Source organism: Oryza glaberrima, chromosome 7, assembly GCF_000147395.1.
Source record: "Oryza glaberrima chromosome 7, OglaRS2, whole genome shotgun sequence".
NCBI classification, from domain to species: domain Eukaryota; kingdom Viridiplantae; phylum Streptophyta; class Magnoliopsida; order Poales; family Poaceae; genus Oryza; species Oryza glaberrima.
This window is the reverse complement of record NC_068332.1, coordinates 15,279,022-15,423,200: the sequence shown is the minus strand read 5'-3', so window position 1 is coordinate 15,423,200 and position 144,179 is coordinate 15,279,022. Positions and strand designations below refer to the sequence as shown.

Genomic DNA, 144,179 nt, shown 5'->3' with positions numbered 1-144,179 from the left:
ACGGTCTCTAAATAATAAATAATCTTGTACTCCATACTTTTTATAAGACATATTTTTTTACACGGTCTTCAGTGACATACTTTGACCATTAATTTATTCCATGTTATGTTCCTAACGAATATGAAACCAGTGATATAACATGCATAATATTTAGCATAGATATGGTTAATATGATTATTAGTTAAAAGTTATCGAGTGTGATTTTTTTTAAAACTAGCGCGTCGTATAATTTAGGAAGAATGGAGTATTGGCTAAGAGATTATACTTGTCTCTACTCTCTACTATTGAATATGCCCTGAAGCTTATGCATAGGAAGCTCAGGGAGTGATGCCACGTTAGATATCTAACAGTAGAATTTTCTTCTTCATTTACCTCTGGCCGGTATTTAAAAAAAAGTAAAATTCATTCTAGTCCACAAATAACCAAAGTGGCATATTGGACTAGGGGTGTATCTCTATTTCCCCTTAGCACCACTAATCTTTATAATTTGTTATATGTTGGATTATGTATCTAGGTTTGTTCATGTTTGAGCCATGCTGGGTGGTAATTTCCGGTGAGACCGGCCGTCGGTGCTCGGTGCATGGTAGCTGGGAAGCAGTTGACACAAGGGCTCCCTCTAGCCTCGAAGGCTCCTACGTCGTCCATGCTCCTAAACACACCCAATTCCACACATCCAACAAAAACACTCTTTCAAGGGACCGACCCCTCCGCTTGTGGCTGTGGCGTGAGCTTGGCTATCGACACGCAGATAACACTACGATATGTCCACCATAGTGTCTCCACCAAGGCCCTCGCTATGTTCAACAGGTGGTCATCACGCGTTGTCATCCGAGCATCTTACCATGTTGCCAGCGTTAGGGCCAAGGGTCTCGGCCAACGCCACCTCGATGGCTTATGGAGGGTACTTAATCACCGAGGTTGCTAGTTGGTTGTGCAGATAGCTAGACAAGTAGTTCAAAGCTATCATATGGTACTCAATCTTGGAGCATGCTATCCAGGGAAAAAACAATCTTGAGAAAGTAAAACAAAAGAACATTAGCATCATAGCATCAACGCTGGCGTTGGAGACGCGATCGTACCAGACGACGATGTGGTGCATGTCACCGATGACCTCCTGGTATCGCTCTCCGGTGCCACCACAAGCAAACCAAAGCGACTAGTAAATTAGACCCAAAAATATAACAATGAGTAAATCATATCCAAATCTATAATACACAATGAGTAAACATGATCCAATCTACAATTAAAATTAGATGATAATGGCTTGTTTGCTAACTCGATGGAAGAGGATTGGGAGTTTATACAAGGGAATTAATGATGAGATTAAGATGGAAATTTGATTTTTAATCCTACGGCCTGTTTGGCAAGAGAAGGGAAGAGGAATGTGAGTTTGAAGGAAGGAGTTGATGGTGGGATTGGTCATGGGAGTTACTTTTTTAGTCCCCATCCCTTGTTTGGTTTCACATCGAATTCCCTCTAAGTCTCACGAATTAACAGGCCTCCCCCAGGTAAGAGATTGGTGGGAATTGGACCCCTTAATTCCCCATCCCAAACCCCCTCGAATTCCTAAGTTTTCAACCAAACTACAGACTTAAACTCCCATATATCATAAACTCCCATTCCCCATCACCAACTCCCTCCAACCAAACAGACCGCCAATATCTTGTTTGGTAGAGGTGATGGAAATTGATAGGGAGTTTAGTTGGAGATTAGGTCATTAATAAAAACAGATGGCTGAGATTTGCTTAGACAAAGTAAAGGAGGAATTCCCTCCCAGTTACCTGCCCCTACGCAGGAATTAAAAAGGAGGGAGTTCCTTCCTCAATTGCCCATTCCATCCCACCAAAATTCTCATGTCTTCCAACCAAACAAAACACTTAATAACATCATTCCTCTAAACTCCCAATCCCTCCTACAAACTTTCTCCAACTAAACGGGCCGGAAGTGAAATGAGAGACCTAGCAAAGTGAAATTTACTTAAATTTTCTTCAAAAATAAATCCCCACCTAAACCCGCGTCGCCTCCTCCGCCGCCGTCGCGTCGCCGTCTCCGAGCGCCTCCTCCGCCTCCGCCTTCCCCTCCGCCTCGCGCCGTCGCCGTCGCCGAGCGCCGCCACTTCCGCCCCCGCCTCGTACCCTCGTCGCCACGAGCCCCGTTTCGCCCCAAGCCCCCGCACAGATCGGACCCGTGGCGACGCTCCTCCACCGTCTTACCTCCGTCCCCCGTGCTACTACTGCGCGCCCAGCCGCCGCAGAGTAGGGCTTCTCCCCCCTGCGGCGGCGGCGGCAGGGGTTCGTAAGGCTGCGGGGAAGATGGCTAGCGTATACATCCCGGTGCAGGGGACGGAGGAGGAGGTGCGGGTGGCGCTGGACCAGCTCCCCGCCGACGCCTCCGACATCCTCGACATCCTCAAGGCCGAGCAGGCCCCGCTCCACCTCTGGCTCATCATCGCGGTACGCTCTCCCTCACTCCCTCCCTTCCTAGTTCCTAGTCCTCGCGACGAAAACCATCAACATTCCCTGCAATTAATCGCTCGGAGTTATAGCTCGTCGGAGGCGTGATTATTAGGAGTGATTCGGCGCGTCATGGTGCGAGGTCCACTACCCTCGGGCCTCGGCTATCGCTTCCTTGAAAATCTTCCCTTGGGGTTTCTAGGGCCACGGTCTCTCGCTTAATCTTGCCTGCAGATGCGCATCTATTCCTGTTCCAGTGTTGGCATTTTGATAGATTTGTCAATGTTGGTTCATATTTTCAGTTTATTCGCTCAAATACGTGATGTTGTACTTGATTAGCTTTGTTCTTCTCTGGTCGTTCAAAGTGAACGACCATGCTGGGGAGGTGCCAGAAATTAGTGATGTTCATCTCCCACAAGTTGAGTGCTTGCGCACTTAATCCAGGACTAGCCTTCTGATGAAACCTGTACTTGTGGGGACCCTCTCTTTCAATTGCTCTCCTGAGTCTTGACAAATTGAGCCTTTCCGAGTGGTTGATTTAACTGTTGTAAATTTGGAGGAAACAATCAATTGTATTGTTTTGTTCACTTGTGAATCTTGTGTTGACACAGAGAGAATACTTCAAGCAAGGAAAGATAGATCAGTTCCGACAGATTCTAGAGGAAGGATCAGGGCCAGGTTTGTTTTTAGTTTCTATTTCTCTAACTGTAGGGCTACTGGTCAACCACACCATCTTTTATTTCTTACACTAATTTAGATTCTCATTGTTACTTGAACGCCTGTTCTTGTTGAATAGTCTCTTCTCCCTTGCAGAAATTGATGAATATTATGCTGATGTGAAATATGAGAGAATAGCTATCCTTAATGCTTTGGGCGCTTTCCATACTTTCCTGGGGAAGGTTGAGAGAGCACAACAGAAGGAAGTCCATTTCAAAGAAGCAACTCAATGCTACAATAGGGCATCAAGGATAGATGAAACTGAACCTTCAACATGGATCGGAAGAGGTTCTATTATTTAGAGAGTTTCAAATATTTTCATCTATTGTCTTTTATGGCTTAGTGAATGTTATGCACAGCTTCTTTTACCACTGCTGTGGTTCTATTATGATTTTCTGCATATTCATTTGATCTTGGGATTGTGTGGTTAATCCCGTGGAAGTTTTATGTTTTTGTCATTTTTGCATTTAAATTTAATCTATTAAATATGATAATACTGTACTTAGTTGATTGTATTTATTTCAAAATGTTCTTCCAACGATTTCAGTAAAAAAATGTTCTTCCAACAAAGCTCAATTTGGTTCAAAGAGATGCAGCAACAAGTATGGGACTGTGATAATCATTTTCTAATATTCATAAAGAACATTTTCATGTGTGTCTAATCTATTTAAAAACATATTATTTTCCATGTGTTTGTTGATGTCACACGACATGTTTGTGGAAATCATCTTTGTTTGTGAATATCTTGGCTCTTCGAGACCTATTAGTGCTGGATTAGTCCCACAGAGTCTAATATAGTGTTTAGAGAAATATGTTGCTCCTTTTAGACAAAGCAAGGAGCCAATGGAGGAAGCCTAAGAGTTGATGTGAGTTTGATGTAGTTTTGCATAGTGACAACCATACATATATATATATTTAGTTCATATTTACCTCCGTTGATTTATATACATGGTATGATGAAGGTGTGGTGTAAGATGTAAAGTTTGGTTCCTCAGACTGCTTTATAGCTGTTTTCAACAATCATGTCTTATTTTGAAGGTCACATTATTTATAATCTCTGTTAGGTGAATGCTAACATCTTACAGTAGGAATTTCGATTGTGCATGTCATGGAAAACTATCTTGTTGCATTGCAAACACATGGGGAAGAGGAAAAACTATCCTTTTATAGTTGCAACTATTAAGCAAAAACTTGTGGCCACGATTCATTCTTAATCAGATCGAGCACATATTATTATTTTGATCATGTGTTCCAGTGGCGTTCTTGATTTTGGGTTTAATTTCTTACTACACTATTTGTTTTCACAACTTAAGTTTCATGATTTGAGCTTAGCGCACTCATACGAGTTCTGCAGTTAATGCCATTTCTTCACCATATTAATTCATTTGAATGATTACCAGCATAACACTTCATGATTTTTTCCTAACAAGTATGGTTTTAAGTATGCTGATTTATTGATGTTGTTCTTCAGGTCAACTCTGTGTGGTCAAGCACGATTTGCAAATGGCATCTGATTCATTCAAGATTGTATTGGATGAAGATGGAAGCAATTTTCCAGCTTTACTTGGTCAGGTAATTTTCTTGAGGATTTCAAAAATATAATAACAAAATTGTGGTATGTCGGGTGGAATCATGGTATGTGGGGTTTGAGGTTCGCAATTCGCCATTTAACCCCCCAAAAAAAGATTCACTGGGTACGCCTATGTGATTCACAAATAAAAAAAATCAGTTCATGAATCAGAGATTGGATTGGGTATTTATGGGGGTTGATACCAAATAACCAAAACGTGTCCTACCAATTTTTTTGGCAAGATGGACAGTATTTATGAACTGTTTGGATTGAAGCCTGTTTGGCAGTGCCCACGCTCAAGGTAGTGCCCTCATCTACCCTACAAAATCACGACCTACAAAATTTGACAACTAGTTGTTAGCAAACCAAACGTAAGGCAAGGCAGCTTTACTCTACAAAATTTTAGTAGTGCCAAAACTTACCAATTCTTTGGTAGGGATGAGAATCAGTCAACCAATTCACCCTTATCATTAAAGTCAAATAACAATATTTACTTAATTCAAATACATTCAAAAGGATTGGGAGTTTTAAAGGACCAAATGGTGAAAAAAATTGTGAAAAAACTGATATTAGGATTATTAAGGAAGATAATGTAATGGGCCCAGTCCTCCAGGCACACCGGATTGTTTCCTCGCTGTACCTTCTCTATCTCAATCATTGGCGCAAAATAGCTGGTTTGACTTTCCCATCAACCCTAGCGTTGCCAGCCATGCTCCCTCATCCTTGTCTTCTCGCCCTTTCCCTTCTTGTTGCTCTTTGCCGCCTTCTCAGTAGAGATCTTTCTTCTCCTGGACCGACAAAGATGCATCTAGCAGCATCTTCAGTAAACAAGTGGCCATTGTAATGGTGGCAGAGGTGATGTTGACGATAAGAAGCACTGGTGGTTACTCTGGTTGGTTTCCCCTTTCCACTCCTCTCCTTTGCTGTCCATGGGGTTGCTGATTTGGTCAATTTGTGCCAATAAGATGTCATTCCCTATTGATCTGAGTCGCAAGTGTACCACAATGCATTTCATGTGATTGGAACTGCAGTACGCGTCCTCTTGGTATGTGTCCTGTAACTACTTGAAGTGATTGTCATTAAGTATGTATAAATTCTGAATGGCCACAGATTGCTTCTTGTAATGGTTTACACTATAATATTTATTCAAGTTTTGAATTTTGAGCTTGATATGAACACTGAACGGATAAACCTATGACAGCAGCCAACAGAAGTATTATCCTATCATAGTGTCTGTGCATTGTGGTGGATCTCAAACAAATAAACTATAAGTTCTTAATATGTTCAATGCAAAATATATTGTCATCAAATATCTAAAAAGTTGTACAGATAATCAATATTAGCTAAACTGGCCATTTGGATACACACAAAATAACAAAATAAGAGAATGTGCGTAAGTACATTAAAAAAAAGATTGTCGAAGAGAAGTGGTGGGGGTAAAGCAAGTGCTATCATTCTACACTGTACTACTGTAGGTAAATATGACAACCTGGATTAGATGGCTTCACACCATTTCTTCATATGCTTACTAGATCTCCTGCATTAGTTTATCTTTGTACTGCGCCCTGTATTTTGGCTCTTTAGCATGCAGCAGATAAAGATCGTAACAACCTATTGAAGGCACTAAAAAGTACAATGTGGTAGTCATTGTAAACTCCAGCATCTTTCTTCCAATTATTGTAACCTTCAAGTTATAAATCCTATCTGTGCAGGCCTCTGTTTATTTCCTGATGGGTGACTCAGAGCAGCAACACAAGAAAGCTCTGGACTATTATAGGAACTCACTGGATCTCTATAAGGTTGGTGATAACTCAGCACTTGAGTTCCTTTTGACAATGCCATATTATTTGCTGTGATAATATTTTAACTTTTATAAACTTCGTAGAGAGCCCTGCGGGCCTATACCAGCTGTCCTGCTGCTGTAAGGCTTGGTATAGCATTTTGCCGATACAAACTTGGTCAGTCAGATAAAGCTCGACAAGCTTTTCAACGCGTTCTGCAGGCAAGCCCTATTTCTGTCACTTTTATAGCTGTATAGAAGATTTACCTCGGTTAATTGATTAACTAAACTAACCTTTCACAGTTGGACCCTGAAAATATTGATGCTTTAGTAGCACTGGCAATCATGGACTTGCAAACAAATGAAGGTAAATGCTCTGTCCTAAGTACTAACAAGAATCCTTTTTTCACAAATTTTCCCTGAAGTCTCGCAACTTGTGTATAGCTGGTGGAATTCGCAGAGGAATGGAGAAAATGAGAAGAGCTTTTGAAATTTATCCTTATTGCACATTGGCACTCAACCACCTAGCAAACCATTATTTCTTTACTGGCCAGCATTTTGTGGTTGAACAACTGACGGAGACTGCTCTCTCTTCAAGTAATCATGGACTGCTGAAATCACATGCTTTCTATAACTTAGCCAGATCGTACCACAGTAAGGTGATATACTCTGTTCATACACCCACGGGACTATTTGGTTATTCTTTTACTTGTTCTCTCTGTTGAAACCTTGGATTTTTTTGGTTGCTACTCTTGTTTATAACCCTCAATCAAACTTTTACCAAATTCAGGGTGATATTGAGACTGCTGGAAGGTATTATATGGCATCTGTCAATGAAATCAGTAAGCCACAGGACTTTGTGTTGCCATTCTTTGGTAAGTATATTCTCATTTTAGGGACTGTTATGACATCACAAGCCAATTGGTCATGTGCTGCAGTGTATCTCAACAAACATACACCACCAACTCTAAAACACTCAAAACCAACAGGTTGTCTTTATTTTAGCCTTTACTTGATCAGCATGTGAGTTGTGATTGTGACCTGTGTGATGCTTTGGGTGCATTGGATCATGTTTAGCAGTTTCTGTTTTGGGTCTGTTAATTATATTGATTGAACTGGTATTTTCTTCAGGATACCATGATATATTCCTTTTGCTGACTGTCTAATGGTTAGTTTATTAGTATAATGTTGGACTATGGTTTTCTGAGCTGTATGTGGAAGCTGAACGATATGACAGTTGCTCGTGTCATTTTGACCTTGAAACTCCCATGAGGCATTGTATGACTTGTTTCAATTGAGAAATGTAGATTTTATTTTATTTTTGTCTCGGATAGGTGAATCTCGATTGTCAATTTGTCTATTTTGCACTTCTAACTTTATAACCTATGGTACTTTTATTTATGATCCAGTCACAATGCGCATGCACTACACTAACTTAAAAGTTATTATTACTTCTTTTACCATTTCTATATGCGCAAAGCTGTTGTTGAACTGTAAGTGATTCCTGATCTTTCTGTATCAACTTAATGGGTTGAACTGATTGGCACCTACCTAGTGACAATTTAAATATAAAATGGCATCCCACTTCTATTCCACTTGCAAGGGAGCTCATAGGTAGGGGGAGCGATGGAGTATAAAATGAGTTGCTACCTTATCAACATAAACTTCTGGCTGAATTGGCTGGTGCATGCTACCCAATATCAATATTCCATTTTGCAGTCATCATCATAGCACTAATAGCCTTTTCAGATTTTGTCCAACCAAGACTTCAAACTCTTAATGTCTATTTTGCACTTTCATGTGGAGTGTTGATGTTTTCTTATCTTTTCCTTGATTGATTACCTTTTGTTTGACAATTGTAAATAAAATCATGCTATCTATTGAATCACTTTATGTTCTTTTTTGCCTTCTTTCTTCTGATTGAGGTTTGTCAAACGTGTGCTAGCAGTTCTAGTAGATATTTTTTTAGGTCAATTGGGAATAATTTTCGGCATTTCTTATGTTGTTTGTTACAAAATAATGATTTGAAGTTTTGAACCAGGACTTGGTCAGATACAATTAAAATTTGCAGACTACAAAAGTTCATTAGCTAGCTTTGAGAAAGTGTTGGAGGTGCACCCAGAAAATTGTGAAAGTTTAAAGGTGAGATGAGGCTTCCATTCAATTTCATTTGTTTGAGAAGGGGCTATCTGTATGAATTAATTTATGTTGCTCTGTCAAGGCTATTGGGCACATATATGCAAAGTCAGGTGAGAATGACAAAGCTATAGAAACCTTCAAGAAGGTTACCCGGATTGATCCAAAAGATCATCAGGTGATCTCTCTCTCTCTTGCTCACTCACTTATTATAAGAAACATTCTTTCAATATAATCTTATCATGCTTCTTCTGTACATATAAAGAATAAGGCCCTGTCCATGTGAGAGGAACACCACTGAACCCGTACCCAGTTTTCAATCTTCAGACTTTTTTGATTAAAAAATGTGGATGTTAATATGTAAACCATAGGAACTGAGAGCTGCTAGGTTGTCTGAGTGTACTTTTTGAGCACCTTCCTGGGCTCAACACCTGGTGCCTATCTTCTTAGGTGAACGGCAGAGCACATGGCCATTTTTTATTTTAAATCTGGGAAGCATGTCTTAGCTTTTAAGCATGGTGATGATCCTAGAGTATTTATTATTGAAAATTACCGCCCTTAACTAATACTCCATAATTAGTTCATTGTATATCTGTGGTGCTCTGTATAACCTAGAATTGAAATTTAATTTTATTCTCAATCTACTTACCCTACCTATTAATTTATGTACAGTTATTCTGGTTTACATTTTTAATATGCTAAATGTATTTATAAGAGCAAATGTTCCGAATGTTACATCAATATTGTGAAATGTTGTATTATTTCAATTCACTTGTCTGTTTATCGTAGAAAAGCATGGGCATTTATTTCTAATGGGTTTTAGATATGACTAAAAAGATTAACTAAGTTGGCTGAAAGTACGAATTTCTTTTTGCTCTCTTGAACTTCTATTCCTGGTCATGGTCATACAATCTAGATGAAACTTGTAACCTTCAAGTTTCCTTTCTTAATTCAATGATATGCAAGCCTTTTTTACATATTCCCGAAAAAAGGTTTCCATTTATTTCCCTTCTTAAAAAGAGGAATTTTGGGTTATGGTGTGCACTACACCCATCCCCTCATCAAGGTCTTCTGTGAGTTGTGACTAGATATATGTAGACGTGTGTGAGTTGTGACTAGATATAATTAGTAAAAAGTGCATTCTTTGCATATGTGTGTATTATATTTTTTCTGTCATGTAGTTATGTAAGGACAATTATTTTGATTCACCTTTTACTGTAGATCTTACAATATATTTATTTGGCACCCATTGCAATGTGCTGGCAGGCTGGTAGTTTTGTTTCAAACCTCTGATCATCCACTTATTTAGAGTAGGACATATTATTTAGTTACTTCGTGTTTGTATTTGACGCTTCTTGCATTGTGAAAAAAAAACAAACTTACAATCTATTTTCTGGGCACATATCTGATTTTGTAGCCCATTATGTTCAATATTATGTATATAATCTTGTTCATCCATTTTTCAGGCATTTATGGAACTAGGTGAATTATTGGTACAATCTGATTGGGCTACTGCTATGGAATACTTAAAAACAGTAAGGCTATTCACTTCGCTAGAAGTTTATTCTGTTAGCCTGTATCAGATTCTACCTTGGATGTATGTTTCAGTCATAGAGTTTAGCATATAAATTTTGTTTATTTAATTTGTTGTTGATACAAATGTGTACTGCTTTGTTTTTTGATCCAATTAACGTGGGTCTTGCTTCAGTTTGAAAATATGAAATCTTACCTAGCAGTTCACAGGCTCGGAATCTCCTAAAGAAGGCAGGAGAGAAAATACCCATTGAATTGCTCAATGGAATTGGACTACTTCATTTTGAGAAGGGAGAGCTTGAGGTTTGTTACTGCACACTCCATATAAAATACTTTACAGTCATTTATAACTGATGGTATTTTTATTGTTTGCTTTTTCAGATGGCTGAACAAAGTTTTAAGGAAGCACTTGGAGATGGCTTTTGGGTTTCAATTATAGATGGCAGTGTAGGTAGCTCCGTGGTTAACTGGAGTATTCAGTATAGGGACCAGAGTTTTTTTCAACAACTTGAAGAAGAGGGAACACCTCTTGAATTACCTTGGGATAAGGTCACTACATTGTTTAACTATGCAAGATTGTTTGAAGAGCTCCATGATACTGTGAAAGCCAGTCTCTTTTACCGCCTCATTATTTTCAAGGTACTGCCATTCCCACCACATGTGTGCCATCATGCAGCTCGACAGAGTCTGTTCTTTCATATAGTCATGTTACGATATTAAGTTTACCCAAGCAGGGGAGCATGCACTGAAAAGAATGTGAACATATTTAAATTCTGACCTTTGCTCACACATCCTATTCCTGATGTTTAATGGCGTCGCAGCCTCCAAATGTTTTTATTTGTTACGTTGTGATGTTTGCATGGAGTTCCATACCTTTGCATTTTATTTTGTTTGTGTAGCATCACTGATATATGCAGTGGTGGTCTCTGCTTTATAGTCTTCCCTTGTTAAATTAGTTGATGTGTTTTCCATGCTTATAGATGAGATTGCATCAATCACAGGGTTTGAAAACTCATGATATAAGATATAATTTCCATGTTCATCAATTATGACAGTTAAGAATGATTTATATTCCTCAGTAATTTGATTTGTCTTGATTATTACAGAAAAATTTAAGATATGTTTAATGCCAAGGCTTGTGAAATGACCACAATTATTTTATATTCCATCTTGTTTGCATGTATGTTTATATGTCAATTGTCATAGCTCATGTCACAAGCTATTATGGATACTATTATGCTTGAAAAGATATATACTTCCTTCATAACCATTTGCCCATTATTTCCAAATATATGTACCAAATAATTGTTCCAGAGAATATATTTGGTACATAGGTATTTGTTGTACATTCTCCCTGAAAATGTGAAAACAACAGGACCCCTTTTGAAACTATTTTTTTAGGGTACTGTGTGCTGTACATTCTAATTTTAACTCCTTTTATTTTTACATGACAGTATCCAGACTACATTGATGCTTATCTTAGGTTAGCAGCTATTGCAAAAGAAAAAAACAATCTCCAACTGAGCATTGAGCTGGTGAGTATGAATGCTTCTGCATTTTTCTTCTTCTTATTATTAAGAATAACTATAATATATTTGTTGTAGATAGGTGATGCTCTAAAGATAGATGATAAGTATCCAAATGCACTTTCTATGCTTGGAAGTCTTGAACTCCAAGGTGATGAAACCTGGCTTACTGCAAAGGAGCATTTCCGTGAAGCTAAAGATGCTTCTGAGGGAAAAGACACATACTCTATGCTTCAATTGGTATGTGAGCTTACTTAACTCTAGTACATTTATCTACTTATCACTTTACTGGTTTGATTAACAACCTTTTGTTTGAAAAAGGCAGATGGTTTGTGTACCAAATTGGGAACAAACTTGTTATAGACTTTGTTCTTATTTTTCTTTTGAAAACTAAAGCCCAAATGGGGACTTAAATTACACAGGAAGATATGGATAAGAATTGTTATGGTTAAAGTGAAGAAGTAAACTCCTCGTTATGAATTAGTTGCCTGTAATTACTGATAACTTTGTTTGGCGTGTAATGTCTGGACAAGTGCTACCAGCTGGCGGGAGATGATGCATTGAGCTTTATATATTTTGAATCACTAGCATATCACCAAATTTACCATTGAGTTAGGGCATGCTAGCATAATCTTAGTTTGATGTTTTCCCACAATAGGTTTACATCTGCTGGTTTGATGCAATCATTTTATGTAACTAATCAATTGTTTTTTCTCTATTTTAAAAACGATTTTTCCATGTTGTTACAGGGGAACTGGAATTACTTTGCTGCTAATCGCCCTGAGAAAAAGGCCCCAAAATTTGAGGCCACTCATAGGGAGAAAGCCAAGGAACTGTATTCAAATGTATGTTGCTTTATGCTCAACACCAATTTCAGAGGATCAGGATTATATTTTGTGTAGGTTGGCTGATTAAATATACCCGATCACCTGCTCAGATTAATCTTGCCTTTAACGGTTTGATTAATTTGTTTACTTGGTCAAAGGAGCAAATTTAACTATTAGTAGCTTTTTAGGAATTTAGCAAAAAGTTCAGTTTTAGCTTTTCTTTTTTCCTTTTTGGGTAAAGTCTAATGTTTAGTTTAACTTCTACTTTCTTGCTATGCTAAATCATCGACTCCTGAAACCATGGTTTCCTAGAAGTTGCAACTACTCTCCCCAATTGAAAACAATGAAATAATAGAATTGGTGTAGTCAATTTATGATGATGTCCAAAGACATCATCTACAATATGTTTCTGGGATTCAAGAAAATGGTGAGTGAATTTGTCATAAAAGTACTTCCGTAATACTACCCTTATAAATATATTCTTTTAAATATATGATATTAAAAACTAGAGGGTAAGGTGGTATCTCATTGAATTTGGGAAATCATAAAAGTCACTTCCATTTGAAATGCAATTATGTAGTCTATAGAAAATCAAGGAAATGAATAGCTTGATTTGGAGCTATTGTAGTACTTCAATAAAATATATGGCACGATGTGATAATATGTGCACTCATTGTTTGGATGCACTTTGGTTTGATTTGTTGTACACATGAGCAAGTATTGCTTACAACCAAATCTTGTTTGGTAGCAGAAGCATTTGGTGGCGATAGTGTGGCCGCATTAAGTGCTTGTTTTGCTCACTTTTGAGATCTCAATGTCTGATGCAGGTACTAAAGCAGCACCGTGGTAATATGTTTGCTGCAAATGGTATTGGGATCTTATATGCTGAGAAAGCCCAATGGGATATTGCCAAGGAGTTATTTACACAGGTCAGGGGAGACTACTATTCATCATTCTATATGATTACTGTGAATTATGAGAAATTTACATTAGCAATTTGAAATGAATTAGGTACATGAAGCTGCTTCAGGAAGTATATTTGTCCAGATGCCTGATGTATGGATAAATTTGGCTCATATATATTTTGCTCAAGGTTTTTTTCAGCAAGCTGTGAAAATGGTACTACTCTCTCCACATAGACAGACATGCATGGGCAGATAAATATTTAAGACAGGAAAGAAGTTGATAAAAGTTACTGATTCTTTCTTGCAGTACCAAAACTGCCTGCGGAAGTTCTTCTACAACACAGATGCAACTATACTTCTATATCTTGCCCGGACACACTATGAAGCTGAACAATGGCAAGACTGCAGGAAAACATTGCTGAGAGCTATTCATTTGGCTCCATCAAATTATTTATTGCGATTCAATGTAGGTGTTTCGATGCAGAAATTCTCAGCTTCGACTCTACAGAAGACAAAACGAACAGTTGATGAAGTCAGTACTGCTGCTTTCCTATAGTTGGTCTCTGTTTATTTGATTTTTGAAATAAATAACTAAACTGGCAAAAACTCATCAAATTGACCTTTATGTTATTTTAGGTAAAATGAATTGGGGAATCTTCAGCCATAGTTACTTATATATCTGAATTGATTGTGTTTAGAGATGAGATTATGAATTAGAGTTGTAATATAGAAAGAAATGAGTACTTGTCATTCTGATTGATATTTGAAAAATGTATCATCTTATATATTTACTTTGAAAACCTTATCTGTTTAATCTTTTTTCTCTATTTCCAGGTTCGTGCCACGGTCTCTGAGCTTCAGAATGCTATTAGAGTATTCAGTCTATTGTCTGTTGCATCTACATACCATTCCCATGGTTTTGATGAGAGAAAAATAGAAACTCATATTGAGTACTGCAAACATTTGCTTGATGCTGCTAAGGTTCATCGTGATGCAGCTGAGCAGGCTGAGCAGCAGAATAAGCAAAAAATGGAAGTTGCTCGACAAATTGCTTTGGCTGATGAAGCTCGCCGCAAGGCTGAAGAACAGAGGAAGGCCCAGGTATAGGTCTTGCTGTATTTACTTCATTGTCAATATGCTGATGATAAGATTACAAGTTTATGCCTAATGGGATGGTGTTAACAGTTAGAAAGAAGGAAGCAAGAGGACGAGCTAAAGCAAGTAATGCAACAGGAGCAACACTTTGAGCGTGTCAAGGTATTTTATATGTTATTCATATTTTAGAGATATTTTCTTGTTTCCCAAGGATCAACAGGATTTTTGCTTTACTTAGAGCCTCATCTATCACTGATTACCATGACATATGGTCTCATCAACCCTGGCCTCTTCTCGTAGTTTCGTTATTGTGTATAATATTTTTTTTAAAAAAAATTGCACAAGTATATAAAAGATATCTATCTCAAATGTAAAAAAAATATTTTTTTTCCCATGAAAGACAGATTTCTCTATGCTGTTTGAAAAGATAAAACTGTTTGTTCGTTTGCTCCATTTTTGGTGAGAACTGGTTACTTTCTTGCCATGTTCTATCGAATGAGTTTGAAGGAACCTTTAGGCTGTGTTCGTTACTTGTAGTTGGGAGCAAATCTCTCCCGCGCAGAAAATGGAGCGATCCATTAGAGTGTGATTAATTAAGTATTAGCTAATTCTTTTTTGGAAAATGGATCAATATGATTTTTTAAGCAACTTTCGTATAGAAAATTTTTGCAAAAGCACACCGTTTAGCAGTTTGAAAAGCGTGCGCGCGAAAAACGGGAGGTGTGAGTTGGGAACTAACACAAATGAACTCAGTTAGGCTCTTTTGAAACCTGATAATCTTCAGGAAATCAGGTACTAGTCTGGCAAGAGATTGATGCACATTCTACATAGAATGGGTATTAGGTTTAACAAACTTACAAGTCAGCTGAAGATAAGCCTTCAGATACTTGCCAGTTGCCAACCTTAAGTTTGTAGTTTAGAAAAATGTCAACGTCTCTTTTATATGGGCCTCAGGCAAACCTATGATAAAACGGCTTTAGTTTTTTCTGAGTCACTTTGAGCCAAGTCCCTAAACAGTGTTATTAGCTGGCAGATTTTGTGGTGTTGTTTGATTAGTAACTTTACCTCTAAAAGAGATTGCAACCTAAGCATTTTACTACAGGATTGTTTCTCAGATTGGAATACTGTAAATATATTTGGTCTATGCATGACAACTTAGAAGATTATTCTGATATTGACCATCTTTCATTAGGAGCAATGGAAAACCTCAAGTAACAATCCTGGCAAGAGAAAAGATAGGTCTAAGCATGAAGATGAAGAGGGGGGAAGTGAAAAGAGGAGGAAGAAGGGTGGTAGGAGAAGGAAGGATCAGAAGACAAAGGCACACTACGGGGAAGAGGAAGAAGACGAATATAGAGATGAACCAGAAGCAGAAGATGATTATGCAAACACGGCGAGGAGTAACGATGGTGGCGATTCAGAGAAAGCCCCAGGTCACCTTCTTGCTGCTGCAGGTCTTGAAGATTCTGATGCTGAAGAAGATGACATGGTTAGTGTTTTTTTTTTCTTTTTCATAAATAACCTGTATCCCTTCATTTCTATTTACAAATTATTTGCTTGTCTGCTTTATCATTGTTGCCACTGAGTTTTAATTCCTTTCCAAGCTTTGCATTGAAAGTTAGTTTGCCTGTTAGATCTAGCCTTCGCACTCTTATGTTCATTTGTATTACTTTTGCTATTTATCTTCACTAGAAATAAAAATTTTAGATGCTCTGGTGCAAAGTTGCCTTATTTTGTCTTTTCCTGGCTGTAGGGACACCCTCAATCTGCCATAGAACGGAAGAGACGAGCCTGGTCAGAATCTGAGGATGATGAGCCAGTGCAGAGGCCAGTGCAACCTAGCGCAGGCGAGAACGATCTGAGTGATTGAATTAGACGGTGAAGATTATGGCCGAATTTGGGATCACTTCATATATTTGTGACGAAGAATGGCTCCTGGGATGCGGAATCAACTATAGGGCGTGCTCATATGCACTTGTGGATAATTCGATGTTGAAATGGAGCTCAGACAGATGGTTGAACCAGAAGTGTTAAAAATTTTTATCTGGGAGCAGAGCAGTCACTGATATTCAACAATTAATCTCGCGTCATTCTAGACATGCCATGGGTTGGTGGAGCTAACATAAGGCAATTTGTAATTTATGTCTAGTTTACGCTTAATCAGCCAGACTTTTGTCCTGTGAGCTTCTAACGCTGTACCAATTTTAGCTCACTTACATCTCAGGATAGCTGATCTCCTACTTTGTTCTTTGCTGCTAGGCAAGCGTGCCAAGAAAAGATTTCCAAAAGTAGCTGATCTCCTACTTTGCACCTAATTTTTCAGACACTTCGGTTTGGCAGGAAACTGTACGTGCTCATTGGCATTCGCTAATATCGCCCTGCTCTCGTCCAAACAAAGTAATGGATATATAGATCTAAAGTAACGGATTTTTTCATGCGATTTGTTTTCAAGTTGCACCTTTTGGGCCAAAAGATTTCTTGATGACTGCATATATGTTGCATTCATGTATTTATTTGAGAACCTCTGTTGGTGAAGGAAGGAAGAAAGAAGAATGTCCTTCGATGCTTCAGTTGCATACATGTCTCGTTATTAAAAACTTACGTAATAAGAGGAAATACGAATGGATTCGGACAGCAGAAGAGTGAATGCGAGAAGAAAGACGAAGAATACGAATAGTCTTGACTTGACGCTACTTTCATTTCGTTTCATATCATAAGTTGTATTTGACTTTTCTAATTTAAACTTCTTCAGCTTTGATCAAGATTATAGAAAAAAACAACAAATATTTTTCACATAAAACAAAAACATCAAAATATATTCAATATTAGATTTAATAAATTAATTTGTTCTTATAAATGTTACTAATTTTTTCTACAAACTTAATCAAACTTTAAAAAAGTTTAACTTAAAAAATCAAAGCGGCCTACAATATAAATTAGAGGATTTAATAAAATTAATTTTGTGCTATAAATGGTATTATCTTTCTATAAAATTGGAAAATTTTTTAAGAAGTTTGATTTAAAAAATCGAAGTGACTTATAATATGAAATATGAATCGGAGGGAGTACAAAACAATATTTATTCTTCCTATAAAAAAGGTTTTTTTGGTCAACAATTAGTGCGTTGCATAGCTAAGCCACGCCCTTCTTTTGCCAGAAATCAACATCCGACTCCTTTGATCGAACATAACAAACTTACTATTCGGATGGCTATGCCGTGGAAGCGAGAAATAATGTGGTTTCACTAACTAGTAATCTATAAACCAGACGGATTTTTAGCACCAATTCCTTTCAAATTCTTACATCGCTAGCCAAGCCCAAGATTGCATTCAACAGATTCGCACAAAAATTGCAAGAAAGCAAATTCGTTAATTTCCATTTCACCCACATCAACTGCGAATCAAGTCCTTGGGATGGACTTCGATGGGTGTATGTGTAGTCGCGCCGTCAGACAGCCAGAGAAGAATAGTCGGGAGGGATGGAGAATGAGGATGTGATGCTTGTCGTTGTCTAGGACCTGGAGAATACGTGAATTACACAGAAGAGCACTTTTGGCTATGTACAAATATTCTACTATAATTCCATACCAAGCTTGTTAGGTTGGAACTAGCAACCTCTCTTATAGTATATATGTCCTTATCGCGGATGGAATCATAAATAGTTTACGAAAGTACACGTAACATTCTGCTTGGAAGCTACTCCACTAAAACATTATACTTATGAGTTAGCCGTACATGATTTAATTCGTTTGAGTATGGATACACTACCACATAGCATCTTTAGAGATTATAGGTACTGGTACCTACAGGGGCGGAGCTAGAACGAAATGAAGAGGGATGCCACTTGCTTAATTTACTCTACATCAAGTCCTTGTCTAAATTTGTATCAAGGGGGTGCACACATAATGAAAATGGGTGAGGTATAGCTCTAACTTTTTTTTACTGGGTTCCTGGGCACCCCATGAGATACTCTACCTCCGCCCCTGGGTACCTATAATTGTTTAAAAAAATGATTGCATTGATACTCGAATCAACTGTAACCCGGCTCAAAGCGTCAGCTCGATGCTTCGAGCACCCCCTGATTCCCAGCCCCATATGCAATTTCCCCATCCATATTACAAATCAATAAGAACACAAGAGCATATGCACACATCAACAACAAAGACATCACAGATCAAGAAGACAAGAACAAGCTAATCGCATTGCAGATCAGAACAATTCACATCATAGATCAAGATCTTCCGCCATGACCAACCATTACATGTTCAATATATCAGACTCATCGTTACAGTGGATCTGTCACCACCGTCATCGATTCTCTTGCTGCTCGTCTCCTTTGAGCCGCCGCCATCACCATCATCTCCTTCTAGCGACCGCACCAGCTCTCGAGCGCATACAAGGTGATCCACGGTGGTGAGGTCCGAGGCGTCTGGATGCGATGAGCCCCGAACTCAAGGAGGCCGGATCCAGCAGCCCCCGACCTCCGGACGGTTGGATCCAGTGGGAAGAGAGAGCTCGGAGGTGACGAGGAGGAGAGGCACCACCAAGGAGGGGAGGAGGAGGTAAAGGAGGGGGAGGTCTGCAGACGGAACATCCTTCGTCCCAAAATAAATTCACTTTTAATTTATTTCACTTTTGAATAGTTTCTTGAAACTATAATCAGTGTATTCATGAATGATTAGAGATGAGGGTACACATGTTTATACACTGCTGCCCTGATAGAGTTACAATAACTAATGTTGATTGGTTTCAGAGCATTGCTCGATCGGTACAATAAGGTACAAACAAACTCTATATCAGCAACAAATGTCCTCACCGAGATTTTGCAGTTTTATCGAATTAACATAGAGGTGGACTGGACTAACTGCAAGATGGTGTCATTTAATTTGTCTCTTTCACTAGGTTTCAACTATTTTGACCACTATACCGTGACTTTTTTTCAACTAGTAGATGTGTTCATGGGTTAGACCCGATATTTCGATCATCAAGATCATACATTCAATCTACGTGTTCTTACTGATAAAACCCAGAAGACCAACTAAGAATTTTCTCATATATTAATGAGGCTATGGTTGGAACTAGAGGGGATTTTCATGTCACTATGGAAAGCAAACTATTTTTTTCAAATTTTGAAAAAAATATTTTTCATATCTTTTAAATTCTATAGCAAGTTTATTCCTTCATCGACCTATCAGGTTAGATTCATGATCAGTTTGAAGAGAGAAGTGAGTGTTGGCAACGTTTTTGGTCGCGCCGCCACGATGAAAACACCTAATGCTCTGCAGTGATATAAAGTCATCAACCACCTTGATCTAGACAAAAACAAGACGGATTCTGTAAGCCAAAACAGGCTAACAGAGCCAATTTAGATGAAATAGGGATAAACACTCTTGCAGAATTTCGGGACAAACCTATAAAGAGGATTCGCACTCTTGCGGCAAGGACGGACGACTTTTAGCGCAAACCGATGAAGATGGACAAAAACTAGACTAGAACTAGGCAAAAGTAGATGCGATATTGAAGATTCGATTGGCTAATTGTGTTAAAAGTAGATTGTGTGCATGATTGAACCGACCATAACCTTTTATTGCCATAGCTCTTATAAAGAAATTGGTTTGCCTCCTATAGGGTCTTCTCCACGTCTTGGGGTAGAGACCAATTAGAAGTCGAAAAATCGAAAAACCTTAGCCCAAGCAAGTAAACCCAAGACGCAAAAAATCAACTTGGAGGCAGAGTTAGCCGATTTGATCAGCCACATGCCTTAGTCAGACCAGCCCCACACCGCTGATCAGACTGACCCATAGGCGGCGGTTAAGCCGACCCCATGAAGGAAACCTAGTCCCTTTCAAATTCAGCAATGTTTTCCTATTACGTTTCTAGGTGCTAAATTTAGGTGTTAACAAAGAGGAGAGAGTGAATATTAAAAGTGGTTCGAAGGGAGAAAGAAGAGGGGAGAGAAAAAAAGGGGGAAAAGAAAGAGGACAATAAAATAATACGCTCTTTGAGAAGAAAATACAAGGGAAAAAACCTAAAGAGTGGAAATACACTCTGTCTTTTTAAGTCAAACTTCTTAAGTTTATAGAAAAATATATTAAAATTTATAACACCAAATTAATTTATTGCATCTAACATTGAACATATTTGGATAGTTTATTTGTCTTGTGTTGAAAATATTACTATATTTTTCTATGAGTTTAGTCAAACTAAAAAAATTGAGAAAAGTCGAAACAACTTGAAACGGAGATAGTAGTTATTTTACCAAGTTTCATTTGTACCACCACATATCTAATGTTTTCTTCACTTATAATGTTAGGTATTGTTACCGATCTTTTGCACCTTGGACCACCTTCTATTCATCTCTCTAACTATTTTTTCGCTTTCTCCACCTCTGGTTCATGAAGATTGTCGTCATCATTGTCAGCGTGCCTCATTGCTTAAGCTTGAGCTATGTCTCTGCTCACATAATAGCTATATAGCCTCTGCTTCCTTCAGAGCTTTGAGCTCAAGCTCTAATGGAAAACCAGGTTTGTCTCTAGCAGAATTGTATTTCTTTTCTCAATTTCTCTTTATGTTGGTTCCTCTTTCTTTTGTCTGAAATTGTACCTCACGGCACACCTGTGATCAAAGATGTATTTCAAAGATGATAGTTTTCTTTACGCAAAAGATAGAAAATCTACCTTATATCCATTGGATTAATTAATTGTGAGTCACATTGTAGCATAGCCAAATGGCAAGAAAAACAACAGAGAACTATCTAAAGGACAGAATTTCTTATATTCCACTAAAATTTCATGTAGATTTAACACTTGGTGTACTATTTCATGTAGCAGTTAATCTACAAGAGATGACCCCTAAACTAAATTAAATATAAGATATCAGTAAATTTTGTAGCAATCTAGAAGAGATGGCCCCCCTAAACTAAAATTTCCATTCTCCCTCGGGCCACCGGGTACCAAGGCATATTCTTGCAGTTGCATGCCGGCATACTTCAAAAAATAACAAGTAATCATATTTTTTCTAACCTGATGTGATCTGCGCGAGGCTACGAGTACGACCTCCAAACAAGCATATCCCCTCTTGATTTACTTAACTAATCAGTAGTACGTAACCATCTCCTCTCCTAGCTTTAGCAATGCTTGATCTCGTATAAGATTCTCTATTATTATTAGTAGTACTCTAGCTATTATACTAATCGCCAATGATACTACATGTTGATATAATTAATTGTCCTTTTTGTCATCTACCCCTCACATTTGTTCCTTCTGATCTTCTTGCCGGACGCCGGGTGATCAATGTTGCTAGCTAGGGACCGGGTTGTAAAATTAGTTAGCACAATTAATTAATAATATTGCGTTGTAGGGTCATATACAAATTTTTAATTAGTATTTGTTTTGGTGCTCAATACTACTTATATTATACTAATGTACATAATCTTATCCACTGATCATCCACAGCTAGCACAAGCTTTGAGTGGTACAATCGAGGAGTAATATAATGATTAAGCAAGTTAATTAATTAATGGTCGATGTAGCGGTCAAGGAGGTCTTAGATTATTCGCGATAAAATTACCTTAATTATACAGGCTGTGTTCTGACTTCTGATCATACACAAGGCAGGTCTGTACTGTACTGCAAAGGCAATAAATAAAGTTGTCTCTACTACTGTCAAATAAACTTTTTTAAATTTTTTATTACGTGGAGGGAAAAAACACCTCAAATACAGATTTTTCTAGAAAAAAAAGTGTAATTCGCATCAATTATATTGGTTTATATGAAAGAATTTACCTGTAGTCATTAGTATTATTTATAGATGATGTATCTTATGCTAAAGTTTTCTAAAAGGGAATTAGTAAATATTTTTTGGAAAAAAAAACTTTCAAATACGACTATTTTATATTTATGGTGTAATTATATTGTAACTACATTATAATTTTAATAAAAAAACTAAAAGTTACTTAAAATTTATATTGAAGTTATATGTGTTTTCAATATTTAAATATAAGTTATAAAAGTTATAGTATATAGTTACACTATATTTAAAGTTATATTTAAAAGTTTTTGAAAAAAACTTGTGGCAGTTTTTCTTAAGATAGTCTCATTTAGAGATTCTCTGTAAGTTGGCTGGTGCAAAAATGCAAATTCTTCTATATTAGTATCACTTGCCACTGTACGAGCCCATTATCAATTATATGCTGAATATATTTGACTATAATAATACCTTTGACTTGCTTGCCCGTATTCTTTTTCCTAGTCGGTAGGTTTAACAACTACTCCCTCTATTTAGGAGAGTTAGACATATTTCATATTTTAGTTTTTCCAAACAAGTTGTTTTTATTTGTAGTCTTAATACATCAAAAATTTAAATGGAGAGGTAAATTAAATATTTGATCAAAACCCGATTAGCCATTTTAATACTCATTGGTTGTATGTATGCATTTTGATCTTTGCTACATGTAACATGAGTTAATTTCTTCTTGGTCTTGGTAACAAAGAAATATGTATAACTTTTATGGAAGAAAGGAGTATTTCAATGACTTATGCATATTGATTACGGGGGTGTTTAGATCCAGGGGTGTAAAGTTTTGGCCTGTCACATCAGGTATTATATAGGGTGTCACATGGGGTATTCGGGCACAAATTAAAAAACTAATTGTAGAATCAGTCAGTAAAGAGCGAGATGAATTTATTAAGCCTAATTAATTCATCATTAGCAAATGTTTACTTAGCACCATATTGTCAAATCATGGAGCAATTAGGCTTAAAAGATTTGTCTCGCAAATTAGTCGTAATCTATTGTACAATTAGTTGTTTTTTAGTCTATATTTAATACTTCATATAGGTGTTCAAACGTTCGATATGACATGGTGAAAAATTTAAAGGTGAAATCTAAATAGAGCCTACTATAAAGTTCACAATGAAGTTGGGATTAGGAGCATATCCAACGCAAGTGCCGGGGACTCGAGGACACCCCTCGAGACGCATGGCCCGCCTCTTAACCCTCCATTCTTCTCATCATGGATGAGATCTTGGGGGTGCTGAAACTCCTTCAAATATGAATTATTCCTCATTTTTCTTTATCCACAGAACATATAGAAATAGAGGTATTCTCTTTGTTGTCCCAAAAGAACGCAGCCTAAAATAGAATGATATATAATCTACTCCCTTTGTTCCATGTTATAAGTCAGTTTGATTTTTTTCCTAGTCAAACTTCTTTAAGCTTGACCAAGCTCATAGAAAAATATAGTAATATTTTTAACACAAAACAAACATATTATCAAAATATATTCAATGTTATATTTAATGAAACTAATTTGATATTTTAGATGTTGCTAAATTTTTCTATAAACTTAATCGAACTTAACAAAGTTTGGCTAGGAAAAAAAGTCAAACGAATTATAATATAAAACGGACGGAGTAGTACAATAAAGCTGAATATGTTTACATCTTGGAATTTTTTGGACGCAGAGAGTACACTATATAGCTAGGCAGTGTGTCCAGGTTCACGCTGAACCTGGCTGGATAGGTATTAGGATATTGCAGCATTGGAAACCTTTGTCCAGCAGCTGGACAAACTATCCTATCCACTTGAACATAATGCAACACTTTCCTAGTTTGAGAGAGGAAAACAATGAGTTGAAACTTGAAAGAACAGTGTGGCAGCAAAGCTCGCACGTTCCTCGGCTGAAATTAATGGTTCGTCAGTCGTCACATAGTACATTATTTGGTGGGGCCAGGTGTATTTTAAGTGGGCCCACATGCTTGTGTGGTTGGATACTTGGATCCATATTCCAAATTACACCTCACCATAAACTCTTTTGACAAATTTGAATGAAGTTAGGGTCAGTGCTCCTTGGTTTACAAATATAAGCATTCTAGGTTGTTTGGTAGATGTTTTAAGTGAAGGTAGAAAGACTTTGATGTCTCTTATTAAATGAGGGATGGTTTGATATACGAGAATGGTCGAGATGAAAAAATCAGAATAAAAGATGATTGTTAAAGTAATACTTTAGTAATTCTTATATTTGTGGATGAATTCTGAATGTTTGAACATTTATATTTGTGGATAGAGGGAGGATGATTTAGTCAGAAGAGGATATATGATATGAAATGTCGGACCATGCATGTAATAGAAATATGTTCATTGCATCGTTGTCATTCTTCTTCTTCATTAAAAAAAGATGGACTTTTGGCCTAATAAAATTGATCTTGTGGGATTGGGATCTGATCAGTTAGAATACATAAATTTCGATTGGATAGTGGACTACTTTTCCCCATTTTTGTTGCACCTCTTTATATGCTCGGGCTTCGATAGTATCTCCATCCATTCCTTCTTATCTTTCTGACCAACCACTTCACACCCTAGCTAATTGTGTATTCTTAGTATAAAAAGAAGGAAAAAAATTCTAAATACCCTTTACAACTCAATGCTATTTTTATTTTTTTTCCTCTACGTACAACTCAATTTCATACACTAACCTCCTTAAAGTCAATTTCTCTTCTAACTTCCCCTCAACATCTCGTTTTTATCTATTCCATTTAGTTATTTCAATTTCTTGTGTTCCATGGGCCTCTAGCATCATGGGATAATAGGAACTCATACCATCTCTAGAGGCTGGGATCATATAAACTACAGCTGATGTACAACTCAACAAGTTTACCATCGTGTTTTGCTATCATCGATCTCGCTTATGCGGGATTTGGGAAAGCAACAAGCTGGAACATGAGGAAGGAGGTTGCCAAAGACACCACGCCAAAGGCATATGATGCACGAAGAATTGAAATAATAAACTTAAACAATAAGGAGGAATCGATAAAAATAGGATGTGGAGGGAAGTTAAAAGAGAAATTGACTTAATGGGTTTGTGTATGAAAATGAGTTCTAGAAACACAAGTGATTTGTAGAGGGTATATGGAATTTTCCATAAAAAGAAGGATTTAAATTATCCCATATATTCTCTCAAAAAATTATCCCATCCAAATAATGGAATGATTCATTCTACACTATCCAAGTTATTGGTTAATTAGTACTCACTCTATTTCTTATTATAAGTCATTTGACTTTTTAATTCCTAGTCAAGCTTTGTTAAATTTGACCAAATTTATAGAAAAAATAGCAACATCTAAAATATCAAATTAGTTTCACCAAATCCAAAATTGCACACATTCTGATAACATGTTTGTTTTATGTTGAAAATACTACTATATTTTTCTATAAACTTGATCAAACCTAAAGAAGTTTGACTAGGAAAAAAGTCAAACGACTTTTAATATAAAACGGAGGGAGTATTAACTATTCCATCCAATCATATTTATGTTAGTATTTATATAAACTTTTCAAGCAGTAACCATTAAATATCTAAGTCTGGAGGAAGGGCTGGTCCAATTACACATGTTCGAGTCGTTTGTTAATTTGTAAATTTCACCAGTCGAATGTAGTGATAATGACACTACATAGGAGGGAGTATATAAGAGTTTTTTTAACTGATATCCTGGTTATCTAGATTTAAAATATTTTTGTGAAATAAAACGATTTTACTATTTACTATTGATAATGTTGCCTTAAATAATCCTTGGTAATGAAAGTATATATGCCTCCGTTATTAAATATAATAACGGAGGCATATATACTTTCATAGCTAAATGTTATTATATTTTAGTACTTTTTTTAGTGAAGTTTTTTAGAACTGTACTTACAAATCGACCTGCCATTCTGATTCATGTATAACTTTCATATCTCACCATGTTATTGTGGAGTTGTGGAGAAGGGGAACAACACAACTTTTCGGATAGAGATGGAATAAAGTTTCGCAAACAAAGACATCGGTTGAATTGGATTCAACTTGTTCTACCTACGATTTATTTTGAGGACGATTTATTGGATCTTTATTTGTCCATTGTGCGGCAGGTTACAAACTTTCTACTAGTACAATTATGTTTTTTTACATTGTTTAGTACAATCATGTTGAATAAATAAACCGATGAATGTCCTTTTAAAACAGTTATTGTTATTAGTACTACCTGGCATATTTTATAGTCTAGCAGACGACAACAGTTAGTACTGAAGCAAAGTTATCAATGGATGAAACGATGTTTATTTAAGTACAGGTGATTAACAAATCTTTTGAAAATGAAGGAAATATCAGGAGAACAAACAAAGCTGGAGGAACAGGGCATAAAACAAACTGCGCCGCTTATCCTTATACTTATCAACTAAAATTTGAATTTTTAACCTTAAATTTAAAGGTGATTTTAGGTTTTTTAATCGAAATTTATTTTTGAGTCTTTACTTTTGGATCGCTAAAACACATATATAAAAGTTATATTCACAGATTACTTTTCATCTGCAAATATACCGAAACAATGGGGCTGAAAGTGGAAAAAACAGCGCACAGCACGTGAAATGGCACTTTTGCAGCTTGAACCTTCTAAACATCATTAATTTGGTACACGCATTAATTTGACTTATGACTCCTTTTCTTTTCAAGCACTTCAATTCATTTTGATAATTGTACGACAAAAGTGCCCGAATTTTTAAGATTCCCTACAACTGGTCCATCGGTTCCCGTCAAAAAATTTTAAGATTCATCAGCCCACAGACTAGTGGAGTACTACTGTAAGCCAACAGTAAAACTTAGGAAGTACTGCTGCATTAAAAAAAACAATCCTATCAGTGTTTATCCGAGTTTATAATTAGGATTTATTATTTTAGGACCGAGGATCGGATATACTACTATTTATTTATTGTTTCTGATAAAGCCGAACTTAAAACTTGTGGTACGAGCATGAAGTCTGCTTAAAAGATATATTTAGGTTGCGACTTAGTACCTCCATTTCAAAATTTAAATCTTATTTTACAATATAGGTATTTCTATCACCATCTACACTACTTATTATATCATTTACTTTTCATTCAAATTTCTTCTCATACTACCCCCAATCATCTTTTTACTTAACCCTCTCAGGCTCTCACATTTATTGATGAGGCATCAAAGTCTTTTCTTCTCAACTTTAATATCTAATACTAAATAACATAGAAATGCTTATATTTTAAAACAGAGAAAATATAAGTCGTGAGTCAGATGTAGCTTAAAAAACAGTTCTGAATAAGCTTATGCTTGATAGGTTGATCAACTACAATTGGTAACATGTAAAACATAAATGAAGCAACAAAACATAATTTACATAAAAAAAACTTGTATATCTGTGTTTGTTAGTGGTTTAATAGCCGATGTAAAAAATAGTCTACGATTAAAAACCATGAAACCAACTTAAATTTCAAAATTTAAAATTTGGTTGTGACTATATGCTACAAAGAAGATGATGAGAACGTTCTATTCTTTTTTTTTATTATTTTGAAGACAAGGTTATAGTGATAAAACTAACTTAAGAAAACTCTAAATCAACACTGAAAATTGGCTCTAAAATTGAAAATTGGCTTTGTCTTACTCTTATAACCGTTTTTTCTCTCGTATGGAACAATCTACTACTCCTTTTATATCCTAAAATAGTAATATATAATTGGATTAAATGTAAATTAATAAGACGAATTGATTTGTCTAATTTCAATTTGGGACTCTTTCTAGGTTGATTTTTTTTACAGAGAAAGTATTTTACCACGAAGTAAAATATTTGTATATAACTATCAATATTATAATAGGACTACTTCAGTAAGTTAGGCAACGCGGTGATGGAGCGCCGCGTCGCAAACTCGCATGGCGTACGTGTGGCGGCCGGCAGCGAGCCAACCGCTCTCACTCACCTGCACCTGCACCTGCACCTGCACGGCACGCGGCTGTATGGACGACGTGTCGCATCACGTGATGTTGGCGGCAGCGGCAACAGGCAGCAGGAGGAGGAGGCAGCAAAAGGTAAGACCATGTTTGGATGAGATCTGTAAGTCCCTATCATATCGGACGTTTGAAAACTAATTATAAATATTAAATGTAGACTATTAATAAAATCCATCTATAATCTTAGACTAATTCGCAAGACGAATCTATTGAGCCTAACTAATCTATGATTAGCCTATGTGATGTTACAGTAAACATTCTCTAATTATAGATTAATTAGGTTTAAAAAGTTTGTCTCGTGAATTAGCTTTTATTTATGTAATTAGTTTTGTAAGTAGTCTATTTTTAATACTCTAAATTAGTGTCTAAATATAGAGACTAAAGTTAAGTCCCTGGATCCAAACACCACCTAAGGCCCCTGTTTTCCCCAACTAAACAAGGCATTAGGACCTGTTTAGTTCTGAAAAAAAATTAGATGTCATATCGGATGTTAGAAGGGGTTTTTGGACACGAATAAAGAAACTAATTTCATAACTTGCATGGAAACCGTGAGACGAATTTTTCGAGCCTAATTAATCCGTCATTAGCACATATGGGTTACTTTAGTATTTATAGCTAATTATGGACTAATTAGGCTTAAAAGATTCGTCTCGAGATTTCCCCTCTAACTGTGCAATTAGTTTTTTTTAAAAAAATTCTATATTTAATGCTCTATGTATGTGTGCAAAGATTCGATGTGATGTTTTTGGAAAAAAAATTTTGGAGAACTAAACAAGGCTTTAGTTCCCACGCAAAAAAATTTCGCCCTATCACATCGAATGTTTAGACACGTGTATGGAGTATTAAATATAGAAAAAAACTACTTCCTCCGTTTCACAATGTAAGATTTTCTAGCATTGCTCACATTCATATAGATGTTAATGAATCTAGACATTAGTTTCACAAGTAAGACTTTCTAGCATTGCCCACATTTATGTCTTACATTGTGAAACAGAGGGAGTAATTATATAGATTGCATATAAATTGCGAGACAAATCTTTTAAGCCTAATTACTACATGATTTGATAATGTGGTACAACAGCAAAAATTGCTAATGATGAATTAATTAGACTTAATAAATTTGTCTCGTAGTTTACAGGTGAAACATATAATTTGTTTTGTTATTAATCTATGTTTATTATTTTAAATGTGTGTCTGTATATCCAATGTAAAACGCACAGACTTTTCAGCCTGAAGCTAAACAGGCCTAAGCATCCGTCGTGCAGCCGCCGTGGCAGCGACTCGGCGGGCGGCAATCAGGGCTTGTTTGGTTGGTGCCCCGAGCACCAAGCCTGACAAATTTGCATGCCTGAGAGGCACATAACCAGTTCATGAATTTTGCCTATCCAGATAGCCTGTGACCTTACTTGTTTGGTTGGCCACCATGGCCTGAGAAAAAAGACTACGATTATGCTTCACACAATTACAGCTAAACATGTTTATGGCAAAGAAACAAATCTTACCATAAAATTGCATCGTCCCTCCAACCGAAATAAATCTAAACCATGAAAAAATCAATCAAATGCATCAAGAAGAGAATCAGAGGAGAACATGAGAAAAGAGATCCCCAAATCCAACATATCTGACATCAAGAAGAAAAAGAAAGCTGAATACGAGAAAAGAGATTCCCAAATCCAACCGCATCAACCTTCCATTATTTCTCACATCTGCATGCTAAGCCTAAGCAAGACCATAGGAATTCCTCACATCTACATGTTAAGCAAGATTAGGACACAAGATCCAGCAGGCGGCGGCAGCTGCTTCGTGTGGACGGCCGGATCCAACGATGCAGCAGAGAAGACGGCATCTGATCTGACGAGGCTTCGTGCGATTGCGGTGGCGCCAGCATCACACGTTATCATCGACGGTGGCTGTGCTGGCTTCACTCATTGTCGTCGTCGGCGGCGGCGGCGACGGCCTCGTGTGATGTCAACGGCAGCGGCTGCATAGGCTTCACTCGTCGTCGTTGGCGGTGGCAACAACCTCGTGTGGTGTCGGCAACGGCGGCTACGCTGGCATCGGCGGCGACTCGTGTGGTGTCGATGCGACACTGGTCAGCAGCAGCATCCCGCGGCCTGTCTAAAGAGGATTAGGAATATAATTGTAGAGTGCTGCTACGCCTGGAGCTCAGGCGACCGTTTTTGGTCGCCTAACTCAGGCTAATCCCACGCCAGAGGGATTCAGGCGAGGCGAGGGAGAATACGCGTTAGGCTAGCAACCAAACAACCACATGCTATGCTCAGGCTTGTACCAAGTCAGGCAAATTTTCCTCAGGTTAACAATCAAACAGGCCCTCAATCGATCACTTTGTTTTCTCGCCGGAGCAACAGTGGCAGTGATGGTGTCTGTACATAGACAACTATGGCGTCCACGTGCAGCTAATTAGCCTGTAGTAGGAGTAGGAGTATATACTTTGGCAGTTTGGCTCATGCTAGGTGCAGATCCTTCAGCCACATTTCGCCGCATAATGCGACCAAAAGCTGACTTGACAAAAGCTGCCTGCTTTACCCTAGTGTTTCGTGTGCGCTTCTCCACTATTTGTACTCCCTTCGTCCTCCTATAATATTCTTTAAAAAAAGTTCAAATTACAAACAAAGAATTATCCCTCTCAATTTAAATCCAAACATTATTTTACACCCTAAATATTTTAAATTGGTCAATTATCCATATATTTAATCTAAAGTGGTTTTGATTGACCGTGATGTAGACGTGGTAGTCCAGTCAAGAAAAAAAAGTTGTCCCACACATTAGTGGTTATACCTCGGCGCACTATGTCCTAGCTGACGTCGACCTGCCGCTGCAACTGTCCACGGGTGAGCTGGACTTACTGTTTACCCCCATGCTTTTGTGTCCACGTATGTTGTTTTTCTTTTATGAGGTGAGTCCACGCATGTTGTTGCCAGTGGTGCCCACCACCTTCGCATCCCAGACCCCGCTCACTTAGTGGTAACTGGGCGCCAATGCCAGAGTTCAAAGTCCTTGTTGGTGGTACTGGTACTAGCACCACTCCCCCTGTTCATGATCGGCCCGCCTAGTCGGCACCACATCAAACGTCAACAACGGTGGTGGTGACTTCACCATGGCTGCCACAACCGTCATCACGGGAATAGGTGATGGAGCCAGCTAGCTAACGTGACGCTTCTTCTTATTTGTTCTTCTTATTTGTTCTTCTTCTTGGCCTTGTCTTGCACTAGAGAATCATGTCAAATCAAAGCCAAAAATCACTAGGAAGTAGGAGCTTGAGGTGGCCTTTGTCGTCTCCAAATCGAGATCCACTTTTAGTGCCTTCCTAGATTTGCCTCAGCCTCCAAATTGAGCTCCATCTCTAGTGCCCTCCCCAATCCGCCTCTAGGCTCCACAGTCGGCTGCTTCCTCCAAATCAATCTCCGGCTCCACCTTCTCCTTCTTGACGGCCGCACCGTACTCATCCTGATGCATCTCGATGATCCTCCTCCCTGACAACAGAGCCGGGTGCCAGGACCAATCTCGGATAGCCACGACATCAACGACAAGGAGTAACGCCATCACCATTAAGATCCTCATACATGAGTTCCTCCCATCTGGTCAGGTAGCCGATCGAGCAAAAATACTTAAAAACTATTACTGGCTACTAAAATTAGTCTTTGCTACTCAGTTTCGAAGTGTTATTGGTAATACAACACTACGTCTATGTTAACCTAATGAAAAAGCGCTAGTGTACAAAACAACGACAGGATGAACTGAGAATATCCTCACAAATGCTACTAGAAGCCTAGAACCCCTATTCAAAACTAAATCATTCATCCCTATTTTCTAAGTTGCGATCGACACGGTTGTACCCTTGTTAATCGTAATCGAAGGGATATGCCCACGAAGATGCCAGTGTCCTGGTGGAAGAACAAATGGACTCAGGGACACTTGCACGTGGCCATTGTGGATCCTGCTAAAGGATTTTGTTACTCTACAATTAGTAGGACATACTTTTTTTTGTCCATGAAGAAAAGGTAGCAATTATTCTTACTACTTTACGGAAGTGTACGCAGAGCATGTACAATGATGATGATTCATAATCCATTCTATAGTTTGGGCTTATTTTGCTGAGGATGAGAGAGAAAGGAGCAACTCGAGCATGAGTTAGGAGCAAACATAGTTATCTGAAATGTTGTATTAACTCCGTTTTTAAATATATGATGACTATTTTCTTAAACTGTAATCAACATATTTGTTCAATTAGTCAGGTATATGTAAAGTGAAAATAGTATCGTCAGATCTCTCTAAAAATAATTTAAGCTTTATTTGTTTATTTGCATAAATATTTTTATAAAATACAAATAGTCAAACAAATTAAAAAAATCAACTGCATATATATTTAAAAAATAGGTAGTACCATCCTTTTATACAGTACATAACTTTTATAAATACTAAGAATATTTAAATGGTCTCTGAATGACATGGACATCAACCAATCAAGTGCCTTATATATATATGATTAATTAAACGTGCCAAATCAACTTTTAGTGAAGTGCCAAGGGAATTCAGGCCAAGTTAGCTCCCACCTACATTTCACAACTCACAAAAGAGCATGTAAAACCAATCATGCTTTCTAGGATTACTGCAGATGCTCTGTAGCCCCAACGGAGAGCGCGCGGGTGTCCTTCATAAGTATATAGGTTTTTAAATCACTAACTCACATCCCTTCATTTTTCGCACTCGCACTTTTCAAACTGCTAATCGGTACGGTCTTTACAAAAATTTTTTATATGAAAGTTGCTTTAAAAAATATATTAATCTATTTTCCAAAAAAGAATTAGTAAATACTTAATTAATCGTAAGAAAATGGTCGCTCTGTTTTGCGTGCGCGGGAGGTGAGTTCCCAACCTCACCTCCCGAACACAACCTAATACGTACATAGAAAAGATATCTATAAATTATTTCTTTTATATATAATAAGTTGCACTGCTTATAATTAGCTCCACGTGTCATGTTGATCATATGGTTCCGAACCAAGCTTGTTAGGTTGGAGCTAGCAACCTCGATAGTATGTCCTTATCGTGGATGGAATCATATATAAATAGTTGAGGGAGGCACACACATGGTATTCTGCTTGGAAACTACTCTAAAATATTATTATGCTTAGGAGTTAGGCGTACATAATTTAATTTAAGGTGTATTTGAGAGGAGGGGGAAATGGAATATTGAGAAATACATAAAACGGGATGAGTCATTAGCACATAATGAATTGAGTATTAATTATTTTAAACTTGAAAAATAAGTTAATATGATTTATAAAGCAACCTTTTTTTAAGAAAACTTTTGTAAGAAAACAAACCGTATAACTGTTCGGAAAACATGCATGTGGAAAACGAGAGCCTTTTCTCCCCTTTGCTCTTGTCCCTAATTTGTGAGAATATGGCTAAGTAGTATTCATAAATGTTGCTAGGGTTACAACATATTAATTGATTGTAGAGCATTGCTCAGCACAATAAGGTATGTCCTCCACGAGATTATGCAATTTCGTTGAATTATAACATAGAGGTGGACTGGACCAATTGCAAGATGGTGTCGTTTAATTTAATTTGTCTCTTTCAGTAGGTTTCAACTATTTTTACCACTATGCTGTGACTTTTTGGTTGAACTAGATGTGTTCATGGGTCAAACCTGATCTTTCGATGACCGAGATCATACCTTCAAGTGTTCTAACTAATAAACCCAAAAGACCAACTCAAAATTTTCTCGTAAATTAATGAGGCTCTGGTTGGAACTCGAGGGAATGTCGCTACGGAAAGAGAATTATTTGCTATCAAAACTTTAACAAAAATGTTTGGTAAAAGCTATACATTTGTCGATAAATTTTCTCTTAAAAATTTGATAAATATAATATGTAACTATCATACAATTTGTATGTAATTTTCAAAATCCCATGATAAGATGTTAATTTTGCGAACTAGAGGTCATGATACCGAATCTCCTGACCCGTGTGCACGCTATGATTTTTTCCCAACTTGCATGAATCTTGAGGTAAATTAAACGGTTTAAAATTATGTGAAAATTACATACAAGTTACATTGAAGTTATGTAAGTTACAACTTAATTACACTATAATTAAATTGTATTTACATTTGACAATTTTTTGGAAGAAAAATTATCAACAAATATATACCAAAATCAAAATGTTTTCCATATTTTGAAAAAAAAAATGCTTCTAGGCTATCATCAGCCTATCATGTTGAATTCATGATCAGTTTGAAGAGAGAGGAGAGGAGAGAGAATGAAGATAGAACTGTTTTGAATGGAGAAATAAGAGGGGGAGAAAACAAAAGGGGAGTGAAGAGAAAGATGAAAGGGATAGACTACGCTCTCTGAGAAGGACATGGAAACGAAAAAATAAATTACTATAAAACATTAGAACGGTATATACTACTACCTCCGTCCCATATTACTTGTCTTTTTGAGTTTTTGATTGTCAATGTTTGATCATTCGTCTTATTCAAAAAAATTTTGGAATTATTATTAATTTTGTTTGTCAATTGCTTTATTATCAAAAGTACTTTACATATGACTTATCTTTTTTTATATTTGCACTAAGTTTTCAAATAAAACGAATGGTCAAACGTTGCAAATAAAAAGTAAAAAAAGTCACCTATTATGGGATGGAGGGAGTACATTTTAGTGAGTTGAACAAATTGTACTATTTGATAGGCATATAATGTGAATCAAATTAAAGAATTAAGATTCTATTTGATCTGATGCTGAAACAAGCCTTACCAACAATGTTTTCTTTTTTAAAAAAATGCGAAGAAGTGCCCAACCCATTCCATTGCAAACGAAAGTTATGTGCATTGGTTTGTATTAATTAATCAACCTCAAATAAAACAACACACCACACACCCTACCAGTATTTTTGAACAGATCAAACATACTGACTTATCTAATTTTTGACTTACTAACATGATAAGATATATCTTTTATAAGGTGGCAATGCACAGAGGCAATAAGGGTTGTTGGTGAAAGATGGTGGCATAGAGTGAAAGACCTAGTTAATCTAGTATTGAGGTTGGTAGGGGCTGGCTGGCGAAGAAGGAAAATTGGTGTGAGGGTGGACACGTACTGGCATTGTTTGGTGGTTGTTAAGCTTGTGGGCGTTGAGGGCACAACTACAAGGTGACATACGAGTTCTAGGAGAAAGCCCGATCTATAGTATTCTAGGATAGCAGTGGCAATGCCTTTGGATGCTGCAACTATTTTCAAGGTGGTGTCGAGGTGCCCTTCTTCGTATCCGATAGAAACTTTTGGATGAAATGATATCCAGATATCCTTGGATGGGCAATAATAATGTCTTCATCGTCGCAACTTTCTTGGTGTTGTCGGTTTGGAGGATACGTTTTTTGAGTGTGATATGATGTAGGCCGGCGATGATTGGTCTTGCATAGAGGTTGGTTCCTAAATTTGTGCTATGCTATCTCCTTTCTAGAGGTGTGGTCTTTTTCCCCCTTTCTTTATGGTTATAGTTTCTCAGGACTATATAGGCCTTGTTTGGATTCAGGAACTAAATTTTAGTCCTTGTCACATCGGATGTTTGAACACTAATTAGAAGTATTAAACGTAAACTAATGACAAACCCATTCTATAACACTAGACTAATTCGTGAGACAAATCTATTAAGCCTAATTAATCTATGATTAGCCTATGTGATGATTCAGTAAATATGTGCTAATTATAGATTAATTATGCTTAAAAAATTGTCTTGTTTATTAGCTCTCATTTATATAATTAGTTTTATTATTAGTATATGTTTAATACTTCTAATTAGTGTCTAAACATATAATAATTTAGTCATTAAATCTAAACACGACTTATAGGTAGTCTAATATTTTTTCATGCTACGAAGTACCTTGATTCCAAAGAGAAAGATGACTATAAAGTAGTAAATTCAAACATGTGCTTGAAACTTGCTTTTTCACAAGTTCATCCATTATCCCGAACTAGAATCTGCTCGAGCGAAAGCAATCTATCCTCCTAGAGTCAAACATGTCATAATCCCTGTCCTTCTCAGTTCGTATCCAAGAATGCGATGCCAATCTCCAGGACGAAGGGGAAGGCGAGGACGGATGATCCCGAGATGCCACCACCGTTGTCGCCGTGTTTACGAATATTATTACTTTGTCGGAAAAAAAAACAGTGAGACCCCGACAGAATAATTAACTATCTGCTACTTTTATGAGTGGTGTTAAGTTATTTACCACCAGACCATATGCTATAGATCCTATATGTAATAGACCGCGAGTGAAAAATAATTAATTACCATGGCGAGAAGTTAAATGTCCTAGCCCCGACGCAACACAATCACATAAAAAAAATTTCCAGGGGGTCTGGGTGTAAAAAGAAAAGGTGGAATTATGTGGGAGACGCAGGGGCGTGGATGCAAAAAGGTGGGTGCGTGTCCTCGAATCCAGCGCCGCGCTCGCAGCTTCCCTTCTCCCCGTCGCAGCGGGGGTGATGACTCAGCACCCCCATCCGCACCCCCCCAAATCTCCTCTCTCTCCTCTCCTCTCCTCTCCTCGCGTATAAAGCCGGCGGCCGCTTCTCCGGCAAGCTCCACCCCTCCATGACGCCTCGCTCCTCCGCCGCTGCCTCCGCTTCCGCCGCCGCCGCGGCACAGCGTCGGAAACCCTAGCCTGCGCGGGGGCGGCCGGAGGACAGGGAGGTTGTTTGTTTGTTTGTGTGTATCATACGGATACGGCGGCATGGCCAGCGGCGCCGAGTCGTGCGGCAGCCGCGGGGGGGAGTCGCCACCACCGCCGCGGACGCGGGGGGCGTCGGCGGGGGGCAGGCGGCGGAAGGCGGAGGCCTACCGCGAGGTTCTCCGCCGGATCCGCGGGGGCGGCGGCGCGCTCGACGACGACGAGCTCTGGGCCCACTTCCACAGCCTCCCCGCCAGGTTGATTTTATTTTACCTAGTATAATACCCTCTTCTTCTTCTCTCTCGCTCTCGCTCTCGCTCTCGCCGCCTCTGCTTGCTGCTTTGGGATTTCGACGCCTCGGGTTTCGTGCGCGATGAAGGGAGGAGCACTAGCTGCTACTGCGCGTGTGCTGTGGATTCTTTGGGGGGGTCCAGCGGATCGCACTGGAGGTCAGGAGCTGTGATCCATGGCCGCTACAGCTAAACATCATGTGTGGGTGTGTGTGTGGCTTGCCTATGCCCTCTTCCCTTTGCTGCTGTTGCTGTTGCTGGTGGTGGTGGTGAAAAGACTGCATCGGCGGTCGTGCCGTAGGTCGCCGTGGTCCACGCATGCTGCCACTCGCGGATCAGGGATTCAGAGGTCGGGGAGATACGCCCGCTGGCATTTCTCTATCTATCGATCTCTCTCTCTCCTCTTCGGTTCCAGCTCTTCTTGTTGTTTGTTTGATGGCCATCAGGCCAAGCTACCACCACCAGCACCTCCAGCAGGAGCAGTAGCAGGCTAGCAGCTAGCTCGGTCGTGTGGCAATCACTAGTACAAGCAGTACAACACCTCGTAGTACAAGTTGCTGCCTTTTTGCAACCACGTGAGGAGGACCATACTGTTTTCTTTCTTTTTTTTTCTCTCTCTGGATAAGAAGAGTAGAAGACTGAGCTATGCTTGTCGGCATACATGTTTGATATTAATTCCATCTCTCTCAAGAAAATGAAAAGATGTTTGATATTGACTGTTTATCAAAACAAGGCTTCTTTTTATTTTTTTCCCCTGTGAATAGTTATCCTTGTCCAGTATATGTTTGTTCTTTCGTAACAAGTATATTTTGAGCTAGCTTGCCTTTTATCATGCCAGAAATGTGCTGCTTTCTGCGTTCCTCGTAACGATTGGCACTGCTTTCTGGCGTGATATTACACCTTTCTCGTCTCTACTTCCTTTGGTCATTTTGTCTCTGTGTTCCATGTGTTAAATTCTGGGCTTGTCTTGCCACAGTACATAGCATTAGTCATTAGAGTAGAGCCTTAAACCAAGAAACTAAGCAAAGCTTGCTAGATAAAGTGCTGCAGCATTGCATACACATGCCTTTCCGAAGCCCTTAGCTTGAATAAGCGACATGCTGAGAACTTGCTACTTGCTAGCATTAGCTTGAATAAGCCATGCATGTCATTATGATCTAATTGCAGACATGCTTGGCTTCATGCATTGAACAGGTATGCTTTGGATGTGAATGTCGAGCGGGTTGATGATGTTCTACTGCACAAGAGGTTGCTTGACCAGGCCCGTGAACCAATGAATGGGCTGGTCTTCGATGTTCGTCGTTCGCAGGTGATTAATGCATAACATGACCTGTCTACCTCTTTTCTGAAACCGACTAGGCATCGCTTGATGACTGTCGCATGCTCGTATATTGGCTACTGTCTAGGATAAGTCCTCAACATTTTCATAGCCAAGTGCTGTTAGATACCACAGTACCATGTGACGTGTTGTGTAATACGATGTACCTTTTGTGCCATCCTTACAATAATCAGTTAATCACTATCCTGTAGAAGTGTAAATCACATATCCTAGATTTTGAAACTGCATTTGTTAACTGCTGGTTATTTTTATTTTATGTACAACAGCTGCTTTTGCTTTTCTAAAGCTTGTCTCACTGTTTCAATTTGTTCTGTTGGAAAGTTACTGAGCTATAACTTTGTTCCTGCAAGTCAGAGTAATAGAAAAGGACGATGATTACTATTTTTTTCTCCTCCTTTTTGTGCATTTATCTCTTTAATATTTTCATACGCCATAAATTTGTTACAGTTTGACTTAACACATATATAGAGATTATTATCGGATTATAATATGAGAAGCACAAACTTATGAACTGATTAATGGGATCTACTAGCCTATGTGTTTTGTTGAACATAGTTTGATATCTCATTAGAACATATTTCATATCAACTACGTGAATGTGCACCTTTTAGGCTGCTACTCTGGATAGAAGCACTGAAGTTGAGCAATCAACTTCCTTTAAGCATGAAGTACAAGATCCTCAGTGCTCATCGTTCACATCGAGAGACCAAAGGTGATTTTGATTCCAGCATTTTTTGTCATTGAGTTGAGTTACAAATTGTTTTGGATAGCATCACAACAGTACAGATTAGAGATGGCAATGGTGAATTCACCGTCGGGGGTCACCGCCGCGTCCCCGTCACCGCGGTGAAAAAATTTCACCGTCCCTGCCCCCGTCAACCACGACGGGGGTACATTTTCTCCAGCCCCGATCACCACGCGGTGATTTTTTCCCCGTGGTGACCCCGTATCAATTAGGGATTAGGGATCGTAGCCTGAGCTGACCTTGCATCGTCGCTGTCGTAGCTTACCGGGGGGCGGAGGCCGAAGCCATGGTCGGCCGTCGACGGATGGCGTGCTGGCGGTGGACGACGTGCGGGCGAGTGACGACGGAAGGCGCTGGCGGACGTCGATGGCGACAGCGGCTCTCGGTGACTACGGCTGCAGGCGCCGTGCCTAACTGCGCGTGGACGGAGGCTCCCGGCGACGGCGGCTCCCGGCGGTGCATCGACGGGCGCCCGCGCCACGCGAGAGAAGGCAGCGAGCGGCGGTGCGCCTGGCTCTCGGCGGATTGACGGTGCACGGTGGCGCGCCTGACTCCCGAGCTTCCCGGCGGACTAGCGGACGGCGGTGGTGGGCTGGTGGCTGCGTGCGGATCTGGAGGATTTGGTATTTTGGGTGGAGAATTTGAAGTTGACTGGTTGACTTAGGGTTAGAAGTTATATATGCCTGTTAAATGGGCTTTAGTATTATGGGCCAAAACATGTAAAAAGTCTAGAATTAGTCCTCTATACAGTAAAGTCGGGTCACCGCGGGGGGCGGGGACGGGGAATGGTTCACCGTCCCCGCCCCCGTCATCCCCGATGGTGAGAGTATTGTAACCATTTTATTCCCCATGGTGAATACATATTAAACATCCCCCTCACCTAATAGGTAAATTCACTGCGGGGAAACGGTGAACGGGGCCCCATTGCCATCTCTAGTACAGATGTTTATTGATGTGTCCTATTTCCCCTTTTGAAATATAATTTCGATATCCATTTGTCATGCTTCTGAGGAAAGTACACAAACAAACATATCTTGTATGATTACTTAAAAACTGTTGCATCTCGATGTCCTTATTGGGATTCTTCGCATTTAAGTAGCTTTTTGGTCGTACTGATCCTAGGGTCAGTATTTTCTGATATGTGATATCATTGCAGGTGTTTCCATGAAATTATATTTGCATGTGACGATAAGCCTAAGCTTCTTAGCCAGGTAAAGTAATAATTCTTATTTTGAGATGGAAAATATCTTTTCTTTAGTAGTAGCATATCAATTTGTGCTATTGGTATGTGAATTACATTTTTTATGTGACAATTTGTTATGGCCAATAAGGTTGAGCCTCAAATTGCTGAAAATTCTGCCCACGTAATGCCATTAATGCATGCAGTTGATGTTGTTGTGAACTTCAGGTTCTTAGCAATGAAATAGGTACTTGCATTTGTAGGCTACAGCCAACGTGTAGTCTGTTGATGTTACCTAGGTCCAGGATATACAGTTTCGTTCAGTCTAATATGCAGAATGACATGCAGGCACCACTAACATGCATTGGGTCCTATATCATGTTGCACATTTCTGATGTACTGATGTGTTTGGACGTTAAATATGCTGCTAGAGCGAGGTGAGCATGATTTTCTATGGACAACAGGATTAGTATGATTGTGAAGATCCTTGAAAAAGTAGAGTTCAGTCAGATACAATCATACATAAGTTGACAGGGAGATTGGATTATTATGAGTACATTATAGAAGGTCAACTATAGAAAGTTGTAACAGAGTGGTCCCTTTTGCGTTCATCTGTTAGTTGTGGTGGACTGGTGCTTTTATGTTGTGTGCTGCCATCTTTAGTGTTGGTAACAATATGTCTTCTCAATACTGATCTATTTGTCCACGTGCTAGTCAAAGTATGCTAAGCACTTCATAGAAATTAAAGTACCTGGTTATCCATAGGTTCTGCTCTGTAAGGACACTTAATTGGCAAACACATGTACACTCTGCATGAGAGTTCAGTATTTTCATGAGTGAAGGTAATATTAGGTGGGTTGAAAGTTCACTTGTACATTCTAAAGATAAACCCAAATAAGAAATTAAGTTTTATTGCACCTGAACTTATTTCCAGCTTAATTTGAAGACTTGCATGTTTTTATCTGCTTTTCCCCAACAATGCGTTCACATCATTTTAAACCCAAATAGCCAAATCTGTGGTTCAGCTGCTCACATTTTGCAGAATTCACAAAGCATATCCAGTTATATGTGGAGTTGTGTGTGTATCATGATATCACATTGCAGACTTTATGGTTTTATAAAATTGTGTTTTTTTTTTTGGGTTTGTTTTGCCTCAGTTCCGCAGTGTGAATCTGTTCATCTGTATCTGAAAGCATAACAGTAACAGTTTATTGTTCTGCAAATAATAATTATGAAACTTCATCAGCTTCAAGCAACACAAGGGAAGAATAAAAAAGGGCTGTTATGTTCAAAAGTTATATTCTTGATAAACTTGGTTCTGTTCGCTAGCTTCGCATGATTCTCAGTACTGATGTCATTATGCCCAAGTTATTTACTTAATTACTTTGTTTTGGGGACAATTTACAAAAGATCTGATTGTTTTTCATCCAGCTAACCGCTCTACTTGGGGAACTTGGCCTTAACATCCAAGAAGCACATGCATTTTCAACGAGTGATGGCTATTCTCTTGACATCTTTGTTGTCGATGGCTGGAGTCATGAGGTAACTTAATATTTATCAATTGTAGTTCCTGTAATGAAAAAAGGAACCATCTCTATTCTTGCTTGCCAGGTGTATATATTTCTTATTCATCTTGAATGTCAGGCCATTTAAACTGGTATTGTAATGCTCAACTACAATTTCTACCAATGTAAATAAATATTTAGTCAAGTAATATTGTATATTCTCAGGGTAAGATTGTGAATTAAATTCAGATAGTGCGTTACACTTACTTTTTTTCTAACCTAAAAGCTGTACAATAAATATCAGATACTTACAAAAGCCTAGAGCATACAAAAATTGTTAAATTTTAAAACAAGAAAATGTTCAGAAGTTTTATAAACCTTTATGGAAAGCCATAAAATTTCTGAAAACTGTACATATATATTTGAACAGTTGCAAATACAAAAATTAATATTATTTTCTTCGATATTTAAAATTTTTGAGATTCTAGTTAAATATCTGCGTGTTACAATGATCTTGCAATGAATATGTCGTAAATCCATTTTGATTTGATTTTTTAAACTAATTTGCACAACCACTGTATAGTTTATTTTAGTAATAGGAACTTGTATTATACTTTTAGCTCTATGTTCAAAGTTGCTAGTAGTCTATTCATTATACTGGATGTTTTTGGAACCACATTAAATTGTCACGTTATGCTATATACAGTATACTGTTAGCATTTTCTAAAATTAGCTGAAATGTTACTTGTATCTATCTTAATATAATGGTAATGCTATTTGAATATTAGCTTGTAAAGAAGGCATGCAAATTTGAGTGTTGCTACCAATTGAGCAACTGTAGTTCAAGCTAACCTAAAAATTTCTTCCATTCCATTGTTCTAATGCTCTTGTTACCCTTTTGAAATATATGCCACCACCAGGTATCTATGTTGTAGTTATTGTTTGACAGCATGCTAATGGCACGAAGGAAGCAAAATAAAGTTGGCATACTCAGTTACATGTAATGCTTTGGGCCCTCTAGTGTACTATAGCAAATCAAGTTTATCATATTTATCATAATTGTTTATAGAGAAAATGGGCCCATCTGTGTCTATGAAATGTGGGTCCAGTGTCATTATAGTAAAGGTTAATGTTTGCAGTGTCATAATTGCAAATCCCCCATAATAAATGACTCATACTGTAGCAAAGATGCAACTATTGCAGCCACTTAAATACTAACAAAAATATATGAGCCTATGTTTGCAAATTATGTTATATTTTTCATACTTGCTTCTTAAAATGACCAGGTCGATGTTCTACGAGATGCATTAAGGAGAGGAGTTGAAAAGATAAAGGTAACAAGATCAAAGAATGCTTTTCCTCTAATTTGGTCTGAGCTGTTTTGCCTACAGAGCACCACCAGTGATTAAGATCTTGTTCTCGGTTGTTACTTTTGTTCAGCAATTATATTGGTTCAACAAATAACACCCTAGACTCTTCGGTAAACTGAATTAGCATGGACCCATATAATTGGCGTACACCAGTGTAACTGTTATAATAATTAGTATACTTTAGGGGGTGAAAATTAAATGGTTCTGAGTTCAGGATGAAAATTGGACTTTGGAATGTAGGTCGATGGCTGTAGATTTTTTTTACTTTAAATAACCATGAGGACCAATCTGCAAACGAACAATAAAATAACCCCTGGTCATGTTATGTGCACTTTAGTATTTAAAGTCCATTTCTGTGTGCATTTGCGTCTTCTAAGTTCTTTTTAAATATTAATGCAGTACAAAGCATGGCCATTGGTTCAGTCCATGCCTACTAGGACAGGTCACGAGCTAATGGAGGATTCTCCTCCAGCTGATTTTGTCCAGATTCCAGCTGATGCAACTGATGTTTGGGAAGTTGATCCAAGGCTTCTAAAATTTGAACGAAAATTAGCATCTGGATCATTTGGTGATCTGTACGTTCTATAATCTTAATTAACAACTCCACTTTTCATGTAACTAAATTATAGCTGTGTTAATCACCAGATACCATGGGACATACTGTAGTCAAGATGTAGCAATCAAAGTACTCAAGCCTGAGCGGGTCAGCGTTGATATGCTGCGTGAATTTGCACAGGAAGTATATATAATGAAGTGAGTGATGAGCTTTGCTTATGCTGAATCTTGTCTGTTAGTTTATTTTAAGCCGCATTTTAATTTCAAAAAGTTTTCCAAGAAAAACTTTTCTGTAGGGTATGAAGATTAAACTTTGACCTTTAATTTCTTGTAGAACATATTCTTAGCAGCTATAAAACTAATATTATGTTAAAGTACTTTCAAATATGAATCTAGTACGTATGATTTTAGTACACTGAATGTACTGGTAATTTGACTAATTGCTTGTCGAAATCAACAAAGTTTGATCTTAATGAAATTAAAATATGCCTTATAGATGTCATGGAGGGAGTAATAAACTTTGGTCATGAAATACATCTGTAAGACATTCATTTTACTGATGATAAAAACTGCACTCTCGAGAATAATAAATATGTTAAAGTAGTTCCATGGTTATGTTCTTAGGAAATGAATAATTCTTTTCATAGTTCATTATGCACATTTTAGGTTTACTAACCGGGGACAATATTATTGTTAGGTACTTAGCCAAAACTTTTCAAATTTAGAGGATTATTACTGGAATAGTCTTAAGACACAATGAATACACTCGATTTTTGTTTTTTCAAATTGATAAGACTTGCCACCTTTCTACTTGATGTATTTCTTTACTTAATCCTATTTTCGCAGAAAGGTTCGTCACAAGAATGTTGTGCAATTTATTGGTGCATGCACCAGACCACCTATTTTGTGTATAGTTACAGGTATACAGGTCTAATGTGTAATAGTACTTGTGCAGAATAGGCCTTAAAGTGGAAACTTTTCTGTTTAAATTGTTCAATATTTCTACCGTGAATCATGATTAATGTAAGTTATTTAGTTCTATTCTATTTCATTCCCAGAGTTCATGCGTGGAGGAAGTATTTTCGACTTTCTTTACAATTTTAGAGGAACTTTTCAGCTCCCTGATGTGTTAAGAATTGCCTCTGATGTATCCAAGGGGATGAACTACCTGCATCAAATTAACATTGTCCACAGGGACTTAAAGACTGCTAATCTTCTTATGGATGACCAGGTACTTTGACTGCCCATCTTGTTTTCTTGTCCTGTTTTGCAACATACGTGCCAACTACAGTCCCCACATCTTGATATAATTGATCACTTGAATCTTAGGCTTGTAGCATAAGCTATTATTTCTGATACCCTGATCCTGTTGAGATACTTTTAAATAAGATCGAAGATGGTCAAACTCAGTATCTGTTGTTTCTTATATGTTTGCAAAGAGGCCACTTGCCCATTTGTCTTTTTTTTGTTTTTCCTTCTTCCTGCCCCTTGCTGTTGACTAGTGCCACAACTGAGCCACTATACTGCTAACACAGGGACGTACATACTGGACTTAGGGCAACGCCTGTAAGTAAAGATTGAGTCAAGCTGCATAATTGATTAGTGATTATCTTGAATCTGTAATGTCTAATGTGACACTTCTTGTTGGGCATGAATTAGCATGCATCTATGCTTTAATAAAGAAGAGGTATTTAATTCCCCTCATAATTTGCAGGTTGTCAAGGTTGCAGACTTTGGAGTAGCCAGAGTTAAAGACCAGTCAGGAGTTATGACTGCAGAAACAGGAACCTATAGATGGATGGCTCCTGAGGTTACCTTTTGTCATTTTCTTTGAAGAATCTTTGTGAATTTTCATTTCATTGCTTGTAGTTTATCACAAATCGGTGAGCTATATACTGAACGCGAGGACTGCAGAATCCCTTCTGCAATCTGCTTGCTCACACTACCGAGAGGTTTTTGAACGTTTTGGTTCAAGTGGCAAAGTCATTGGGGGCTTATCATATATAATTAGATTGAAAGAGCAATGACTAACCTACTCTGTTCTCTGGGGTACTTTTATGCTAGCACATAACCCTAACCTAAGCCTTTTGTGATCAATCCCTTCCCACTGCTACTTTGCTTGTTGTACAACAAGACAGACTCCTATAATGTGCTTGAATATAGCTTGTTTACTGACTGCACCATGTGTTGCTGTTCGATGTTGTGTTTTTAAGGATAGTAGAATCAAATCCTCATACTATCAGAAGTACGAAAAATTCTAAGAGACTTTTGTGGGTTTGCACCCCTGGAACTTTTAAAAGAGACTTTTGTTAGAGTAACTAGTGCATTGCCTATTGAAAAGAAACTAGATTGGCAGTTCGCACATAACCTATGTTCAGAAATATATCATTAATTTTGCAATTGAAAATATTATCATAAAGTAGCAAATTTGTAACTTACTGATATATACATATAACAATAGAGGTCTGTGTTGCATGTTGGAGACTTGGAAAAAGTTTCTTAAGATATTGGGATGAGAAGTCCGTTAATTTGATGGCACATATATCTTCTTAAAGCTGTACATACATGTGTCATCTTCATTATGCAGTTTACATTTTGCCTCTTAATCTCTTACGGAGCAACTCCTTGTTATTGTTGTTGTTTTTGAGATATGTTTTAATAGAAATCATTGCAGGTCATCGAGCACTTGCCCTACGATCAGAGAGCAGATGTTTTCAGTTTCGGGATAGTTATTTGGGAGCTGCTGACTGGAAAGGTTCTGTTACACATGCCAAGCGGTTATGTTTAGATTCTCTGCACTTGACATCTGTGCTGAACTTTTGCTTTTCTGTTTTCTGCTACTTTTTTCTCAGCTTCCTTATGAAGATATGACGCCTCTTCAAGCAGCCGTTGCCGTTGTCCAAAAGGTACGAGATAACAAACCTTACTTTTGCCATCTTATAGTTCTCCCAAGAAAGAAACTGTGCTGAGTTGGGACCTGGCAACTAAATATGCACTCTGCAATACACGAGTCACTAATTGCTGTAAGTTTAGAGAAGAGGAATCTGGGGATTGAACAGTTGATTCATTGAAGGCCCAAAGGAAGCATATATACATATATATACACACACAGTAGATGAGAAATGATCCTTGATATTGCACTTTCATGTTTGCAGGATCTGAGACCTATCATTCCTGCTGATACTCATCCTATGCTTGCTGGTCTACTTCAGAAATGCTGGCAGAAAGATCCAGCTCTAAGACCAACTTTTTCAGAGATTCTTGATATACTAAATTCTATAAAGGAGGTTTGTATATTTGATGGGATGTCTATAAAATTTCTCAGTTCGATTTGTGTTTTCCTTTCATTTGATTTTTTTTTTTCATTTTGTGCAATCAGCAGGCTGTTCGAAGTTCTGGACATCAGAAGAGACACTCAGGTCGATCTTATTCCAGGCAGAGACGAAGCGGTTGATGCAGCAATTTTCCTTTTTTTTTTAAAAAAAAAAATCTTGTTTCGGTTTAGTTTCTGAAATGCGGCAGGTTTTGTTTAGCGTTCCACACCCTCCCTTTTGTTATGGTCATTTCCACGGCGAGCAATTTTTACTTGGTTGTATCTCAGCGGTAACGCTGGAATATAATCTAGTGAGTTTCTTGTATTTTTTTTTTTCATGTCGTGAGCTGGTGTAAACGATTGTTGATTATAATCCTTTCAGTTCAACCACGAGATGTCATGACTTCTTTTTTTTTAAAATCATCCTTTTAACTCTCTCAGGTCTTTTGATGTGTGACTTTGACCATAATTTTGTATTAGGATAAATCTGATAAGTTTAAGAGATAATAATATTTATCAAGGCAAGCCTATAGTTTTCTTTAAAAAAAAGAGGCAAACCTATAGCATTTTTACGTCTTGAAATTAAGTATTTTATTAAAAGTTATTGATGATTAAAGTTTCGAAGGTTTGTTTCCAGAACGTTAAGAGGAGAGGTCTTATGAACCTTCTTTTCGAGAACGAAACCACGTATGTCTAACAAATGGCATACCAAAAAGGGAAAAGAAAAAAGGTAGGAAGAGTGGCTTTTTCTGATGGTACAAAAAGTCCAAATCGATTCAAGTGCCTGTTTCAAATATCAAATTCAAATGCTGCGTTTGTTCATTCGTGAGGTCCATGCTCCACCTGTTTGTAATCTTGTTTAGGAATAAGCTGTCGTCCCTTAACTTAGTTTGATTGACATTTCTAATTTCAAATATCAGAAATCTTCAACTCTAAACTATACAAAATCGTACAATTAGGATCCCATGGTAGTATAGCCCCCATTTCCCCCTATTTTTGTTTACGTGGCAGATATCTGAGCCCACATGTCAGCATGCTGAGTCACCCATGCCGTTTCAACATGCTCTCGTTGGCTGTTTGGCAGGATGTCCTCCTACGCCTGCAACGCGTCCACCGACATCGATTGATAGAGACACCGACGCTGCGATGATGGTGTGCATGAACTGCATCTCCCTTAGCTCATCAAGGTCAAATCAAATCATTCACATCGTAACGAGCGGGCTAAAGCCGGATTGCACCATTCACGCCGTAACGAGAGGGCTAGTGCTGGGCCGTCACTCTACCTCTAGGGCCATCACCACTACACTCAAGGCCACGCCGCCACATGCATCCAAGCCGCCTAAGCCGGCGTGCCATTGTTGCGCCTTGAGGGCGGGCCACTGCTACGCGTTGGGCCCGCCCAGACGCGACTGTGCCTCAATGCTATCCGATTCTACGTGTCGGGGCCAACCAACCGATGCGCTGTTGCTCCACCTAAAGGCTGCATCGTGGCTCGACCATGAAGCTGGGGCTGCCCAGCCACCACTCCGGCTTGAGATGGCGAACTTGGCGCTAGCGGTGGAGTCATCATCAAGCTCTATGCAAACGCTGCTGCCGTCAGGAGCTAGCAAACAGGCAACGAGAGAGCTCACTCCGTTGACATGGCATTGGTGACAACATGCTGATAAGTGGGCCCAAATATCTACCACGTAAGTGAAAACAAGGAAAAATATGATCTATACTGCTATGGACCTAAGGTGCATGGTTTTATACAGTTTAGGGGTATAGACTTCTGGTATTTGGGAGTATGGATGTCGATCAAACTCGACATAAAGTTGAGGGTTGGCCGGTGGACTTATCCCTCCTGTTTACACCACCGTGTTGTTGTGACCCATGGTCAGCCCGGCCCAATAAACACACGAAGGCCCAATAGCCCAAACAATCTAAAACCCTAGAAATCCAATATACAAAGGTAGTGTGCTCCTGCCTCCGCGTGGTTTCCATCCCCGCGCAGCGCCGCCCCTCTCCGCTGCCGGCCTCCGCTCCTCCTCCGGCGCCGTCGCCGTCCCATCGGCCTCCGCTTGCCGCCCGCTCCGCGCTTTTCACCCCGGCCGGCAGGTGAGCATCGGTTTCCCTCTCCCCGTTTTCCCCCCATGGTTTGGGTTTCTCCGAGGCAAGGGGAACCGCGTGCGTGTTTGTTCTTGCCGTTCGGAGTCGCCGTTGATGCCGCCGCGAGTATATAGACATAATCACTGAGATGCATGTAATGAAGTATCTGGAGCGAGCGAATGGATAAACCCTAATCTCTCCCGGCTCCTCCTTTGAAGGAGTGAAGAAAAACTAGACTGTTATTATCATTCAATTGTGACTATCATTTTCTTAGCTTCGTGCTGCATGATTGTTTTGATTGACTTATCTGTATGTATTGCATTCTGTGGTGCCTATCATTTATGGGATTGTGCTGATTGATTTATCAATCCTGCAGTGACAATGGCAAGGCTTGCAGCTGAAGACCCATTGGTTCGCGATGAAGCCATATTGGATGATGATGATGATGATGATGTTGATACCGACGAGGAAGAGTCCGAGTCGGAAGATGATTCAGGGGAGGAATTCCATGCCGAGCCTTCCAAGAAAGCTGTCTACAACAAGGAGGGGATCCTGGAGAAGCTCGAGGACATTGCGTGGCCGGAGAATGTGGACTGGAGGCACAAGCTCACTATCGAACATGACCAGGGGGAGAAAGTCGATGTGAACGACGATCTTGCTCGTGAGCTTGCGTTCTACACGCAGGCTTTGGATGGTACGAGGCAGGCCTTTGAGAAGTTGCAGTCTATGAAGGTCCGGTTTCTCAGGCCGGCTGATTACTATGCTGAGATGGTTAAGACCGACGCTCACATGCACAAGATCAAGGGGAGGCTCTTGTCTGAGAAGAAAAAGATTGAGGAGGCTGAGGAGAGGAAGAAGGCGAGAGAGGCCAAGAAGAGGGCGAAGGAGGTGCAGGCACAGAAAGAAAAGGAGAGGGCCAAGCAGAAGAAAGAACAGATTGAGTCCGTCAAGAAGTGGAGGAAGCAGAGGCAGCAAGGGGGCTTTGCCAAGGGAAATGATGATGGGCCAGATCTGAATTTTGAAGGTGACGAAGGGTTCAAGCAATCAAAGAAAAAGAGGCCTGGTGTTTCTCCTGGTGATAGGTCTGGTGGTCTTGCTAAGAAGGGTAAACAGGGAAAGAACAGGAAATCAAGGGATTCCAAGTTTGGGCATGGTGGTCGGAAAGGGCTGAAGAAGCAAAACACTGCGGAGACGACAAATGACTTCAGAGGATTCAACCAGATGGACAAGTCACAAAACAAGAGGAGAAAAATGGGTTGACGCGATATTGTAAGAATCTGCGTCTGCTTCCTTGAGCCGTATTACTAGTTGTTTTTGGTAACTTTATTTTACTGCAGTACATCGTTGCTAGATGCGAACGTTAGTTGAGATAGATTGTAGGAGGCAGTTAAAACAAAAGACCATTTTATGTTTTAACTATGCTGTTCTCCACAAGATATTTGCATGTATCTGGTGATGGCCCTTTTTCGTTGTGTGATGTGGAAGAATCAATCTTACCCTGGAATTATCCTAAGAGTGTCTTAAGGATGCTTGGTGCACTTCCTGTTTTGATATGTTATCTTTCTGACCGTTATTTTATATTGATGCAACAAAACTGAAAAGTAAACAACACTTTCCTATTGTGTTGTAAATTTGTTTATTGGTGAGTCAAGTCTCCCTCTCTTCTATCTTAGATTATACTCCAATCAGCATAACTCATTTGGTTACCTTGTTTCTTTCCCTGTAGTTTCTAGTGAATGATATCATTTGTGAGTTTCCTCACTGCATTAGTTGTGATGGAATTTCAGAAAGAGCTTGCTTTTGTTCTGCATTTGATTGTGATGCTTCCTTGCTCTTCATGGTGGATGTGCATGTCCATGTGGAGTGGATACCATTTCCCATTAAGATCGTGAATATGGTAGTAGTACTTTTGCATTATAGCTACAGTGTCCTTTTGGTCTTTACCTCGATTAGCTTGGAATGAGCTATACTGATAGTGATTTGATGCATGGAAGCCCATGCTTATGTTGCTTCTTTGCTGGTGATGGTTGTCTATGATTTGAAAGCAATTGCCTACTACATGTTACAACATATCCTCTGAAAATATCTGCTAGTATTATATAACCTCTTGCAGCTGCACTAGTGCGTTAAGAAGCTGCTACTATAATTCTTGTGATGTGTTTTTTTCTTGTATATTATCTGTCCGATCATGTTGATAGAAATTTTTACGCGAACTAGCAAAGTGCCCATGCTTTGCTACGCAGCCGAACAGACCTTATAGGTAAAAGAAAATATACAATAATATGTCATAGATAAAAAATATTTCTTATTAGTATTGCTTGTTTACTTATTTAAATACATGGTATTTATTTGATTCAAACAAATATTAGAGTATTGCATAATATCAAAAAAATATTAGGGACTAATTTGTAAAAAGTGCTAAGTAGTGGTGGTGGCAGGACCATCACCACTAGTGGCTTTTATAGTAGTATAGATTATGAAGTGGGGGAATGTTTTGATAGTCCTTAACCGTACATTTGAGGTGGAGGAAATTTCTATCCTATGTCATCTCAGTCTATTTGTTTGTATCCAAGTCTGTCACTTATATGTGATGAAGACTAGATTGCATCATGCATGCCATGGCTTGTTATTCTTATGATACAGCTACTTCTTTGCATGCTTTAAACCTATTTTCTCATGAGTAAACCTGTAAGTGTTTAATAGAAATGCCAGTATCCACTATCCAGTCATCGATCACCTGTTTTAACAGTGAGTGAAACTATTTTACTAACCTTAACGGTGAGTAGTTTTGAAGTCAGGAGATAAGGATGATATATGTGGCGTATCTGTTATATATTTTCCATCTTGAGTGTTTGCTTATTCAGTAGAGTGTTTTTTCATTAGAGTTTGAGTCGATGCTCCTGGAATCATGGTTAATTGTTATCAAGCATTGGGAGGGTGACTTGCCTAAAGTCCTATATGTAGAATTGGGAGTCGATTTATTATTCTAGAGGATGCTTTATTCTACTCTCCATTTTAAATATACGGTGTATTTTTGTTTATTAGGAGTAGGACAGGACTTTTACCAATAATTATTTTATTAATAATAATTTTTATGAAGCAAAATTGATGCTATTAGATTTGTCTCCAAAAGTATTTTTGTATGAATATATATTTATATCGCATAAATGATATTTTAGGGGAGTAATTGTTAGTCAAATTCTTTTCCTAACAAAATAAGAACAACCTATATTTTGAAATAGGGCAAGTATAATTTTGGCGAGTAATCTGGTGGCACTGTGCATTAGATAACTTGCCACTTGCCTGGATGCACACTTGGCAATTATTATTTTTTGGTCACGCCAACTTCTTTAAGGATCCGACCAAACAAATAATTGAGCTCCCTGTGCCTTGTCCACATAGACTTCAAAATTTTTTCTGGCTTTTTTCATCAAGTTCCAACAGTGCACCTGATCCATTATAATCTTCTTGATTTATGAGCAAGGAAAAGATTGCTATTGTTATTGTTATACATGCTTTCTGGCAAGAACTATGAAGTGTGTTTGGTTGCATATGTTAGACCCATTTGTCAGTTAATGCTGGGAGAAATTCCCTTTGACAGATTCCTTTCACTTCAAGTCTTCAACAGTCTACACTCTACAGAACTATGCGCACTGGTAAAGTATACTCTCAAATAAATTGTAGGTTGTAACGGGACATAATCTAATACAGCGAATTCGAACCGGTCAAACCAACCTAGATTATGGGACATAATCTAATCTAATACACAATGAATCTGACAGCCTACTATTTTGGGACCAAGAGTATAAATCTGTTCCATATCAAGAATCAGTTATAGAACAGTAATGCTATGTTGTGTTCCAGGCGTTTTGCTTTGACATGCACGTTCACATAATAAAACTGAAACTAATGAACTGGTTCTCGCATATATTTTCGTTCCACATTGCGTTAGTATACTATATGGTTCAAAGTTCTGTGCCTTGGTCTCGATCATTCTGTTTGGTTTGATTGTCTACTATGTATTTCACTGATATCTGAAGGTAACTCAATGCTGATACATCTCCACACCGTCAATAGTCTAGTATTTGCATGGAATTTGTTCTATTTCTGATGATCAGGTGGGGAAGTTTAGATTCTTTTGTTTGAACAAAGGAATATAACTTCTGATGAACTGGCCTATGCATTAACTAAAAATACACCCAACCATTTATATTTGTATACGCCAGGATTTATACTTTGATGAATAGAGTCATGCATTCACGACTATACCATACTTATACCATATTTATGAAGGTCTAAGGGTAATTGATCACTTGATCCGATTCTATGTACGTAGTACGATTTATTTGGTACGAGAAACAGAGTGAGTTCTTCTATATTGCTATTTCATTGATCAATGATACATACTTGTAAAAAGAGAGAGAGGTAAAAGTATCGGGAGGTACCACACTTTATAGTGCAAAATTTGGTAAGTGTGAAATTTAGTATCTCTAGATACTAAAAAATTTACGTAACTTGAGATACTTTTTTAGGACTATAAAATTTCTCTTAAAAAAAGAAGAGGGTCATCCCATCCAAAACCCAAAATTGATGGATAATTTGTGATATGGATGAACTCATCTTAATTATATTAATGGTCTGATTCCTTGATGGAATCAAACAGGGTAGCTGTATTTATCCATAAAAAATGATGATGGGGATTGGAGAATCAGAGTAGTCGAATAAAGACGGTTTGCTAGGCTTTTCCAGATGGACCACGCGTATGGTTCGCTTTCTTCTACGCCCCCTTGCGTTGGCCTAACCAAATCATGAGTCCATTTTCTTCTTCTCGATCTTCAAGATCCAAGCAAAGCTGTCATTGCACCTTGCTAATTCGTACGTTGAACATGTCCTTGCATGCACGTACTCTATCTGATCGTAATATTATGCATATACAAGGTGACTTTGCAGTGGTGTTTTTGTGCGCGTGCACGTCCTCTGTATAATTGATATTTTTAAATATTTATAACAAGATGTTTGTTCAATTTTTTTTTTAAAAAATATACTATACCATTAATAACTGCTCAAATATTTAGTTAAAAACATATGTGAGACTTATGAAATTTTAATTTATAAAATTTTATAATACAAAGTTAGTGATCAAATTTCAAAAGTCTAATTGAATCTAACCCTAAACATAAAAAGATGACCGGAAGGAGAAAATAATCATATATAGTATTTTAGGTCCGAAAATTTGGTTTTCCGGGAAGTATCTTTAATCGGGAACACATACCTGTCTTCTTTATGAAAAGAACTAGCATATTACCCTTGTGTTGTAATGAATCTATTACCGCATTATTACCATAATTTTATACATATATTACATCTTAATTTTTACATATATTTGTTACTAATATAGACTCTTTGCCCATATTATCCTTTTCCCTTAAAAAAAAAAGGGAGTTGATGAAGGGGGTTGACATGCATGTGAGCCCTGTAGCCCCATAGTACTTTTCCTTTTCAACAAAAATAAGAAGTTGATGGGATGGATGGTGGCATATTCACTACTCACTACTACCACACTTCTGTTTTAAAGAAGCATAGAAATAGATATAAATGTTTTAGAAAAGCGTGGAGTTAAAATTCTAATATGTTACTACAAACAATAAACATACAACTTAAGGGCCCCTTTGAATCGCAGGGTAGAAAAAACGGAGGAATAGGAAAAATACAGGATTCTGACAGGAATTGAAGTGTAAAACAGAGGATTGCAAAACACAGGAAAAACACAGAAATGGTCGTTTGATTGGAGCGCAAGAAAAACACAGGAATCGGATGAGAGAGATAGACTCAAAGGAAATTTTCCAAGAGGTTAGAGCTCTTGCTAAATTTCCTCCAAAATCCACATGCAATGTGCCATTCCATAGGAATTTTATAGGATTTGGAAAGCTTCAATCCTTTGAATCAAAGGACCAAATAGAAAAATTTCCTATAGGATTTGAATCCTATAAAATTTCTACATAAATCTTTTGATTCAAAGGGGCCCTAAGCATGTTGGGCGCACCAGAACAGAACATTTGATGGTTTCTGAATTTCCACCAAATTCAGACAGATAGTACTGCTGTCCTGACAAGTTGGAGCTTGGAAGCAAAAAACAAAAACAAAAAGGAGAGAAAGGGGAAAAAATAGATATGATACGAAGAACAAGAAGAAGAAGAAGAAGAGCAGATGAAACAAATGGCCCTAAGCAATGCACGTCGCCATTAGGGAGCGAGCACATGCTACCCTTGTGATGGAGTCGCCATCGATCATATTCATAATTTTCCTTTCCCTCTCCCAAGAACGATATATATCGATCAAGGATCACGACAATGTGTCACCTTTCATGTTCCAGCTGCCAATTCCGTTAGATAACAATTTGCAAATTAATACAGAGTACCTTTCTTCCAAAAAAAAAAAAGATTGTGACGCTCCTGACTGATCTCCAAGCTCGATCGATCGATCTCTGCATACATATGCATGCCCACACAAGGAAAGGGGCTAAGGTATGGGTTCCCAAATGCTTGTCATGACGGCTAAAGGTGTAGGTGAGCAACTTAACATAGCCCCTGCTAGGGTTTGAAGCAGGCCTTGATTAATTTGATATTGATGTCCATCCATTTGAATATGGCACAATCGCATTCACCTTTAGGGCATATATATGTACAATACTACAACATGCTCTCTTAGATCTAGTATGATTTAGGATCTAAAAATGCAGGATTAATTGGAGTGTCATGGCATGTTGATTACTATAGGAATTACTGCTTTCAATGGCTCGAAGAAAAAATACAAGAATTTTAGATTATATATTAATATATATATATATATATATATATAGAGAGAGAGAGAGAGAGAGAGAGAGAGAGTTGCATTAGACTTCTCGAACGAAAGAAAAACGCTGAGGTTAGATGACATGCCATAAATCTTATGGAATTGAGGTATAGGAATGCATTCCATTGGAATTTGACAAGTTTAAATCCCATCATCCAAAAGACCCCAATTGGAAAAAAACATAAGGATCAAAGGCCTTCATTTTTCTATATAAATCATGCATGTCCAAAGGAGCATTAAGAGAGTATCTCAAAACATCTATGCAAGAGTCTAATCCTCTAATACTCCACCTGTTCCTAAATACTTGACACCAAATATTATTTATATTTAAAATCTGACTATTAGTATATTTGGAAAAAAACATACTTAATAATTTATGGATGCCCATTCTCCAAAAAGATCTTCTATGTATGATAATTTCAAACAACATCTAGGGGCATGCTATCGTGTTTTGGAGTACTGACAAGCTTTTACGGAACACATCACTAATGAGGTGTCCTGGCGTAGTGATAGTCGTGTTTGCTAGGTACGTGCAACAAATTATAATGTACCAAAATACATGCTTGGTACAAAGTATATATCACTATCGTTCTATAAAATGGAGCAACAATGTGACTAGTAATGTACCCCACATCCATCTACACTTTGATTACAAGAATTACCACGATATAGTCCCAAGTTGGATATGTCGATGTAGTGATACATATGTGCCCTGTTTTGTCCCAACATAGTTCCTCTCCTGAATGGTGAAGGTGGGCCCGGCACAGGCAGAAGCTAACGACAATGTTCAATTACAAATCTGAAAGGAAAGCCACACCAACAACAATCTTAAATGGTATCTCACTCTCACCACATTCCTAGCTGAGCCCCATAAGTCTCTCTCTCTCTCTCTCTCTACCCATCATGCATCCATTTCAGAAAAAAAGAAAAGAAGAGGAGGAAATATGATCCACTTAGGATAGTGACATTCTACAGAAAATTCGCCTTAAATAATGTACATATATGGGAAGCAGGTCATATATATTGATATATATGTGTGGATGATGTTGATAAACTATAGACTAGCTTGGGCTTTGATTTTGGGTTAGTTTGTTGGTCAGTCAGAGTAGGCAGCTCCCATGTGCTCTGCTCCAGGTTGAAGGCAATGTATCACCTGAAATCTTGCTAGCTAGCTATAGTTGACATCTGCACGCATATCCTCCTTACGAAAATACAAATTAATAATGATATATTATTGTTATAATGCATATCTTGATCTTAGGTTAATATATGTACATGCGTATTAATATCTACAAGCTTGTTTGATACGGCCTTAGCTCATAAAGTTAACTCCAGGAACAGAGTTTAGAGTGAAGCAGGCCAAACCGTATTCACCAGTTCATTCTGATTCTGGCTGGAATACGTAGCCAAATATACCATTCCATCACAAAAAATGACATAGAGAATGTTGACGTATCCATTCCAGCCCCAGGTTTCTTTAGAAGACACCAATAGAGAAAAAAAAATCATAAAACTTAGTTGCATTCCCTGTAAAATTCCTCAAAAGGTCTAAATATTGTCTGCTACGTACCGAATATTAAAGCCATCTTACATATGTAGATACCAGGTAAATTATAGGTTATACCTTTTATATATGATTCCATTTATCGAATATTATTAAATGTAATGCATTTTTGAAGTAATGCATCTATTTCAAAATAAAAGAAGCTTTAGGCTTTGACACGGATATTAATTAAAATACTAGGTGGAACTAAATAGGAGAGGATTGTGACTGGTTGAGAAGAAAAAATAGATGAAGAATTTGAATAGGGGAATATTGTGATTAGTTGAGAAAAGAATGTAGCCGGATAAGTTATTATATTTTGGAAAATGCTAAAAGTTAGTATAGGACGTAGAGAGTACATATAAATGTCATACTTATTATTAATATATCGACTGCAACAGTAAGCCTAGCTAGCCAAACCTAAATGATGTCTGGAATGGGATCGACAAGTAATCATATATATGTATATGGTCCATGGTTCATCTGCCAGATGGTTGGACCTTAATTGCATATTCATTAAACTTACTAAGTATGTTTCTACAATATAATAATGATAAAGCTGAGAACTATAAAGCTGAGAGATACTTATCAGAAAATGATTGAAATACTAAAATTTCACAATCTAGTACAGCTGGAGATAAACTGTACTTGTTAGTGCTACTAGCTAGTAGCTTAGCCAACAAAGAGAAATACAACTAATATTCCCTCCAAATCAATCAATTAAGGCCTCATTTCCATTTGCACTGTCTCATCTTATAAACACAAAAGAAGGAAATGTGTCACACATATTACAGAGATCATACATTGCAAACATAATTACACACTGATGATATTACAAAGTACGTACTCACATCTAGAAAATTCAAAGCCGGATATAAAGCTAATTAAGAAGATATGTTACATCATGGCAGCCAGTACATGCCCTCCTGAAAACATGCAACATTACGCATGTAACGTGCACATACAGGCACGCGTTAAACTCACCAGGAGGGCATACAAAAAAATTAATGAACATCGATCAACAGCAACAAATCAAACATCACCAATTCTCCCAAGAATCAAGTCATGCATGGATCACCAATCCGAACACAAATACCTAGATTAATTAGATCATCAATCATCAGCTTCATTCTCCTCCATCTCCAAAAGGATCATCAATCCATCATCAGAGAGAGAGAGAGAGAGAGAGAGAGAGTTCAGACTTTCAGAGCTATATATATGTGTACTACCAAATCTTGGTCCTGCCGCCGGAGCCGGACGGCGGCGAGCACTTGTTCTTGCCGGAGGCGGAGCGGAAGGCGGCGAGGATCTGGTGGAGGCGGTCGGCGGAGCAAGGGAGCACGATGGGGCGGCCGCCGGGGGAGCCGAACTCCTCCTCCGCCGTGCTGAGGAGCTCCCGGAAGGTGTCGCTGGCGAGGCAGGCGATGGGGACGAAGAACCGGCTGCCGTCCCGGGTGTACGCCGCGAAGTGCCCCCGCGGGCACGCCGCCGCCGCCGCCGTCGGCGACGTCACCTTGCTCGACCCTGACCCGCTCCACTTCCTGGAGATCTCGGCTAGCCTCAGTGAGCTCACCATGATCGATCGATATATATATATATAGAAATGACAGAGAAATTGTTGCTAAGCTAAGCTAAGCTTCTTGGAGCTTGGAGTAGCTTGTGGCTGGTGAGGTGTGTGAGAGAGCAGTGGAGCTCAAGGGGGGTATAAATAGAGGAGAGAAGCTAGCTATGGTCTATGGTGTGTGTGGGGCTAGGTTGCTAGGTATGTGGGGTTGTTGCATTTGCATGGAGAGGATAGGGATGGATATAGCTATATGGAGAGAGAGAGAGAGTACTAGCTTAGCTACAGGGTGAAATGAAATGAAGATGAAAGAAGAAGAAGAAGAAGAGGAATGCATTGATCATTGCTAATTAAGTTGCCAGTATATCTGTATTTTGCATGTTAGGATGTGTAGGCCAGTCAAGTGGGTCCTGCTCATGTCAATCATGCATGAGAGTTGAGAGGAGTGGTGCTCGTCTGCTGTTGTCCCAAAATAAAACAATGTTGATCCTATACCTAAAAAGATTGCCTTTTATTTCCCCCCAGTGGTTCGTAAAGAGAGACTGGTTTTGCTTCGTACTGCACATGTGATCTAAGTTATATATATTTAAATTCATGCAAATTTTTATGCGGATATCGTGACTTAGTGGGTTTAGCTACAGAGGACAGCGAAATGCCTCTGGCCCCGCTTGTCAGATTCTTCCTTGTAGAGGCAGTGGTGCATCCATTGCGTGACAATGACCTCCCCATGGTACACAGCCAAGGAGTGTGGCGGCATTAGCCACACGCCCAATCTTCTCGGTGAAGTCGGTGAGGAAGTGGTCATACGGATGAGCGCGGGTTGTTGGGGAAGGGAAGCCAGGATGTGGAAGAAGCATACCACTTTCAGCCGACACATGGTGTCCAGGTCAGGGCAGAGCACTAGGGAAGTAAGCCCCCTCCTTATACTGCACTAGAGATACATCGATTATGCACTATGGTGAGCGGACGGAGCCCCATTGTTGATCGATAGACTAGACATGATGTCACAACGCATCCCTCAGGTGATGACCCAATAAAGGACGCAAATTCAGTGATCTTCGGTAACAGGGCCCTCGCTTTTGACACCTCGTCCATGGCCCACAGCCTTGGCACATATCATCAACAGATTAGCCGCACCCCCATGTGTCTATCGCCAGGTCCTGCTCCTCCTCCGCTGCCACTACACACCACAACATAAATGTATAGAAGCACTTAGTTTGTTGGAAGAAACAATTGTTAGCAGTGAATTGGTGAAATATTTTACCTACTTTTGCCACTAGAAAATTTTCACCTCACGTACTTTTTTTATGCTTTCCGTCGGTTGGTCCTGCTCATATGGTATCAATTTTGACTGACGCCTCTTAATATACCGACAAGCAGTGAGTGCTTACCGGCATATAGTATGCCATGTTTTTTTTAAGAAAATTCGATCCATAACACAGAAAAAAATGCAGTACCAAAAAATAGCATAAGAAGTTTCCGCTTTCGATTCATAGCACAGACCACCGGTTTTTCTTCGTCCCGTAGCACTTCCGTCGCATTTTAAAGTAACGGTGTTAGATTGGAGTGGAGAAATTTTTCATCGGACTCATTTGCCCTTCGTCTCATCTCCAACGACGGCCGCTCAACGACGCCAACAACACAACCGTCCGCCTCTTCATGCTGTCCAGCCCAGGCATCAGCGTCGACGACGACCGCGGCCGTGGCAGGTTGTCGCTGATGCTGTACATCCACTGCGGCCACAGGTGGGGAAAGGAAGCGACCCATCGGTGGCTCCCCCCATCCGCAAGAGCTCCAGCATGGGGAACCTTTCCCTCATATCCTCTTCTCCGCCGCCGAATCTAAAGGCCAAGAATGATGTTCAGTTCCTATTAGAAGAATTGAGCAATTCTCTTTTAAAGAAACTGACCTGAGCTCGGCAATGCAAATCAATGGTGTCCTTGGAGTTCGGAATTTAATTTTTGCAAATCATTGATTAAGCAGTACACAACAAACTAGTTCATCAAGAGTTACTAGCCACCACCGCCGAGCAAGCCGTGACATTGATTCCGCTGGCTGCCGAGCAAGCCGCCGCCGAGTATCCTGCCAGCCGCTGCCGTTGTCGCCATTTTCGCCCCGTCCCATGCGCCGCCTAGCCGGCTGCTCTCACGACAGAACAATGATGAACAGGCAATGGTCCAGCCCAAAGTCATGTGTGAATACGGGAGGACTAAGGGCAAATTTGTCATTTTTTATTCCTGCTCACGACCAAACGCTTAACCCTAACGGCAGATCTGACGGAAATACCATGGATCGAAAAAAAAACAAGTGTGTTGTGCTACCAGTTGAAAGTGAAAATTTTTTTTTACTATTTTTTGGTACCGGCTTAACTTATATGCTATAGATCGAATTTTCTCATGTTTTTTTGCCGCCAGATAATCTGACGAAGCATTATTTTTTTTAGGAAAATGTCCGAATTACGCCCTGAACTATTGTGGTAGTACAGATCCCCTCAATTCAAAAACCAAATATTCTTTACTCTTAACTTTTTATACCGGACGAATTACCCCCTTGATAGACTCTAGAGCGGTTTTGGTTTTACGTAGCGCACACCTTGGTGGTTTTCATGCTATCAAAACAAGTTTTCTAAAAGTTTATATACTGAATTGCACCCATGTAATTTACGCTTTTTCGGATGTCTAACGGGTTTGCAGCAACTACCGAATTAAAATATGTCAACCCTGCAGCCTCTCCTCTCCCTCAAATGACAAATGAAACGATACCCATTTAATCAATTTCTTTGGACAACTTATTTCATACCTCATTTTCATTGAAACCATATCTATACATGCATATGTACTCCTACATGTTACACCGACCATCACGCATACCTGCAACCTGCTTCCACTGGTAGAGAAACCATCTTTGGTCGGTCGACTTAAATCCACAATAGTCCCGGTTCCATTAAAAACCGGGACTTAATAAGAGGAAAATCTTTAGTCCCGGTTGTTGTTACCAACCGGGACTAAAAATCATCTTTAGTCCCGGTTGGTAACTCTAACCGGGACTAAAGTTCATTTTTAGTCCCGGTTGATTCCATGTCAGGCTGTGTCAAGGCCCTAGGATCTTTAGTCCCGGTTAGTAACACCAACCGGGACTAAAAATAGGTTTTTAGTCCCGGTTGGTGTTACTAACCGGGAATAAAAATCAAAACACACTATATAATCCCTAGTACCGATCCTCTTTTCCCGTTCACACAACAAACTCCTCCCTCTATCTCTTTTTTCCTCTCTAACTTCTTATCTCTTTCCTTATCTCTAACTCCCCTCCTCTCCCTCCTCTCCTTCCTTTTTTTCCTTCACCCCACAGCACCCTCGTCTCCTTCCTTTTTTCCCGAAGAAGCGTGCAGGCAGCCGGCGCGGCGGCGGAGGCACGGGGGGCGGCGCGGAGGTGGCGGCGGGCGGCCGGCGCGGCGGCGCGCGGTCGGCGCGGCGGTGCGGGGGGCCACGCGGAGGCGGCCTGCGCGGCAGCGTGGGGGGCCTCTCGGCGGCGGCCGGCGCGGAGGGGAGGAGGGGAGATGGTAGTGGCCGCCGGTCGATTTTTTTTAGATGTGAATCTGTGGTTTATTTTTGTCTAAGATGTGAATCTGTGATGAATTTTTTAGAACCATGTGGTGTAATTTTTTTAAGAGTTTGTGATGTATTTGGAGATGATCTATTTTTTTAAAGAGTTTGTGATGTACTTGGAGATGATCTATTTGAGGATTTGGAGATGTGATATATGATGATTTGGATTTGGGAGGGGACGGTGTGAAATCAATATTCAATATTAAAAACAGAAAAAAAAAGAAAAATTATCTTTAATCCCGGTTGGTAACATCAACCGGAGCATCTTTAGTCCCGGTTATTTAAACCGGGAGTCCCGGATTCGTAGTCCCGGTTAGAAAACCGGGACTACAGGGGGTTACGAATCGGGACTGAAAAATCACTTCTCCACGTGTTCGCACATGCATATGCGTGCATGTACATGCTGGGCGCTAACGTGTGATATGTTGGACCTTTATTTTGGAAGGCACGCAATTAAGTCGATTATTACATCTTATATTAAAATATTAAAATGTGTAAAATGCAGATATTGTTTCAAAGATTTGTATGTGTATGTACGTCAAAATATTCCATATAATGGCTGTGAATGTGACCTTATTTTTCTTTATGAAATCGTAGGTCTAGCTATATGATGGCCCTATTGGATTTATAAAATTTAGTGAGGTCCACGGCAATGGCAGAGCTTGACTTAAAAAAGATTAATTAAGGAAGCAAGACCAAATGGTTTATACATATATTGAAGGAGCAATTTGAGAATTGAGAGCTTAATCAATGCTAAAATAACTAATAATCACTAAACTACTTAATAGGGACTGTTTAATAACTAATGATCCACTTTAATCTACATGATGTTTCACTCCTGTCCATGGATTTATAGTTGGTCTCCACCTGTTGAAACATGTGTTGAAAACATACTTATCGGGGAAAAAAAATTATGATGGTTTTATGCACGGTAGTAATGTGGTTGCATGAATGTTGGTGCGTGGGATATTAATTTTCTCGGCATAATTCATCCATGTTGGTTACTAGAAATAAACTCTCTCCGTTCAAAAATAATTATGATTTTAATATTTAATTCAAAAATAATTATGATTTTAATATTTAAATTTTATCCATAAAGAATGCATCTTCCCCTTCAACCGCCTTTATTCAAAAGTTCTCATCATCTTATCCCTAACCAGTATCCGCTCTCCCAAGCATCAATCGTTTAATGAAGACATACAAGTCATTTTTTTATACTAACCTTTTTCAATACTACCTCCGTTTTTTAATAGATGACGCCGTTGACTTTTTATCACACATTTGACCATTCGTCAAAAAATTTACGTAATTATAATTTATTTTGTTGTGAGTTGTTTTATTACTTAAAGTACTTTAAGCATGATTTATATCTATACATTTACATAATTTTTTTTGAATAAGACGAATGATCAAATATATGTTCAAAAGTCAACGGCGTCATCTATTAAAAAACGGAGCGAGTATATTACAAATATAATTTTTATACTGAGGGAGTATGATCCTAAATCCACAAATAATATAGAGTATATAATAATATATCTTCGGTCCATGTGGCCACAGAGGCAGCAACAAGGCCAGCGGCCAGGAGAAGCAGAATCTGCAACTCTGTGTGGCTTGTCTGTTCTCATAATAGAAGGGATTTTTGAGTTTTTATTTATAACGTTTGACCACTCGTCTTATTTAAATTTTTTTAAAATTATTATTTATTTTATTTGTGACTTACTTTATTATCTACAGTACTTTAAGCACAACCTTTTGTTTTTTATATTTGCAAAAAAAAATTGAATAAGACGAATGGTTAAACATTGCAAGTAAAAATTTAAAATCCCTTATATTGTGAGACGGAAGAAGTAGATTATCTTGGACCACGGATTTGAAATATCTGAAAATATTCCATGACAAGTACGAATGATGAGAATACGTACTCCCGCGCGGTGTAATTTACCAGGTTAAAAAATGCCACCTTAATTACAATGTTCCAAACTTTTGGTGCTACAAAATGATCGTCCTTTTTTCTTCAGATAAAAAGGATTTTAAATTAGACTTACCACGAAAAAAAGTACCCTAGAGATGTACCCTCTTTATATTATTATCAATTTAGCATTGAGGTGGATAGTGATAATCTTATTTTGTGGAGTAACTTTTAGATATTGTGGGGTTTGTCAAGTGTTTTTTTAATAAATGTTGCGAATGATAATGTTATCCATTATAAAAATATGAAACAGTTAGGAGAGACATGATAATTGCATAAAATATTTATCTAACCTTAATTTGATATGTGATTAAACTATAAAGATTATATAATCTTTTACAATAGTAAAAAAAAAAGAACAACACAATATAACTTTACTTCAAACTGGACCTTAGTGTGATAGCAAACAATAAGACTATAGGGTGGTCTTACTGGATATATTGTATTAAATATAAGTGATTAAAATTGCATACATTATATATTTTTTGAAACGACATACGATATTATATGAGTACTATAAAATTTAGCTAATACTTAATTAATCACGTGGTAATGGACTGCTCCGTTTTCTGTGTATGGGAGATGGGTTTCCAACACCCACCTCCAACCACAGCCTATATAAATCTTCATTGTTTGTGGACATTCCAATTTCTCACCAACTCATTTGTATTAGGGGTGTACTCACAAAATAAAAGCACTGCATGTGAGGTAGGCCATAGCAGCATTACAATGTCGCTCCCCATGATATCACGACATCCTGATGCTGGAATTGCATGAATTTTCAAGTATGGTGTATGGGATATTTTTCTCCATACTTCATAAATATTGGATAGATATAGTCATCTACTCGTAAAGTCTAAATTAAACATTAACAAACATACATCCAAGTACTGCACTATAATTAAGCAGCCGTGTGATGCCTGGCTACAGCAGAGTGTGCCTGTACATATGTGGCTCACTTGCTAGATCATCCTGGACCACGGATGGTATATCCTATCCGTATGTGTTAATGTGTCTATATGTGTGAAAATAATCCATTTCACATAATCCATGACAAGTACAAATAAAATGACTCGCTATATACATAAACCATGTCATCAATGAATTTTGCGACTACAATATGATTGCGTTATTTCTTCATTTTAGATCATGGACATCATTATTAAGTAACTGAAAGTATCTGGCTTCCGTACAAAGTGCACTCAGACAAAACACACCATGTCACGAGGTAACTATTATTGGTTACTTCTATGATGAAAATACTTTATCACTGTGTGTGACGATCGATCCTGTTTGTTGTTCAATTGCTAGGATCGACCAAAGGTGAACTGATGATGATTTTTTCATAAATTTGTCACAGATCAACGACGAATTCCCTGTTCATTATAAGGAATCTGTAAGTAAACCCAAATGTGTTGTAGTAGTAGTAGTAGTAATAATAATAATAATAATAATAATAATAATAATAATAATAATAATAATAATAATAATAATAATAATAATAATAAAAATAAAGGAGAGAGCACATTGTAATAATAGTATTTTAGCGTGTTCCATATTAATTGGAGATGATATTGTGGCAAAGCCAATTCTTGCGGTGTTTTAATAGCCAGTTTTTTGGGAGTGGGAGGGTTGAGGTAAAATTGGACGAAGATTAAATGAGTGGTGGTTGTATGAGAGAAATTGTACTCTAGAAGCTCTTATATTATACTCCCTCCATTCTATAATATAAGGTACAACCACTTTTTTGGATGCTCCATAATATAAGACATGCATGCATGTAGTTAATTAACTATGGCCGCTTCTCCATTAAATTATTACTTTTTTAAATTCTCCACTCTCACGTTCTCTAATTTTATTGGATGCATGCATTGTATTTATTAGGATGATCCAAACTATAAGATGATAATAATTATTTCTTGATCTTTGAGTTAGGGGTAGTTATGCCTTATATTTTAGAATGGAGGGAGTACACTAGAAGATGTCATGCGTTTTGCTGTGGGATATATATTAAATAATAGAGAAATGATAAAATGATTTGGATTGAAATATTACGAAAATGATTTGGATTGAAATATTACGAAAATAATTTGACAATGATGATTTAGCATGTGTATGTTTAGTTTTAGAATGAAATAAATTGTCGACATAATTACTACTATATACTTGCATGTTGAGCTTTGTGTGCTTGGTATGCTTGCATGTGGGTTTTAGGAGTGCTAATAAATATTATACTTGCATGTTGAGTTTTAGGTGTTTAGTGGGCATTAACTTTATAGAAAGAAGATATTTGTATTCAAATTTCTCAACGCTAAAAGTACTATATTTACATTTGTGTGGTTGGAAGTAGTAATATTTTTGAAAGGAAAAAAACTATCAATACTTTAGGAAAATTGCCGCCTGATCGATCACCTCCGTAAATGCTCCGCCTAGTGGTATACCTATCAGGAATAGCTATATATAATTAGACTTTTTGAGTCAGGGCAAGTTTTATAGTAGGGGTGACTACCACATCCAATTTCATGCATGACATATATAATTAAATTAAGAGATGATATGTATAAGAGCCAGGATAATAATAGAGCTCACTTCCTACTATTAGCCAATCTTAAAGCCAACACATATAATAGATTAGCTATAAGGTTGGCTACAATTTTCTTCTCATCTCTCTATCTCTCACTTAAATACAGTATTAATTGTATTTGTCTTGGAGTTTGTGTTAAGCTAGCTTTTGTATGAGAGCTAACACCCTTAACTTTTTGTTACATCTCTCCTCCACATAAGTTTATAGTAAGCTTATAGCTCACTATTATACTTGCTCTAATAGATTACCTCTACTACACAATCCCAAGTATCTCTAACACTCTCATATGTTTATTGAAGTTTGTGTAAGGGCTGTCCCTTGTATGAGAGGTGACTATTTCTCTCTCATCCTTCTTCTCTCCTGCACCTTATTATTTAGTCCTATGTGACATCTTGTAGCTTGTGCTTGGATGCCCATAGTACTTGCCCTCATATGTATAATGCGAGTTCATCTCATGATTAGCGTGCTTCAAAATTACTGGAAACGTTTATCAACATTGTATAGTTGCTAATGTTGAAGCATCAATGCATGATGAGATATATACCGATGGTGCTCTAAAGCATGCACGTTCGGCAACATTAGCAACAAATGTAACATGTTGCGATAATTTGGCCGAAGTATTAGATGAGATACCGATGTTGCTAAATATGCTCTAAACCGATGTTGCTACGTGTTTGGTACAGGCCCAGGTTTGGCTTCGTTCGGCATTACTAGTACGGATAATGATAGTCTCGTTTGGTGCAACAACTTTAATTTTAGATATTTCAGCATTTGGCAAATTAAATTGCATGCCCCTTTTCTTTTAATCTGTACTTCGTACCATGATATCAGTGTTACGTTCGGAAGAATATGAAAAAAAAAATACAAGATAGATTTAATAATTTGATTAAATTTTACAAAACTGCAAATATTTTAATTAAATTATCGCAAACTATATATTTAAGGTCATATACCACAGACAGAGTTAGCAACAAATTTATCATAAAACAACTAGTTTAAGATTAAGTATTACAAAACTACATATTTAATAATAAAATTATCATAAAACTACAGAATTTGGCGAGTTTAAATCCTATGAACTAATATTATGTTTGAGTTAAAATGTCCAAGTTTTGTGATTAAATTGATAATAAACCTATAGTTTTGTGATAAATTTGTTATTAAATTTGTAGTTTTGCGATATTTTACCTTAAATCTAGAGTTTGTGATAAATTAGTGTTAAATATGTAATTCTGTGATACGTCATGTTAAATTTGTAGTTTTCTGATAATTTGATCAAAGCATATGTAGTTTTGTGAAATTTACTCTTTTAATTTTCTTTAGATACGAGAAGACAGATCTAATATTGGGCAACATATATATCTTGTCTAACCTACCGTAAAATAAACTAGAAAAAAGTTATTAAGCTTCATTTTCACAACAAATTTTGTTTTGAGAAACACACTACAAAATTAGGCGCTCACAATACTTGCACACTCATCTCTACGAAAGCACGCATACACATTATACTCCTATAAACATCTCTAAAAGATTGGGACAACATATCTTCATATTACGAAGTCACTACGGGTGTCTCATAAAGATTAACCGACATATCTTGGATTGACCAAGTGAATGGAAGAAACCACAAAACCTTCCAAGAAAAGAAGCTTTCGCCGAGCAGCTTGCTGACAAAAATCAACGGGGAGGCCAAGACATGGGCCTTAGTGGGCGTGAGACAGCTGAGATGGCTTATACCTTAACTAACTCGGACCAAAGGTCTTGAGTTTTGCCTTTTCTTTTTATACTATATAGTTTACTCCTTCCCGTTTACTCCTTCCCTATTATATGGAATTGGCGACTCACCGATTCGCTAAAAAAAAACCACGGACATCTTATGATCAATGGATACGACGTCCACTGCTAAAAAGATATAGTACTTGAATCCATGTGTGAACAAATTTTATCACATGAGAAACCTAACCAGTTAAAGTATGATCATTCCATAACAATTTAACACTATAACATGACATATATATAACAACCATAAACTACTTCCTCCGTTTCACAATGTAATTCATTCTAACATTTCTCATATTCATATTGATGTTAATGTATGAATGTAGAAAATGTTAGAATGACTTACATTGTGAAACGGAGGGAGTAAGTATTAATGTGAAAGCTCCCTTGCATGTGCTTCGGCTTCACATCACAGCTAGCTACATATATTCCTATTTGCGAATTGAATGGTTACAATTTTTAGGATGGAGGAGTGTGCACTGGCCACCACACACCCTTACACGTACGCATGTTAGCTAGCGTATCGTGATCGACAGTGAAACGCAGAGACACATACATACATATGGAGACAATTCCACAGCCACTACTACTGGTATACAGGGCAAATCCAAATCCATGGTATACGTACTGCACGCGTATATACGTACAAGAGAGAATGATGTATAGTAAGGCTGCGTTCGTTTGTGTGATATAGGGTGAGAAAGCACCTTTTATGTGCACGCTTCCCAAACTACTAAACGGTATGTTTTTTGCAAAAAATTTCTATAGTAAAGTTACTTTAAAAAGTCATATTAATCCATTTTTAAAATTTAAAATATTTAATACTTAATTAATCATACGCTAATGACTCACCTTGTTTTACGTATCTTCCCAATCTCTCTAATCTCCTTCTTCTCAACCACACCTAAATCTGCCGAGAGGGAGATACGTACGTACGAGAGTGCAGTACTAGATAGCACGAATTGTGCGTACGAAATTGAAGGTGGCTGATCTATCTGATGATCCCCTGGCCGGATAGAGACCGGCCGGCAGCAGCCAATGCGACCCATGGAGCCCATATGGGTACGATCAGCAGCACAATCCATCATGGCGATCCAGTACTGTCAGGTAGGCAGTCCCAGCTAGTGTCATCTGGGCACTCCATGTGTGCCTGCCTACATGGACATCACAAGTGTCAATGGTGGTGGTCCACGTCATCAAGCCTGGCAAATCTTGTTTTTATGGATAGCTACCTTTGTAAAAAGATTATATATATTTACATGACATGTATGAGATTTGCTCCAGTAAAAAAAAATACCTTGAGGTACCGGTACCTCACGGTACGTATCAAATTGTGTAAGATCCAACGATCGGAAACGATTTGGTACCGTGAGGTACCAATACTTCGAGATACTTTTTGTTGGACCAGAGCAAATCTCATAGTACAAACATATGCGCTCATATCACTGGTAGAGAAACCATTTTTGGTCGGTCGGCCGAAATTCACAATAGTCCCGATTCCACTAAAAACCGGGACTAAAGATGATCTTTAGTCCCGGTTGGTGGCTACAGTGGGCATATTTGATCTTTAGTCCCGGTTGGTAACACCTGATCTTTAGTCCCGGTTCTAGACCTGTCAGACCTTGTCAGGCCCCCTGGGATCTTTACTCTCGGTTGGTGTTACCAAGCGGGACTAAAGATCCTAACTTTACTCTCGGTTGATGTTATCAACTGGGACTAAAGATCTAGAAAATTTTTAGTTCCGGTTGGTATTAAAATTCAACACTTAATATATAATCCTTCTTCCCTATCCTCTCCTCCACAACCGCCTCGCACTTATCCTCTAGAAGATTTTTAGTCCCGGTTGGTATTAAAATTCAACGCTTAATTCCCTCTCCTCCCTCTCAGATCGACCTCCCTTTCCTCCTCCCCTCCTCCTCTCAGATCGATCTCTCTCCTCCTCCCCCTCCGCCTCCTCCCCTTCCCCACCCATCCCCGGCCCTCTCCTCCCCCTCCTCCCTTCCCACGCAGCCCTCTCCTCCTCCACCTCCCTTCCCACCCAGCAGGCAGCCGACTGGGCTGCGCACGGGCCCAGTGGCGAGCGGCGGCAGGCGGCAGCCGCTGCCGGCATCTTTTTTTTTTTTACAATTTGTGTTTCACTAAGATGTATAATTTTATGATTTGTTGCATGACCTGAGATGTATAATCTGTGATGTATTTGGTTTGTGTGTAATTTTTTTAAGATTTGTGATGTATTTGATTTGTGTGTATAAGTAACTTAAGATTTATAATGTGAATGTTTCGAGATGTTACTTTGATTTGAGGTTTGATTTGGGATATGTATCCCACTTGATTTGGGAGAAAATATAGGGATTAAACTCTAGCTAAAAAACAATGAAAAAAAAAGACCTAATGGGACTGCCGCTACCCTCTCTTTAGTCCCAGTTGGTAGATAAGGTATCTTTAGTCCCGGTTAGTGTTACCAACCGGGACTAAAAATAGATCTTTAGCCCCGGTTATTTCAACCGGGACTAAAAATGGGCATCTTTAGTCCCGGATTCATAGTCCCGGTTGAAAAACCGGGACTAAAAGGGGTTACTAACCGGAAGTATAAATGGTTTCTCCACCAGTGTATACATCTTAACCATCGTGTCTCTTGTTTTTATTGCTACCTATTTATTATATGATAGTCGAGAAATATATACGGTACATTTCCTGACATATGCATAGAGGAGCATATAAGTTATATATATACTGCCTCCTTTTTAAATGTATGACGTCATTAATTTTTCTCACAACGTTTGAACATTTATATTATTCAAGAATTTAATATAAGTATATAAAAGTATAAGTTAAGATTATATTTTATTTGATAATAAATTAAGGCATAACAAAATAAATAATACTTAATATACTTTTAATAAAACGAATGGTCAAACGTTATCCAAAAAGCTAACAGTATCATACATTTTGAAATGGAGGGAGCATATAATGTTGTAATAGTTACTTAGTTGTATGCAGGGGTGGAGTTGGAATGAAATAGAGGGGAGTGCCTCTCATTTATTTTACTTTGCTTTATTCCGAGTTTATGCAATTATGGGTGTCCGAGTTTAGATTAAGGAGGGTGCAAATGTGGTAAAAATAGATAAACTATGACTAAAAAGCTTTCCGAATTCGTTTTCGAAAAATCACCTCTCCTATATAGCTCGGTCGTTTCTAATTCTATGTGCGTGTACGTTATCCATATAATCGAAAAAAAAAAGAATGATTCTATGGATAAATGTGCATGGATAACCTAAAAGGATAATCTCTTGGGCAGGCAGAAGAAAACCAGAGCATTGCATCATGTAGAGGCAGAGGCTGCACGTTACTACTTCATCCGTTTCACAATATAAGTTATTTTAGTATTTCTCACATTTATATTGTTGTCTAATTCTCCATTTCACAATGTAAGTTATTCTAACATTTTCCATATTAATATTGTTGTTAATGAATCTAGATAACAATATAAATATGAAAAATGATAGAACGACTTACACCGTGAAACGGAGAAAGTAGTAACCAACGAGAGGGGTAGTGATTGTGCGGCGGTGGGGCGTGGAAGGACGAATGGATGGATGGCTCCGGTGGCGCAGGGCGTCTTTCTCGACGGATCGCATGGGCGCGGCCATGGGCGTTTGCCCCCTCCGCCGGCGTGCAGCGGCAGCGGCATGTGCGCGCGCGCGCGCCATCGGCAGCCACTCGTTGCTGCGCCGGGGCCATGTGGCACCCGCGTGGGCATGGGCCCTGTTTCCATCTCGTGGCCGGCCCGCTTGCTCTGCTCCGGCCCTCCGCCCAGCCAGCCATCCAGATCTCTCTCTCCCGCCCTCGGCGCGCGGCAGGCAGGGGCCCCGTTGCCGTACGTACGAACCCCCTGGATCGCGTGGACGAGGGCTTAATTAGCGTCTCCATCGCACACTCGCATCGCAGGCGTGTCTTGTGTTACAAGGAGTGAAAATGGGTCATAGAATACGAGCATACGGATATGTGATACAGGGATACAATATTTTTCTAAGAAACAAGGATACATGGATACGTCTATATAAAATAAGAATAATATATAATAATATACATAGAAAATTAAATGTGTAGAATAGTAGAAAACTAGACTTGTTTGGCATACATCATGTTCAACTCAGCCAGAACGAGTAGATTGCTACTCTCTCCGTATTTTAATGTATGACGCCGTTGACTTTTCGACCAACGTTTAACCATTCGTTTTATTCAAAAATTTTGTGCAAATATGAAAATATTTATGTCATACTTAAAGAACATTTGATGATGAATCACGTCACAATAAAATAAATAATAATTACATGAATTTTTTGAATAAGACGAATGGTCAAACGTTGGACAAAAAGTCAACGGCGTCATATATTAAAATATGGAGGTAGCACTATACAAGATAAGTTTGGTTGTTTCTTGCATCTACTGATACAGAAGTGGAATCTTCAGTTTGCTGAAGAAAATCAGCAATCTAGCACAACCATGAAACAACTCAAACCTATCTCCTCCAATTCACCCCCTCGCGCGCATTAGAAGCCATGCCTAGATGCATTACAACTCAAGCTTCCATCAAAATCAATCGCATCTAACTAAATATGGATGGCACTTGTAGTCTCTTTGTTCTTAAAAAAAATAGCAAAAGGAACATATTGAAGATAAGGCTATGTTTAGTTCCACGTCAAAATTAGAAATTTGAAGAAATTGAAATGATGTGATGGAAAAGTTGAAAGTTTGTGTGTGTAGGAAAGTTTGATGTGATGGAAAAGTTGGAATCTAAACAGGGCCTAAGCCTGGATTGGAAGGGACCAAGTACTAGGTAGCGCGGGCTATGCCTGGTTCGGAGCTGTGGCAACTGGCAGCCAGCGACAGGCGACGCCCCTGCGTCAGACAGCGGCGCTACCGGCGGACGGCGGAAGCACTGCGACATACGGTTGCACAGCATAATGCCCATAGACAGTGAAGACGCTGCGGCATACAGCAGCGCAGCAACGCCCGCGGATAGCGGAGGCGCTGCTGCATACGACGGCGCTGCGATGCCCCGCGGGCGCGGATGCTCTTCCCTCGGTGTCCAGCATCATCGTTACTACACTTCGTGAGATGGTTGTGGCCGCGTCGAGGCCAGGGGGAATGGCGGTGGCGCATCGGACGTATCGAGAGCGTATCCTTAATTATTTTGTTTATTTGAAAATGGTGTTAATCGGAGATACGTATGGGATACATATCAAAGCGTATCCGATATAAATCCGTATCCGAGGATGTATCTGATACGGACACGTGAGGTGTTTGCCGTATCTGTGGAATGTAGGTTATGGAAATTCCCAATCAACCTAGTGACGTCCGTATGAGGGATACTGTTTCTGGTGGTTATCATTTTTGGCTGTAAATAAATTTTGTTTTTTCTTTAATTTATTTCTGCATTGTATTAATGTTGAGACTAAGTAGTTTAAATGATAAATATGGTCAATTACCGGTCGATGGAGCGATATTTCAGAAGAGATGCTACTGATTCCGACTGTTTTCTCCCCTAATTGTGTGCAGGGTGAGCTCCTGATTATCCCGTATTGTTACCGCCAACTCGTTATATGTCTACTTCAAGGGATGAAAACGGTGCAGGAATTCTTTTTTACATTTCGATGGTGTTTTCGGAAAAAATAATAGTAGATGATATTATTTTCAATCACTATAAATAACAACTTTTTAATATTCCCTTATTTTTACAAATGGGCTATGAAGAGAGCCATCTGTCAAAATGTACACATATACAAGAAATGTTCGATCGAGGCCCTTCATAGGTAGACCTGTCAAGAAGCCTGTTTACAAAAATAAGCTATTTTCACATATGGTAGTTTTTCTTGTCCGCCTCGACCACATCGGTCGTAATCGTTGGTACCTCTCATTTTTTTTCTCTCCTCGTCTCCCCCACCTCTACTTTTTCCTCTCCTCCTTCCCACTACTCTCTCCCATTCTAGGCCGCCCTCCCTGACCAACTCTCTCGCCTCAATCTCTCTAGTCTTCTTTCCCTTTCCTATCCCCACTCAATCGCCTCTCCAAATCCCTCGCATGCAACACCACACGTCTGACGGCGGTGAAGGACATGAGATCGGTGGGTTTTGCAGGTGGCAACCAAGGCGATTGGAGCAGCACATACGGGAGGGGCGGATCCGCCGGCGACCATTGCGGGAGGGCTAGATCCACTGCCAATGGCCAAGGGAAGGGCAGATCCGCCGGCGACGACCTCGGGACAAGTGGATCTAGTGTCGTTGCCTGCCGCACCATGGCCTCCACCAGGCCGCAGCCTCCCCCTCCACTGACCATGTAGTGGCCGCCAACTGTTGTGTTCTACACATCTGATGAGCACCCATGTAAACATCCTTGTGGCTTTCCTATCTTTTAGATATGGAAAGCTTTTCTCTCTTCTAGAAAATATAGGAGAGGGGTTGAGATACGGAGGTCGACGGCTTGCAAATCTATTTTAATGTGGTTTGGGGGGGGGGGGTGTTCGAGCCGTGATTATCATCGTTCTGTCAAGAAATCGAACCTACCCTTCTAGTTCCGGAAATTGACAATTGATCGGAGTGACAAAGTACCTAGCGGACCGCTACACATCCTCTACGGTAGCGCACATGCGGTACAGTAGAGAACTTTATTCCCTATGCGGTTACAAACTTGGCAGTACAGCCTGGAAGGAAGCCCAATTAGAAAATGGCACGGGCTCTTCAATGAGAGACATCAAAATATTTTGGAATAAGTTCACTTGAGGTCCTTCAATTTGTCGCTAATTTGAAATTCGTCCCTAAACCGAAATACCAGATATAATGAGTCCCTTGATTCACAAAACCGGATCACTTGAGGTCCTAGGCAGTATCATACCTAGTTTTAGCTGACGTGGCAAGTTGAGTCAGCGTGGGTCCCACGCAGGGCCCCACATGACAGTGTCTAGTATTAATTCTCTTCTCCCTCTTCTCTCGTCTCTCCCCTCTCTGTTCTCTCTTCCCAATCTAGGGCGCTGGGATGAGTGGCGGCTGGCGGGGAGGACGACACGATGGGCGGCGGAAAGATGGGCGGCTACTGGCAGCTAGTGGGGAGGGTGTCGCAACAAGCGGCAGAGAGATGGGCAGTTGCCGGCAGGGAGGATGGTGCGACGAGCGGCGGCCAACAGGGAGAAGGGGCGACGCACAGTAGTCGGCGGGGAGAAGGTGTAGGGGCGTTGGTGAACCACAGCCTGAGGCGGCCGCCTTCGCGTGTCGCAAGAGCTCCTTCCCAGGGACTGGTCGTATCAGCGGCGAGAACGACGTCGGCGTGCCCCGCTTCTCCCTCCCGGCCGCCTCCGCGGCATCGTCCACAACGTCCATCTCCTCGTCACGGTGGATGGAGGACGTGATGGCCGCGACAGAAGCAGGAAGGGTGCCGCTTGGGTCGTCACGCGCGCCTCCCCTTCTTCCTGCTGGTTGCCGCTCATTGGTCGTCCTCCCCATTGACCGCTGCCCATCCCGGCGCCCCTTCTCCCCGCCGGTCGCCGCCTGTCCCGGAGCGCCATCTCCCCATCGGCTGCCGGCGCCACCCCTTCTCCCTTCCCATTCTCCCTGTCAGCCACTGCATGCCGCCCCTTCTCCCTGCCGGTCGCCGCCCGTCGTGCCATCCTCCTCACCGGCAGTCACACATCTCTTCGCTGCCTGTCACACCGTCCACCCCACCAGCCACTGCTCGTCTCGGAGCCTTGGCCGCATCTCCTTCTCCTCCGGCGGCCACCGCCGCACGCCGCCCCTTCTCCCCGCCGGCCACGGCCTGTCTCCCCACCACCCATTGGCCGTCGCACCTGAGAGAGGAGAAGAGAGAGGAGAGGGGGGAGAGGGATGAAGAGAGGGGAGATGGGGAGTGAGATTGACATGTGGGGCCCACATTGGGCCCACCTTTTTTTAGTTATTGTTTTTGTAACTAACATGTGGGCCCGACGGTTTTTATTATTTTCCAAATTAAATTGCCACGTAAGCACCACGTCAATGCCACGTGAGGAAGACCGAGTCAAATTAGCCACGTAGGCACCACGTCAGTGAAAACCGCCATCCAAACCGTATTGGGACTTATTTTGCACCGGTTTTAATAGTTGAGGGACTTGTTGTATTTGGTTTTTGGTTGAAGGACGAAAATCGGATTCGTTGACAAGTTAAGGGATCTCAAATGAACTTATTCCAAATATTTTCTCTTCATGCTTAACCTGTCTCACATATCTTAGGATTTCTGGAAAAAAAAAAACAATCTTGAAGTGCACTGACTTTTGTATCCTCCTCCTTCATCCTGTTCCCACATCTCTCCCTCCACTACTCTTATTTCCAGAGGCAGGCCAAGGGATTGAGGCAAACTTTGAGCAGGGCTAACGCTGCATCGGCTTATCAGAGCAAGAGCACAAACAAAAAAAAAAAGTCACAAAATTGGCTCACCTACAAAAGCCCATCCGGCCTAACTAACTTGCTAATCACCGTGCCTTCCCTTGGGCCGTAGCACTCAACTGCATAGTATATCAAGGCCTGCAAAACCAAAACTGTCATGCATCCGGAAGAAAGAAAAGAAAGCAGGGAGTTTCTGAAGCTGCTGCTGCTATGAATTCAGCCCAAAAATTGAAATTGTATTTTTTTTGCTGTGCACACGTGTCACAGCTGACAAGCATGCATGCTTTCACAAATGACAAGTTACTAGTGGTATTAATTTTTTTCTGGGAAACAGAAAATTCATTAATCAGAAGATAAATCCTTCTCACAACAGTGAGATGACTTTACAAGAGTTACCACATCAAAATTTTGAGCTTGCTTCACAAAGAGTATAATTTACGAGCTCATGGCTTATCTCATCTTATTTGAGAAAGAACGATGAACCTTTTCTCGTACAAATTCCCGATTTCCAGCCAAAAGAAATTAGTAATTTCTAATCACATTTATACCATCAGAGAAAACAACCCCGATTGGACAGCGTTGATGGCAACACGCAACGGGAAACGGTTAACGGCACAACGACACATACCGCGACGTGAATTGCCAAATGGACACACAACGCAGCATGGGTTCGATTTTGCAGGGGCTTTGGGTGATTTTTTGTTAGCACCAACTGAATGAACACAAAGAGGAAACAATCTCCTGCAATGTCAGTTTCAGTTTGTCATTGCCATCAGAGTTTGAGTGATGTACACGACAAGAGTGGGCAATCCGCTCAAATTCTTCTTGGGTGTATCTAAAAATATGTGAACAGATTTTTCTTTAAAAAACATGTCAACTGTAAGTGTAGTGTAAGTAGAGCGTAGTTTCAATTCAAAATAGTAAAGGTTGCTTGCTCCGTTGGTTGGAGCGTGCCTTGCATGAAATAGAAGGTTTTGGGGTCGATTCCTTACCTAATAATGTCACGATTTTATTTTCTTATATCCACTAGCACGAATCTCAACGTCAATCTAACAGTTCAGAAATTGATTTTTTTTCTCTACTACATTAAAGAGGAGTTGCTCTCCTTCTCTTCATCCTCGCATCTTTTCCCCCACCCACGTGTATGTGAGGAAGCCCCATCCCTCTAGAAAAAGAAAATAAAAGGTTTCTTTAGAAAAACAGCCAATTAGGAAAAAACCAGAAAAATCGTGAGAAAAAAGCATAACTATCTAGTAAAAATATGGTAAAGCTGTTTCCTTTTTATCCCTTGGCATCAGTTGAGTAGGCAATGGGTAGTTACCGAACATCTCTTGCCATCAGATTCTGCAGAATCTGCTAATGTACAATACAACACTCAATGAGATGATGATCAATTGATTTTCTTATTGTTCAGAAACAACACAACTACACAACCTCTTGCCTGTTGTCTGTGCAGAAAGTCCAAGAATAAAATACAATCTTACAGAGCTACTGTAATGATAATTAACCACACCATCATTAACAAAACACTATACACGTCCTCGCATCAGAATCAAAGGCACGACACTTGCAAATAAAATGCAACAGACAAATTCTATTCCAACAAAGCGAGCGATATCTCCAAGGCCTGAAAATATTCCGACTAAAAAAGTTAGTGTCATCGGGACAGCAGAATTTCAGACAATGTTCTCCTTTCTTTTCTTTTCTCCCCAACTAATGCTACGATCGAGATGGACCAGTCCCTGTCAAAGCTAAGCCAAAGTCCTCAATCTAGCAGATTGTCACAATATCTAATTAAATCATGTCTGACCGGTCGATCATGTTCAGTTTCAGAGCAGAGAGCAGCCAAGGAGCACGCACACACAAACGGATTCCTTAATCAATTAATTAATGAAATCTTCAGAATGGACAAAAGATGGAGCATGTTAGGAGTTTAGACTCTCTGCCACACCAACCAAAACTTAAGCTACCCAACAATCCCAGCAATGGCCAATGGCTGATCAAGTGCAGTTTTTGTCGGTATTTTTGTGTGAATGAACAATGCAGGAAGCACTGCACTGCAGCTACTCTCCATGTCCAATGAACCAGTGTACTACGGTTGGTGGGGGCACTGTTGTTGATTATATCACCGCCAATTCTATGTGTATAGAATAGTATTTGATTGGTTTTGAAAAGTTAGTGTTCCATCTGTTATAAAATATAAGTATTTTTTCTAGAATATAAAATATGTACCACAATGTAAATATTTTTATGAGGACTAATTAGATTCTTAGGAGGAGAATCTAAGCCATCCAAAAATCAAAATTGTCCATCTAAAAGGAGAATTTTTTTTTCCTTAACCCTAGTATTCGTTAAACAATCCAAAATGCTTATATTTTATAACAGAGTGGGTACTAGACTACTAGTACATGTTTAATTAAAATACAGAAATTTGTGTGATTCCTATGAGAACCAGACCAATTCCTTCATTTTAAATGGGCATAAAATGCTAGTAATAGTTACAATTTGTATCTTGGTATCTCAGAGCAGTGCCTTTTCGACAGTGTTGACAGGTGGACCCCCCGAGTTTTCAGAAAGAATAGTTAGAGCGTACTGAAGCATTTTTTCAGGCTTTGTGCCCGGTTGTTGGATGTCACTATGCATGGCACCGGCCATGAAAGTCCATAGGCATGTTAGCCATTTCCTTGGCAGTTTGTCTGGTGAGCAGAGGCTCAAGTCACACAGAAGTGTTGCATGTGTTTCACTTTTTAATTTATTTATACAGAGAGAAAAAAAATAGGGAGTTTGTGTTGTTGTGCAACGGCAGCAGTTCATCCTCCATTTGTGGCTTGTGAAACTCAAAGAGTTCAAGAGCCTTTGATAGTGGAAGCCCATATGTTGCACAAAGGCTCCATGTGTCCCGCTCTGTCGCTACTTTCTCTGTTCTGTCTCGCTCTATTTTTCTTCCTTTTTGGCAAACTCAATACAGAAATATTATATAAATCATGCCCTTTTAATGCTTTTCGTGTCGAGATAAGTTAAGAAACCAATTTATGTGTTGACATCAGGAATCAGATTTGAATATATTTGTTTGTAGGTACAGAGTAATTTAAGAATGGGGAATTGTGCCGGGAACTTCAGTCTTTGCAACGGACCTGTGCATTTTTTTTCACCCTTCAGTGTTGATCCCTAGGCATAATTCACTTTTTTTAAATGATTGAAAAAAGCTGTCCACTTAACATACATTTATTTATTTGTATTTTCTAAAAAATCTATGTTTTTCGTATAACCGTTTTATATTTTGACTCGTCCCCCGATGCATATTGTAATCACTAAGGCCTTAGTTCACGAAAAAAGAATTTCTGGGTGTCACATCGGACATTTGACCGGATGTTGGAAGAGGTTTTCGAATACGAATGAAAAAACTAATTTCATAACTCGCCTGAAAACCGCGAGACGAATTGATTAAGTCTAATTAATCCATCATTAGCACATGTAGGTTATTGTAGCACTTATGGCTAATCATGGACTAATTAGGCTCAAAAGATTCGTCTCGCGATTTTCACGCAAATTGTGCAATTAGTTTTTCATTCTATCCATATTTAATGCTTCATGCATGTGTTCAAAGATTCGATGTAACGTTTTGGGAAAAAAAATGGAAACTAAACAAAGCCTAATTGGCATATGTGATTACTCTACTAGGGGTCCATTCCCTATTGTTCATCCAAAAGGAAAAGTAAGAAATAAAAAACACGGTATACCATTGTTTACATGCTGTCGGAATAAATATTGCTTTACTGCTTTGAAAAAAAGGGAGCAACGTTGACCTCCGTATTTCCAACTTACCACATTGATCAATTACTTAAATGCAACTTTCGAACATGCAACCAACTCACAGTAAATGTCGTCAAAACAATGTTTGACTATGTGTCATAAAAATATTTTAAGATGGCTTTATTATTTGTATTAGATACTCTCTCAGTAAAAAGACTGTTATTTTAAAAATAGAAAAGTTATATCATGCAAAGGGTAAAAAAAAAAAAACTACGATGCCCTATATCAATAGAAAGAGAAAACAAGTAGGAGGAGAACATTAACAAGAAGGAGAATAGGGTACTAATAATTAAATGGCTAAAATGAGAAAAAAGAAAAAAAAGATATTACGAGGTCTAGTGGACCCAACTGAAAAGTACTCTTTGAAACAATTCTAAAAGCTAAAAGATAATACTTTTAGGGCGGGAGAGTATCAGAGTAGCTTTTGTATGAGTAAAAACGTACCACCCCCGTTTCAAATTATAAGATGTTTTGACTTTAGTTAAAGTCAGACTGTTTCAAGTTTGACTAAGTTTATAGACAAATATAGTAATATTTATAATACTAAATTAGTTTCATCAAATTTACAATTGAATATATTTTCATAATAAATTTATCTTGGGTTGAAAATGTTACTATTTTTTTCTATAAACTTGGTCAAACTTAAAGTAATTTGACTTTGACTAAAGTCAAAACGCCTTATAACTTGAAACGGAGGGAGTAACATTGATAATAAATGATTAAAAAAACAAGGTATACAACCCACTGCAACGAATTAATAGAGGACCATACATACAGTATAGAAATTATGCTACAGATATATGAGTGGATTTTAAACTCTCAAGGACATATCCTATTGTTATTTGCATGTCAATTAAATATTTATAATTTTTTTAAAAAAATAAGAAGATATATTAACATGTGATATATCACTCTACAATTATGCTAGTTAAAATTTAACTTTTACAAGTTAAAAAAAGCAAATTAAACCATAGCTAGTTAATTTATATTCACAGTCAAATTTGTTTTAACGTTGCAACATGTATAAGTTAAATTTTATTTTGCATGTTTGTGGAGTCATCTATCCTATATTAATCTATATTGTTGATTTTTTTTTATAACTATTTGAGTGAATAATTTCTTCTACAGGTATACAGGAAATTACATTTACATCCCCTGCATTCATGTGCTACAGTAGCTCTCTCCCTACGCGCAATAAATAAATAAATGTGTCGCTTTCCAAATTGCATATTGGAAGATCAAGTAGAAGAGGCCATACAAATCTACTGCAGGCTTGCCTTCTATGAAGGGAAGACCGAAGAAATGGGATCCTATGTGTGGTATACAGAATGAATGCAATAGGATCCTGTCCTGCCATGATTATTATTTCCATCCTTCAATTTTCACCATTACCTAATTCAGCTTAAAAAAAAGAACTAGACACATAAAATCTATTATAGCCACTCCTTTAGAAAAATAAGTATGTCAGCGAAAATAATATCCTATCGGAGGATTAAACCCAAAATTCGAAACCTTGTAATTAATCATTACACAAGTTTTGACATGTGCATCTCCCGTATCCATTGCGAGCCAAACTATTTTGAAAGAACAGGATTCAAATACCCTTCACATGGAATACTTATTATTTTGTTATTACAAGGCCAACAACTTGTTTTCATACTTACTAAATGAATAAATATAGGTAGCTAATAAATATAGCATAGTCCCTGACAGTGAACATGAGTTGGCGATAAAATCAGTGGTAGTCAATGGCACATCTCTTGGGTGGTGATGATGGACTCCTAGCAATGGTGATGGTATAATATTGATGACGAGAGAAGAAACTTCTCTGATGTATTACCCTTTGATGAGTGTTTCTAACATGTGAATCCACTAGATATGGAACCCACATGTCAATCACTTGAAGTCAGGGGATAGTAAGTTAGAAGATATTGTTCCGATGACAAGGCATGCAACTGAGAAGCGGGGAGGACATTACACAAGGAAGAGCTGACATAATATACTTGCCCGGGGAGAAGAGGTGTTGGCAGTTGGCACATCTTTAAGATAGCAAAATCATCATTGCTTAACTAAAAATCTTGCAAGTGCACACATACAAACACTTGTAGTTTGACTTGCTATCTGAGTCACAACCAATAGACCAAGAGAACAAATGCCCTCTCCCTTAAAACCATTGCTCCAATCTTGTTCAAATCACCAATGTTTTAAACCAAAACACATTTTGCAGGTCTCAAATTGCGTATCAAGCCGGGTCGATGTCGGTTTAACCCCCCATAATTCCATTTGACTGGTTCCTCTCAAGCATGTTGCCTGGCCCCCACGCTTTTCCACTGTCGTCAGTCCAAATGCCTCCCCTTTTCTCCACACAAAGGGATACACCCAAAAAAGCGATTAGAAAAGCGCATAAAGAGCACAAAACAACATATACCCCACACCCACACCCAAGAAAATAGACTCTCAACACATGTGCCGATCTAGTTCCGCGAGATCATTACAAACCACAAACCACATTAAGTTAGTAACAAATATAACTAATATCGGTGAGGTCCACATATCAACGACTACTTACGGCCGTATTATATACTAATGTTGGCCTAATGTTGGTGAGGCCCCACATGTCAGCGACTAACTCGCGACCGGCTTGTGTAGGAAGCGAATTGTGGCTATAGCAATGGGCTCACCCCATTTGCTATAAACACGCACACGCACACGCACTCTCAACCCTCTCTCTCTCTCTCTTCCGTTTGCTATATATTGGCACTTAATTAACACAGTGGCCTAAGCAGAAGCCATGTGCTAGGGAAAGCAAGTCTTCCTCCTCTCTCTCTCTCTCTCTGCTTCTCTCACACTCTACTGCTGCTCATCACCATCATCACCACCATGGCAGTGCTCCTCTCCATCCTCTCCTCCTCTTTCCTGCTGCTCTTGGCGGCCTCCTCCTCCTCCTCCACGCCACGCGCGTCTGCGTGCGAGAGGTGCGTGCGCAACGGCAAGGCCGCCTACTCGCCCTCGCTCTCCCCTCTCCCACCTGGTAAGCACACACTTCACCCCCTGACCAAGAACTGGTTGATCCGATTGATTAGTTGAGGATGTTGCAAGAACTTAACAAGATGTGTGAATCTTGGTGTGTGATGGATGGATGGATGGATCTCAGGTGGTGGAGGAGGATGTGGGTATGGGGCCATGGCCATGGAGATGGAGCTGAATGGGGGATTCCTTGCAGCCGGGGGTCCAAGGCAGCACAGGGGAGGGCTTGGATGTGGAAGGTGCTTTCAGGTACTACAGGGACAAAGAGGCCTAATTTGTTTCCTGTCTTGTCTTCATTTTCTTTTTTAATTTTTGCTCCCATTTCTGGCCATGTCCTTTTCTGATTTAACCAAAATGTCCCTTCTTGCTTGCTTGTTCCTCACATGGGGCTGGTTGTTGTTCAAGAACTTGTGGGATTTTTGTTTTTCTTTTGAGACCGACGCTTTGCAAACAAAAGAAGTTTTAGTTAGTTTCTGGAATTGGTGGTAGGACTGGTAGTTCCTTCATGTTTTTTTTTACTTTTTAGGAGGTGATGTTTTGAAGAAGCAAACAATCAACTAATTGTAAGAGCATCTATTATTTATTTTTTTGATTGTTTTGTTTCTACTTAGTAAGATACTTAGATTCCGATTGGCACAACTTTTTCCAAAAAAAAACAATATTATAAAATGTGTTTTGTAGAATAATTCAGGTAGTCCTTTTTGCAATCATGAAAAATAATACTAGACAATGAAAGTGGCGAAGTAAAATCCCCTCAAAATGATTTAAGAATAAATAGTAAAATTGAAAAATACTATACAGTAGCTTTTCGGGAAAAAAAAAACCAGTGTCAAGCGTGCTTCGAAGGCCAAATAAGAGCTTAATTCTAACTTGCTCCATTTGCCAAATGAAGCCTCTGTACAAAAAATTCTGAAAGAGACTTGGTTGTTTCCTAAGATTTCTTGATTTTTAAAGTGGCTAAACCGTACTATTACTATATAAATGGCATTTATTTCAGTTGTGTTTTTGTCCTTTGATCCTTTCACACTTGTTATTCACCCTGTTTTTTTATTATTCTTTTTTTGCGAGAAAAGATGAGATGCAGAAATGCAGAGGTGTGCAGTAACGCAGGCGTCCGCGTCGTGCTCACCGACTTTCACAGGAGCAACAGTACGGACTTCCTGCTCGGTGGGCCCGCTTTCGCGGGCCTGGCCAAGCCCGGGATGGCCCACAAGTTGAAGAAGCTTGATGCTCTGTCAGTTGAGTACAGAAGGTAGGAGTAATATCTGTCTGGCATGTTAATTTTCAAGCCTAATTATTGTTTACTTAGAGAAAATTTGCTGTTCTTAATTATCTGGTAATTCAATATTTTAAATCAGATACATCCAGGCAAATATTGAGGAGATTTGTATGTATTAGAAAAGGCAGTGGAAGGCCATTTCGTTAGGTAGACTTGGAGTTACTTGGAGGGATGATGTCCCTTAGACGAGTAAATATATACTCCGTTTTTTCCATTGGTTAGCTTAAAATTAAATTAACCAACGTCAAATATATAAGGAAAGTGGTAGTATCTTTTTGGAATTTCATAAATCATGGTATAGGAAAATGGTTCATATGGTTTTGAATTCTTAGGTGTTCTCTTTTGAAGTTTATTTTCATATTGAATTTTAAAGCTAACGATTTAATTTTTTTTGAATTTCATATTAAATTAGATAGATGCAGATGTCACATATTTATTTAAATGAAATATGTAGCTTACTCCATGTTACTCTTGAACTCGAATTCTATACTTAAATATTCATCACTGGAAAGTACTAAGGCCCTGTATGAGATAGCTAAGATTGATGATATGATATTTGTGATAGGTATTTGAGTGTATAAAGGAATAAATTAACTACTACATAGTTAAAAATAGCTTTAGAATATTATTCCAACAAAACTATATATATAAAACTTGCACAAAATGTATTGTTTAGGAGCTTGGAAAACGTACAAACGAAAATCCAGGATCAGAAAAGAATAACCAGATTCCAAACACGACAAATTCATGTTTACTGATGTTTACAACGATAACCATTTAGATATTACTTGGTCTTGGTCCAAATGCTAACATTTATTTATTTAGGCTGAAATGTTGTAAAAGTGAGACTGAAAGAGATTTTTCCAAATGCTTCACAAGGCAAAGACACAACTTTATTTTCAACGAGCCTAGAGATACATACAAATTAATGGTTAGCACTGCAGTCCTCTTATATCTTTTCCCTTGTTTCCTTGCAGAATTCCCTGCGACTACAAGGACAAGAACCTGTCCATATTAGTAGAAGAGCAGAGCAAAAGGCCAAACAATTTGGTCATCAAGTTCCTTTACCAAGGTGGCCAAACTGATATCTTAGCGGTGGATGTTGCTCAGGTAAAATGAAGACTTGAATCAAACAGAAATAATAACATGTATTTTTTTCAATGAATTTCTTTTTTTCATCTTAATTACAAACAACTGAAACAGAAAGCGTCTAATAAACAATATTGTGGACTTGGTCCATGCAGGTGGGATCATCGGATTGGCGGTTCATGACCCGGGTCTATGGACCCGTTTGGAGCATAGACCGGGCCCCCAACGGCCCGCTTCAGTTCCGGGCTGTGGTGACCGGTGGTTACGACGGGAAGTGGGTCTGGGCTGACCGGGAGGTTCTTCCCGCCAACTGGCAGCCCGGCCAGGTGTACGACACTGGTGCGAGGATCGCCGACGTGGCGAGGGAAAGCTGCCTAGACTGCGCCACGCTGGACTGGAAGTGAAAGGTGTGCTAGACCTGACGTATCTGGCACTGCAAAGACCAGGTGCATGTAGATACAGTCCTCACAGGGTGAAGGGACAGCGCTGGGGTTGGAAAAAACAGAGGCTCCCCTTCCCTGTCAAAACAAAAGAGATACAATGTTTTATGGGGGATAGCTGTGATCTCCCTGTTTAACCCTTTGATTTGGTCTCTTCTTCCAGTATGCATGTGTGTTCACTGAACCATGCATATGCATATGAGAGATGTGTCATCAGGATCTGATGAGATGGTGGTGGTGGTGGTGGGCTCAGGGGAATGTAAACAAATGTAACCTAGCTACCCCCATACTAATTGCTAGAATAATGAACATAGTTCCAATGTTTTGTCCTTGGCATGTGAGTGTGTGTGTGTGTGTCCCTGCTTATTCAAAGTTCACATGCCCACCTAACCTATCAAGTTAGACTGGGATCCCTTGGTCCTTTGTCATCTTCATTGAGCTAAACACATGCTGGTGTGTGGGACTGTTGTTTGTAGGTACTAGGTAGGTTACTTTTTTTCTTTTGTAGGGCGCATATATATGTAATGTAATAGTAGTCCTCAAGGGATAGAACCAACTATGAAATAAAGGCAGCTCTGCCATTTATTTCAAGAGAAGAGAAATACACTAATCCAAAAAAAGGGGGGAGGACTCCAAAAAAAGATAATACCCAGCTCTAGAAGAAACCCCTCCTCCTGGCACACAAAACGAAACATGCATTATTGCATGATTAATTAAGTATTAGCTATTTTTTTTAAAAAATGGATTAATTTGATTTTTTAAAGCAACTTTCATATAGAAACTTTTTGCAAAAAAACATACCGTTTAGTAGTTTGAAAAGCGTGCGCGCGGAAAACGAGGGAGAGGGGTTGGTAAGAACACAGCCTTAGGCTTGTCTACGATATATCTTAATTCAAGAGGAGAGGAAAAGAGAAGATACGCAAAACATAGTGAGCTATTAGCATATAATTAATTGAGTATTAACTATTTTGAATTTGAAAAATATATTAATATGATTTTTTAAAGCAACTTTTCTATAGAATTTTTTTAAAAAAAACATATATACCATTTAGTAGCTCGGGAAGTGTGCGTACCGAGGATGAGAGAAGTCTTCTTTCAATGACAAGTGACTAACACGATTATAGCAGTGAGTGAAACCGCTCCAGAAGGCATGTTGCTACTAGCATCCTAAATGCTAGTTAATCTGTTTCATATTGTATAAGCATTATAGCTAGATTTGTCTTATGTTAAAAAGTTTAAGCAATCTTATGCAGAATATGTACTTTACTAACATATTCAACGATGAATTTAACTAAACTAATTTAGTGTTTAATACTGATGTGTTTTTCTTTAAACTTGATCAAACTAAAAAATATCAACTTAAAACGAAATAAAGCACTTCCAATATGAAATGAAGGGAATACATCTTTATACTTTGTTCCTATACTTTGTTCCAAAATATAAGGTGCAGCTGCTTTTTTCGATGTTTCATTATACTAAGACATGCATACATGCATATAATTAACTAGCACATATCTATTCCCTAAATTCGTTTTTTAATCCTCCACTACCAAGATCTCTAATATCATTAAATGTATACATTGTATTTATTAGGATGATCCAAACATAGAGGTGATAATAATTTTTTCTTAGTCTTTGCGTAAATGGTAATTGCACCTTATAAATATAAGGATGGAGGAACTACAAAATAATAATGTAGACAGCATGTCTGCATCCTAAGGTCACCTTTGATGGGAGTTTCATTCTTATTAATAGGGTGTCATGTTAATATTTTTTATGATGGGCAAGGAATTAATCATATCCACACTGTTTCTTATACAACATGTCTCTTACATGTATTTCTTATAAAATTAAAAAAATAAAATTATACATTGTATAAATAATTTTAATCATAAATATATTGTTGACGTTTAATGTCGTGATTCCGGTATTTGCATAGTATGGGGATCGTTGGTACTAGGATATACGTGAGACTGAGGTAAAAAAGACGGAGGCGAGGATTTTTATACAGGTTTGGCCCTGAATTGTCAGGTAATAACCCTACATCCTGTTGGCCGAAACCGGTATTGCTCTTATTCAACATAATCACACTAGTACAATATTTGGGGTAGCCTATCTAACTGTTGTCGACATGGCGGTCTGAAGGTCTGACTCGTAGTCGACAACAGGGTAGTCTTCCTTCTCGAGTTCGTGCCCGGCAAGATCAGAGACAACGCTAGATCCCTACGGCCGGCCTCTGTAGGTATCGGATAGGGCCGATCCAGGCCTAACTCTGATGTTGATATCCGACAGCTTGTCTTGGCGTATGTTGGCTTGTATGTTGATCTATTGTTCCGTATCTGTTGATTGTGTCCCCTCCTTCTAGGGGGTCTTGTATTTATACCCATAGGTGTCCCCTTATCCAAGTAGAACTAGGGAAACCAATATGGATACAATCTGAGTAGTCCTTGTAATTCCATGTAGAACTCTGGTTGTCTTTCCTTATCCAGAACTCCTCCTATATCTGCAAGTTGTTTTCGTATAGGACATGGTATGTGGTGGGTCCTGCCGAGATTTAGTCAACTACTATTAAGTATGGTATCCATAACCTTGACATATATCATGTTGCTTACATGACACCCTTGAAAACATGATGTTTAGGGTAAGTAAATATTTAATCCCATCATGAACATAAAAATTCCATGTTATGTTTTTCCTCAAACATAACATCAATGAAAATGATTTAGGGTCAAGTTTGACATGGTCTCAACTCTGAACAGTGGAGCGTGTAACATGGGTGGTGGTTGTTTTCACGAGGAAATAAGAAAACCCAGCATGATGACAGCCACACGCATAGGGCGTCCGGTTCTAGGCGTGGTCTCCGAGCCTTTTACGGCCAAAAGATAATGTCTTTGCCATGGAAACCGACATGCATCCACCTTAACAGAGGAGCTGATGTTGATTGCAACCTCTGCATGCATGCAAACGTCCAACCGTCGACCACACCCACTCCATCCACAGTGTGGAAAAATTAAATATCTATTCTTAATTTTTACTCCATATTGCAACAAATTACAAAAGAGATGTTGGGTGTATGCAATATGAAAGGAATACTACTTACTAAAAATACTATAAATTCTATATACAGATTGGTGAATCATGTTTCTGGTACAAGAATTTATAAGCACTATATACAAGAATGTAAGCTATGGCTAATAAGCCATACGAAATAAACACAACAACCAAAAACAATTTATTAGTAAAAGTTTTATATATGTATTATTATAGGTTTAAACGCTAAGGCTAGAAAACATACCATGATAAAGAAAAAAAAATCCGAAACCAATTCTAGATTTATGTTTTAAATTTAGTTTTGGATGCAGCGGATAAGCCAATGAGCAAATGATGACATTCTTGGTGGTAGAAGGGTAAAATATCTTCTCACCGCGTTGATGAGCTCTGTATTGTGCGAACCTAAGGACCGTAGTGAAGAAAATAGTTAAATTGCATGAATAATTTGAAAAAAAAAAAGAAATATAACGGACCAATACGAACAACTCTCTGTTGTGCAGAAAAGGGAAAAAACATAAGTATCACTTGCTCCCTCCGTTTCGAAATACTAGCATCTCTTAGTTGTTTAGTAGAGATAAATATTAAGGGGAAAAAATATCAGTACCCGTCGAATAAATGATTAGGGTGTGAAAGGGTGGTGGGAGATAAAAGATAAAAAAAATTTATGGGTGATTAATGGAACAAATAGTATTCAGAATAGTGCTAGAAGTGTTTGTATATATTTAAGTATAAGTTTTAAATGCTACAATTGATTATATTTTGGAATATAATGGAGGAAGTACTTCGTACTATCCGGAAACCTTAGGGTGGGTTAATTAGGGGATAGGTTACTCTTCCACCAAATTTCTATTATGTATGTCTTCTCTTTTTTAATGTAATTAAGTGAGGGATAGCTAGCTGTCTTTAGCAAATAACGAAGTATAGCTAAACAATAGGTAAAATGTCACACCTAAACATATTAGTTATTTCTCTTTTATAATAGCTTTGTCATCCTATAGATGTTTTAAGAGATCTCTTATCAGTGCCATTTTCATGGTGCCAACGCTAAATCTAGTATCTATGTAAGATGCTCTTATTAAATGAGAGGTGTGTAGAGAGTGGGATAAATTTAGTTAAAATTTAAATCAAAGCTGGTTAAAATGGATAAGTAGTGCTATATAGTCTTTTATATTTTGAAACGAATATAATAACATTCAGTATTAGTAACTTTTTTCTGTACATACAAGTTTCCAAAGTTTCTAGAGTGTACTTACACTGGTGGAGAAACCATCTTTAGTCGGTCCGGCAAAATCCACAATAGTCCCGGATCCAAAAAGAACCGGGACTAAAGATTGTTTTTTAGTCCCGGTTATAAAAATTTTGATCTTTAGTCCCGGTTGGTAACAAAAGATGATCTTTAGTCCCGGTTCATCCCCTGTCAGATGTATGTCAGGGGGCCGAGGATCTTTAGTCCCGGTTGATGTCAATAACCGGGACTAAAGATCACCACTTTAGTCACGGTTGGTACTACCAACCGGGACTAAAGATCAAGATGTCAACCGGGACTAAAATTAAACACGTAGTATATAATCCTTATCCCTTATCCTCTCCTCCGCAGTTACGACTTAGACAGATCGAATCTCACACCTCTCCTCAGATCTATCCTCTCTAACTCTCTTCTCCAACTCCTCCCCTTCCTCCTCTCCTCCCCTTCTCTCCCCTTCCTCCTCCCATTCCCGGCCGGCTTCTCCCTTCCCATCCGGCGGGCCGGCCGGCGGCGGGGCCGCGTGCTGCGGCGGCCGGTGGGGTCACGCCCGGCGGAGGGCGGCGGCGCCGCGCCCGTCGTTCGTGGCGACCAGCGGCGGCAGCGGCTTCTTTTTTTTTTTTAATTTGTGATGATTCACTGTGATGTATTTGACTGAGAAGTTACAAATTTGTGATTCATTGTTTGGATATGTGATGTATTTGAGTAATTTCTTAGGATATTGTAATGTATTTGATTTGTGTGTATAAGTAACTTTATGATTGTGATGTGGATTTGGTGATGTGAATTTGGGATGTTAGTTAGATTTGGGGATTGATTTTGGGATTTGCCTACTTAATTCGGGAGAAAATAAAAATAAAAAAAGAAAAAGAAAAAGGAACCATCTGCACTGCCGCTATTGTCTCTTTAATTCCGGTTGATACCATCAACCGGGACTAAAGATCCCCTCTCTTTAGTCGTGTATCTTTAGTTCCGGTTATTTCAACCGGGACTAAAGATGGACATCTTTAGTCTCGGATACTTACTCCCGATTGAAAAACCGGGATTAAAGGGGGGTTCCCAACTTGGAGTAAAGATGGTTTCTCCACCAGTGTTACTAACCAATGAACGCCATCCAAAAATATAAGAAAATAAATATATATGTATTTCTAATAGGGTAACACCTATAATTGTGACAGTCGTGAGTAAAGATCTAAGTCATGACGTAATAAATTAATAATCCGAAATGAGTAGCTAGCAAGCTAATTAAACGCAGTAGTCATGGTATAACTGAGCTCACACTCCATAGTATTGTTTGTACGTGTTGGCCTGGTCAAAAAGACGACGACGTCAAATAACATGCCTCTCTATCAGTAGAAAAGCAAAAAACGTACTACCAAATAATTAATCTCACTAGCTCGACTAATAACTTTTTTTCCAGTCCAGACACGCCAAAGGAGGGTCTACGTCCTGGCAAAAAGACACTGCATGCGGAAATAGACGTACGTCCAACTGTAGAAATCAAAGCCCCCGTGCCAGAAATTTGATCCAACGGGAAAGTGATTTATTTTGTCTTTAATACTATAATTAAGCATTAGTCAGACAGGTCACTAGCTACAGAAACATGCCCTTCATTTTCGAGATGTTGGCATGCATGCATGGTCGTTAGAGTTTAATACTAGTAATATTAATCTTAAATTCGTAATATATGAAAATTGCACCGTGCTCAGTGTTTTCAAAATGTAACCTAATTTACGTTCAAAATAACTTGATTTTTAATTGAAAGGAGTAAATTGGCATGCGTCGTTTTTCACTTGATAGAAATTCCAAAAAAAAAAAGGTTTGTTTGTATAATTTCTCCAAAATCATTAGAGTTTTTTTTTATGGTGCTTCATCTTACCTTTAGTCTAGAGGTAAGAGAGCCATGGCAAATCCTAGCCATTCAATTTGATAAGTTTTTTTTTTGAAAAGAAAATATGCTCACTCCATTTCTAAATATTTGACGCTGTTGATTTTATTAAACATGTTTGACCATTTGTCTTATTCAAAAAATTTAAGTAATTATTAATTCTTTTCCTATCATTTGATTCATTGTTAAATATAATTTTATGTATACATATAGTTTTATATATTTCATATAAGTTTTTGAATAAGACGAACGGTCAAACATGTGCTAAAAAGTCAATGGTGTCAAATATTTAGAAACGGAGGGAGTATTACCCAACAAAAAGGAAAGTCCAATACATTTTTTCCCACCGTTTTCTTCTCAACAATTAATAATGAATGCTAAGTTGTTTCTTAGTACTCCAACCCTTCTTTTTTCCTGTTTCACAAATAGATCACCCAGTTAACCAGCATTCCCATACAAAGATTTGCTAATAGATCATCCTACAAACATCCAGCTTCACAACAAATTAATCATCGTCCTAGAGCACTCTAGATTTCAACAAACATCGAATAGTCCAAGAACTGGCAGATCGTGCCACCGCTGCTATGAACGGCTGCTAGCTAGATCTGCCCAGTCCATGCCATCGACCTTCCTCCACAACCTCCCAGATTCTGTGAGGGTAGGGAGATGGCTTAGAGTGAAAAAAAAAAGAGGAGAACCTATTGAGAACTCAGGAGTTAGCTTGCCAAGCTCGTCACCGCGGTCACGTCCTCGTCATCCCCATCATCGGCCACCCACGGTCATGTCGCCTTCCTCCATCTCCCAACCTCTGCAATTGGTCACCCTTCATCTCCCTTTTATCCCTCAGCCAATTCTAGCACCTCTTGAGGTTGCTGACAAAGGTAGGAGGGTTGTTGTCGCCATCGAAATAGGATGAGGCAGAGGGCCAAGGCTTTGTCATAGGTAGGGGGTTAATTATCTGTGGCGGGCCTAAATGTTTACCCGACAAAGTTAACCTCTGTCGGGTGCACATGCCGGCTCGTCACGAGCGACTAATTGTCATCTTCAATGGATTTAACTATTTACTTGTCAAAGATGACAATATATTATTATCCAATTCTTCTTTCCAGTTTTTAACATGATAGGTCGTCGTTCTTCTTAAAACATATATGAGTGTTACGTGTATAACTTTGGATAAGTTTCTGACTTCAAAAGTAAAAAAAAAAAAAGAACATGTGAGGAACATATGTGCATTGTGAATATGTAATTTTGTTGGGATTTTGGAATATATGTGTTTGTAGTAAGTGTTGTCTATTGGCTAGGAGTTATTAGGGAGAAACTAGGTCTAGGAACATATGTGCCATTTCACATAGGGCATGGCTAACAATTTTGGATGCTAGCCAAATTTTTACTTTTTTTCAAAAGAAAACTCATCACTAACGAGTGCTAATGAAAGCCCATCAACGAGGAGAATACCTGTGACGTGTGCCAGGTTAAATCATCTATGATGGGTCTAAAAAGTGCCACTCGAGTGGTAGCACCACCTGGTCATGGTGGTCAGTCTCACCTATGATGAACAATTGTATGTGGCCTGTCAGAGGCGTTGATCATCACTAAGTGTCTCCACCCATCAGAGATGAGGTGGAATCATGATTTTTCACTATTGTAATCTCTGATAGGAGCCAAAGCCATCAAAGATGGTGGCATGCATGGCAGTGTCAGTGATGACCTAGTCCGGGCGTAGTGTGTATACAGTTATATTTGTGGATGGCAGGATCTAAAGTACGCTGGTGGGAGCTATATACCCATAATTTCACCACTAGTATTCATTTTTACCACAAGAAAAAGGAAATCACACCAAGTTAAATGGATCTCGCACTGTTCTTGACTCTTGGCTTATTCCAGTCGATCTACACCCCTGGCGGCCAGGGCAGTCAACGTCAAACGACACAAGCATGGGCTGGTCAAGAAAAAAGCTTAGTACATCTGGTGATCACTTCATCCAAACACACTTGTTAGTTGTTACCTCTCCCCTAACTTTTGCTTGTGTCGCCACAGTTGTATAGCTTGTTAATTAGATCACGCCCATGTGTGATATCCATAGCTGGATTCACCAAATGCGACCGGTTAGGTGAAGTTGATCGCCAGTTTGGCTTTGATATAGTTGCCAAGTTATAATTAAGGATTACTGAGAACCAGTTGGGAGCTAAGTTGGCATCACTAATTATTTATTCAGATATGGCTTTGGATATGATATCTGTCTGAAACCTAGTTAGAGCTAGCTTAGCATATATGAATGCAGGATCAAGGAGATCAGTTAGTAGGATTGTCTAGTTGAAGAAAACGGCCAAGAGACAAGGGAAACAACACGAAGCTGGATCCTGTTGCCCATTCTTTCTCCGCAATTGGCTTGGCACTCCTTTGAATTAGAATTGTCGGCTATTTTGAATTTTGATTTTCTTTAGAACATATTTTGTTAGATTTTTACAGGTCTTCTTAGGCTGTATTCGTTCCTCTTCCCAATCCTTCTCCCTCGTGTTCCGCGCGCATGCTTTTCAAACTGCTAAACGGTGTGTTTTTTTGCAAAAAAAAATTATAGGAAAGTTGCTTAAAAAATTATATTGATATATTTTTTTTAAAAGAAGTTAATACTTAATTAATTACGCGCTAATAAACCGCTTCGTTTTTCGTACGGAGGGAATGAGTTTCTATCCCAGAGAAACAAACACAGCCATAGTGATCATAAAAAGATAGGAGGTCAACAAAAGTAACAAAGAAAATCACTAACACTAGTCCCAAAATTAAAGTTTAAAATTTAAAATTAGTTTGGAATTACTATATAAGGCATCCTTTATATCAAGGAAAAAAAATATAAGAATATTGTAGGATTTCAATCACATAAGATTTTTTTTTCTATACAGCCCTTTAAAATAAAGATTAAAAATTATTCAACCCTATCAAATTTCTAAAGAATGCGGCAATCCATATACGTTAATTTTAAATAATTTTTAGTATGAGGTCTAACCTTAAAAACTCTCTTATCCAATTTTCTGTGTATTTCCCGTAATCTAATCGAACATTTCTCTTTTTTCTCCGTATTTTATAATTAAATTCCTATCAAAATGAGCGCTTGCTCGGGTGGCAAGCGTCGCCGGTGGGCACGTTGCCCACGAGCGTTCGAACCCCAGGTTCGACACTCGTGCTCGCTCGGGGGATTTTTCCCCTATTTCCCCGGGACTGACTTCGGTTAATCCCAGCTAGGTAATAGGATACACACGCGTGCACGTTCAGTGGGACTGCACGTTTCCTGTGCAGTGAGGCCTAGTGCCTCTAATCTCATTTCTAGGATGTGTGTAAGTGTACGTTCTGAGTTGTACCCTTCTAAAAAAATATTTAGCATATTTCTCCTTTTTCTTAAATGAGCCTTACAGAATGCCCCCATCATATTGTTGATTAGTTCTTCGTGGACAGCGACGTGTGTGCATGCATGTGCGTGTGGCGCGCACCCGCGGCGTGATTAATTGGAACGCCCGTATTGTTCCATGAATCCGTGAACTCAGAGCCTGGTTTTCAGACTGTAGGCGCTGCTGTTCGAACGTGGTTTTCCCAGCCTGAAAACCAGCTTTGCTACAGTGTACACCAGGTACTGCTCGAAGGTGGTTTTCCATGCCTGCTCAAAACCGCAGGCGGTTTCAGAAAACCAGGTACCAACATACTCACAACATCCCAGCCGCTAATTGATCAGTTCTGGGCCTGTTCCTGAGCCTAAATCCTTGATAGGCCAAAGCCTATTGGAACAATTCCGGCCCAATTATCGATTTGTGCAATGTCAGCGTGTCATAGGATGTGTGGTTTGGGCTTAGGAATAAGTCCACTTCCTCCCTTAACTACTAGCCGAATCTGATTTGTATCCCTAAACCACAATAACGGATATTTTGACCCCGAACTATTGAAACCGGTGCAACTTGACTCCCTCGGTGATTTTATTGACATGGCGCTTACGTGGCGGTGTTGACCTGGTCTTCGCCCCACGTGGCGTTGACGTGGCGCTTATGTGGCATTAGCATTTTTTAAAACAGTGAGACCCATTTGTCATCCACACCAAAAAAAAAATTGTGGGACATATATGCCATCCTCTCTCTCTCCTTCCCTTCTTCCTCCTCCCTCTCTCTCTCTTATCTATCTCTCTCTTTCTCTTCCCCTTCGGCGAGCGGGTGCAGCGACGACGATGGCGGGCAGGCGGTCGATCACTGGAGTGGTGGCGGCGATGGGCAGGAGAGTGCATTCATCCCCACGCCCGGTTCCGATCCCGTAGCTGCCCACGCCATCGTCCCTGTCCCGGCTCTCTCCCCTTCTTCTACTCGCGCCATCGCGGTTAGCGAGGAGGTTGCAGTCATCAAGTCAAGGAGGACGGCGGTCCCCTCCAAAGTGACAGGAATTAGCCAACCGCAGCGGCGCCTGGCTCTCTCCCCGTCTCCTCCGTCCTCCACCACCGCCTCTCACAGGCGAAACCACCTCAAAACGCCGCACTCCCCTTCCCGTCCCACCGCTTCTCGCACCTCCTCCGCCGACCTGGTTTACCCCGGATCTCTCAACTCGCTCCAGCTCCCTTTCCCAGCCACCCTATCTACCAACGGCAACGTAGCCCGTTGTGGGGAAGAGAGACGTGAGAGACGAAGGCTGTCAGCTGACAACAGGTCTCTGGTGACCGTGCTAGCTCGAGCAAGTATTGGGGCATAGGGCACCGGCTGTGGGGTAAGTGGGAGGCCGCGATCCGTGATCCCATCGTGGGCGTTCGCATTTGGCTCGACACCTTCGAGTGGGAGGCCGGGATCTGTGATCCCGTCGAGGGCATTCACATTTGGCTCGGCACCTTCGCACATGCCTACGATGCCGCCGCATGCAACCTTTGTGGCGCTAGCACCAAGCTCAACTTCCCCTCCTCCTCCGCCACCATGACCCCACACCCCCGCAAGCACCACCCCACCACCACCGCGGCCGCTCCAGCCATCGCCAGCCCACCGCTGGCCCCCACTCGCCGAAGGGGAAGAGAAAGATAGAGATAAGGAAGAGAGAGGGGGAAGAGGATGAAGGGAAGGAGAGAGAAGATGGTATATGGGCTCCACATGTGGGTCCCATAATTTTTTTTGATGACAAATAGGTTTCACATATTTTTTTAATTCTAATGCCACATAAGCACCACATCAACGGCATGTGGGATGAAGACCAAGTTAACACCGTCACATAAGTGTCACGTTAGCAAAACTGACTTCTAAGACCGTTGAGGGAGTCAAATTACACCAGTTTCTATAGTTCGGGGATTGAGATATTGTAGATGGTGTACAAATTGGGCGAGCACAACCAAATTCCCCCTCGCTGTTGATTCTCCCCTGTTCAACAATCCCAATATTCAAATTAATGAAGGTAAAACATTTTTTTGCAGCGATCCAAGTCTCAAATAATTTATGGTTTCTTCAAAAATCCCCGAATTAACCACACTTTCTTGTACAGTACTGTGTTGTACCAGTACTATATGTTTGCACAAAAATTCGAGCCACTTGGTAACTAAAACGCCGCAGCTCCTGCGAGCCTCCTGAGTAACCTGGCGGCGTCGAGCCCGTCATCGACATCCTCAATGTGATCAGAGTTGCTCTTGATCATCTCATCCTGCTCTTCATCTTCATCGTCGTCGTCGTCGTCGTCGTCGGCGGCGGTGGCAGGGAAGCAGTGAGCGGGCGCCTGCCATTGGGAATCGTCCTCCAGGGTCACGCCGACCTCGAAGCTCATCACGAATTGCTGTATCCCTGTCTCTGCATGTGCAGCAACAGCAATGGATTGTGTTAGTAATTACTCCAATTAGTTAATTACGCATTTCAGAACATTGTGCAAGTAGAGCTAATCTGTTGCTGACCAGATTGATTACCACAGAGAGAACCTGCTGGAGAGAGGGCGCGGGGGGGGGGGGGGGGAGGGGGGCAGATTGCAATGGGGCCCGTCCAAACCCTACCCACTACGGTTAACAGACAAAACTCTGTACCCGTACCCATGCCCAACAAACAGCATGCTTAAGCATGCTTGGTGTGAACCGAATGACTCTCATATGAATAATTATTCGAAAGTTAGGTAATTTAATAAAGAGAAAAAAATCAATAATTTACCACATTAACGGTTCTCAGAGTTACACCACAAGCCATTATCAGTTAGGATCACAAATGGACTAAAAGAAAAGTATAAGAATTAAGAGATGGGTCGAAATCAACTAATACATATATATCGGGTTGGGCATGGGTTACTCACGGGTAAAAAAATGAAATCCAGCTACTGCCCACGATGTACTTTGGCTCTCGGGCGGGTGTGCCCACGAATAAAAAATCAAACCCACGCTCATGGCCATCGCCGGTTGTCCACAGATAATCGGACCTATGGGCAAAATTATCATCCCTAGGCTGTAGTGGATCTTTTGTCAAGTTAGAGTTCTGTAGATTTAGAGTTGGATGTTGCCTGTAAGTGTAGACGCCAAGAGAAGTTAAGGCTGTTATTTTGTTTCGGATACCATCTCCTAGACAGGGTGATACCTGGGGAGGGAGAGTGGTGTGTTCCTGATGTTGCTGAAAATGTTGGAAGATCTGAATAGCATGTAGTTTCTCATTTCTATTAATGGAAATGGGAGGAGCTTGACTCTCCTAGTTTCTTTAAAAAAAGATTAATTACCGGAGTTCAATTTAAACCATAAAAGATTGTTGGCTAGTAGTCTAATACTATCCTCCAATATATTCTCAAGGATGATAAAAATTACCATTTACTTGCATTTAATTGATCAACGGTGGTATTTGTACATCTATTTACTTATTAAATGAATAGAAAAAGGAGCCTCCACGTTCGCTCTCATGGCTTAGAAATTCTCATATTAATCGTAGAAAAAGAAAAATAGAGACCATATAGAAATACAATTTAGAAATAACTTAAATTTGGAATTAAAAAATAAAAATATTAGAAGAATAGTATAGAGTTCATATAGAAATATAATTAAGAAATAATAGAAATTTGAAATTAAAAATAAGGAATATTAGAAGTAGAGTATAGAGTTCATATAGGAATTTAAAACAAACTAAAATTCGGAATAAACGTAATGAAATTAAAAGTAGAGTTTAGAGTTCGTATAAAAATACAATTTACAAATAACTAAAATTCAAAATTAAAAAAAAAACATGGGAAGAAGAGTCTAAAGTCAATATAGGAATACAATTCAGAACTTAGAAGTAACTGAAATTCGAAATTAAAAATTAAAGGAAATTGAAAGATGAGTTTAGAGTACAAATAGAAATACAACTAGAAATAATAAAATTTTAGAATTAAAAATAAATAATATTGGAAGAAGGGTCGAGAGTCTATATAGAAATACAACGGGGCATTTGCAAATTTGCCACCGGTTTTTTCAATATTGCAAGGATGCCACTCAAATGATAGTTCTAGTGGCATTTTTGCAATTTTTTAGTGGCAGTTTTGCAATAACGATTCAAAGTAGTGGTAAATCTGCAATTGCCCCAAATATAGTTTACAGATAACGAAAATTCGGAATTAAAAAAATAAGAAATATTGAAAGATAAGTGTAGAATCCAAATAGGAACATAATTTAGAAATAACTAAAATTTGATATAAAAATAATTAATAACTAACATGTATATAAAATACAATATGAATATTACACATTAGTAGTTTCGTAAAGTTAGTACAACATTTGAAATTATGTTGTCATTTTTTTTTAATAATAAATTGAGAAAACATATATGCTATTACATTAGAGAAAATATAATGATGCTAGCCGCGCAATCTACACGGGCCATCATGCTAGTTTTATTTATAGAGAACAAGCGGGTAGTTAGGATGGATGTATCGATCTTGAATGGATGAGTTACAGAATTCAGATCTGGAAAGGAACTTTGCGTCCACAGATAACGGTAAGAATTCCCACCAGCCAAAATTTTAAATTTTGTTTGGATTTAGAAAAAAATTGATTAAATTCAACAAAAATCTGTTCAAAATTTCAATTATTTTGTCCTATGTTCCGAAAGAGTGAACCCTGTTACTCACAAGATACAACTCCTACTCCCTACCTTGCATATAAAATTGAGAAAATTTTACCAAACACTCACTAAATACGATATATGAAAAATGAAGTTAAATTCATCGAATCTTACTGTCGAGGAAGTTCCAGCGGACGGGGCGCCCGGTGGCGACCTCCTGGTAGTAGACGACGAACCCCAGCTTGTCCCACACGTCGCACTCGATCCCGCCGGTGCGCCACCGGCCGAGGTAGACAACGCCGCCGCCGTCGGCGAGCCAGCCCGGGCGGAGCACGCCGACGGGGAAGCGCTCGGTGCGGCAGGAGCGGGAGTCGAAGTAGAAGGTGGTGCCGTTGTCCCACTCGACGTCGTAGAGCGGGTCGTCGGCGGCGGCGAGCTGGTAGCGGATCAGGTTGAGGTTGCGCCGCCGCGGCCAGTCGTAGTAGAGGTCGGCGACACGAAGCGGCGGCCCCGTCGACGCGGCGGAGTGGTTGGTCAGGTTCGTGAACAGCCTCGCGTGGAAGACGTCCGGCCACCGCGCCGGCTTCGGCTCCGGCGGCGGCGCGTTGCCCGTCGCCGTCGCCGTCGCCGTCGCGGCGGCAAGGAGGAAGAGGAGGAGGAGGAGGAGGGGTGGCCACCGGGTGGGCGCCATGGCCGTGCGTGCTTAATGGGCCTTGGGTTTGGTTGGTGGCGGCAACAAAAATCTTATCTGCGTGTGTCGCCTTTTGTGTTGGGTGGTGGTCAGTCACTTACTCACTTATGTACGATGTTTTGCTTACGATAGTTTTACGATCAAACTTTTCTTTAACGGCTGCATGTTTCGGTCCTATGCAACTATACAATACTGCATATCCTTTTCTTAATAGATAACACCATTAAAGTTTAAATGATACTTTTTATCATTTGTTTTATTTAAAGAAAAAAGTATGAATTACCCCCTAAACTATGACGACAGTATGAATTACTCCCCTAACCACAAAACCGGATATTTTAAACCTTGAACTATCTGTACCGGATGAATAAGCCGCCTCGACCCAATCCAAAGCAGTTTTGTCCTAAGTAGCATACACGTGGCAATCGTGTCAGCATTTTTCTTTTTTAAAAATGGTGGGGCCCACCTGTCATATACTCCCACCTGTCTCTTTCCCTCCTCTTCCTCTCAATCTCTCTCTCGGGCGCCCGTCAGGAGCGCGACCCGGTGGCTGGCGGCGGGCGCAGCGGGGGCATGGTGGGCAGTGGATGTGGCGGGGGCGCAGCCGGTGGGATCGAGCCTGCCCTCCACCTGGGGATGCGGAGGATGGTGCCGGCGGCAGGCGGTGATGGCTCGGACAAGGGAGGTCGGCGATGGAGAAGGAGCCGGAGGAGGGTGCGGCGCACCAGCGTGGATGGCGCTGGTGGCAGACAGTCGACAACGATGGCCCGGCAAAGGTGGAGGCGAACCCCGTCGACGAAGGAGAAGCGGTGTCGGCGACGGCTTCCGGGATGCGTTGGTGGCAGGGAGATCCGGCGGGGGGGGGGGGGGGGGGGCGGGAGAGGAGGCGTCGGTGGCAGGGAGATCTGGCGGGGGGGGCGGGCGGGAGAGGAGGCGTCGGTGGCAGGGAGATCCGGTGGCGGGCGGCGGGAGAAGAGGCACCAGTGGCAGGGAGATCCATCATGCTCGCCGCCCGCAGTGGTCTTCCGGCTGGCCGCCCGCCCCCCACGTCCCTGCCATGGCCGCCGGCCGCCGCGCCCCATCACACCCGCCGCACGCCGCGCCCCCGCCACACCCGTCACCCTCCGCGCCCATCGCCGGTTGCTCCCGTATGATAGAGAGAGAAAGGAAGAGGGGAGAGAGAAGAGAGAGAGGAATAGGGAAAGAAGAGTATGATAGGTGGGTCCCATATTTTTTTAATATATAAAATGATGACTGGATTGCCACGCGTACGCCATGCAGAACAAAACTGCTCTGGATTGGGTCGAGGGGGATAATTTGTCCGGTATTGAAAGTTGAGGGTGAACGATGTGTGGTTTTCGAGTTTAGGTGGGTAATTCTGTCGGCCACGATAGTTCTAGGGTGGGGTAATTCGTACTTTTTCCTTATTTACATAATTAGTACAAATATGCTAAAGTATAAAAAGTCAAACATAAAATTTTCATTAATGATAAAACATATAAAAAATAAAATGGTATTTATATAATTTTTTAATACGACGAATGGTCAAATGCATGTTAAAAAATCAATAGTGTCATCTATTAAAAAAAATAAGTGAATATTTTATACACAGAAAATTTATACGTATTGAAACATCGTACGTACAAACTTTATACCTAGAAATTTTATAAATTGTGTACAATATACGTACGTATATAAACATGTAAATAAAATTATACATCGGTGTTTTACACTATATGCATTCAAACTATGTAGGTACAGATTAAAAACAAATTCAAAATGAATTAAAAGGTTTTTCAAAAAAAAACAAACTGGGCTGTGAGGCCCACGTGACTGACCTCGAGTCTAATTCGGCCTGCTCTATAAACATGAGAAAAGGCAAACACCTAGGTGCCATGGCACCCATCATTTGCATGCAACTTAAATAGTTATAGAAAAATTTAATAACATCGATTGTGATGATATAAGTCTATACATAAATATGCAGGACTAAAATTAATCTATAATTAGAGAAACAAAAGTAATAAAATCAGACAGTGAATAGTACCCGTACAGTACAGCGCAGATAAAATTTGTTATTTTTGTTTTTTTCATATGTGGATCGAATTTAAACTTGCATGTTTGTATAGTGTCTTATATTATCGTAGTCTATCTTATCAATTTTATAAAATTTTGATATAACCGTTTAAATTATATGCATACATCTAGGTGCCATGACACCTAGGTGTAGAAAATACTTTGAGTCGGTTTTTAAGTTCATTCGGTTTTAGTAATACATATTCGTGTTTGAGTCGGTTTTTAACTTTGTTCGCTTTTAGAAACACAGAAGAAGTTGTATAAAAATTATCTTTTAAAAAAATCTAGCATGCTAACTTGATTAGACGTTCAAACTCCTAACTGCAGCTCATGATTTTGTAAAAAAAACTATCCAAGCGAATTCACGTAGTGAATTAGCTAAACCGTATAATAATAATACTATTAAAATAGAATCACCCGTTGCAACACACATGTTTTTTTTTAGTAAAATAAAAAACCCGATTATCAATCGAAGCCCAAAAAAAAAAATGCAGCGCATTCGTGCGGGCCGAATTGAAAATGAAAACCAGACCTGATAATCCTTAGCAGTTAGCAATGGGGACTTGAGAGTAATCTGACGACGGTCAGCTACAACATGCATATGTCATAGCATGCTATATATAGTGGTAGGTCCCTTCAGATGTATAAGAATTAGTTATAGGAATTTTGGTAAAATTAGGTTGTTCATTGGTTATTCGGCTCCTGGGATTACAATTTCTGATTGATTGTATATGGATTAAAGATGTTTGATCAACTTCTTTGAGTGACGACATGTAGAGAGGAAGTAAGATGGTAGAAACCGTGGACAATTCTTGTATAAATATATATATATTTAGAAACGTATCCTTTTAAATAGAAATTCGTTTCACTCACGTACGCAGCTCCCTGGCCCGTACGTGCCTCTCCTGATATCAGTGAAAAGAGAGATAATGGCATAATCAAGGCAATTTCTTTCAAAGAACAACGTAACTAAACGCCGTCAAATGCAAACTGTTCCAATACTCACATCAATCTCTTTCAAAATTCCTAGCTAATAATTAACAAGGAACTAGTGAGCAGATGATGAATTTTGACTCTACGAGAATTACAATGCTCAAACAAGTTTCGATCAATTAATTGGTGTTGTTGCCGTGTTGCATATATTATGCACTCTGGCAAAATTGCAAAGTTTCTCTTTTCTGCAGTCTTCATTTTTCCTTTTTTTTTTCTCCGCTAGCAGCTAGGCAATATTTTGAAACTTTAATCATATTTAATAAATACTTTGTTCGAAAACATAGTACATGTTGATTTGTGTTGAAAAGTACTTTGATAATCGCATATATAATCTTATTAGATTTTAATAACTTACTGTAACATACAATTCTAGCATATCTGATTTAAAATGTACGTAAAATTATCTCAGTATAAGGGGGAGTACTATTGAGTATATGTATATGTACACGAAACATGCATGTAATAAATATATGTATATATTGACAACGGAACCGATTATACGGTGCAAGGAGGAAAATATGTTGAACGACTTGGTACCTAATATATATATATATTCGCACCAGAGTACAAATGACATTAATATAAACTAATTAGACTGATCCCCTAGATTAGACCTAATTACAAAAAACTAAGAAAAAATTAGCTAGGCAGCATGCAGCCATATATGCACTCATATGTACTGGCGTATTATATCTAAGATCAAAATTCTAATCTTCTTCTTGATTGCACCTAATTAATAAGCATCCATCTAGCTTGTTGCTATCAATTACGTTGATGGTTCTGCAGAAGAAAAAAAAATAAAAACACAAATCAGAATACAGAACTCGTCGGAGATTCAGGATTGATGAATATAACATTATAACATGTCTTATTTTTTTCATAAAGAATTGTTAATTCATGTTTACCGGGAGATGGAGATGGAGCAGCAGCAGGAGTAGAAGCAGGCATCAACGGTGGCACTGGTCCCGCTGTCAAAATTAACACAGCATTGAGAAAAAAGTTGGAAAAGTAGAACACACCTAATTAAAAAGATATACTACCTCCGTTTTTTAATAGATGACGCCGTTAACTTTTTCTCACATGTTTGACTATTCGTCTTATTTAAAAAATTTATGCAAATGTATAAGATATAAATCACACTTAAAGTACTATGAGTGATAAAACAACTCATAACAAAATAAATTATAATTATGTAAATTTTTTGTTATGAGTTGTTTTATCATTCATAGTACTTTAAGTGTGATTTATACATTTGCATAATTTTTTTGAATAAGAGGAATGGTCAAACATGTGAGAAAAAATCAATGGCGTCATTTATTAAAAAAAGGAGGGAGTATATGCAAAATTCGCGAAACTACTAGCTAGAAAAGAGAAAGGAAACTAAGACTTACTGAAGCACTTGGTGAGAGCCTCAACAGGCGGGGCAACGCCGCAGGTGACCGGAAGAGACATCATGCGCGTGAGATCGATCGGCGCCGGCATGAGCTTGCTGATGTTGCCGTTGATGCCGTGGCAGAGGCAGATGGGCGCCTTCTCCACGAGCGACTTGAATCCGTCGCAGCAGACGCTTGGGGGAGCCGGCACATCGGCCTTGGTGACGTACTCCACGCACGGCATCAGCGCCATCAACGACGACAAGCACTCCGTTGGCTGCTGTGGTGCGATAGGCGCTGCAGCCAGTGCGCTCTGGGAGCTAATGGGGATTCGTGCTGGTGCACCTGGTGATCCCGGTGTGATGGAAAATGACGGCAATGGTGGCAATGGTGGTAGCTCCGGGATTTGGATCGTCGGAAGTGTCGGCAGTTGTGGAAGCCCGGGGATTTGGATTGTCGGAAGTTGTGGCAATGTCGGAAGCCCTGGGATTTGGATTGTTGGAAGTGGAGGCAGTTGTGGAAGGCTTGGGATTTGGATCGTTGGAAGTGGTTGCAATGGCGAAAGCCCGGGGATTTGGATTGTCGGAAGTGGTTGCAATGGTGGGAGACTTGGGATTTGGATCGTTGGAAGTTGGGGCAACGGTGGGAGACCTGGGATTTGGATCGTCGGGAGTGGTTGCAATGGGGGCAGACCTGGCAATCCAACCAGCGAAGCTGATGGCTGGATCACGTCGGCATTTGCGACGGTTGGCTTGAACACCTGGGCGTCCCTGACGGCTGCCGACGGCTGCAGCGAGGAGACGGCGAAGAGCGCGAAGAAGACGACGAGGAGGATGGTCTTGAAAGGCGCCATCTTCATCTGCTTGCGAAAGCTGCGTTTCGATCTGTACGTGGGTTGGTGTTCGTTGGTCCATGGCATACAGCTGGTTATAAAGTGGTTACGGTTTGCAGATAAGAGAGTTTAAACACTTGTTGTAATGACACAGGTCTGTTTAATTACCTTTCAAGTATATACGTCGATCTCTCACGTGTGGATTAATTAGCAAGTATATACATCTTTATATCTGCATTATTATCCGGTTATCTCAGTCTTAACGCGCACTGTTTCTCTCTGATGGAAGCAGACCCTCTAATTTAACTGCACATGCAGTTGAGTCACTGACATGTGCAGTTAAGTTAGAGGTCCCTTTCCGTGGTTGATCGCAGAACGATGGCTCTTCATTACATTGCTAGGACTTTATTTGGTCGTGTTCACATACATACGTTGTCAGCCAGGTCTTCAGGTATTATGTTTGTAATAATTAAGCAGTTGGATTTTTAGTAAACTCTTTTTATCAACGGATGGCGTTGTGTGTGTAAGGTGTAAGGCTCTCAGCACTCTTAGATTTTGTATGTACTAGATCCTGGGGCGCGCCTTTGCGCGCCGCCTGAAGGGCCAGCGAAGCAACGAAGCGGGAAATTAGTGGTGATGCTATGATGGGAAAGAAGCTTTTTTTTTTGGGATAGTTGATTGTGGCGAGGGATGTACCGTACGTGTTATCCGTGATGGACTGACCAAAAAGAACAGTGTGTGGCATGGTCTCCAGGCAAGCAGCTGGATCAGGTGAAGGCAAAGAACACGCTCAACAGATCTGAAGAAAACGACTCAGAGGAGCATACTGTAAATATATGTCTACCAGCACGGACGTATATAAACAGGAACAATTTAGATTAGCTCATTCGTGCATATTAATAGTATCCTAATCAGTAAGCTATCTTGCATGATAAAAACAACAAATATCATACGATAGCTACAAAACAATGGGCAGTTCACTATCAACGTTCAGCATTCATATTCAAACCTCAGTTTGTTATTCATCAGTTTGCTAAATAAGGATAGAAGCTTATACTTTGGAAGAGTGTCTCCCGGCTTATCCAATAATAATGCTCATTGTATAGGGGCATAAATGGCCAGAGAGTACAAATCTTTTCCCATAAGGGCAGATAACATTCAATAAAAAACTATTGAAATAATTCATTAACAGAAAAGTCAGATGCTACAAAGCCACAAATATTCTGCCAGTTCAACTACACGTTGTTTCTAAGAGCAAGTTCAATAGTATAACCAACTACTAGCTCCAATTTATCTATAGCCAATCTAATAGCTCATTCATACAATAGTTACATACTACACTATTAATACTTGGTCCTACCTGTCATACACACACTGTGTATTAGATTCCGTGCTACAGCTGGCTACAAATCTGTAGCCCGCTGCCCTTCTCTCCTCATTTATTTCCTTAAAATATATTTGCAGCTGGCTTATAGCCCGCTACTGTATCTGCTCTAAATATCTCCAATAGTTATTGAATCTATCACCTGCTCTGCTGAGAAGTAAAAAAAAAAGAGCTGACCATCTAATGTACAGATCACTTGGAGTAGTTGACAATCCTGATCCTAACCCTCATTGATGAGATGTAAATTTGTGAGCCACGATGACTTCATGTGAGGCATCGGTAGGTGATGATTGTGCTATTGATGTAGCAACATCCTCAAAACTGTTTCTTCGCATCTTAAAGTCACTGCAAACAATTTTGCTTATAGACACTGGAAAGGGTTAGGGAATCATTTTGCTAGTTTCTTCTATTCCTGAAAACACTATAAACAATTTTGCTTGTGGAAACTGAACAGGGTTAGGGAATCATTTTGCTTGATGAGAAGAGCCTTGATGTTAACCAGGAATCAGAAAAATGGGCAATACCAGCAAAGACAAGGTGAAGCAGACATACCTCATTATTTCACCATACCCCTCTCCATAGGAAATTATGGAAGAGAAAGAGAGTAAAATACCCTGCAGTAAACACAAATTGCCAGGTAAGTGCATTTCAAAAACATAAAAGAATCTAGTCGGTTCAATGATCTACCTCAGGACAGTCCTAAGAATCACAAAACACAAAATGGAAGATGCATGTACATCGTAGCGTGTTATAAAACACATTGGATATCACTACTTTTTCTAAAAAGTTCCTGGAAACTACACCAAGAATTGTGACTGATGAGAGAAAGCACACATGAAAAGAACCAATTCATCAACAGCGAATGCAAGGCGGCAAGCTTATCAGGTGACTGAATCAGATATCCAAGAGCTTTTCAAACGGATAAACTAAAAGCACTATTAAAATGGTACGTAATTTGCCATTTGAAATGCACCATATCTGCTATATCGCTATTTATGTAGCACTGCAAGCATATTTTTGCTATCAAAACCTATTTCACTGATTATATAGAAAAGGTACATAGGCATAATTTCTTCTATTTAGATGCTCAATTAGAAAAGAACACAGTAGTGCCGTGAAGAGATAATATATCTATTTCTAGTGAGTCTAGAGGTGTTACTGGTCCTGAAGAGATAACTGAGTAGTTCTTAATAATTCTCACAATTTAGAACCCAAGACCAAATTGTAGAACACATGCATTAATAGCTAGTTACCTGCATGAAAGCTAGTGTATATTGAATTGGTTTCCATGATTAGAGTGTTGCCAATCATAAAAATCAGGCAAACCAAGTTATCATGTGTCAATGCTTGTGCCAAATTAAGAATGCATGGACAATTAAATCCTGTGCGATAAAAGAAACTGATTCATACAAACAGGTGAAATAAATCAACTCACATGCATTGGTTGCATGAGTATCAAGATGATTGCATCCACAATCCAAACCTTAATTGGATGAATTGGTTCTTAATTAAGTAAATGTAGGGCATAAAATAAATAACATAGAATTATTCTTAGCTTGAAAAGTTATATTGACATTCTGTCATAAATGCAACATGTAGAAACCTAAACATAGGTGCACCAAACCATCTCTCCCTGAAAGATGACTCTTTGACAACTATTGGTATGATATCCATCTAGATACCTCGAAGAAGATGGGGATGCCAAGAATAAACAATATACCTACATATAATATCTGAGCACCTACTACATAAAATGGAAGGGAAAAACACCAAGATCATAGGCAAGCCCAGATAACAGCCATCGCTTTGACGACATTAATCATCCTACTTGAATTGAAAAAAAAAAAGAGAAAGCATCAATTGTTTAGCGCCCAAGGATTAGACTAAAAGTGAGGCTCAAATTAGAGAAATTTTTTTTACTAAATGGGTTACTAATAATATAACAAAGCACTATTCTAGGTACATATATGCCAGCGCATACTCTGATCGTAAATTGGTTGTGTCAAAGAGCAGGGGTTAGCAGAGGAGGCAGAAAAGAAAGGATAAGGTGGACTATTTCCATTTAAGAATATATTGCCACTAATCTGCACCAGAAGAACTATTGCAGGTAGATATCTATGCACAACAATTAGCAAATTAAGGAACTGCAAGAATTATGCAAGGATGATTTTGTAATCAAAATGATATGAGAAGTAAATAGATGAGTGGTGCTGGAGAGGCAAGTCAGGCCATTGGTACCTATCTTTCCATGCTGAATTCTTCTTCGATTTAGAAATTCGTAATGGTTGGACACCTCTACCTGTCTTTCATCAAGGAATGCATCCTATATTCCCATTCTGATGTTCTGTAAAAAAATATACAGTTCCGATCATTTATTAGTGCATATACTATCTATGAAGCAAAGAGAGAGGGAGTAGGAGAGAGAGCAAGACGCTAAAAATGCAAATCGTTAGTTTTGTCATGTAGAGTACAGATAACACATCCTCTTTTGTACCGTTTGGTTGGTTATATTTTCTTGCATGTAAATTATTGTAATGTAATAAAAAAAACTATGCGTAACATAGCAGATTAGGTTGTCCTTCACAGCAATCAGCCAAGAAATTCCAAAGCAGAAACAAATATCTGCAACTGATGACAAAGAACAGCTATATATCCCCAACTGTATCTGAAGCGTGCTCTTTTGCAGACCTTAAAAACTACAGGATGCATAGCCACTTGCTTGAACTTTAGAGAAAAACAAATCCAGTTAAAAATAACCTAAAAATATGTAGGATTGGAGGAAGGGGAGATGATACCTGTGGAAGTGAGAAAGGGTTTGATGGTGCTGGCGGCTGGAGCAGATGAAGGAAACGGATAGTACTTATCGCTTGCGAGGCAGTGGAGCAGCTTGGGATGGACTTGGCAGCAATGAGTGAAGCGAAGGTCTTGGTGCTCGCTAGCAGCTTGCTCTGCGCGAAGATGACGTCCTTGAGTCGTTGGATCTTGAGCTGCGGCAATCATGTCCTTAGCCTGTAGGTCGAGCCGGCGCACCACATCCCCCGCCTACGGCGCTGGGTCCCAGAGCTCCACCACCCAACCTCCTCATTTGCCAGCCGCTTGCTCTACATAAATCAACCGCTCGCCGGAACGAAGAGGTTAGGTGAGGAGGGCATGCGGTAGCGGATGAGGCCTGCCTGGCGGCGGCGGCGGGGGCGCCTGTTGCTGGCCGATTTCCTCAATCGCGCCGGCAGTCGCGGCAGCCCCACCTCCTCGCGACCTGCTCGTCTCCATCTGCGCGTGCTCCAGAGCCTCCGCCGGCGTCGGCGTCCAGGCTTAGATGGGAGGGGCGGAGGACAGAGGTAGGGGAAGAGGAGCCGACGAGACTTGATAATGGTGGCGCGGAAGTCGAGTCGTGCGTTTGCGTACACACTTCGTCCTCTCGTTCTCCAAGCCGGAGTAGTAGCAGGAAGTTGAACCACCCAGCCGTGATTTGATTGGAGGCCAAGGAAATTTCTCACGAAACTACCTAAGGTGTAGCTGACGCCTGGGGCCTACACACGAGCGACCCAATTGGTCCATATGGAAGAGGAGCAGTAATCACACCATATTTCTGTCGCTACAGTAATCCGACGTGGCACGCCCCGGAAGCCGCCCAGGGTGCCAACCTTTAATGGGCTGTGTGAATCCAAGTTCTGGGTTTTAATCCATTAAAAATGTCTAATTATTAACTCATGTTTAAGCATAGAGTATAACTGTCCGAAATCTTGTGATAATTTTTTTAAGGAGTGTGTTAGATTCTTTTTATGTACCAAATGTTTTAAACCTATCTTTCTCTCTCTTAAGTTGGACCTCCTTCTAATCAATAAATCCTATCTTATACTATATATAAAGTTATAACCCACTGACTCCTAAGACATATAAACATGCCAAATCATCATGCACTAACAAGATGTCACATCATCATCCACTAACAACCATTAAATTCAAACATCATGTAAACATGCTATATTACCTATAATTTTATAATTTATTAAATTTTAGAGAGCTTTTAAATGCAAGCATGTTAAATCATCATCCCACATAATTCACATAATATTCAATATATATCTTCATTATTTTATAACATGCTATGTATCTATATAGTTCATCCTCACTAGGTTGTGTTCACTGGACTGGCTGGGAACCCATCTCCTGTGCACAGAAAACGGAGCGGTCCAGCATGTGATTAATTAAATATTAGCTAATTTTTTTCAAAAATGGATCAATATGATTTTTAAGTAACTTTTTAATAATAGAAACTGTTTAAAAAACACACCGTCTAGTAATTTGGAAAACATGCGCGCGGAAAACGAGACGGAGGGAGTTGGGAATTATGACTTACGAACAAACCCTTAGTTAATGTTATTTCTCTCTTCTCCCATTAAGCCATATCACATCAATATTTTAGTGCTTAAATGATTAACCTATGGTCTAAATTATCTCTCTCCTTTTCTTCTCTAATTAAAACATATCACCTCAATTACTTTTAGCCTTTAGATGATTAATCTACGGTCTAAACTATCTCAATATTTTTCTTCTTTCATAAAGTCATATCACCTTACTTTTACATTTAAATCATCATTCTATATACTATTTAAATTTAAATTATCATAAACCACGTTAACTTACGTAATATTATGTTGTCTAGCTATCTTACATATTATTTTTACTTATTGTTATCATACTAAACTCTCGTAGCAATGCGCCTCTCGTAGCAATGCGCGGGGTTTCACCTAGTTTCTTAAATGTGAAAGCCCCCTCCCCATCAAGTGTCGGTTAGACAAAATCCGACACGATGTGGTCTCCCACTTGCTCAGCCATGTGTTCTCTGATAGGGCAAGAACCGTCACTAATAAAACCTTCAGTGGCAAAATTTTTAAATTTTGGTCGGGGTTATTAGTGACAGTTCTATTTATGAATTAGTGATAGTTTTGGATATGAATGTAATATTTTTATACAAACTCGGATTAAGAAAGTATTTGTCTGAAAAATATAGCTCTTGATGTGTTGGAGCACTCCTACAACGGGGAAGTGAGGGACCCCTCCCCTCCCCCCCCCTCCTTGAAGATTCGGCTAGGAATCGGGTGCACGGTGACGAGGCGATATATCGCACGAATGAAAACAAGAGAGCTAAGATGTTTTAGACTTGTTTGGGCCGCTGAGAAGTGTAATACCCTATTCCTATATGTATGTAGACTATGGATCAAAAACATAGTCCTTGTTGCGGGCCACTGAGAAACGAACTGAGGTTTGCGTGACGAAGCTGACCCCATCCTTGAGGGAGGGCAAAGTCCCAAGCAAGGGAGTATACCCTGGCAAAAAACCGCCACTGCGGTGGCCCGGCGGTGGTATCAATATCTTGAACGTCTTCACCACCACCATCGCCAATCTCATTCCTCAGGCTCGATCGTGTAGTCCTCGTTGTCATCCTCCGCCTCCGAGTCCTTATCCGGAACAGTGGCGGTGGCTTTCAGTGCCCTGTGCGTCTACACCCGGGAGAAAGCGGCGCCTTTGGTGACTGCGCGTTTTCGCTTCCGCGAATGGCCGACATCATCACCCATAGCAATCTCCTTCATGGGGTTTTCGCGCGGAGGGAGTTCGCTCTCAAAAATCTGATTCGCTCGCTCGTCAATCTGGCGAGCGATCATGACTCCATACTCCTTCAGGATGAGGTCCGCAATGAGCTTTTTCGCCTCCGCCTTAGCCCGCTCCAACGGCAAAACTGCACCGAGCAAAGAGGAAGTGGTGAGACGTGAGCATGACAAACGAAGTATGAAATACGAGAAGCGAAGGAGACTTGTAGGCGCTTCCGACGAGGGGAAGGTTGCGAGCGAAGCCAAAAACTTTGCTCATGGGATTGAGCAAAACCCTCCAATCCCGCGCCAAGGGCGTTACCCAAGCATAATATATATTTATATAAAAGGTTATGCCTTATATTTTAGGATGGAGGAAGTATCATTTAATATTTTATTGGAGAGAGTTTGGTGTTTGTTCTATTACCTTTTCTTTTTCTTTTCCTTTTTCTTTTTCTTTTTCTTTTTCTTTTTCTAGTAAGTTATTTATTTTTTTCGAACGGTAAAATCCTGATAGGAAAGTCGACTGTTATACCTTGTTTTTGTAATGGCCTATCTTCTTTAAAAAGCCGAAAGATAAGGATTTCTAAAAACTTTTGCGTTCCTTTTTATTTTTTAGGATGCTGGTCTCATGTTTGATCTGGTAGCGAGAATGAATCTTGAAACAGGTTGCTTGGCGTTATATTAATAGAAGGAGATTAAGTACACATCAAAAGCTGAAGAAAAAATGAAAAATTATACATTACTGAGTGCAAACAAGCTTGCACGTCAGACCACCTTGCGCCTCATGGCAACAATCTCGCAACATGCTTTGCGCCGGTCAAGCTCCAACAGCCCAACTCGTCCTGAACTTGGTTGATTATTTGATGGGTTGTCGCCTCCTTGCCTCTAAAGATTCCCGCATTTCTTTCTCTCCAGATCTCCCAATCTACTAGCAGTAAGACTGATTTGAGCCCTTTATGTTTTGTTGCTTCTAGATCGCTTGTTCCTTGTGTCCACCAATCCAGCAAATCCGTGCTAGTGCCCCACCTCTGGATGATGTGCCCTTGTCGTAGCCAATGGAGCACGCCAAACCAAACTTGCTTCGAGACTGGGCATTCGAATAGCAGGTGGTTGATGGTTTCAAGGTTTCAAAAACATAACTGGCAAAAGTAGTTGTTTAGCCACCCCCCTGATTTGCAACCTATCTGCTGTCCATACCCGATTTTGAATTGCAAGCCAACTGAAGATCTTGCATTTCACCGGGGCCCATACCTCCCAAGTCAGCGTTGCTGACGGCGAGGTTGTTATTCCCTCAAATTGGAAAAGATAAGCAGATTTTGCGCTGTATTCCCCATTTGCCATCCATCTCCAGGTGATCGAATCCTCCACTCCTTCTGTCAATTGCGGGCATTCGAGTGCTAAGACCTCCCAGATCTTTATGTATTCAAAAAGAAGGGTGATGGTGAGGTTGTGACGGATGTCATTTATCCACCTTCCATGTTGTAGGGCATCCTGTATTGTGCGGTTTTTCCTCTTAGAATGCCTGTATAGGTTCGGCGCTAGACTTTTAAGCCTATGTCTGCCAATCCAGTTGGATTCCCAATAGTGCGCCTTTCGCCCATCCCCAATGGTGACTTTAGTCGATGCTGCAAACAATTCCTTAACGAGCTCATCACATGGTGTTTCAGTTCCTATCCATGGTTTATTTGGCGCCTTCCATTCGTACCAAAGCCATCTCAGTCGCAAGGCTCTAGCACATTTTTCCAGGTTGGGAACTCCAAGACCGCCATAATAGACAGGGGAACAAACCTTGGGCCAATTTATTTTGCATTTGCCCCCGTGCATTTCCTCATTACCAGCCCAAAGGAAACATCTTCTTGCTTTGTCGATTTCTTGAAAAAATTGTTTCGGCGGCTTCAACACCGTGAGGACATACGTAGGGATGGAGCTTAGCACCGAGTTGACCATAACCCGGCGCCCTCCTGTGTACAACAGCAATGCCTTCCAACTTGATAGGCGGCCTTTGATCTTATCGTGCACCTGCTGGAGATGTACCTTGCGTAGGCGGCTAGGAGTGAGTGGTAACCCGAGATCAGTTAGTGGGAAACTGGCTCTTGATCCAGAGAAATTGCATAAAACATCATCAAGGTCAATTCCCTGGCATCGTATGGGAGCCACCAAGCTCTTATCCAAGTTGACATGTAGTCCTGTTGCCTTGCCAAAACCCCTAAGAATGCCAATGAGAACATCCACTTCATTTTGACATGGATTGAGAAAAACCGCCGCGTCATCCGCATACAAGGAGGTCCTGAATCTGGCATGGCAACTCCCAATGGTGGTTAACTGACCACTCTCTGTTGCTCGACTTAGAAGTTTCTGCAAGGAATCAATTGCCATAATGAAGAGATAGGGTGTCAGGGGGTCCCCTTGCCTCAAGCCTCGGTGATGTGTGATGCTTTCCCCATGATCGCCATTTAAGGCAACTTTAGAAGTCGCTGAAGCAAATAGCAAACATATCCAATTTCTCCACCGATGGCCAAAGCCCATCTTTTGCATTACTTCTAACAAGTATTCCCACGAGACCAAATCGAAAGCACAAGCAATGTCAAGTTTGAAGAAAAGAGTGTGCTTCCTATTTGCACTCAAGTTTCTCACAATATTCCGAACGTACAAGAAATTGTCCAGTAAGTTACTTATTGATTGTGTTCCCAGTAGAAAAGGCCGGATAGACATGTAAACTATTTTTATTATCTTAAAAAATATATCTCGATACTTTGCCAAGTACTGTATGTAAAAAAGTCCATTTGCATTAAGGTTTTATAGATTTCTGCTGCCGAGATCAACGTACGTTATGTCAACCGAGCACGGCAAATAGTGGTGAGAGTGCAGCAAGAAAAATAGACATGTAAAAAACTAGACAATTAGATGCAAATGTACGTGCGGTATGGCTTTTCAATAGTGGGTTCTGATCGTGGTGTGACCTTTTTTTTTTTCTGTTTTCTGACTAACCTCCAACAGTAGACGTGCTATATCATTAGGAATCGTCGCCATGTTTTGTACGTCTTGTTTCAAAAAGAGAAATTCTATGATGCTTGAGAAAATATCTAGAGATTCCAAGATTTAACACTTAAAAATTTTGATATCTCGAGATACTTGGTACCAAATTTTACAATACAAAATGTAGTATCTCCCGGTATCTTCTCAAGGCTTTCAAAATTATCCTTAAAAAAAATGCAATTTTAGAGTGGATCTGTTTTACAGTAACCTCTACCGTCCGCAGAGAGGCAGAGAGGGGCAACAGCATTAAGCACGTGGATAGCTTGGATCAAAATCGCCACAGTAGAAGTGCTATAATGGAGTTTACCTCTATAGTTTTTTCTATTGAAAATGGAATATTATACAAATATATATATCAATCAAATGGAGTGTTATTCAAATGCATATATCAATCAAATGAATCGTTTCATGCTGTTTGCACATTCGCACACAATCAATGGAAGCTTTAGCTAGACTAAACATATATATTTTCAAGTTGGCCGGTTTCATGGCTAGGCTGCCGGGAAGGTGGCGTAAGGGTTGTCGGCAAAGGGCAGCAGCTTGTCGTTGCCAGGCCGAGACAACACAATCTGGTAGTTTCCAAGTGTACGTGACTTGAACCCAGCTGCGCAGTATATGAAATAGTACTCCCATATGCGGATGAACTTGTCATCGAATCCCAGGGACATTATCTCTCTGTGTGCAGTTCAATTGGGGATCAATTAGGATCATGTGACAGCATTAAGATTTTCAATCATACATGTAGAAAATACAGTAGGGTATATATAGTACTTGTCATGTTTTGTGCATGCAAGTTTTCTGAATTCACAATACTACTGTATATTTGAAAAAGAAAAAGAAAAGGAAAACTCACTCTCTGTTAGCCATGAAGTTGTCCCGCCAGCGTATCAGCGTGGGGTAGTAGTGGTACCCAATATTCTCCAAGTGCTCGATGCTGCATATATGCATTTTTTTAAATTTTCTTTCGCAAGAAAAAAGTGTTATATAGATTAAATTCTCATAAGTAAAAGCATTATTTGTTTGGCGACAGTTTTGCTAGAGGTAAAAAATTGTTCCTTCCAATGAACTTTATTAAACTCTGTACACATTGACTAATTATCAGTCAAACTGTATGCATATATTTATACTAGAAAAAGCAATATCGATATATTCATCTCTACTATTATAAAAATTGAAGATGTTTTTGCCGGTATTTTTGTACGTCATCCGTGTATGAGTCGGTTTTTAAGTTTGATTGCTTTTGAAAATACATATCCGTATTTGAGTTGGTTTTTAAGATCGTTCACTTTTGGTAACACAGAAGAAATCATATAAGAAATATGCTTAAAAAAACTCGCATCTAATTTGAGACGATCGGACTCCTAACTGCAGCTCATGATTTTCTAAAAATATATATATCCAAGCGAACTCCTACAGTGAATTTCATCTTAACTAAACCATATAGCAATAATAAGATTAAAGTAGACTTCACCTGTTGCAACGCACGGGCATTTCTCTACTATTATAAAATCTGAAGATGTTTCCACGGTCCGTCATCCGTGTTTGAGTCGGTTATAAAAATTGAAGATGTTTCCGCGGTTCTTCATCCGTGTTTGAATTGGTTTTAATTTTATGTTTTGGTTTTAATCTATATCTCTTCTCTATCTCTATCTCTACTATTATAAAAATTGAAAATGTTTTTGCCGGTATTTTGGTACGTCATCCGTGTATGAGTCGGTTTTTAAGTTCATTTGCTTTTGGAAATACATATCTGTATTTGAGTCGGTTTTTACGATCGTTCACTTTTGGTAATACGGAAGGAATCATATAAAAAATCTGTTTTAAAAAACTCGCATGCTAACTTAAGACGATCGGACTCCTAACTGCAGCTCATGATTTTCTAAAAATATATATATCCAAGCGAACTCCCACAGTGAATTTCATCTTAACTAAACCATATAACAATAATAAGATTAAAATAGACTTCACCCGTTGCAACGCATGGGCATTTTTTTCTAGTATATATAAAAGCGTACAATTTTATACTATACTGATTTTTCTAGTCATTGGCAACACAATCCAAGAGAAATTAAAGGCAAAAATGTAGCACATTTCAGAGCTATATCGAATCAAAACATGTTCTTATAAAATTCGAAGCGAGAGAATTAATTTTACCATAGCCTCGACGAGGTGGACATGGCGGATGTTATCCGAGACAAGGATGGAAGGCAACCCCCAGGAAATATGTATTCCTTGATGAAGTCTGAACTCCTCCTGTATTCTTCGTACCGTTCTTCAGGGATGGAGATGAACTGGAGGACGAACAGGCCGTCCTGTGCCAGGAGAGACTCGCAGCAGCCGAAGAAATCGTCCATGTATTCATGGCCTACCCCTTCGATCATTTCACTGCAGGAAATTAGAATTTATTTGTTTTTGTCAACATTCCAGAGATCAAAGTGGTACTGATAGTACGCGTTTCTGTTTGGACTTAATTACCAAGATATGATCCTGTCATATTTTCGAACTGTTGGTATTTGACGATAGTCGCACAGCAGGAAAGTCATGTGGTCCTGGCAGAGAAAATAAACGGATGGAGACCAAGATTATTAATCAAGTAACCAAAATTAAACAAGAAAATTATTGGAAGAGGTATACATATACTACTACCTTATTTGTTTTTTTTATCTGATGTCTTATAATTGTGTTGTCTACATCTTAAAGTTTGACAATAATATATTCTTTCAACTAACTATACTTTCACCCTACAGAAAGAACTAATTAACTGCACTTGTAAATGGACTATATCTGAAAACTATGCCATCAGAATATTTTTCATAAAAGAAATACTTACATGGCAAATAACTTTATGAAAATAAGACATAGGAGTATAAGATTACCTCTAGACCAGCTTCCTTCACTTTTCTCTGGCAATATTTAAGCTGCTCCTCAGACAGTGTGACCCCAGTGTATTTGCAACCAGTCTGCTTGACCACCTGTATCGCTAGGCTGCCCCAGCCACTACCAATCTCGAGAACATGGTGATCTCGCTCCACCCTAGCCTTCATAATCACATCATGTTCGTCAGTTAATTAAGTAGTAACTGCAAGAAATTAAACTAATTGAGCTACTAGTAGCTTAATGATGTGAATGCAGCAGAATGCTGCATATATTTGCATGCGTGTGTACCTTGTGGATTAGCAGGCTAACTTTGCGCTGCTGGGCTGCTTCTAAACTCTCGTCCTCGTCCTGTCAATTGATCAAGCTCACAATTTAATAATTTAATCAACTAGCAGTTTTAAAACAATTGATTATTAACGCATTATCTAAAGCTTATTAATTTAAGCAACCTTGAAGACGGCACAAGAGTATGTCATCGATGGATCCAGGAAAAGGGAGAAGAAATCGTTGCTCTGCACTCACACAAATCCAGACGCAGCGCTAATTATTAACAAATTGATGCTAATTGATTAAATACGTGTGATTAATTAGCCAGTTGACAGTAAGATGCAGTGATTAGTTAGCCAGTTGACAGTAAGATGTAGTGACTGACCAGGTCGTAGTGCTGGGAGATGTTCTGGCGAGTCTGTGTGACAGTGTTCTTCCTGGACACGTGGCGCAGGAAGTATTTGGCAGACGAGACCCCGGCCGTCAGAAGCATCGGTGTCCACCAGCCTCTGGATAATTCAGCATCAGGTGGTTAACTGTATTGTGTCATTCGATTCGCTCCCTTGTGTTTCTTTAATTTGATTAATTACAACCGGAGGATTTCGATCAGTATTGTACAATTGGTTAACCTTATTCTGCTGGTGCTGGTGCTGCTCTGCTTGTTGGAGTCTCTGTTAGCAATCAGAATCTGCAGCGAAAAAAAAAATGAACATCGACCGCTTCAGATTACATGCTCAGAAACAGATAAAATGCAGAAGGATGTTGCAGCTGCGTATATAATTTAAGGTGGAGTAAGTATGCAATGAGTGGAATGATTATGGTTGATTAATTTACCAATAGAAGGTTGAGAAGGCCGTGTTTCTTGTCGACGAAAGAGCAGTAGCCGTTGATGTAGGCATCTGCCAGACCAAGGTCTGCTTCCGTCGCCACCTGCAACCAAAATGACCGATTAATTGATTCACCAGATGAATTATATAGAGTAATAACACAATATGCGAGTGAGATATGCATGGCGTTGTACTTGTAACTAATAACAGACGTGTTAATAATTAATTAATTAGTTAATTAATAAAGAAAATATAAACCTTCCAGTAGAAGAGGGGGTCATGGACTCGCATGACACATTTGGCCTGACATTTCTTCCCTGCCTCACCAAAACTGAACATGGTGCCTCCTTCCTCCAGCAATCTGCATATATACACACAAAATTTCCCCATTGCCGTTTCATGTTAATTTAAGTAAAAAATCATCCTAAACCAATGAGACAGAGATTAGCATATCTATTTCTATTGGAAGTAATTACCACTAATCAATTTGCTCAATCAAATGGAAAAATACAGAAGAGGAATACACGTATACGTATACGCATACGGTCGACATACGTCAGGTTACCGACGGAGACGTAGCCGGCGAGGAACCTGGTGACGAGGAGCCGCGCCCCGGCCTCCGTCCACGACGGCACCATCTGCCTCGGATTCGCCAGCAGCCGCCGCTCGCCGGCGCCGCCGTTCGCCGCGAGCAGTAACCCCCTCGCGGCGGCCATGCCGGCCTTGAGGCCGTCCTCGTGGAAGCCGTAGCCCTGGTAGGCGCCGCAGAACCAGAGGCCCCGGCATCCCTGGACGCGGCGGAGCTCCCCCGCCGCCGCCGCCGCCGCCACCGACGGCACCGGGTGGCTGGTTTTCCAGGCGAGCAGGACGTGGTCCGGGACGCGGGGTGGGTTCAGCGTCACCAGGAACGGACGCCTCCCTCTCCCCGCCGACTCCTCGATGTTCTGGTTTCATATTTCAATGGAATTTGGGGTGTGTTTATTTCACGTTAAAATTGAAAGTTTGTTTGAAATTAAAATAATGTGACGGAAAAGTTGAAAGTTTATCTATGTAGAAAAGTTTTGATGAGATGAAAAAGTTGAAAGTTTGAAAAAAAAGTTAGGAACTAAACCAGACCTTATGGAAATTACGGTTGAATTTTGTCGAGATTTGACGTGGGTTTTACCTGGAGAAGGTTGAGCCAGTAGGTGACGCAGACGCCGCTGGTGGTGGTCCCCAGGAAGTTCCAGGAGCTCCACGCCGACGGATTCCGTGGCATCAAGCTCTTGTCGCAGTGGAGGTAGATGTCACTGTGCAACAAGCATTTTGCATGTAAAAATTTGATTCCCCTTTCACTTGTTGTTTTCAAAAGATATCGATATGATCTTACTTAGATATATGCCTATATCCATCATGGTGTTTAGTACTTTAATTAGTGGGTTGAGATTTTATCTGATTTAGTCGGTACGGATTTTTACCTTCCTTTTTAATAGATGTCACCATTAAATTTTTATTTATGTTTGATCATTCATCTTATCTAAAATATTTACGTAATTATAACTTATTTTGTTGTAAGGTGTTTTATCATTTAAAATATTTTAGGCATGATTTATGTCTTACAAATTTGCATTGAGTTTTATAAAAGCATGAGAATGTTTTTAGGATTTGAAATATTTTGACGTGAAATTAGAGAGACGTGGCAACTAATACGTAGCCTGCCGACCACGGGTCAAAGACAAAATTCGTGTTAGACTTCACTGTTCTTGACAACAAATTAACAGAATGTACTTCAGTAGTACTAGAATGCAATGCTGTGTTGCGATCAATCAGCTGATAATTTTACCTGTAGACGTACTGAAAGGCGCCGAGGATTCTGCGCTCGTCGTGGGTGGCCTCGTCTCCCAGGATGTTGAGAGCGTCAGGCGCGTGCACGGCGAATATGATGCTGTCATACGCCTCCTCTGTACCCCCTGCCTCAACGACCCTATACCCTCCTGCATATATGTATAATAACAGGTACTAATAAACAATAATAGTGATACTTACCTATGATTAATTAATGATTTGCATTTGTGCATATATATATGCATCCAGCTAGTTATAGGCTTATGTACACGTACCTCCCTCAAGAGCTGAAACAGACTGGACTTCACAGCCGGTCTTAATCTGACAGCCCAGGCTCTCAAGCTCCTCCCTTACCTACATCATCCAACAATTAAGCATCATCATATCAGTCCCATAATATAAAAAACCTAGAAGTGGATAGAATATTTTCTAGTCCAAATTCGTAGTATTAAAAAATGTTCCCTTCGATTATAGGTTCTTGTATTTTAGAACGTAGTGAGTAATTAATAAGTAGCTACATATATATAGTTACAGTTAATGGTGAGTTCATGCATACCCTGTTTACGTAGGTATGGGAGCGGCCCTTCACCGTGAGCCACTGTGGACGACCGAACAGCTGCACGTGCAGATCCACACGTTTTTGTCGTAAGTACACAGAAATTAACGGAACCAATCATTTTAGAGCCATGACAATTACTGTACTTTGCAGAAGGAGAATTAAATTAAGCAAGCACGAATAGTTATGCATAGGAGTATATATACTCCCTCTGTCCCAGAAAAAGACAAACTCTGGTTTCCGTGTCCAACGTTTGACCGTCTGTCTTATTTAAAAAATTATAAAAAAATTAAAAAGACAAGTCACGCATAAAATATTAATCATGTTTTATCATCTAACAACAATAAAAATACGAATTATAAAAATATTTCATATAAGACAGACAGTCAAAGTTGGACACGAAAACTCAGGGTTTGCCTTTTTTTGAAACGGAGGAAGTATGTTGCAAGACAGCAGCAGGATATAACACTGTTGGCTGCGCTGCACTGCAGCTACCTGCAAGAGATGGTGATTGCGGCAGAAGGAGAGGACGAAGAAAGCAGAGAAGCCCAGAACCCCCTGTGATGGGCACGACCATATGCACGCACAGATCGGGACCTACATATATGCAGAAATTGTTTTCAAATCTAACTAAAATAGTTGTAAAGCAAATAACAAATATGTTACTCCACAAAAATAAAGTCCAAATTCAACGTTGTATAAGTTGTAAAAAAATAACCATGAACGTTAACAAGTTTCAGTTTAATATTTTTTTTTCAAATTATACATGTTGAAATTGATTTTGTATGTTTGTGATTGTGAGGTTATATATCATATTAATATTTTTTTAAAAAAAAACCAATGATATGCGAGAAATGAGAGGATGTTTCGTGGAGAGATGAAAATCCATCTCCCTGCTGGATCAACCAATCAACAAACTGAAGATATATACGTGCAAGAAAAGAAAAAAAAAGGACCATCATCAAAGCCGCGATATGGATGCGTGATGGGATCATACAAGGTAGGCCTGCTGGAAGAGGCGAGAGTAACCGTGCGACTGGATGAAGTGCCCCAGCGTCTCGTTCCTGTCCAGATGAGGGTTCTTGTCGTGCTCGTCCAGGTACCTGCGCAGTACAGTACATACATATACATTCATGTACGCTGTACATATAGTACATTCTGAACATGATCGACGACCTGAAGAAACAATAATATGCGCAACACGTACGTGAGGACGTCATCCTTGAACTTGAGGATCTCGCGGATCATGCGCCAGAACGCGGGGCTCACGGCGTTGGTCTTCTGGGCGAGGAGGCCCGCGAGGCCGTTGCGGCTGCCCCACTCCATCGTCTGCTCGTCGCCATCCTGCAGCTGGGCGCTCACCGAGAAGGACATGTCCGAAAGCTCCATCTCCACGCCCAGCTCCTCGAACCACTCCATCATGTTCGGGTACGTCACCTGCATCATCGATCCACACATTCATATCCCGTACCGGGGAGGGACCCATCAATCGTTTAATTTCCCTTCATCTATATATAGTGTACTGTGTTGCTTCCAATTTTGAGTTTATATTTCAATTCACAATTTTTAGATCCGTGCCACGTGTGGGTTACCTGTGGAGGAATGCTAGTAGGGGCCCACAATTCATTGCTACTGAAAAACAAAAAAAACAATTTTGTAGGTATCATGGATAATTTTATTTTTAAAAAAGCCGGCCTTAAAAGATCCGTTTGTAATAATTGGGATTCATGCCCAACAGATAAAACACGTCTATATGTGAAAATCGGTTTTTCACATCCGTCTGTATTAGGAGGCCCACTTGAAGCCCAGACAAGCACAGAAATGAATTTAACAGTTATATTGATTTTTTAAGAAAAAATTTGAGTAATAAAATAAAATAAAATTATTTAATAACTATAAAGAGTGCTAAAATGTTGAGTTCTTTTAGTAGTAGTATTGTATACTCCATCCGTCCCTAAATATTTGACGTCATTGACTTTTTTAAACATATTTGACCGTTCGTTTTATTCAAAAACTTTTGTGAAATATGTAAAATTATATGTATACATAAAAGTATATTTAACAATGAATTAAATGATAGGAAAAGAATTAATAATTATTTATTTTTTTAATAAGACGAACGGTCAAATATGTTTAAAAAAAGTCAACAGCGTCAAATATTTACATACGGAGGAAGTGCAATTGTAGTTGACGAACGTGCAGTCTATAATGTAACGTTACATAAGCATTTTTTTTATTTCCATTTCTTTCTAGCAATTGCGTTATATGAGAAAACCATTTTGTCCCTAAAATATAACATGCTGCACTAAGCAAACCAAGATTTAATGCTTTTTTTTGCACAGATAGTAAAATAAAGAGAACATTTTATTCCATTATTATCAGCAATGTCGCGGTGCGATCGAGCTGATGGAAAAAGAAAAAAGGACAATACAGTGTGCCGATGGCCCAGCCGGTGGCCCATGGGCCATGGCGCATTCAGATCACATGTTGTCATGGGCTCAGCAGCACATCACATGCTTTGTCTGTACCTCGAAGGGCCTGTTCACTTTGATGTCATTTTCAACCTTACTAAATTTTGGTAAAGTTATCAAAAAAGTGGCTACATTTAGTTTGCTACCAAATTTTGATAACTATATAAGAAATCCTGCCAAAATTTTGATAAGTAGGCCAAATTTTTGCTCCAAGTTAATTTTGGCAATGCCAAATTTTGGTAAGGTTTTTTTTGGTATCAAAGTGAATAGGCCCGAAAAAAAAGGACAGAATCCCGGAGGACACAGCACAAATTAACTTGGAGCTACAGTATTAGAACTCCCTAGCTTACCACACTGACACTGTTTAGTTAGTACTCTATCTGTACCTTCAAAATAAACCTCAATCCTAGAGAGGAAATTTGTTGGGAGTCCAGATTCATCTCAGGATTAATTAGGCCAGGTATTTTTTTGACAGGACGTATTATGACAGTCCCAACCCTCCATTTAGAATGGTGTCTATGGCATTAACTACATTGCTATGTAGGACTTTTAGCTTATTTGGCACTATATTAATTAAGAGAGAGAATGAAGAGAGGAAGAAACTGGGTCTCATGCAAGACACAGCTTCAACGCAAAAACCACCTATGCACTAGACACTATCAAGTTTTGCATTGGGAGAGAATAGTGTCTTCATAATAGATGAAGAATAAATATGATTGGTAGAGAAGAGAGATAATGTATTTATTAATGGCCCACTTTAAAAAATCATGGGTTGTGAAGTGTAGTTTTCTATTGTGATGTCTTATTGACATCACAATAAAAAATCATGGCACTATAGACACTGCTTATGGACACTATGGGTTGGGAATGGCCTAAGGGCAGTCCCAACCCAATGACTAAAATTGTGTTATAGCATTAAATAAGCTAGCACCTAGGATTAAAAAATGATGTGGCAAGTGAATAAATGAGGAAAGAGAAGGAAACCATGTCTTGCATGAGACATGATTCCTACACAACATCCAAAACATCATGTGAGATAAGGAGCATTAAATTTAAGTATGGAATAGTAGTGTTTGCATTGGAAGAGTAGTGTCTAGTATTAGTTTCTTGATGATGTGGAGTTTATAGAAATCATGTTTAATGTTTTGATTTAGTAAGCTACTACTAGTACAGTATTTGTACTGTTAACGAGAAACACGTGATTAATGGCTTTGGTCGTAAACAAAATCCGGCGAATCAGCTACGGGTGTAAAAGTAGTACAATCTTGAGGCAGGCATGTATCGATCGACGTGTCTCGTGCTTATTTTTCAGCTACTACTGGCTAGTCGCCAATTTGACAAGTGTAGTAACTAGTAGGTGAGATATGCTAAAGAGAGGCCAGTTTGGTTAATAATCTATCACTGTCTTGCCTGTCTAACTCGGGTCGTCGCCATGGTTTTGGCCGCGTGACACCGTAAGGCGATCGCTGCCTCCACGTAGCCCCCTTAACACCCCTCACCCGCCGACAATTCAAAACCTCGTCAGATTACCATCCAAATATCTGCAGCAATAAATCCCACTGATTTCTTGCGCCTTGATTCCTTTCTAACTTAATTGATATTCCTATTTTCCTTTTGATTGATCAGCTTCCTAGCTAGTGATGTCCAAATAAATGGCATGATCAATGAGGCAAAATGGAGAAGATTAAGGGCCATTTTGAATGCAGGATTGTCAAAAACAAGGAAATAGGAAAAAGGATTTGAATGTCATGTTCATTTGGATCTTCCTGTAGAATTTGAGAACACAGGAAAGGTTCAAAACTGTCGTTTGACACAGTTACACAGTAAAAATGTGGGAATTCATACGTTTGTTTCAAAATGGTCTAACTAGGAAAAATGTATGTACGTTAGGGAATGAAATGGCAGTAGATGATTGTTCGAACAAGATTGGCATGTAGATTGACGCAAGAAATCAGTAGGTGATTAGGAAGGAAATGATTATGAACATGGGCAAACAAATACTGGGGAATGCTGCATGTATATATATATTTTTGCTAGAACATGTGTAGTATACGTATAGTACGTACCCTGTTGAAGACCATGAATCCGAGGTCGAGGTCGACGGGGCCGGCGTCGCCGTCGACGGCCACCGTCCTGGCGTGCCCGCCGAGGCTGTCCTCCCTCTCGTACAGCGTCACGCGCACGCCGCCGCCGCCCCTCGCCGCCTCGTGCGCGGCAGCCAGCCCGCTCACCCCGGCGCCCACCACTGCCACCCTCGTCATCGTCGTCGCGCGCGTTGAGCACGGCGGCGAACCACCGCGCGATGGCACCGGCGAAGTGGCGCGGCGGCGGCGGCTGCGGCTGCGTCGCCGGTGAGACGGGCGGGAGCGGTGGTGCGGGGAGGGAGGAGGCGCGAGCGGGCGGGCGGGGTGTCGAGGACGAAACGGGGTGGGTGGGATGGATAAGGCTATAAGCGCAGGAGTGGCCATCCGGGCCGTCCAATTCTTCACCCTTTTTTACTATACTACTGTTCATCGGAATTACTGTCTCGTGTACAGCTTTATATATACTCTATAATTAGTTTTCTAGAATGATACGGTCTCCGAAATATATATTTTACTATGTTTTTCATTATAAAATATACAATTAATTAATATTTTTTAATTTTTATTGTAATACTCTCTCTGTTTTAAATTATAAGATGTTTAAAATTTAGTTGTAGTCAAACTTTTTTAAGTTTGACCAAGTTTATAGAAAAATAGTAATATTTTCGATCCAAGATAAATTTATTATAAAAATATATTTAATTATTAATTTAATAAAACTAATTTAGTAATGTAAATATTACTTATAAACTTAATAAAACTTAAAGCAATTTAACTTTGACCAAAATCAAAACATCTTATAACCTAAAAGCGGAGCGAGTATTTTGTAAGATAAATCTATTTATGTTGTTTTAATACTATTAAACTAAATAGTTTTAAAGTTATTGATGGTTAAAGTTATAAAAGTTTGATCTCAATCTTATTTAAAATATCAAGAATTATGTAACCAAACAAAAGTAGCGGTGTTTGAAAAGTAGGATTTTTTTTTTGAAACTGATGTACCGACAAAATTTAATTCAAAGTCTTCTGGCTGTTAACCACCATTCGATTTGAGTTAGGAGAAAATTAACATGAATGCTTTGGTTTATTTTCCCAACGAGATCTTTTACGGTGCTTGGAAGACACCCCAGATACCTCTCAAGCCAACAAGTATCCACCCTTCAATTTTGAATGATAAATTTAGAAACTAGAAAATAATTAACTTAATCATGGCATCATGGGTAGTTTAGTACACCCTCCGTTTCATGTTATAAGATTTTTTAGCATTGTCTATATTAATATAGATGTTAATAAATCTAAATACATATATATATATATATTTATTAATATATATATAAATGTGGGTAATACTGGAAAGTCTTATAATATGAAATAGATGAAGTAATTGTTTGTCATGGTAATTCTACCTGCGTCTTAATTTCTCACACATGCAGCATATCCTGGCGTCAGCGTTGCTACCACCTATACGTTCACCCTGTTCCATCTGTTTGTTCATTTGTATTACTTCTATATAATTAGCTCTATATTTTCCTCTAATCATGCATGTATCGGTGTAGTGATGTATAAATACGAGAATTATATTCATCTGTAAAATCTTCAATTATTGACAACTAGTGATTGGGTGATGCTCGTTACTCAGTTCTGGAAATCAAATTATGTTAGATTGGGAAGTCGTGTTCTCGTGGATGTAAATAGGAATCTTCATATCAATTACTCGGATTAGTGAAGATGAATATAATGCAGCATCCCTTCGCCATCTCAGTGTGGCTGTTGGTAAAAGCAAGTAAATGAGAGACGTAAAAATTACTAATCCAGTCAGTGGCGGAGCTAAAAATTTAACCATACAGGATCAATTACTTCCGCTTTGTATTTAAGTTGAGTCATCATTTCTCTAAATTTTTTAAATTTACACATTAAAATCAAGGTCTATAGGTGTGTTTTATAAAAAGCTGTGGGGTTAGCTGGTCCCACAGCTTATACATACATCCGCTACTGAATCTAGCCTTCCACGAAACCACTTAAGTTAATACCTGGCCCATATTTTCAATACCTTTTCGTTTGTAACTTTCATCTTAGATCGTTAGATTATCGATGATCAATGGTTCTCATACATCCCAAGCACCTTAGAAAGTAGAGTAAATTTCACAAAACTACATATGCTATGACCAAATTATCACAAAACTACATATGTAACTCGGTGTATCATAAAACTACACATTTAACACTAAATTTATCACAAAACTATATATTTAAGATGAAATGTCACAAAACTATATGTTTGGAACCAATTTAGTCATAAAGCAATAATGTTTATAGCTCGAACATAACAATGATGCTGGGTATTTAAACTCCAAAAGTTGTAGTTTTGCTATAACTTTAATATTAAACATGTATTTTTGTGGTACTTAACCATAAATCTGTAGTTTTATGATAAGTTTAATGTTAAATATGTATGATAAGTTTAATGTTAAATATGTAGTTTTGTAATACAACGCTTTAAATATGTAGTTTTGTAATAATTTGGTCAAAATACCTGTCGTTTTGTGAAATTTACTCTAGAAAGTAACACCCTATGATTCGTCGGAGTCTACACTTTCTTAGCCGATTAAAGTGTTATTCTTTATCCATTTCATGAAAATAAAGCACAAATTTTTCCCATATTTATTTCATAATATACCAACTCGTACTCCAATTCCGATTTCACATGCCTGTGCTTCTGGCACGTCATTCCCTTCAACCCTTCACACAGTCGCTTCCCGCGTTTGTTCGCCTCCGAAATATATCTTTTACTATGTTTTTCATTATAAAATATACAATTAATTAATTTTTTTAATTTTTATTGTAAAATTTTGTAAGATAAATCTATTTATGTTGTTCTAATACCAACTAAATAATTTTAAAGTTATTGATGGTTAAAGTTATAAAAATTTGATCTCAACCTTATTCAAAATATCAAGGAATTATGTAACCGAAGAAAATAGTGGTGTTTGAAAAGTAGGAACATTTTTTTTTGAAATGATGTACTGACAAATTTAATTCAAAGTCTTCCAGCGATTAACCACCATTCGATTTAAATTAGGAAAAAATTAACATGAGTACTTTGGTTTATTCTCCCAACAAGATCTTTTAGGGTGCTTGGAAGGTACCCAGGTACTCTCTCCGTTATAAAAAAAGACAACTTCTAAGAATGTACTTGGACACATGCTTGTCCAGATTCATCTCCAGAAATTGAATTTTTATGGGACGGAGGTTGTACCTCTCAGCCTCAGGTCAACAAGTATCCACCGTTCAATATTTTGAATGATAAATTAGACTTAGAAAATAACTTAACCATGACATCATGGGTAGTTTAGTAATTGTTTGTCATGGTAACTCTCCTGCGTCTTAATTTCACACATGCATCATGTTATGTTTTGGCATCAACATTGCTACAACCTTTTTTTTTTTTTTTTACGAAGGGAGTATACGTTCACCATGTTTTCCATCTGTTTGTTCATTTGTATTACTGATATATAATTAGCTCTATATTTTCCTCTCATGTATCGGTGTAGGGATGTATAAATACGAGAATTATATTCATCTACAAAATCTTCAATTATTAAATACTAGGTAGTGATTGGGTGGTGCTGATTACTCAGTTCTGGGAATCAAATTCTGTTAGATTGGGAAGTCGTGTTCTCGTGGATGTAAATAGGAATCTTCACATCAATCACTCAGATTACTGAAGATGAAGAATGCATCATCCCTTTCGCCATATCAGTGTGGCTGTTGGTAAAAACAAGTGAATGAGAGACGTAATGATTTTTCTTTTTGTCTTGAAACCACCGGAAAACAAAAACGTAATGATTTTCTCTTATTCTTTTGAATTGGCTTTAGAAGAAAAATTACTAATCTAGCCTTTCACAAAACCACTTAAATTAATACCTGACCCACATTTTCAATACCTTTTCATATGTATCTTTCATCGTTAGATTACTGGTGACCAATTAATGGTTCTCATACATTCTAAGCCCCTTAGAAAGTCTCTGAGCGAACACCCTATGACTCGTCGGAGTCTACACTTTCTTAGCCATTTGAAGTGTTATTCTCCAACTATTTCAAAAAATGAAGCATATTTTTTTTCCATATTTATTTCATAATATACAACTCCTACTCCAATTCCCATTTCACATGCCCGTGCTTCTGGCACGTCGTTCCCTTCAACCCTTCGCATAGTTGCTTCCTGCGTGTGTTCGCCTCCGCTTCCACCTCCGCATACCATTCCCACTCACGTTCCGCACTTCCGCCTCACGCCTCACAGGTACTTCTTCCGTTTCACAATGTAAGTTATTTTAATATTTTCCACATTCATATTGATGTTAATAAATCTAGACATATATATATATATATTTAGATTCATTAACATCAATATGAATGTGGGAAATACTAAAATGACTTACATTGTGAAACAGAGGGAGTAGTTTGCATGTAGCACACACCGGTCAGGAAGGCTAGCCGGAGTCTAATCATATGAGAAGATCCCTCTAAATTCCAATCATCCGATCGAGCGGTGCTATTTTTATTAGCCTGCTTCATGTGTTTAACTAGGTGATATTCCCCGCGCTTTGCTGCGGGAATTACTAAGCAATTCTCAGTATTTTTTTTTTGACAATCAAGCTAAGAGTAAAAAAAAGGAAACATCAGGGTTTATCAGTCAAATGATACACGTGCTTTAGTGTGAACAAAATTATAAGTATATGTTAAATATTATAAAAGTAATATATAGATTTGTTAAAATATTGTGCAAATGATATGAGGGGTGATGATTGAATATGCTTGTATTTTGATTTGTAGAATTAAATAAATTATAGAACATGTTGTATCCTTGCATGAGATTAAATATGTAATTATTGTTAGTGAGTGATGATGTGGCATGGTTACATGTTGAGTTTTAGACTTAGTGGGCTTTAACTTTATAGAAAGCATAGATTAACTCCTGATTGCTGAAACGAGCTCATTCCATCACGGATCTGATGACAGACGCTAGCCATATCACTGAAATTCATTTTTCTGAAAATTCATCCAGTCCTTTTGCGATGCAATTTGATCATTGAGGATTTTTTTTAGTTTATGTTTATTCGATATTCTGTTTAGCCTCTAATATAATCTGGGTTTATCTCTTGTACAAGATATTTTCTGTGTAAAGTGTAAACAGTTATTCGTTTTAAACAATGAAATTGGTGTATCTCTTCTCTATCTGTAATCTCTACCTATATCTAATCTAACCTACTAGGTTTCTCTACTAGATTTGCAGGAGGTGATGGCAAAATGGAGCTTTAAAATTAAAATATATAACTGACAATGTTTTTTTTTCTTAAAAAAATTATGTTACCACCCACCAGCAATATGCTATATATAATCAATAAAGTATCTAAAATAATTGTATGACTTATTTTCATCATTTAGCGTAAAGTGAGTTTCTTGACCAGGATGAAGCGACCGCAACGTGATAGCCAACCATGCATGCGAGCCAAAGTATTAATATGTAATGTCCAACTTCTGCATTGAGATGTTACAATCCCAAATTTAGTATTTTCCGTACAACTTACACTTAGCAGATTAGGACTTTGATGGTCTGGCCATGATATCATTTAGGACTTGTTTGGATGGTCACTGTAACGTGGATTGACCGGGATATGGAAGAGGTTATATGGCCCCAATTTTCTCATAGTCGATAGCTTTGAGAAGTCAGTCTGAATACCTAAATTTTCCACCCGTCGTAAGGTAAACATCACACGCATCTAAATGTCACCAAAATACGCCATCACGATTACTTTTTCCTTTTGGTCTATCTAAGATTCCAAGCATCTGTCGATACATTTTGTGGTGGTTTATATCTACGTGTAATGTTTTAACCCCTGTGTTGGTCACTGGGCTACAATCCATGTGACAAAAGAGCCTAATTTCAGTGAGCACGTACTGCTATACCGCTGTCTTTTTTACCGTACTCTTATTACAAAACAATATTGTTAACCGTTTCGTTTTAAGTAATAGAAAATCTAATTGTACCCATAACATGACACATCGATGTTAGTAAAAATTTAGTAAGAGCAATATACTCCCTCCGTTTCTAAATATTTGACACCGTTGACTTTTTAGCACATATTTAACCGTTCGTTTTATTCAAAAACTTTTATGAAATATGTAAAACTATATGTATACATAAAAGTATATTTAACAATGAATCAAATGATAGGGAAAGAATTAATAATTACTTAAATTTTTTGAAGAAGACGAACAGTCAAACATATTTAAAAAAGTCAACGGTGTCAAATATTTAGAAATGGAGAGAGTAAGTACGTGCAGCATTTTCCAATTACAGTAGGAAATTGTCACACAAATGAAAAATCTACTTACCATGAACCCAAAATAGCACAATAAATCTTATATGAACCCACTATAAGTTTCAAAAATTGCAATGTAAAATTCAAACGTGCTATCTGTAGATTTTCGGGTATGCTAGAACTAAAAAAACATAAATCGAAATAACGAATACTTTCATGAACTAAAAAAATGGTAGGCAATTTGACTTAGAAAAAAAATCAAATTAATAAATATCTCAGAAAAAAAATACTGTAGAGGGTAAAAAAATGACTACAAATAAAAAGTAGTCATGCCAATCATAATTAAATATGCTATTTAGCTGTATTTGTTGTGTCAGAATTTTTCATTTAAGGCCTCAAAGGAGAAAGTTTTATTGTCACTTGTCAGGCAGCTAAAGTGTATGTAAACAGTTTACAGTAGTTGTGACGACCTCCTTTGTGTAAACTGTGTACTACTCTGAAAATGGAATGCGCATATGTAAAGCTACACTAACAAATTGGAGCAATCAAACATATCCCAGTTACCACTGCCCTGGAACATGACAAGAGCAAGCACTGCAATTCACAAGTAAGCTCACAAATCATAGCACATCGGAGGCAATGAAAAACAATGGTTATACAGATTTCAGTAAAGGATGATCCAACATATTCAGCAAAATTCGATACCAAGAATCCAACATAAGCCTGCCCACCAAATCGACTGCAAATTTGGATCAAACTCAAATTTGAATCAAGCTCTGAAACAGGAAGGCAACAACTGTAGAGCTAACAACTAGTTGGACAAACCAATCATATCTCACCACTAGCCTGGAAAATAAAAACATCAAGCACTGCGGTTTCATCAGCACTCAGGATGAATATGATCACAATCCTCAAAAAAATAGCATCACAAAATGGATGTGCACACCCCAAAGCAACAAAAAATTGCTACAAATATGGTCCAACTTATTCAGCAATTCTATATCAAGAATCCAAGATATGAAGCCATATTCCCTCCCCAAAACCAACCTCCAAACTCAGTACCAACAGTATCAATATTACCAATACCTAGCCATTTTTCATACTGACATTGAAGCAGATAGTTTCAGAATATCAACATTCCACCTATCAAACCAGATCAAACTGTTTTTTTTGTTTCTATCAATTCCATCAGATGAGATCAGAACCTCCGAGCCGACGAGCGAGTGCTGGCTCTCCTCTCCTTGGCCGCCGGCGACTTGGCGCCGGCGAAGGAGGAGGACGCGGCGGAGGCTTTCTTCATCTCCTTGCTGCTGCGCAGGGAGGACCTGAGACCCAGAGTAGATGTAGCGGCACGGCCGGCGGCGGAGAAGTCCGCCGCCGCCGGCATGGACCGCCTCACGGACTCGGCGCCGGTCATCTTCTTGGCGCCACGGCGCTTGGAGAGCTCGACGGCGACGCAGGGGTCGGCGGCCATCGCCTCCGCCTCCTCCTCGCCGGCGGGGAACCCGTGCTTGCGCTTGAGCCGCTCGTTGCGCCGCGCGGAGTAGAGGTCGTAGAGCCTGCCCCTCTCGAACAGCGGGCTGGTCGGCGGCGGCAGCGGAGATGCCGTCCAGGTGGGCGTGGGCATGGGCATGGGCATGGGCATGGCGGTGAGGTCCAGGGCAACCTCGTCGTCGACGTGGCGGTTCTCCTTCCCCGCCGCCGCCGCCGCTCTCGCCGGCGAGGGCGCCGCGGCGAAGTCCAGCTTCGCCCGCGGCGTCGGCTCAAGGCGGGACGTCGGGAGCGCGCAGAAGGAGGAGCGCATCGGGGTAGTTGCTTTCTTGATCGATCCTGCACAAAGCACAGGTGGAGAGACCACATCAAGAACAGAAACGAATGGCGTTGATTAGGATTTAGGAATCATCAAATCGGAAATCACAGAGGAACCAATCGAAGCGAGATAATCAGATGTTTGGCATCAAGAACTCGGGTGGGGATTCGTACAAGGAAACAAACCGATTTTAGGGAAGGGAAAAGGGGAAAGGTGAAATCAGAGTAAATCAAGAACAAACCGCGGATCTGCTCATCTCAACCAAACTCGTGGACGAGACCAACAAAATCCATCACCCCAGCCGAATCAAGGGGGGAAAGAAAAAGTCAAGAAACCGGGAGAGGGATGACCAGACCACCACGTACCTGGCGGGGTCTGGACGGAGCAAGCAACGGGCGGGCGCGGGACACCGGCGGCTGCGCGGTGCGGTCGCGGACGGAGCCTGCGCGGGGAGACGGCCAGCGGCGGGCGGCGGTCCATGGATCTAAGCACCGGTCGAACACCAACGGGGGAGACGAACTGAAAAAGCAAAAATAAAAAAATAAAAACAAAAAACCTCAGATCGAGAACAAGAACACGACGAGACGAGACGAAACGAAGTAGCACAGGAGGGAAGAGCCCCCTCGTCAACCTGCTTCCGGTGCAGATGCTTGCTGCTGCGGCGGCGCGGCGAGGAGGATGATTTCTCTCTCCTCGTCGGGATGGTGCGAGGTTTTAAGGAGAAGAGGACACGCTCCAACGGTCGGATCGCGGATTTGTGGTCGCTGACATGTGGGCCCCAGTCGACGGTTTGGATCGGTCCGACCTCCACGACTCGACCCGTCGACCGTTGGATGCTGGCTGACGTGTGGGGCCCCCGGACACGTGGCGGCGTATGGTTGGATGCTGTGCCTCCCGGTGGATGTGGGTGTGGGAAGTTGATGGGTATGGATTGCGGTGTGAAACGTTTTGAAGCCAACTTTAGTAAGGGCGTCAATAATGGATGGAAATGTTTAATGAGTCGAGGGAATAGTGCTTTGCCTATTTTACCGGAAGCCAATAGGGAAGGATGTAATTAGGGCCTGTTTAGATACATTTGGAATGGCAAATAGTAAATGGCAAAAAATTTGGTGACAAAAGTTTTGATATTGCAAAAGTAATAGTTGGTGTTTAGATGCATCCTAAACTTTTACCATTCTAGCACTAATAAAGTGAGAGAGAGAAAGAAAGAGGGAGTGATCCCAAAGCACTTTTTGGCACAATTTACTACTATGGACTAGCAAATGCCAAATACCAAATTGTCAAGTTTTGCTACTAGTGTTTATATCCAAAATGGCAAAAAATGCTTTAAAATAGCAAAACTTTTGCCATTTTGGAGGATCTAAACAGGACCTTAGTCATTACTAGCATGCTATATTTACTCCATATTAAATAGATGAAAATATTAATCGTAAAAAAAACTAAAAATTGACCTCACGAAGAGTGAAAATCCCGACGACCCATTATCGTCGCGCTTACTGCTATAGGTCCTCGTCTCGTCACGTCCACGTTTATTGGTGCTCGCCGTAGGTAGTTTTTTTTATTTACGTTTTACTTATTGGTCTTTTTTTTAAAGGAAAAAAAAGTACAAATTACCCCCGAACTATTGCGGTCGATCGAATTACCCCCTAAACCTGAAAATCAGAAATCATTCACCCTAATACTGAACAAATTACCCCCCTCGACCCAATCCAGAGCGAGTTTGTCCTACGTGGCATACGTGTGGCAATCCAATCAGCATTTTATTTATTAAAAAAATATGAGACCCACCTGTCATACTCTCACCTCATCTTTCCCCTCTTTCTGTCTCTCACACTCTCTCTTTCTCACTCTTCCCCCTCTCTTTCGCGGGTCGAGCGGCGGCACCATGGTAGGCGTTCGGCGGGCGGTGGCGGCGCACCGGGACACAGTGGGCGGCGGCGCGGGACATGGATGCAGCGGCTATGACACGCGACAAGGGAACGCGGGCTTGGGCTATGGCTCGCGGTGGCCAGAAGCGACGTTGCTGCGGGGACGGCACTCAGCGTAGTCACGCTGGCCGCCGCCGACAACTGGATCCACCTAGCTAATTGCCACCCGATCGATCGCTTCCTCCTCCCGTTCGCGCCCGCTGCTGACTGGAGCCACCCAACCGCGGCCGCTCGGCGCCGACTGGTTCCCCCTCCCGCCCGAGCCTGCCGCCGTCGTCACGGGCGCCGCGTCACCCCCCTAGGAGAGGAAGGCGGCCGTCTCAGCGTGGGACCACTGTGGGAGGCGCTCCCACTCGAGTGACGGTGGGGGAAAGCGGCGGCGGAGTAGGAGGGAGTGGGTCGGGGGGGCGAAGTGGTGGGACAGGGAGGCGAGGAGTGGGAGTAAGGGATTGGACAGCTCACTCCATGTGTTCGACACTCTCGCTTCTGCGTCCCTCGCCGCCATCCGCCCCAGCGCGCCACAGTCCACTGCCCGCCTCTCCACGCCGTTGTGTGCACCTGCGCCCACGTGCGTGCCGGCATGAGCGCCGCTGTCCGTGTCGACTACAGCCGCCCACTGTCCGTCCCCGTGCCGCCGTGCGTGCCATGTGTGCAAGAGAGAGGAGAAGAGTCATGCGAGAGAGAGAAGAAAGAGAGGAAGAGGGGAAGATGAGTAGGACAGGTGGGTCCTACCTTTTTTTAATAAATAAAATGCTGACTGGATTACCACACGTACACCACGTAGGACAAAAACCGCTCTAGATTGGGTTGAGGGGGGTAATTTGTCCGGTATTAAAAGTTTACGGTGAGTAATGTCTGATTTTTGAGTTCAGAGGGGTAATTCGGTCGACCGCAATAGTTCAGGACGGTAATTCGTACTTTTTACTCTTTTTTAAATGCTGCATCTAATTGAAACATAGTACTATCTTATTCAGCGAGTGATAAAATATGTTAAACAAATTTTGGTGAGACATTTTTTTGACTAGTGATGAAACACCGTCGGGTGATTCGCCTCACATTGTACTCCTGCCCTGAAGTCAAGTCCAATTATAAGATACAAGGCATATTTGGTTTGAAGCCATACCAAAATAATTGGTAGTGGCCAAAAACTTCTTTTTGGTATAAAAGAGTAGTATCAACTGGAGAATGCCAGCGATCGGTCGATCAGCGGGGGGAGCAAAAATCGGGCACTCCCCCCTCCCCCCACGCACGTGACACGTGACGCCTGGACCCCACCATGGTCTCTGCCCCCACCTGCCACGTGTCTCCAAAAAAATATTTCACCTAGTGTACATATAATGTTTCACTATGTATAGATCTAATGTTGCAGTGAACTGAAATATTCTTTTGCAACAAATCACCCACATATTTTGGAAACCCTCTATAATAATGGAATTCGTTTCATTTTTTGTTCCACCAAAAATGTTTCACCTAGTGTACTTATAATATTTCACTATGTATGGATCAAATGTTGCAGTTAACTGAAACATTCTTTCGCTATTTGCTGAAATATTATTTTTTTATATAAGGTAAAGCAACGCCTGATTTAAAATATTAAAACATTTTAGATTTACTTAGTAAAACAATTCCGATATACTTGGTGGAACGTCGTGCAACATTTAAAAGTAATTCAATAATAAGCTAAACTTTTTTTCATCGGAATATATCCATGTGTGGTCTTGTTTTAAGGATTTAATTGCAACTAATTTAATGGTGCAATCGGATCATGATTTGGATAAATAATTTAAGAGAAAAAATAGTTTAAAGTGGTTTTACACGTATGTTTCATGTTGACGTCATGCTGACGTCAGCGCCCGATTTTTCCCTCTCCCCATCGGGCACCACCCGATTCTAAGTTGGCTCCGTATCAACTCTATTGATTTTACTAAAATTGGCATCAATCCAAATGGCTAGTATATACTCTTAAAGTTGCCAAATAATTGGAATGGCAAAATTTGGCACTAAACCAAACATACCTATATATTTTTCGCATTCTTTCAAAGTGTATGGTAAAAGTAATTGATGAATATATGTCACCTTGTTGCGTGTACTGCGGTGAATAGGACCATGGAAAAAAAAATGAATTTTAGATGTGGCGAAATGAATAGTAAAAACTCCACTTATAACACATAACTAAACTTTAGTCGAAGTCTAAAATTCAAAAGTAAACTGTAAAATTGACACCAATGATCCTTCACTTTCCATAAAATAAACTTATCCAGATTATAAATGGTTTTCAAAGGCTAAAAAACCATAATCTATAATATATTTAAAGTCCATCAAACTTCCTATAAACTACACCATCATGTAACGCTCTACTAAATTAAATAAAATCTTAGAAATTCTGAGAAAAAAAACATCTCACCTTTGATTTTCACTAAAATTAGTGAGGCATTCCGTGCGTGGACATAAACGACGTAGCCAAAGATCTTGAAGTAGTGCATGACAGGTGTTGAATCGTGCCACGCCTCGTAGAGTGTCTTGTCACATACACTTTTAGTTGGCGAGCGGTTGAGAATGAACACGGCTGTTGTCACCACCTCGCCCCAAAACTCCCATGGCATGTTTTTGGCTTTCATCATACACCTCGCCAAGGCCACAACCATTTGGTTGCGGTGCTCGACGATGCTGTTTTGTTGGGGAGAATAAGGCGCCGTCAGTTATCACACGACTCCCTCATTCGCACGGAGGGAGTTGAAGTTGAGGCGCTCGAACCTGGCATGCCAAATTCAGGCATCTTTGGAGCTCTTAGCCATGAGGGACACCGGCTGCACAGGCTCGACATAGAGCACATACAGGCGCCCCGCTCCCCAGCGCACCCGGCACAACAAGCCTCACTGAGGGTTGTGCAGGGTGAGGACTGCATCCTTGATCACCATCTTGCAACGTACCTTATCGAGCTTGGACAAGGATTTTTTACACCTAGGTACCATGGCACCTATCATTTGTATGCGACTCAAATAGTTATAGAAAAAATTGAAAAAAAAATAGTAACATCGATTGTAATGATACAAATTTATACACAAACATGCAAGACCAAATTTGATCTATAATTAGAGATACAAAAATAATAAAATCATACAGTGAATAGTATCCCTACAGCGCAGATAAAATTTATCATTTTTGTTTCTTCATGTGTAGATCTAATTTAGACTTACATGTTTTTATAGTGTCTTATATTATCATAGTCTATTTTATCAAATTTTATAAATTTTTTATATAATTGTTTAAACTACATATATACATGGCACCTAGATATAGAAAATACTTTTCGTATCGAGCTCCCCATGTTTCTGTGAAGTTTGGGGATGTAGTAGACAATGGTGAGCGTGCAATGGTCACCATTCTTGCAAGCGAAAAGCAGTGTGTCGCGCCCTTCATTGCGCACGCGTGAGGAGTCGCACGCTGAAATTGACCGTGCCGTGCTCGGAGGTGTCGAGCTTGGAGAAGGCGTCCCGTGCGCCGGTCATATGGTTGGAGCCTCTTGGAGGTGCCCGTGTCCAAGATCCAATCGGGGTCGGCTCCCCCTTGTCACCTCGCCATTGACCAACTCCGGCTCGTTGGCAGGAGCGAGCTCGCACACTTGCGCCACCAGGAGCGTGGGCTCGCCATCTTCCTCGATCAGCCTGTTCAGGTAGGTTCAGCAACGAGAAGGTTCTCCAAAGCCATGTTCTCGTGATTGCGCTTGGCCTAGCGGTAGTACTTTTTTAGTAGTGGCCGGCACTTGTCCTTGGAGACGTCACGGCCCATGGTCTGAGATTGCCCGGACTTGACGCCGCCTCCGTTACCACCGATCACGCCCGCGCCTACCGCGGCCACGCTATCGTGAGCACGACGCGCTCCCCTCGGTGCCTGTGTCGCGGGAGGAGTGCCCACCATCCTTGTTGGGGCAGACCGAGCCCTCCTTCTCACTGAAGAGTGCGTGTCTTCCGCGTCCGAGTCCGGATGGTCGTCGACGGTGAGAAGCCAGCCGGTAAGGTCCTCGATGGAGAGAGTGCTCGATCTGAAAGCGTATAGAGTCAACGCGATAATTTAGATTGATCACGGACACGAGTACAATCACGGTCTCAATGGACTTACATGCCGGGCATGACCTAGAGCAGCTTGCACATGACCTTCTCCCCGTCGAGGAGGCGGAGATCGCTAGCCGATGACTCGCTAGAGCCGGAGACTGAAGTCCTCCATCTGTTCACCGATTTTGAATCGCATGGACCCAAATGTTTTGCAAAAGCTTTTGTGCCCGCGCCGCGATTCCTTCACACAATTAATCAGCGCCCACTCGCATGGACTTGAGCGCGTCCCAGGCTTCCTAGGCGTTGTCCTTCTCGGCGAGCGGACGGCCGGAGCATCTCCAGTGGCACCGCCCGCAGGATGACTGAGAGTGCCAGGCGATCGCGTGGAACGGGACATCGCCGCCGGTGTCGATGGTCCTCCACAGGTTGACTCACATCAACACATGCCGAACCCAGATAAAACATACCTAGAAGTTACTGACAGAACCCGGAGCGTGTGTGTGAGTGTGTCGCCACCTTCCGCTGGAAGACCAACTGACGGCAAAGCGCGAACGCCCACATCCCGCGCCGGGATGGGGTGCTGGAGTGGTCGAACGCGTCGGCCGATACCAAATATCAGCCACGCCCGGGATTCTCCCTCCGTAATAACTTACTCTCGAACTCACACTGGAATCAAATTTGCTCGGAATTGGGATAAACACAAAAGACACATAGTTTTGGTGCTGTGGCACTTGCAGCGTTTTCTGGGTTTACTTCTCATATACTCCCTCCTTATTTTATTTTAATGTATGACGCCGTTGACTTTTTAACCAACATTTGATCACTCATCTTATTCAAAGTTTTTATGTAAATATAAAAATACTTATGTCATGCTTAAAGAACATTTGATGATAAATCAAGTCACAATAAAATAAATTATAATTACATAAATTTTTTCAATAAGACGAAAGGTCAAACATTTATTAAAATATCAACGGCGTCATACATTAAAATATGGAGGAAATATATAACAAAATTACATGTAAACTGATAAAGTATAAAAGAATGGGACTGCCAGCCATTGAGACCTCCGCCGTGCGCGCCGGCCAGTACTCTGTGTGACGTGTGCCATCGCCCACGTCAAAGCATTGGCGCGATGTACCGCTATCGCTAAAGACACGCTTCGAGCACCTTCGTGGCTAGAACACACGACGCTCACGCTGCAACATGTAGGTTGCGCTCGTTCCAGCAGGTGCGGTGGACTAATTAGCCGCACGTAGAATGAGAAATAAGATTAGCATATGATTAATTAAGTATTAATATATAATTTTTTATGAATAAATTTGTTGGATTTTTTTAAACAATTTCTGTATAGAAAGTTTTCGCACGAAATATACAGGTTGAAAAACGTGCTAACGGAAAACGAGGAGAATCTAATCCTATAAGCTGGAAAAAAGCACACCCGTAGTCCTTGTGCTCATGCAAAAAAAAAAAGAAAAAGAAAAGAAAACGTGCTACAGTACATGAAGGGCACATGATTAAACCAAATCTAACAGTACGGGAGAAGTGGCACCCTTCAGCGGGATAAGCCTTCTGGAGTCAGCTGCATTTGAATTTGATAATTTGCTGTAGTTTATCAGTTATCATT

At 39.7% G+C, this 144,179-nt stretch overlaps 9 protein-coding genes across 9 annotated transcripts; 4 read left to right on the top strand and 5 right to left on the bottom strand.

Moving 5' to 3' along the window:
- Positions 1–1,993: 1,993 nt before the first annotated feature.
- LOC127779077 (protein CTR9 homolog) lies at positions 1,994–16,986 on the top strand. The gene is made up of 24 exons (XM_052305764.1): positions 1,994–2,453; positions 3,065–3,131; positions 3,267–3,458; positions 4,642–4,742; positions 6,453–6,539; positions 6,626–6,742; positions 6,824–6,887; positions 6,965–7,179; positions 7,311–7,395; positions 8,562–8,662; positions 8,742–8,834; positions 10,123–10,191; positions 10,400–10,492; positions 10,571–10,828; positions 11,644–11,724; positions 11,794–11,955; positions 12,465–12,560; positions 13,370–13,471; positions 13,554–13,661; positions 13,755–13,979; positions 14,282–14,548; positions 14,633–14,704; positions 15,735–16,031; positions 16,296–16,986. Exons 1-24 carry the CDS (start codon positions 2,313–2,315, stop codon positions 16,410–16,412), a joined length of 3,210 nt encoding a protein of 1,069 aa, XP_052161724.1. The 5' UTR covers positions 1,994–2,312; the 3' UTR covers positions 16,413–16,986.
- Positions 16,987–36,855: 19,869 nt separating this feature from the next.
- Positions 36,856–47,713, top strand: LOC127779135 (serine/threonine-protein kinase STY17-like). Its single transcript, XM_052305833.1, has 15 exons — positions 36,856–37,286; positions 38,514–38,628; positions 39,270–39,370; positions 40,560–40,614; positions 42,015–42,125; positions 43,375–43,422; positions 43,858–44,033; positions 44,104–44,211; positions 44,860–44,933; positions 45,072–45,244; positions 45,728–45,823; positions 46,688–46,768; positions 46,866–46,919; positions 47,169–47,300; positions 47,396–47,713. The coding sequence occupies exons 1-15, from the start codon at positions 37,093–37,095 to the stop codon at positions 47,465–47,467; spliced, it is 1,590 nt and encodes a 529-aa protein (XP_052161793.1). The 5' UTR covers positions 36,856–37,092; the 3' UTR covers positions 47,468–47,713.
- Positions 47,714–49,278: 1,565 nt separating this feature from the next.
- Positions 49,279–50,952, top strand: LOC127780950 (probable rRNA-processing protein EBP2 homolog). Its single transcript, XM_052307944.1, has 2 exons — positions 49,279–49,423; positions 49,791–50,952. Exon 2 carries the CDS (start codon positions 49,796–49,798, stop codon positions 50,672–50,674), a length of 879 nt encoding a protein of 292 aa, XP_052163904.1. The 5' UTR covers positions 49,279–49,423; positions 49,791–49,795; the 3' UTR covers positions 50,675–50,952.
- A 7,540-nt stretch (positions 50,953–58,492) lies between these two features.
- Positions 58,493–59,470, bottom strand: LOC127780483 (auxin-responsive protein SAUR36-like). Its single transcript, XM_052307397.1, has one exon. The coding sequence runs from the start codon at positions 59,383–59,385 to the stop codon at positions 59,035–59,037; it is 351 nt and encodes a 116-aa protein (XP_052163357.1). The 5' UTR covers positions 59,386–59,470; the 3' UTR covers positions 58,493–59,034.
- Positions 59,471–84,284: 24,814 nt separating this feature from the next.
- Positions 84,285–87,960, top strand: LOC127778283 (expansin-like A3). Its single transcript, XM_052304863.1, has 5 exons — positions 84,285–84,565; positions 84,689–84,810; positions 85,635–85,813; positions 86,818–86,950; positions 87,085–87,960. Exons 1-5 carry the CDS (start codon positions 84,415–84,417, stop codon positions 87,331–87,333), a joined length of 834 nt encoding a protein of 277 aa, XP_052160823.1. The 5' UTR covers positions 84,285–84,414; the 3' UTR covers positions 87,334–87,960.
- A 10,989-nt stretch (positions 87,961–98,949) lies between these two features.
- LOC127778598 (uncharacterized protein At4g14100-like) lies at positions 98,950–102,303 on the bottom strand. The gene is made up of 2 exons (XM_052305216.1): positions 101,729–102,303; positions 98,950–99,340 (listed from the first exon to the last, which is right to left on the bottom strand). Exons 1-2 carry the CDS (start codon positions 102,243–102,245, stop codon positions 99,096–99,098), a joined length of 762 nt encoding a protein of 253 aa, XP_052161176.1. The 5' UTR covers positions 102,246–102,303; the 3' UTR covers positions 98,950–99,095.
- Positions 102,304–106,080: 3,777 nt separating this feature from the next.
- Positions 106,081–107,606, bottom strand: LOC127780227 (uncharacterized). The gene is made up of 4 exons (XM_052307158.1): positions 107,284–107,606; positions 106,706–107,211; positions 106,220–106,282; positions 106,081–106,094 (listed from the first exon to the last, which is right to left on the bottom strand). The coding sequence occupies exons 1-4, from the start codon at positions 107,604–107,606 to the stop codon at positions 106,081–106,083; spliced, it is 906 nt and encodes a 301-aa protein (XP_052163118.1).
- Positions 107,607–117,835: 10,229 nt separating this feature from the next.
- Positions 117,836–128,749, bottom strand: LOC127780650 (uncharacterized). The gene is made up of 20 exons (XM_052307585.1): positions 128,422–128,749; positions 125,092–125,321; positions 124,882–124,987; positions 124,380–124,481; positions 123,885–123,944; positions 123,604–123,682; positions 123,327–123,477; positions 122,670–122,793; positions 122,060–122,448; positions 121,763–121,865; positions 121,512–121,607; positions 121,307–121,365; positions 121,063–121,186; positions 120,860–120,922; positions 120,699–120,758; positions 120,410–120,571; positions 120,009–120,082; positions 119,688–119,918; positions 118,387–118,467; positions 117,836–118,208 (listed from the first exon to the last, which is right to left on the bottom strand). The coding sequence occupies exons 1-20, from the start codon at positions 128,614–128,616 to the stop codon at positions 118,025–118,027; spliced, it is 2,673 nt and encodes an 890-aa protein (XP_052163545.1). The 5' UTR covers positions 128,617–128,749; the 3' UTR covers positions 117,836–118,024.
- Positions 128,750–135,044: 6,295 nt separating this feature from the next.
- Positions 135,045–137,343, bottom strand: LOC127778920 (uncharacterized). Its single transcript, XM_052305569.1, is given in 4 exon segments — positions 135,045–136,592; positions 136,938–137,091; positions 137,204–137,301; positions 137,304–137,343. Coding segments are annotated over 4 exon segments (924 nt in total). The 3' UTR covers positions 135,045–135,960.
- Positions 137,344–144,179: the final 6,836 nt, after the last annotated feature.

What these genes read in the sequence shown, in the direction of transcription:
- LOC127779077 (XM_052305764.1), top strand. Translation starts at nt 2,313, where the DNA reads ATGGCTAGCGTATACATCCCGGTGCAGGGGACGGAGGAGGAGGTGCGG. An exon ending in CCAAGGAGTTATTTACACAG is followed by an intron (nt 13,472 to 13,553) that starts GTCAGGGGAGAC and finishes GAAATGAATTAG; the next exon opens with GTACATGAAGCTGCTTCAGG. An exon ending in ATGCTGAAGAAGATGACATG is followed by an intron (nt 16,032 to 16,295) that starts GTTAGTGTTTTT and finishes TCCTGGCTGTAG; the next exon opens with GGACACCCTCAATCTGCCAT.
- LOC127779135 (XM_052305833.1), top strand. Translation starts at nt 37,093, where the DNA reads ATGGCCAGCGGCGCCGAGTCGTGCGGCAGCCGCGGGGGGGAGTCGCCA. An exon ending in TTCACATCGAGAGACCAAAG is followed by an intron (nt 39,371 to 40,559) that starts GTGATTTTGATT and finishes ATATCATTGCAG; the next exon opens with GTGTTTCCATGAAATTATAT. An exon ending in GAGGAGTTGAAAAGATAAAG is followed by an intron (nt 43,423 to 43,857) that starts GTAACAAGATCA and finishes ATATTAATGCAG; the next exon opens with TACAAAGCATGGCCATTGGT.
- LOC127780950 (XM_052307944.1), top strand. Translation starts at nt 49,796, where the DNA reads ATGGCAAGGCTTGCAGCTGAAGACCCATTGGTTCGCGATGAAGCCATA.
- LOC127780483 (XM_052307397.1), bottom strand. Translation starts at nt 59,385, where the DNA reads ATGGTGAGCTCACTGAGGCTAGCCGAGATCTCCAGGAAGTGGAGCGGG.
- LOC127778283 (XM_052304863.1), top strand. Translation starts at nt 84,415, where the DNA reads ATGGCAGTGCTCCTCTCCATCCTCTCCTCCTCTTTCCTGCTGCTCTTG. An exon ending in CTGTCAGTTGAGTACAGAAG is followed by an intron (nt 85,814 to 86,817) that starts GTAGGAGTAATA and finishes GTTTCCTTGCAG; the next exon opens with AATTCCCTGCGACTACAAGG. An exon ending in TAGCGGTGGATGTTGCTCAG is followed by an intron (nt 86,951 to 87,084) that starts GTAAAATGAAGA and finishes TGGTCCATGCAG; the next exon opens with GTGGGATCATCGGATTGGCG.
- LOC127778598 (XM_052305216.1), bottom strand. Translation starts at nt 102,245, where the DNA reads ATGGCGCCCACCCGGTGGCCACCCCTCCTCCTCCTCCTCCTCTTCCTC. An exon ending in CCGCTGGAACTTCCTCGACA is followed by an intron (nt 99,341 to 101,728) that starts GTAAGATTCGAT and finishes CTGCACATGCAG; the next exon opens with AGACAGGGATACAGCAATTC.
- LOC127780227 (XM_052307158.1), bottom strand. Translation starts at nt 107,606, where the DNA reads ATGCCATGGACCAACGAACACCAACCCACGTACAGATCGAAACGCAGC. An exon ending in ATCCCAAGTCTCCCACCATT is followed by an intron (nt 107,212 to 107,283) that starts GCAACCACTTCC and finishes CCAAATCCCAAG; the next exon opens with CCTTCCACAACTGCCTCCAC. An exon ending in GGCTCTCACCAAGTGCTTCA is followed by an intron (nt 106,283 to 106,705) that starts GTAAGTCTTAGT and finishes TAATTTTGACAG; the next exon opens with CGGGACCAGTGCCACCGTTG.
- LOC127780650 (XM_052307585.1), bottom strand. Translation starts at nt 128,616, where the DNA reads ATGACGAGGGTGGCAGTGGTGGGCGCCGGGGTGAGCGGGCTGGCTGCC. An exon ending in CCCATACCTACGTAAACAGG is followed by an intron (nt 123,683 to 123,884) that starts GTATGCATGAAC and finishes TGGATGATGTAG; the next exon opens with GTAAGGGAGGAGCTTGAGAG. An exon ending in TCCACCTCGTCGAGGCTATG is followed by an intron (nt 118,468 to 119,687) that starts GTAAAATTAATT and finishes GCATATATGCAG; the next exon opens with CATCGAGCACTTGGAGAATA.